At 40.2% G+C, this 106,823-nt stretch overlaps 4 protein-coding genes across 4 annotated transcripts; 1 reads left to right on the top strand and 3 right to left on the bottom strand.

Moving 5' to 3' along the window:
* The first annotated feature begins 348 nt into the window (after nt 1-348).
* Nucleotides 349-57,677, top strand: LOC145436411 (poly [ADP-ribose] polymerase tankyrase-like). Its single transcript, XM_080313757.1, has 55 exons — nt 349-497; nt 1,120-1,283; nt 2,081-2,142; nt 2,211-2,304; nt 3,956-4,073; nt 6,160-6,308; nt 7,250-7,443; nt 8,081-8,252; nt 9,440-9,522; nt 9,653-9,832; nt 10,008-10,070; nt 11,984-12,153; nt 13,228-13,336; nt 15,212-15,378; nt 16,690-16,768; nt 16,868-17,005; nt 17,753-17,953; nt 19,103-19,311; nt 19,680-19,875; nt 20,952-21,083; nt 21,541-21,643; nt 21,848-21,978; nt 22,875-23,096; nt 24,697-24,873; nt 25,537-25,686; nt 31,171-31,257; nt 31,324-31,374; nt 32,113-32,274; nt 33,673-33,887; nt 33,969-34,096; nt 34,747-34,963; nt 35,903-36,042; nt 36,115-36,211; nt 37,217-37,370; nt 38,302-38,391; nt 38,540-38,692; nt 44,481-44,598; nt 46,236-46,353; nt 46,613-46,784; nt 47,561-47,653; nt 47,730-47,872; nt 48,487-48,625; nt 49,202-49,380; nt 49,903-50,008; nt 50,073-50,242; nt 51,813-51,954; nt 52,162-52,286; nt 52,350-52,428; nt 52,837-53,014; nt 53,418-53,525; nt 54,347-54,543; nt 55,295-55,381; nt 55,507-55,633; nt 56,158-56,252; nt 56,413-57,677. The coding sequence occupies exons 2-55, from the start codon at nt 1,127-1,129 to the stop codon at nt 56,500-56,502; spliced, it is 7,416 nt and encodes a 2,471-aa protein (XP_080169883.1). The 5' UTR covers nt 349-497; nt 1,120-1,126; the 3' UTR covers nt 56,503-57,677.
* A 1,747-nt stretch (nt 57,678-59,424) lies between these two features.
* On the bottom strand, nt 59,425-67,637 carry LOC145436410 (uncharacterized). Its single transcript, XM_080313756.1, has 7 exons — nt 67,592-67,637; nt 67,386-67,481; nt 66,445-66,626; nt 63,153-63,274; nt 61,345-61,443; nt 60,945-61,063; nt 59,425-59,793 (listed from the first exon to the last, which is right to left on the bottom strand). The coding sequence occupies exons 2-7, from the start codon at nt 67,422-67,424 to the stop codon at nt 59,617-59,619; spliced, it is 738 nt and encodes a 245-aa protein (XP_080169882.1). The 5' UTR covers nt 67,425-67,481; nt 67,592-67,637; the 3' UTR covers nt 59,425-59,616.
* Nucleotides 67,638-69,546: 1,909 nt separating this feature from the next.
* LOC145436562 (uncharacterized) lies at nt 69,547-71,728 on the bottom strand. The gene is made up of 3 exons (XM_080313924.1): nt 71,620-71,728; nt 70,073-70,191; nt 69,547-69,925 (listed from the first exon to the last, which is right to left on the bottom strand). The coding sequence occupies exons 1-3, from the start codon at nt 71,726-71,728 to the stop codon at nt 69,749-69,751; spliced, it is 405 nt and encodes a 134-aa protein (XP_080170050.1). The 3' UTR covers nt 69,547-69,748.
* A 7,401-nt stretch (nt 71,729-79,129) lies between these two features.
* On the bottom strand, nt 79,130-83,520 carry LOC145436409 (uncharacterized). Its single transcript, XM_080313755.1, has 2 exons — nt 79,597-83,520; nt 79,130-79,507 (listed from the first exon to the last, which is right to left on the bottom strand). The coding sequence occupies exon 1, from the start codon at nt 83,510-83,512 to the stop codon at nt 80,516-80,518; it is 2,997 nt and encodes a 998-aa protein (XP_080169881.1). The 5' UTR covers nt 83,513-83,520; the 3' UTR covers nt 79,130-79,507; nt 79,597-80,515.
* Between the last annotated feature and the right edge of the window lie 23,303 nt (nt 83,521-106,823).

The following is a 106,823-nucleotide window of genomic DNA, read 5'->3' as shown; positions in this document are numbered from 1 at the left end:
CGCTCCCGTGTCTGGAAAAGAGGAAAAAGCAGCCATTTGCCGCGAGTTGGCGCAGGTATACACGTGCCGGCAATGGCGGCGATTTTGTATTGTATTTTGCAAAGCCATCCAGCCGCGGCGAATGGGCGCTTGGACTCAATAACAATAAATAATGCCGTGTTAAGTGGCAAGGATGAATTTGGATTCTGCGATGTTTAGCCTTAGTCGAGAAAATTGGGTTGGATTCCACTGGTATTTTCGCGGCACCTATAAGCGGCCGTTAAATTTCATTGCAGCAGTATCTATAAAGACTAATGCATGTATTATTTGCCGCATACTAGGCCACACACATCAAGTAGCCAACAGTCCCGAGTCACTCGCTTATAATATGTCACAAGACACAAGCAAAGGTTATTAATTATTGTTTATTGATAAAACAGGACAACCGAATATTATAATACTCTGATTTGATTTGAACGGCTTGAGCATCATTGAGACTGGAACTTTGAAGCGTGAAAGTGAGTATATTTTGTATATAATTCACATATTTCAAATTATGTTGTACTATATTATTGGGTATTCTTGTTTAAGTTTTAAATATGATATCTAAAGGTGGAACTGTGTTATGTATATTTTTTCATTTTCTGTTAATTCTGATATCAAGAATCAATGTATCGTTGGATTTCATAGTTTCCGATTTAGTCAAGATCAAGAGTTAATAAAATAAGTTTCAATATCAAGTTTCTACGAAACTCTAATATTATTCAATTGTATATATTGCAGTTCTGTACCTCCTAGGGTCTTTTCATGCTACTGTTGTTAATTATAGAACAGTAAGAACACCGTTGGTTTTAATTTGATAGGCAATTTTCAGTAGTTCCAGTGCTTTCACCAGATTACAATTTACATTTTCAGTATCATTATTAACCAAACTTCGACTGTAGTGTAATTGATTCATCATTTTCCCTTTGCAACTGTATAATACGGTACGCATTATGAAACGCGAACGGGTAATACTTTTCCATTCATCTGTTGAGACTTGTCAAAAGTGGTAGACTACCTAAATTTGACTATTTCTCGAAAATCAATATGGAAATCAACTTTTATCACTACTTTGAATATGCTCAAAATTATTTTCAGGCATAAAATGGCAACTAACGGCGCTGAGATCGCTGTGAATGGCGAAGAGATGGAAGTTGATGAATCTGCTGGAAAGGAAGTGGTGGAAAAACTAACCAAAATTGATCAAAAAGATCAGGAAACCAAGGACGAAGCCTCTGAAAAGACTGCAGGGAACACGCAAGGTATAGTAGTGGTCAAATTTTCCACGCATCGTTATTTGGACCACCGGACAATAATTTTTTGAGATTTCCCTCTTGAACATATTGGAATCAGCCGGATCGAAACGGACATTGTGTGTCAACAATTGCGTCGATTACTCGAATTTTCATGCCTCTAGCGTCGTATTTGGTGATACGATTGTTGATATACAATGTTCTTTCCAATTCTCTACTATACGGACCATGATGTTTCTTGATTAACAAAATTCGTCTTAAAAACATGACCAGAAAAACTGATGCATCATAAACCGTCTTAATAAGCTAGTTATATCTTACAGCTCCTGGCCCATGTCAACTTTCCAGTCTCATTTTTAAGACCACAAATCATGTCGTTTCTTGATTAGCGAAATTTGTCTTAAAAACAATACCAAAAATACTGACACAGCAAAAACTGTCGTAATAAGCACAACATGTCTTATAAGATGCGTTTCATTGGTCTTATTTTTAAGACTAAATAATTGTGACAATTATAGGCTATATGGTCTTGAAAAGCTGAATCAGTCTCAATTTTAAGACCTTAATTCATCAGTGAGACTAAAATTGCTGAAAATGAGACCAAATCATCCTCATTTCTTAAATTTGAGACCAAAGTTGTCTAATTTTTTTTCGTAGTGTAGTTGCTGACGATTGACGATTACCCCTGATGAGTGTCAGCCGAAAATATTCGGGTTTATTTCAATATTATTATACTATTCAATAGCATGTTGAAGTTCGGTAACTCCAAGCGTCTGATCAATTCTACCTGTTATTCTTTATTGTAGCGGAAGTACAAGAGGACGTTTCTTTGCAATCCGACGGGCCTGCGCAAGAGCAAGAATCGCAGGTCAGTAAAAGCAGAAGAAATACATTTTCAACATAGTGTGACGTCACTGAAAGGAGATTCGTTTTCAGGACGAGGCCGAAACGCAAGAAATGACCACGATCGACGCCAGCGCTATTCAAATGGACGGCGGCGATGACCAGAAAGAGGACCAAGATGACAAAGGTGAATATTTTCGCCCCTGGTTGCGCAAATCTCATCGTCTTCTGTCAAGGAGCTGGAGAATTGAAAAATTATGAACTTTTCCAAATTAGATTAGACTTGGAATTATAGCTACATAATTTTTTCCAACTTTGATTGGAATTAGAATTATTGAATTCGCGAAAATTTTGAAATTGAACTCAATTTCAGTCCATATCAAATTAGAGGTCATTCTGATAAGAGTGGAAATGACAAATATTTGTACAGCAAGCTTGGCTGGTTCCGCACTATACAGTTCTCCTGTAGCATTTTCAGGAAATCCTAGATATTAGATTAGAATTAAAATTAGAGCATGGAAGCATTTCACAAATTAGATCAGAATTGGGTTACTGGCATTTCGCTGTAATTAGACGACCGCCATTACCAAGTTGTTGAAGTCTGGCCCAGGGCTTGCCAACCTTTCATTCACTGTGGCCCCCTTTGAGAATTTTGAAAAGTCATCCCGCCCGCCTATTTTTTCAGCCATTTGAAAAAATTTAGGAAACGTTATTTTGAGTGAAAACTTGGTTTATACAGTGTTTAAAATGATAAAATGATGTAAATACAGCACTCAATCAACATGATAGCACATTATATAGTTACCAAATATTCAGGTAGTCTGATGGCTGAGCTTTTTTTGCTCTGATAACAGTCTAAATAAAGTAATTATATTGAAATACTAGACCGGTACTCTAATTCTAATTTAGTTTGTCAAATGTTTCCATGCTCTAATATTTATCAAATCTAATTCCTGGTTTTCCTGAAAACACTACAGGAGAAATGTATAATGCGAAAGGAGCCAAGCTTGCTGTACAAACATTTGCTTTTCTCATGCTTGAGTCTGAACTGTGATTTGGTACGAACGGAGATTGATTCAATACCCATGTTTTCGCTATTTCAGTGAGTCTGATCTGATTTTGAAAAAATTGTATAGCTGTAATTCTGATTTTAATCCCGCATCACTGTAAGTGGGGTGATTAAAGAACATCGCGCAACGGAACACCGTTATGACGACTCGCGCCAAACGATGACAATAGTTTTCTAGCTGTTCGACAACTTAATTTTTCAAAATGCGCAACCAGAACTAGAAGGGGAACTCGGGGTTGTAACCAAGTCGCAAGGGTTCCGAATCACAAGTCTATCTCACTTTCATAGTTCTTTAGTTAGTCATTTTCAATTTATCGCCGAGTCAAGTCCAAGTCAGTGAGTAGACGGTCGAATTCGAGTCATATTGTTGTGACTAGAGTCCAAGTGATTGCGTTCACTGTTCAGTTTTGAGTTCAACCCACTTTTTCAACTCTGCTCGAGCGATATAGAATGGCTCGCATTCATAATATCGTAATTTTCCACAGTCCTAACAGTTCCTGGCCCCTATTTTCCAAGTATCAGGACTTATAGACGAAATACCGATCATGTGGTGACTTTATTATTCTTCGAAGTTACAATGAAATGTCTGTCTTGGCCATCCTAGTCTCGCGTCATATGACTTGGTTCGAGTCATTTTACGCATTTGCGAAAATGACTCGAGTCGAGTCAGTTGACCGTCAACAAACCAGCTTAGTAGTTGGTACGAGTCTGTTGGGGGTGGTGGGTCCCTGGTTTGGTCTTTGGAATTAACCCCGTCCCTTGAACCTAGATCAAAAGGCGAAGGCCAAAGGCGGGGAGAAACGCAGCGCAAGCGCGATGGCCATGGCGACGAGGGAGAAATCGAAAAGGCCACGTAGGCACGTTGCGACGTCGTCGCTGTTTTACGAGTAAGAATGTCGGGATTTGGTGGAATTTTTATCTATTGTAGATTGTAGTTGGAGTCAGACTCGTGAGTCTCGAACAGTGGTGATTGTAGCAATGTCGGGAAGACTCGAGCCATGATTTGCTTTGAATCGAGCGCGTTGCGGCAGTGTCTTGATGACTCTAGTAATGTTATTTATAGCAGTGTTGGGATCAAGTCACTACCTTAGTACCTTCGAGTCACAAGTCTTCTCGAGTCATTGCACATTTTGACTCGAGTCAAGTCCAGTCACGAGTCGGGTCAAGTTGAATTTTCAAAGTACGAGACATGATTCAGAGTCATTGCATTTTTCTAACTTTTAGATAGTCCGATTTGTGCGAATAATTATCGAGACGACCGATTTCGAATCGTTGGGCGAGGCCGTTCACAATTCCATTTGTGTGCCTTGGAGTCGACTTTTATCAAAATACACCAACCAAAACTCTGTCAACAAAAGGAGTTCGTGTACCACCTAAAAATAGTACATTGAACCTCTCTCTTTCATGCTGGTGACGTCATATTTTGTGATACGATTGTTGATATACAATGTTCTTTCCAATTCTCTACTAGTTGCTGACGATTAACCCTGACGAGTGTCAGCCGAAAATATTCGGGTTTATTTCAATATGAATATATTATTCAATTGTATATTGAAGTTCTGTACCTCCAAGAAGCTCTTCTAACTTTTAAATACAGATGGAACCCCCGCTTATTCTTGATCGAGGAACGAATATCGTATAGTATATATAATAGTTGAATGCACGCGCAAAGGGATACTCTATCACTCACACATACGTAGAACTGCTAAACTATCCCAGTATAGCGCTATAGCCTCAGTCTACAACAGTGGTTCCCAACGTGGGCGGTCTAGGGGGGCGATGGTCAACTCGCGAAAATTAAGCTGTAAATGTGTAATTTCGAGGTCGAGCCGAAAAGTTGACCTTTTTTTTTAGTCAACTCGCCGGTGATTACAGTTTGCATGCCCATTTTTAGGTACCCAATATTTGGTGGGCCATGATCGGAGTCGAAAATGGTTGGGAACCACTGGTCTATAATTATCAGCCAAAAACATGACAACATACGTAACCTCAGATAGTTAAGACAAATTAATGTGATGAAATAGCCTGCCCACCTACGTATCCAATATATAAATTTATAAACGTATAACGATATTCGTTCGATCTAAATCATACGAGAAGGCTGGTTAAAGGGGCACTGCACTCTAAAAATGATGTGGTCTCAAATTGAAGGGTGAAACGAAAAAAAATTTGGCCGCAGCCGTTTTCTTCAGAACGCCACCGTAATGGAGCTGCGATTTATTGAAATTTTCACAAGTGTTTCCCACTCATGCAGTCACGCAGAGATCGAACTTTATATAGGTGTCAGTCGAAGTTATGAAGGAAATATGTCGTACACGCCAATTTGGTTCAGATACCGCGTTCAACAGAAGATGTTCAGTCAGGAGATTTATGTCGAAATCGGGCCTAGTGTATTCTATTTCTTTAGAACAGAAATAGATCATGTCCTATTCTTATGTATTAAACATTGCTAATGTATAAAATATCGTTAGGCATGATCTATTTCTGTCCTAAAGAAATAGAATACGTTATGCGCGATTTCGTGGAAATTTCAATAAATCGCAGCGCCGTTACAGTTCGTTTTGCCCTTCAATTTGACACCACATCATTTTTAGAGTGCAGTGCCCCTTTAAGGTGAGCAAGTTGAGCATCACTGCGTTTGCGATCAATTCATTTGTGGTGTAACAATGTAGGCCCGATATAACGCACAATCATTAAATGATTGGTTAGCGATCCGAACGCTGGACTCAAGTCAGACTCATGAATTGAGTATTAAATTATAATGATTCGTGGCGAGAAGTTGGAGCTGATTATCGTGAGTACTGACATTGTAAGCTCCTTCCCACTGAAAGAGTTAATTTATGAAAAAGAATTATAGTTTCGATACTTTTTTCCGCTGTGGAAGCCTTGAAACCTCGATTGGTCGTATCTGAGTGGTCTTTAAAATCGGGTTACTAGAAAAATTTGACTCTACTTGTTCTCGCCCCATTTCAGGTACGAAGTCCCAGTGAAGGCGTCCAGCCCCAGCGTCTCGTCCCAGGCTCAGAAGAAAGTCGAGCCCGCGGCCCCGGCCGTGGCCCTGACGCCGGAGACGAAGCCGTATTTTGCGAAAGGCGAGGTTTTGGCCGTCAGAAGCGAGGACGGTGAGTGATTTGTGTCGTTTACAAAACAAAAACCTCTAAAATTTGTAGTAGAGATGATGCACATCAAATTTGGCTCAATTCCAACCATTAGAAGCGAAGTTATTGCAGTAGAAAGATTTCTAATTCCATGATTTTATAATAAATAATCACCGTAAATACTATTTTATTCAAATCCAAATTTTTTTTACTGCAATAACTTCGCTTCTAGTGGTTGAAATTGAGCCAAATTTGGTGTGCATCATCTCTACTGACAGCCTAACAATTTTATGTGGTCGGCAGAAAACTTTGAAATTTTATTTGGTAATTTTTTATTTTTTTAATGATAAATTCAAAACTTTCTTGTGCACGAATCTCGGTTCTACTGGTTGGAATGGAGCCAAAGTTGGTGTGCAGCGTTTTCTTAACCAACCTAACAATTTTTTCAAGTAGCCAGTGAAATCTGAAGAAAAAGTTTTTTTTTTGAACAGCCCCTAGTGAATATAATCAAGAAGACCATGTTTTGAAAATTGAGAAGTTTAGGTTACTTCCTTAGAGTCCACAACGTATACCTGGTGCGAATAAGTACGTGCTATTCACTGCGACAGAGATCTCTTCTTTCAAACAAGTCACGAGTGGGGAGTGACCCTCTCAGACTGCGTGTTTATGGTGAAACGCTCTACTATGTTTTGAGAGTATCGATTGAATTGGTTGAGCAGAAAGAGGTCACTCACGGCTCAAAACTTGTCTATTTTTACAACAAGGTTATCTCAAGTGGTCCAAGTTTTATCTGTACTTGGATTGTCTTGCGAAATGCCCTGCACTTGAAAAATTTGACTCAACTTCGACTAGAATCCCCACCGAAACCGAGTGACTTGCATGACGATGTCAGCGGTGGATAGCTGATCTATATTATGAGCCCTATTTTGTGTGCTCTCATCCCAAATTTGGCTCGCATTTCGCAGGAGGCTATTATCTGTGCTGCTGTCCGATGAACATCTACAACCCTGCGAAGAAATTCAAAGTACGGTGGTTCGACAAATTCGAGGAGCCCAACATCTACAAAAAGTCGTATTTTGACTTTCTGCACGAGAAAGCGGTCCTGTACTCGGGGCTTGTCTTGAAAAAGCTGGACAGCGGAAAGTACGAACTGCCGGAGGTAGGATTTGGTGTTTTCGAGGAAATACCATGAATGTTGTTACTTTACGTTAACCCTTGATTGATTTTAATTGGATTTAAGGGGACTAGAGGCTCAGCAGCTCTATCTCGCGGAAGGCTGACCCGTAACCGTGAAATTTCCATGGCTGCTAGCAGGCTTGGAAAGTAGACAATATTCAGATTTTTCAAATCAAATTGGTATTAGAATTAGGGCTGCACATTTTTTCCCCGATTAGATTAGAATAAAAATTAAAGCTGCACAGATTTTTCCAAATTACATTAGAATTATTGAATTTGCAAAATAGTAATAAAGTAACAAAACTATTGTGATTTCGTCTATTAGTACTGGTATACTTTGAAATGCGACCAGAAACTGCTAAAAGTGAGGAAAATTAGCATATTATAAATGCGAACCATTTGATATCACCAAACAGAGTTATAAATAGTGGGTTTAAGAAAACTTTAACTGGAAACTGAGCAGTCAACACAATGACTTGGACTCGGACTTGACTCGGTGGCGAATTGAAAATGACTCGACTCGAGTCAAAACTATAAAAGTGAGATAGACTTGTGACTCGGAGCCATGCGACTTGGTTACGACCCTGGCATCTGCGTACAACGGTTTTTGTCGGACGCAGGTTCAGGGAAAGAAGATTATGCACCGCTTGGAAAAATCTCTGAAAGGGGACGAGGAGATTTCGTCGGACAGCGAGGACGAGGACCCCGTCACGGGCGACACCCCGAAAAAGAAGGGCAAAAGCCTGAAGAGGCTCACCGCCGGGAAACGGAAGGAAACCCCAAAAATGCAACGTGAGTTATAACTAGGGGTGATTTTTTTGACCTAAAAACAGAATATTTTGACCTAAAAAATCCAAACTCCGACTTTTTTTATCCTGAAAAAACTTGAATATGACAAAATTTTGACCTCGTGTATGTAAATCAGGGTTGTAACGACTCGAGTCGCGATTTTCTGATGACTCGACTTGACTCGAGTCATTTTTCCAAAATACGGAAATGACTCAACTCGGGTTAATCTGTGTATTGACTCGACATTTGACTCCGTAGGGCGATTTTTATTATCTAAAACCGGAACATTTTGACCCAAAAAATCAAAATTTTGTCAGTTTTTATCCTAAAAAACCTAATTTTGACAAAACGTTCACCTCGTGTATGTGAATCAGGGTTGTAATGACTCGAGTCGCGATTTTCTGATGACTCGACTTGACTCGAGTCATTTTTCCAAAATACAGAAATGACTCGACTTGAGTTAATCTGTGTATTGACTTGACTTGGACTCCCTAGGACGATTTTTATTACCTAAAAACGGAACATTTTGACCTACAAAAATCAAAATTTTGTCATTTTTGATCTTTATAAAATTAATTTTGACAATGCGTTTACATTGTGTATGTAAATCAGGGTTGTAATGACTCTAGTCGCGATTTTCTGATGACTCGACTTGACTCGAGTCATTTTTCCAAAATACAGAAATGACTCGACTTGAGTCAATCCGTGTATTGACTTGAGTCATTGCGCGCGACTCGAGACTCAGATGGCCAAGACCGACATTTCATTGTAATTACGAAGAATAGTAAAGTAACCACACTATTTGGATTTCGTCTATTGGTACTGGTACTTGAAAATGCGACTAAAAACTGCTAAAAGTGAGGAAAATTAGTATATTATGAATGCGAATCATTCGATATCACCAGAGCTATAAAAAATGGGTTTAGCAAGACTTTAACTGGAAACTGAGCAGTCAACATAATGACTTGGACTCAGACTCGACCCTCTGCCTGATGACTCGAGTCAAAGCTATAAAAGTGAGATTGACTTGTGACTCGGCTACACCCCTGCTATTCCGACTAAAATCTCATATTTCACCGTTACGCGCTACACGCAAAAGCAATTCAATTGCCGCATTTAATTCACTTCGGCTGGCCTGAAAAATTTACCGGGTCGGAAAATATGATTCTGTTAATGCTTTTTTGTTACAGGGCCGGCCCAGCCTGCGTCGCCCATGGCGGAAGACGATATTCCGCTCGCCAATCTGACCCCTCCGAGAAAGACGGCTAAGAAAGTGAGATCATGATGATTTGTCGTCACTTTTAGTTTGGCGCCGACAATGCTGGTTAGGGCTGTTGAAAAATAGCTTTATTTTTAAAATTTACTGGCAACTTAATAAAAATGCCGGACGCTGCAATTTTCAGACCCCGGTCCCAAAGAAGCCTTCCGACAAGCAGCTGGTGGCGGTGACCCCAAAAATGGGGGGAAGGATCGCCGTGAGCTCCAGCCTGACCAAAAAGAAGGGCGCCACGCCCAGATACGGCAGCGTGACCCAGTCCGCTCGCAGTCCCACCATACGCCTGCCGAAGGGACAGTCTAAAGTGGTAAGTGTTTTGGGTTTAGCGGTTTTGTTTGCTATGAGAAATGACGGATATTAGCCAAGTGGCCATCGAAAAGTATGATTTTTTGGTGAAAAACCTAAAACCTCTCAAAGTCGGTGAGTCAGGTGTCTAGGGTGAAGTCTGTGAGTGAATATTTATTTGTTTATGCCATTCACAGACAGGCGGGGCTTCCGGATCCGTCACCTTCACGCCGAAGAATCAGAGAAACGCGAAAAAATTGGTACGTCTTTATTATGATCTTTGCTATATGTTGCAGATCCCAACACTAACTGGCCCCTGTGTCACTAGGGTGGAGTGGAAAATGGAAAAATTTGAATTTCAAAACAGACACTTGATATGTGGTGACAAATATCGAAAAAATAATTTGTATAACAATTTTGGGCTCGTGCACCCTCTAGTGGTCGTGCAATTGCACCGAACGAGCCAAAAATAGCTAATTTCGCTATATATTGATTACCGCTTGTGCTAGAAAGCTGGTTTTGGGCTCAAAAGATGCGGAAGCAACGAGTTTCTATCTCACTTCCGCAGAACTTTGTCTTAAAAATGAACAGAAAAAAAGTTACCAGCAAATTATTGATTTTTGGGCTGTTTTTAGGTAAAATTAGGCACTGAAGCAGTGGGTATGAGGCCAAAAGCTTGCAGTGATTGATCTTATGACTGACAACTCCATATTGAAAGCACATAAATTGCAAATCCATATTGAAAACACAAAAACAGTGCCTAATTTTACCGAAAAATGGTCTAAAAATCAAGAATTTGCTCATAACTTTTATCTGTTCATTTTTAAGACCAAGTTCTGTGGAAGTGAGTTAGAAACTTGTTGCTTCCGCATCTTTTGAGCCTAAAATCAGCCTTCTAGCAGAAGCGATCATCAATACATAGCGAAATTAGCTATTTTTGGCTCGTTCGGTGCAATTTGCACGACCACTAGAGGGTGCACGAGCCCAAAATTATTATAGAAATTTTTTTTTTAAATTTGGCACCAAATATCAAGTGTCCATTTTGTAATTCTAAATTTTCCATTTTTCACTCCACCCTAGTGTGCCACAGTAACTGAATTTAATTTCGAAAACTGCACCTCTTCATAGAATCATTAGTAATTTTGAGTTTCTTGCTGCAATAATCTTGCAATTTACAATTGAATAGTATATTCATATTGAAGTGAACCTGAATATTTTCGGCTGACACTCGTCAGGGGCTAATCATCACCAACTATTACAGACGCTAATGTACTATGTTCGCAATGTCAACGGGGTGCCTTGGAGTCGACTTTTGTCGCAACATACTTGCCTTTGTGTACCATCTAAAAATAGTACGTTAAGCTTAAGCTTAAGCTCTCTCTTCTCGAGTATTCGAAATTTCATGCCTGCGACGTCATATTTTGTGATACGATCGTTGATGTACAAAGTTCTTTCCGATTCTCTACTTGTTGCTGACGATCACCCCTGACGAGTGTCAGCCGAAAATATTCGGGTTCATTTCAATATGAATATACTACTCAATTATATGTTGAAGTTCTGCACCTCAGATAAGCGCTTGCAATTTCTGAAGTAGACATCTCTGATTAGTAGGGCAATTTATTTTACCTAAAATACAGAAGATTTTGACTGAAAAAATCTAAATTTTGACTTCTTTTGACCTAAAAAAAACGACTGATCTTCATTTCTGGTTGGAAATGTCTGTCCTGACGAAGTAGTTTGGCCTGAACATACGTTTTTGGCTTAAAACTGTCGAATTTTCACATGAAAAACTAGTATGTTAACGAAATCTGGCCCTATGAAGAATTCCAGTAGTTACATCGCGTGTTATGGTAGAAATAATTGAAATTTGTTGTAGTACAACGAAAGGTACTTTCCTACATTCTTGGGGGTAGAAAGTGTCCGTCCTTACTAAGCGGCTTGCCAAGAATGGAGAAAGAATGTTCAACAGCAGCAGTTGTTGGCTGACAACACTCAAGTTGTGCATACACTGCTGGCGACAAACGGTGTTGCTTCATTCTGTCATTGTTGACTACATCACAAGTTTTCATCATGCGCTTCTTGATATAAGAACCATGCAATGCCCACGCAGTCTTCCTTCAGTTAGAATATTGTTATCGTTGGTTGAGTGGCCCAATGACGTTTACTGTTTCAGCTGGCGATATCGTCTGGCGAGGAGAAGGGCGGCGTGATCAGCTCCGACACGGTGGTCCAGTATATGTACAGCCACGACGCGGTGTCGTCACGTCAGGTCTTGACCAACGACCAGCTCACCGAGAACACGGCCATAGAGGTCAGCGCCGTGGACCCTTCTTTCGATTCAAGGTGGATATTACTGACAGTTTTTTCGTCTACTAGATACACTCTAGGGCTGTTCAAAAAAAAAGTTTTCCTTCAAATTTCACTGGCTACTTGATAAAATTGTTAGTTTGGTTAATAAAACGCTGCGCACCAACTTTGGCTCCGTCCCAACCACTAGAAGCGAAGTTATTGCAGTAGAAAACTTTCTAATTCCATGATTTTATAATAAATAATTGAAGAGTTGGTCACCGTAAATACTATTTTATTCAAATCCAAATTTTTCTACTGCGATAACTTTGCTTCCCGTGGTTGGATTTGAGCCAAACCTGGTACGCATCATCTCTACCGACAGCCTGACAATTTTATGGGGTCGGCAGAAAAATTTTGAAATTTTTGTTTTTGTTTTTTAATGTTAAATTCAAAACGTTCTACTTCACGAATCTCGCTTCTACTGGTTGGAATTGAGCCAAAGTTGGTGCGCAGCGTTTTATTAACCAACCTAACAATTTTATCAAGTAGTCAGTGAAATCTGAAGAAAAAGTTTTTTTTTTAACAGCCCTAGGCCACATTCGAGCTTCATACGACAAAAACCATGTGAAATTGACTGCTGGGAACTTTGCGTCGCAGAGAGCCCATGCGGGGTGTTCTGTGCCATCATTGATTTCTTCAGATAAACCTTGCGTATAAAAGCTTTTAATTATAGAAGCAGAACATTCTCGTAGGCTTAGTATGTATCAAAATCACTAGTATAATTGTCAGGAACCTCAACCTCTTCAATGAATTTTTTCGATACTGTTGGTAGTTTCACATATCACTGTCGAAATTTTATTCATTTTCAGCCCACGTGATCAGATTAACCAGTAGAGCTTTTCCGTATTAAATAAAAACTAGAATTGTGTCGGAAGAGTTTTTCCGAGTTAGATTAGAAATAGAATAACTGAATTCGCAGAACTTTGAAAATTAAATTTCTGAATTAGAAAGACATAAGACAAAATTCGAGTTTCGTACTATACAGTTCTCCTGTAGCATTTTCAAGAAGAACACAAATTCGATTGGAATGAAAATTTCGCTACTTAATCGGCATTCACGTTGTTTCAGATCTCCGAATTGTTATCTGCCGCCTTCGAAGCTGCCCATTCGAGCCGTGTTGCTCGGAGAGACCGAGAAGCTGGAAGCGCTGTATCACCGTGACGACATGCCTGGCGATGTGAGTATTCCATTCGCGAGTGAAAGTCGGAGAATAATGCTTTCAATCCAATTTTGATCTATAGCTATCTATTAGGGCTGTTAAAAATAAACTTCTTCATATTTCACTGGCTACTTGATATTAGTTCTAGGCTAGTTGAAAAAACGCTGCACACCAACTTTGGCTCCATTCCAACCAGTAGTAGCGAGATTCGTGCAGTCGAAAGTTTTGAATTTATCTTTAAAAAACGAGAAAATAAAATTTCAAAATTTTACTGCCGACCCCATAAAATTGTTAGGCTGTCCATAGAGATGATGCACACCAAATTTGGCTCAATTCCAACCACTAGAAGCGAAGTTATTGCAGTAGAAAATTTGGATTTGAATAAAATAGTATTTTCGGTGACTAGCCTAACTCTGTGATTATTTATTATAAAATCATGGAATTTTAAATTTTTCTACTGCTATAACTTCGCTTCTAGCGGTTGGAATTGAGCCAAATTTGGTGCGCACATCTCTGCTGACAGCCTAACAATTTTATGGGGTCGGCAGAAAAATTTTGAAATTTCATTTTTTTGTTTTTTTATGATAAACTCAAAACGTTCTACTTCACGAATCTCGCTTCTACAGGTTGGAATGGAGCCAAAGTTGGTGTGCAGCGTTTTTTTCAACCAGCCTAACAATTATATCAAGTAGCCAGTGAAATCTGAAGGAAAAGTTTTTTATTAACAGCCCTACTATCTATACATATTAATATTGAAATAAACACAGAATATTTTCGGCTGACACTTTCCGGGGTAATCGTCTGTCACTAATAGACAATTTTGTGATACGATTGTTGATACACAATGTTCTTTCCCAACTCTCTCCTAGTAGCTGACGATGACCCCTGACGAGTGTCAGCCGAAAATATTCGGGTTTGTTTCAATAATAGTACATTATTCAATTGTATCTTGAAGTTTTGTGGCTCCAAGTTCTTGTAAGGTTTTCAAAATGAACCGTGCATCAACGCTGTGTTAAACGAACAATGTCATACAAAAATATTTTGATGACTATTTACTGCAAATCAGTTCGTGTGAAACTACAGTTGCATCGACTCGAGTCATAACTTTTGTTGACTCGACTTGAGTCAACTCGCCAAAGAATTTTACAGATTTGAGTTGAACCTGATTGTGTCGAATTGAAAATGACTCGACTTGACTCGAGTCGATACGATAATTTTCAGATTGACTTGTGACTCGGAACCTTGTGACTTGATGGTTACAACCCGGCTGTGAACAACGTGTTCTGTAGGGGTCTTCAAATCGTACTGGCTACTTGATAAAATTGTTAGGTTACCTAATTTAAGCCTGCACACAAAATTTGGTTCAATTCCAGCCAGTAGCCGCGTTGGTACAGGAGATGAAAGTTTCTATTTATTATATAAAAATAAATAAAATAAATTTGAAAATTTTCTGTTCACCCCATGACAGTGTTAGGTTGTCTATAGAAACGATGTTCCCCTAATTTGGTTCAATTCCGACCAACGGAAGCGGAGTTATTGCCGTCGAAAAAATTTGGATTGTGAATAAAATAGTATTTACGGTGACCAATTCTTTGATTATTTATTGTAGTGGTGCCCACCGTAAATACTATTTTGTTCAAATCCAAATTTTTCGACGGCAATAACTCCGCTTCCGCTGGTTGCAATTGAGCCAAATTTAGCGTGTAGGCTTAAATTAGGCAACCTAACAATTTTATGAAGTAGCCAGTACGAGTTGAGAAAGAAAAGTCATTTTTTAAGACCCCTAGTGATCATTTGTTCATACTTTTTCTTTATTATGATGGTTATTTGCAGGTTGGAAAGTAAATTAAGCGTGTCTAACCATGTCTGACTTTCCATTTTCGTTACACACAGTTCATGCGTCAGTTTCGTTCTACCGACGTGCAGTACACTGCGATACATTACGCCATGCTCAAGAACAGCATGTGCCTGCAGTCTTTGCTGTTGCGCGTTCGCAAGATGACCACGCACGCTTCCGTCGAAGAGACCAGGGAGGTCTTGAAGGGCCGCAACGACTTGGGGTGAGTCGATACCCTAAATGCATGCATGCAACTTGAATGTCGTATTGGAAAGTTCATTTTGTGATGACCTTTTGGTAATAAATATTTATGCACGGACCTGTGAAAGTTTAATTTCGCATCACTGTTCAAAACTGTAAAACACGACCTTAATGGGATACAAAACCAACAAGTAATATATCGTTGGATTCAGAATGTCGACGCCTAACCAACTACTCCACGAAGCGAGATGAGAGCAGGTCCACCGTGCGTGTATTGTATATAATCAATAGGGCGAATTTTTTTACCTAAAACAAGGAAAATTTTGACCTATAAAAGCAAAATTTTCGACTGATTTTGACCGAATTGTAACCTAACGCATGCAAATTAGGTGCTTTCCCCACATAATGTTAAAATTGTACCACTTATATCTTCATTTCTGGTTGGAACTGGCTGTCCTAACGAAGTAGTTTGGCCTGGAAAAACGTTTTTAAGTTAGGAAACGGCAAATTTTTACATGCAAAAAGTAATATTTTAATGAAACCTGGCCGTATGAAGAATTCCAGTAGTTACACTACGTATTATGGTAGAAATAATTATAATTTGTTGGAGTGCAAAAATAGATACTTTCCTACATTCTCGGGTAGAAAGTGTCTGTCCCTGATAAGTAGCTTGTCACGAGTGGAGAAAGAACGTTCAATAGCTGCTGTTGTTGGACGACAACACTGAAATTGTGCGTACGCTGCTGGTAACAAGCCGTGTTGCTTTATTCTGACAATGGTTTCTACATCACAATTTTTACACCATGCGCTTCTTGATATAAGAACCATGCAATGCCCAAGAAGTCTTTCTTCAGTTAGGATATTGCGGTACGTTGAGCGTAACACCATGTCAACCCATTTGTTTTATTTGACCGTTTGTGATTCACAATGAGCAGACGATGGGTCGTCTACAACGGTGGGCCTATAAAGTAGGCTACAAGCTGTAAAATGTGAAATGATAAGTTCCCCGACAGTGCAAAATCTACGATGCAAACGAAATGCAGACGTCAAAAAATTTAGACGTTGTGAACAAGTTAGACAAATTTTGACCTAACACTACAATTTTGACAAGACCAGATAACGTTGTAAAAATATACATATTTTGGTACCTTGTTGAATTCAATACGCATACCTGGTGCGAATACGTACGCGATGTTCACTGCGACAGATGTCATCTTTCAAACAAGCCATGAGCGACTGCTTTCGATACTATCAATACGTGGTAGAACGTTTCACCATAAATACACTTTTTGATTTCGATTTTCGGCAAACTTTGTGAATTTGCCATTTTCAGAAGCGGTTTCAAAGACGACCATTTGACTGCCGTCGACATCAGCAAGGGGATGAAGGAAGGAAACTGGGCTTTTTTGAAGGTGATGCGTTTTAAAATGTTTTTCAAATCCATACTTCCAGCGGTACAATTACGAATTGAAGATTACATTTTCGACATGACAACGGCCCGTTTTCTGCAGGATTGGAAGATGGGTTCTCCTAACGAGACCAACACGGCTATAGAGTACGCGACTTTCGCGGCGACGGAAGGCGTCAACCAAGAGATTCTGCAGATACTGATACAGCATTATCCAAAGCTCAAGGACACTTCCATGATGGTAGCATTTTATTTTATATTTTAATCATTGATTTAGTGGAATGGTGGGCGGTCTCAAATAAACCCCGCTGAAAATGTGAAAATTTTCAAGATTTTCAGCAACGGTGTTGCGGTGACTCGAGTCAATTTTTTTACATTACTCGAGTCACTTTAAAAATTGATTGAATTGACTCGAGTAAAAATGTGCAATGACTTGATATGACTCGTGACTCGAATCAAAATGTACAATGACTCGTTAGGACTTGTGACTCGAATGTAGAGACTTGTTCCCACGGTTTTAATGACTCGAGCCAATTTTTACATTACTCGAGTCACCTTGAAAAATTGAGTTAATTGACTCGAGTCAAAATGTGCAATGACTTGACATGACTCGTGACTCGAATCAAAATGTACAATGACTCGTTAGGACTTGTGACTCGAATGTAGAGACTTGTTCCCACGGTTTTAATAACTCGAGTCAATTTTTTTTACATTACTCGAGTCACTTAAAAAAATTGAGTGAATTTACTCGAGTCAAAATGTGCAATGACTCGATATGACTCGTGACTCGAATCAAAATGTACAATGACTCGTTAGGACTTGTGACTCGAATGTAGCGACTTGTTGCCAGGGTTGTGACGACTCGAGTCATGACTTGACTCGAGTCATTTTTTCAAAATACGGAAATGACTCGAAGCGAGTCAATCTGTGCATTGACTCGACTTGGACTCGAGTGGAAAAGTGCGTCGACTCGATTTTTTCTGCGCAGAACCTGCTGTTTCAAAGCATCCTGCACGCGGCCGAGATGGGCCACCTCGAGACCACGGCGTTTCTGGTTCGTAACTTGCGAAAGTCCTACTCTGCGGCCGTCCCGGCCAGCCACGGCTCGCCGGCTTCTCTCCATGGACACGGCTTTACAGAGCAGCACGAACTGGCCATGTCGCAGGAAGAGGCCTTTCCTCGTTTGACGGTGGGTTCGAGATTTTTGGCTTTTTGTCGTGACTGCTAGGGATGTTCAAAAATGACCATCTTTTTTTAAATTCTACTGGCTACTTGATAAAATTGTTAGGTTACCTAATTTAAGCCTGTACACCAAATTTGATTCAATTCCAGCCAGTAGCCGCATTGCTACAGGAGAAGAAAGTTTCTATTAATTATGTAAAAATAATCATAAAAAACATTTCAAAATGATCTGTTCACCCCATGAAAGTGTTAGGTTGTCTATGGAAACGATGTTCACCAAATTTGGCTCAATTCCAACCGGTGGAAGCGGAGTTATTGCCGTCGAAAAATTTGGATTACCGTAATTTTCCGAATATAGTGCGCCCCCATGTAAAATACGCACTCTTAAAATGACGTGTAAATTCTGGGAAAAAGCCTGTACCCATGTATTGTGCGCACCCTGCATTAGCAGCACATGAATAGCTGTGTTTTAGTATTCAATGTCATTTTGTTTAGCGATGTCACTGTCGAACAATCGTGACATAACCATCGCCAATCATAATACAATTAACGGCATTGTCTCTAAAAGAGAGTAGATAGTAGCCAAAGCCTGCGAGGCCGGTGACGCGATAGTTCAGGCTAGCGACATACGACATATTGCTCACGAGGCCTGGTCTATTAAAATTACTGATGCGATTGCTCAGGCCAACGGTTATGTCGGGCGCACCAGTCCTGTTGGAGATACGACTGATTACGCAAGCGATTATATCTTGCGCACATGGCCTCTTGTATATGCGATTGTTAAGGCTTGTCGTTGACGCGAACGCTTGTAGCAAACGGCGACCTAATTTCTCTCGCACACAAACGGCAAACTAACTCAGCAGGAGAACGCGTGCTGTGCAGACGTTAATTGGCAACACGCTTTTCGTTAATTGACAACACGCTTTTCGTTAATTGGCAACACGCTTCTCTATTAGGCAGCGCGTTGCACTCTATAATACGAATCACGGGGCACGACTTTGTAAACAATTTTGATATTTTTAGACCCAACGCTACAATTTTGACAAAATTTTTACTTTTTTTGGCAAAAAAATCACCCCAGCAATAACATAAAGCCCATTTGCCTACTTTGACCAATTCTGAATTCGATAAAAACCGTTTTTATTTTCGCCTTCAGATCAAAGAAGTGAAGAAGCGCGCGTCCGCGGCCAACGGCTGGCTGCTGCCCTCTCACCTGGCCGCCATCAACCCGGACACCACCAACCTGAAAAACCTCTACCAGGTGTCCCGGGACAGCATCAACATGGCCGACGTCAGGGGCCGCAGACCGATACATTACGCGGCGGCGTGCGAGGGCACGGAACCGATGGAGTTTCTATGCACGAGGTTCGGTTGGGATTAGGCCTGGGATAATTGTAGTTTTGTAATCAGACAAATTGAACGAAATTGTGGTAATCTAATTCTAATCTGATTAGGAAAAGCTATGTTGCTATAGTTTTAATCCTGATCTAAATTATAAAAAAGTGTGTTGCTATAATTCTAATTCCAATCGGATTTGGAAAAAACTGTGTACGGTATCTTTAATTCTAATTGTAATCTAATTTGGAAAAAAAACTGAAGCTATAATTCTAACTATGAAAATCTAATTTAAAATCTAAATAATCTCATATCGGTAACGACCGTGAAGCTATCTTTCTAAATCTAATATAATTTGTAAATGCTGAAAATTTTTCAATTGTCCGACTATGCGGCAGGGTGAATTACGAGGAGCAGGACCAGATGGGCATGACGCCGCTGATGGTGGCTGCGATAAGCGGACGTCACAAGAACGCCGAGATTATTCTGAAGACGGCCGTGAAGAACTCGCCCAACACCATAGAGAACGTGGTGGAGAGACCGGACCGGAACAATTACGCGGCGGTGCATTACGCGGCCCAGCACGGACACGCGGTGAGTGCCCCGGGTCTGTTATCGGTGGTATTGCCGAAGGAAGGGGGGGTTGGGACCGAATTAAATTTTCTGGATGAAAACCTCGTTTTACAAAATGTAAATCCATCATATTTCAAAATTGGAATCCCTTTTATCAGAATCAGAACCCGCCCCCCTACCGAATTAAATTTTCTGGTTTAAAGACCTCGTTTTTCAAAATTGAAATCCATCATTTTTCAAAATTGGAACCCCTTTTTTCAGAATTTGAGTATTTCCATATCGAAACCCCTACCGAATTCAGTTTTCCGGTTTCAAGACCTGGTTTTTCAAAATTGAAACCCTTCATTTTTCAAAAGTGGAACTCCTTTTTTTTTCAGAATTGGAAACCACCCATTTCCAGATCGAAACCCCTACTGAATTAAATTTTTGGTGTAAAGACCTCGTTTTTCAAAATTGAAACCTCTTTTTCTTAGTATCGGAACCCACCCATTTCTATATCGAAATCCCCTACAGAATTAAATTTTCTGGTTTAAACATCTCAATTTTCAAAATTATAACCCAGCATTTTTCGAAATTGAAACCCCCTTTTTCAGAATCGAAACCCACCCATTGTCGTATCGTAAATCCCCTATTTTTCAAAATTGAAACCCTCTATTGTTGAGAATCGGAGCCCACCCTTTTCCATATCGAAATCCCCATTTTCTCGAAATCGAAACCCCCATTTTTTCACAATTGAAACCCCGTTTTTTCAAGATCTGAACCTTTTCTGAATCAAACAACCCATGTTCTCAAGATGGAATACCCAGTTTTTCGTAATCGTAACCCTATATTTGACATGTTCAAAACACCCATTTTTCAAAATTGTAACCCCCCTTTTTCAAAATGAATTCCTTGGTTTTCAAAAGCAACCCCCACCCTCCTCCTTTTCAAAATCGAAAACTCCTCGTTTGTAAATGTCAATATTTCTACGATCATCATTGTATTTGTTAAATAATGGTATTTATTTCGCCATGGCAGCAACAGTTGATAGCTTCAGTTTTGACAGTGCCTCAAGTATGACGGAGGAACATATAAATCTGTTTGTTTTTCTTATACAGGACGTGATCCAAATCCTGGCTAAGCACGGCGCCAACATGGACAGGTCGGTCAGTATTTCGAAGGCCCGCGCCACGCCGCTGATGCTGGCCGCGGCTAACGGACATTTGGAGACTTGCGTGGCGTTGGTGGACGTAAGGCATTTACTACCTTTCTCTAAGCTACCATGCCCTAGTCAAAATGGCGTACAGCACTTGAGAATGTGGGTTAAATTTAGTAATTTGGATTAAATTTAGTCTTGGTTTAGGTTAGTGTCGGGTTAAAATGACTGTCCCGTTGATACACAATGGTTTTTTAAATTCTGTACTAGTTTGCTTGCGATTACTATAAAGTAGTGTCAGCCGACAATATACGATTGCATCTCAATATGAATATATTCTTGAATCGATTTACTTTTGCTCGCTGACATAAATTAGAATCTATTTAGTTTCATCAACTGTTGACATAGTACACAAGGAATTTGTTCATTTAAACAGCTATAATATTAATACGTTGATTGTAGTCTTAGATTGCAAGTGATTTTGCTACAGCACGGGAATTGGAACTGCCACACATTTTGAGGATAATCTTTGAATTTTCCTTGGTTTTCAGTGTGGCGCAAGTATCGAAGCCGTTGACAAACTTCATCGAACCGCCCTGATTCATGCCGCGCTCAACGGGCATTATCCTGTGATGACGTACCTGCTGAGAAAAGGCAAGTTTTTCTTCTCTATATATTTTGTGTTTGTTGTTTGCTTGGGCGTGTTCGGAATTCTGGTGTAAAAACGCTTGGGAACTAAACACTAAACACTAAACGCTAAACACTAAACAATACGTATCATTTTAAAAATTTGGCCCCAAAATATTTCCTTGTTTTTCTCTGCGCTTGTACTTGTTAGAAATGTGTGATTGAATGCAGGAGCCGACCCTAACTCCGCGGATTCGTCAAACAACTCTGCGATCCACTACACCGCGGGGTACGGATGGTATCACTGCACGCAACTGTTGTTAGACGCCGGGGCCAGAATCGATGTTCACAACGACAGAAAGGTGAAGTGATTGTGATATTTAATGCTGATTTTGGAATGATTTTACCAATTACTGAAATTTAAGCCCTATATAAAATCAACGATAATTACAGTATCGATTTTTTTTCAACTCTTGGAAGCCTCAAAACCTCAATTGTTCATATCTGAGCTTGTTATACACGCAGCAGTTAAGCGGCTTTTTTGCATCGCGTTTTGTGAAGATGATACTCGATAGTTTTTGATATCTATTTGGGCTCTTGTTTGAAATTTTCAGCAAAATGTGTATTTTTCGAAAGCGTTGTATTCGGCGTCTTCAGAGTTGTGTTTTGGGTATTTTTCTCTTGAAATGCGCTCCTCGGGGTCCCGCTGACGTTATTATCTTGAAATTTTCGTAGAGACAAACTTCGAATAGAATATTATAATTGACATTTTCAAAATTCCTGTTGGTATTTTTGGTTAAAATTTTCCTATAAACGTGCATTTTCAGAAAGTGCCATTTTTCGAATTTTACATAATTTTAATCCCGGCGTTTTTTGGCATCTGGATACGCAGACGATGTTTATGTCGCTTGAAATACGCTACTTTTATTCCTTTCTTTAAAATTTTCAGAAAAATGTTTATTTTTCGAAAGTCTTGTATTCGGCATCTTCAAAATTGTGTTTTGGGTATTTTTTGCTTGAAATGCACTCCTCGGTTGTTATTTAAAATTTTCGTAGAGACAAACTTCAAATAAAACCTTATATTTGACTTTTTCAAAATTCCTGTTGATATTTTTGGTAAAAATTTTCGTGAAATTTGTTCTCAAAAATACTCATTTTTCAAATATACCAAATTTTGTTTATCAATTTTTGGCGTCTGGCTCCCCAAACGCCAAAAACTACTGTGCCTGCCTTTATGTAATGCGGCTTGAATTTCCAGATGCCACCCATCGCGATAGCGCTGCTCAAGAACCACCGCGACGTGGCCAACCTGCTCTACTCGTACAACTCTGACATTCATTTCCGCGACGATCGGGGCAGGACCCTCCTGTCCCGCCTGCTGGCAGAGGAGAGGCTGTCCTGGAAGCTGGTCGAGATCGTGCAGTACCTGATTCAGGTCTGCGCCGACGTGAACGCGCAGGACATCCAGGGAATGGCGCCGGTATGTGGTCTGTGTTTTGGGAGTAGCCTACGATATTTATAAATTGCTGTTTCTTCTGAACTGTTTTCTGTGTTTCAGGCATAACTTGACTTGGATTATGTACTAGATTAGTTCTAGTTTGGGTATATAGCAGTGATTCCCAACCGCGGCTCCGATTGACCTCTAAATATGCCACAAAAATACAATAGACGACAGTTGTTGTGTGTTTTTATGAATAGTTATAGTCAATTTCTGTATATGAATGATAAAATGAGGGATATTAGTTATTTCTACAGCCGTCTAAGGCTGCTTCTGAAAAACGGGAGAGATAATTGTTGCAGACTATCGTCTAACGCTTGGATGAATGCCCATCGGACAAGAATATATCTTTGAGTTCTGCTGATCATAGACCTTTATATATCGTCTATGTGAAGAGTAGATTCCGACACCATTTTACTCACATCAAAATAACGTCTCATAATCAAGTATAAATTGCAATAAGTCCAATATTACCCAGCTTGTGCATCAAGTGGTGGAATGTATGAAGAGTTATCAGATAACGACATAGCATGCTGCAGTAATGATGTGCGTTTTCAGTTTATTTCAATGTGCAGCACGCGCCAATCTGCGTCTATCGATGCTAAAATAAACGATGTAGAATCTATAGAAGTATCTATGTGCATTAGGGGTGTTCAAAAATGACTTTTTTCCTCAAATGGTACTGGCTACTTGATAAAATTGTTAGGTTACCTAATTGAAGCCTACACACCAAATATGGTTCAATTCCAGCCAGTAGCCGCATTGCTACAGGAGAAAAAAGTTAAAGTTAAGTTAAATGAAAGTTAAGTTAAATGAAAAATGAATTCAAAATTTTCTGTTCACCCCTTAAAAGTGTTAGGTTGTCTATAGAAACGATGTTCACCAAGTTTGGTTCAATTCCAACGAGCGGAAGCGGAGTTATTGTCGTCGAAAAATTTGGATTTAAATAAAATAGTATTTACGGTGGGCAATTGTTCATTATTTATTATAGTTGTGCCCACCGTAAATACTATTTTACTCAAATCCAAAATTTGTCGACGGCAATAACTCCGCTTCCACTGGTTGGAATTAAGCCAAATTTGGTGTGCAGGCTTCAGTTGGGTAATTTAACAATTTTATCAAGTAGCCAGTAGAATTTGAGAAGAAAAGTCAGTTTTGAACACCCCTAATAAAGAGCTCTCGCATTACGACGTAATAGTATGCTGTAGTAATGATGTGTATTTTCAGTTCATTTCAACGTTTAGCACTCGCCAATCTGCGTCTATCAATTCTAAAATAAACGATGTAGAGTCTATAGAACTCTATGTGCGGGCTTTCGAATTAGCTGGATGGTGAGATCCAGAGGTTGATATGCTAGCTACCTTTAAAATTAGTTATGAGTAGCTTGCTCGAGTGTTTTCATGCGTGCTCTGAAGTTTGAAATGCGTCTCCAACATCCAAAAAGGTTGGGAACCACTGCTATATAGGTTGTAGTATCGAAAATGACGAAGCATACTGAGTGTGACCAATGTATTTTTTGGGCTATATCATGTGACAAAGGTAAAAACTATACGCCTCCCTCTCGTACTCCATATATTTTTAGCTTCACTACCTGGCCTCGAACAGCGTGTGGTCTAAAAACGCGTCGGGTCAGCGCGAGGTTGCAGCCGAGATGCAGGCTGTCAGCGCCCACCTGGCCGAGCTGCTCTTGGAGAAAGGCGCGGAGCTGAATATCACGGACTACAGGGGGAGGCTGCCGCTGTTTTTCGTGGTCGAAGACGTGAGTTTGTGATTTTGTGGTTTGGTTTGTGGAATCGTGTGTCGAAGACTTGGACAGGTAGATAATTCTAGTTGTATAATCGGGACGAAATGTCGTGTAATCAGACTATAATCTAATTTTTGAAGTGTTCCTATCCTCTAGTTTTAATTCTAATCTAATTTGTGAAAGGTTTCTATGCTCTAATTATGATTGAAATGTAATTTTTGAACTATTTCTATGCTGTAATTTTGATTCTAATTTAATTTTTTAGATGTTTCCATGCTCTAATTTTAATCCTAATCAAATTTATGGAAGGTTATTTCCCTCTATCTAATTTTTGAAATGTTTCCTTTCTCTAATTCTGATCTAATCTGTGAAATGTTTCTATGATCTAGTTTTAATTGTAGTCAGATTTGTGGAAGGTTTTTGCGCTCTAATTCTGATTGTAATCTGATTTGTGAAATGTTTCCATGCTCCAACTTCCTGAAAATGTCCAGGTTTTCCCAAATTCACTATAATTCTGATCTAATTTTTAAAGAAGCTTGCTTCAATTTTAATCGCAATCTAATTTGAAAAGAGAACCTGTGTAGCCATCGTTCTGATTCTAGTATCAATTTGGAGAAGCTGAAAAGTATCTAGTCCAAGTCTGGTTTTGGTGCAATTTGATCGTGGAATATATTCCAGATGAACGTGAGACTGGTGGAGCTGCTGGTGCGTAAGGAGACGCATTGCCCGCGTACGGTGAACATGCACGGCGACAACATTCTGCACATGCTCACAAAGTCGTGGGACCACGGCTGCATGGCGGACACCGTGTCGGGACTGGCCGGCAGGGTAAGTCGCGGTTTCCGAACAAGAAAAAATTGAGTGTTTCAGGCCGGGTTTTATCTGAAAAAGTGAAACTATCAGTTGTGAAGCGTCTGTTATTAGCGCCGAATGGAAAACTGGAAACCACGCCTTTCTTAGATTTCCAAGAAATTTTGAAATTATGCGAAAAATAATACTTGTCTATAGCAAACTATAAATACCCGTAATTTTCCATGTTTAATGCGCAAAATTTTCAGTTTTTGCCTTAAAATCGGGGGTGCGTATTATACATGGGAACAACACGCTTGACAAAAATCTCCCTCGGTAAAAAACCTGAAATCACGCCCTTTTTCTTCATGTTTGTTTCCGATCGCGCATCACTTTCAGCCATCGTCGTGCCCCGTAATTCGTATTATTAGTGTAACGCGCTGCCAATTAGCAAGAAGCGCAGCAAAAAGCGTGTTGATACTTAGCGAGAGTCGTCTGCGCAGCACGCGATCTTCTGCTGAGTTGGTTTGTCGTTTTTAGGCCAGCGAAATTAGGTCTACGACAGGCCTGAACAAGCATATCGTGTGCGCAAGATATAATCGCTTTTGCAATTAGTCGCATCTCCAACGGGCCTGGTGTGCCGGACATAACCGGCTTGGCTGCTATCTACTATCGTTTAAAGACAATGCCGTTAATTGTATAATGATTGCTCAATAGCAGCATTGCAAAACAGAATGACATCGTATACTAAATCGCAGCTATTCGTGCACTGAAATGCAAGGCGCGTACTATACATGGGCACAGGCTTTTTCCCAGAATTTGCATGCCATTTTAAGGGTACGTATTACACGTGGGGGCGTACTATACTTGGTACAATGATCAATACAATGATCCTTAGGTCGAATACATGTTATGCGATGATCACCCAAGCAAAGCGCAGGAAATGACTTTTAAGCTCAACAAATTGATAATATGCAACTGCTACATTCGCAGCGTCTACAATTTTAAAACTCCTCTTGGTAGTTTACGAAGTGGAAGTTGCTGTAAGCGAAGTAATTCGTTGAACCGATAAGCGAAATGTGAGCTGTAAGGCGACAGCGTTCGAATATCGATCATTTTTATTATATTCAGATTGGAGTAATTATCATTAATATTATTTTGCTTCATATGAGAGTCACGACTTTTTTGGCTTCAAATAAATCTCGACCGGGGTGGCACCGCGTCGGTCGGTTTGTGCTACATGCTTTGGACTAGTTTAAGATGAAATGACGCGACTCGAGTCACTTTTAAACACTCGAGTCACTTTTGAACACTGGAGCCCTATACATATGCTGAAATTGAAATATACATGGTTATTAGGGCTGTTCAAAAAAAAACTTTTCCCCCTGAATCTTGCCGGCTACGTGATTAAATCGTTGGGTTGGCTTAAAAAACGACGCACACCAAATTCGAACCAATGTTCGCGGATTTCGTACAGTTTGAAAATTTTGAATTTACCCAAAAATGAAAAAAAAAAATTTTTCGAATTATTCTGCAAACCTCGTGAAATTCTTTCGAAATCGATGCAAAACAAATTTGGCTCAATTCCAACCCACAGAAGAGTAGTTTGAGATTTTAGATGATAATTCTTGGATTATCCACCGATCAAGGGTGATCCCGAATTATCATTATTGCTGCTACGGGTTGTAATTGATTCAAATTTGTTTTGGAGGATCGTTTTTGAAACAATTTCATGGTCTTGACAGCGGAATCTGAAAAAAAAATTTCGAGTTTTTAGGCAAATTCAAAATTTTCAAACTGTGCGAAATCCGCGAATATTGGTTGGAATGAATTGAAATTTGGCGTGTGTCGTTTTTCGGGCAACATAACGATTTAATCACGTAGTCAGCAAGGTTTCGGAAAATGAGTTTTTTTTAACACCCCTAATAGGTATCTATCGTGTTGTATGGTTGCTACAATGCTACATACATCCCGTTCTACAATTGAATAGTATATTCATATTGAAATGAACCCGGATATTTTCGGCTGACACTCGTCAGGGGTAATCGTGAACAACTAGTCAGAATTCAAAAGAACCGCGTATATCAACAATCGTAACACAAAATATGACGTCACCAGCACGAAATGTCGAATACGAGAGCGTTCAATGTACTATTGTTAGATGATACACAAACTCTTTTTGTTGACACAGCCTTGGCTGGCGTATTTTGATAAAAGTCGACTCCAAGGCACACAAATGAAAGTGTGAGTGACCCATTCTGCATTGTTTCTAAGCGATAACGGGATTAGAATATTCCATATTTTTCAGTTTTTTGTACGACCATTGCAGAGAACTGCATTGTTACAAACAACTCGGTGTGGTCTTCGCATTCCGATCCAATTGCATTCATCATCTCTTCCAGTCGTCCTCTCATAATATTGAGCGGGTCAAGCTTCGGGTCTGGATATTTCTGCGTCATGTAGCCACCGATTGTCGAGAAGAATCTAAGCAATCCCGCTATCGTGAATTTTCTATCGTAGCTTCCGCCGTTCAGCCGACGCTTCTTTGGGTTTTTGATGTTCTCGAATATTGTGCGATAACGATCGTCGTACGTGTCCACCACTGTTGTACCGACCCCGCAGTTTGTTGTATTCGTACATGGTCTTTCTCCATTGCGAATCTTGCTGCGCAAAGTCGGAAATAATCTCTCCATTTAGTGATTTGAGGATGTTAGGTCCATACATTATCACGACGAGAGCGCCTTTACGACGTAACACCCGGTCACATTCACGTAAAAACCATATCCACCGAGCTTGATGCCGCTGGTATCTGATTATCATGAACAGTTTGAAAACGCACATTCTTATTTTCGCTCGTCCGACGCCTGGCAATCTCTACTTGAGCGTGGCTGCTATCGATTCCCAGCGTATTTTCAAAGGCTGACGCAAATCTGAGAGTAGTTCCTCCCCCGCCGCAACCGACATCCACCATCGATTTGTGTCCAATTTCACTCTCGTTCAGATATTCCAAAATATTTTGTATTAGCTCATCCGAATAATCGATCATAAGGGATTCATACAGTTCAGCCACCTCCTCGCCTTCGAAATTCTTCCAGTCCCCAGACATGTCTACAGCTAATCCACACTAGACCGAGATCTTAAACTTTCCTGTAGTGCGAAATGGGAGAAAGATCACTATAACTCGTTCAAAATGACTTAGTCGGCAGAGAACACGGTAACAAATCACTTAGCTGTACTTGCTCGTAAAGACGAGACATGTAATGCAGAAATGGCTCGGTGACGAATTTGCATCCGTGAAATGATTTTCGCTCCGAAGCTACTGTGATTGAATGGCACAGGCAATGACATCGTTTAACATAAGCACGTTCTGGTTAACTATCTATGTAACATTCAAATATGTTCCGGTTTTTCCGCTGATTTGAGCGACTTTTTTTATGCGTTCAAGCCGTAATGTGAATTACAGGACGTAACTCGCCATGTTCCTACATATCGTTCTTTCAGATTTATTTCGTAGTCACCGTAATTTTCCACGCATTCTCATATTCGTCGCCTGTCACACCGTCCATACTACAAGCCAACATTTTAACGGAAGTGTCGGAACGCTACCCAACAATCGCAATATGAATTGCCGTGTTTGTAATTTGAATTTGTAAACGCGGGCATAACATCACTTTTGATTTGTCAAATGTGCAAACTTCACATCAAGCTCGTTTTAGATTGCTGTAATTTTCCAAGTATATTACGCCCCCATGTATGACACGCACCCTTAAAATGGCATGCAAATTCTGAGAAAAAGCTTGTACCCGTCGGGGGTACGGGGTATTCAATAATGACTTTTTTTTTCGCAAATCATACTGGCTACTTGATAAAATTGTTGGGTTAACTAATGTAAGCCTACACACCAAATTTGGTTCAATTCCAGCCTGTAGCCCCATTGCTACAGGAGAAGGTTTCTATTTATTATATAAAAATAGTTAGAAAAAAAAATTCACCTCAGTAAAATGTTAAGTTGTCTATAGAAACGATGTTCACCAAATTTGGTTCGATTCCAACTGGTGGAAGCGGAGATATTGCCGTCGAAAATTTTGGATTTGAATAAAATAGTATTTACGGTGACCGATTCTTTGTTTGTTTATAACAGTTGTGCTCACCGTAAATACTATTTTATTCGAATCAAAAAATTTTCGACGACAGTATCTCTGCTTCCACAGGTTGGAATTGAACCAAATTTGGTGAACATCGTTCCTATAGACAACGTAACACTTTACTGATGTGAACAAAAAAATGTCAATTTTTTTATTATTATTGTATAACAAATCGAAACTTTCTTCTCCTGTAGCAATGCGGCTACTGGCTGGAATTGAACCAAATTTGATGCGTATTCTTGAATTAGGTAACCTAACAATTTTATCAAGTAGCCCGTATGATTTGAGAAAAAATGCCATTTTTGAATACCCCCTAGTACCCATGTGTAGGGCTGCATTAGGGCTGTTCAAAAACAACTTTTTTTCCCAGATTCCAGCCATTCACTGATTAAATTGTCAGGTTATCCTAAAAAACGCTGCACGCCAAATTTGGTTCAATTCGAACAAGTATTTAAGACTCCGCAGATCTAATTGAAAATTTTAATTTGTTAGGGTAAATTTGAAAAAGAAATTTCAGATTAATCTGTTAACCCCATGAAATTGTTGACTTGTCTTCAAATCGATGCAAAACAAATTTTGCGCATTATACATGGAAAGTTTAGGGTATGTATCGTTTGTTATATAGACAAGAATTTCCGAGAAATCGTTCAAGGCACACCGGTTGAGAACCACTGGACTTTTTCAACTCTACTCGAGTGATATAAAACTGCTCGCATTCATAATATCATAATTTTCCTCAAGTCTTACCAGTTTCTGGCCCTGTTTCCCAAGTGTCGGAAGTATCAGGACTGATAGACGAAATACCAATAATGTGGTGAATTTAATATTCTTCGAAGTTACAATGAAATATCTGCACACCAGATTTGGCTCAGTTCCAACTGGTAGATGTGAACGTGTAGGATTGATTTTGAATTTATTAGGAAAAAAATCGAAATTTTAATAAAATTTTATTGTCATCCCCGTGAAATTATGATGTTGTCTTAAAAAAGACTGCACGTCAAATTTGGCTCACTTCCAACCGGTAGAAGCCGAGTTATTGCAGTTTCAATTTTTGGATTCCAGAATTATGAATGAAAAACTCAAATTACTTCGCTTCTACGGGTTGGAACTGCGTGAAATTTGTGTTGGATCGTTTTTGTGGACAGCTCAACAATTTCATGGGGTTGACGGTGAAATTTGAAATAAAATTTTAAACTCTTGTGTGTTCACAACTACCAAGGCAACCTAGTAACATAATCAGTGAATCCCCGAAAACCAAAAAAAAAGTTATTTTTTAACAACCCTTATGGACAAACTATCTTGGTGTTATAATTATTATGAGTGTAACGCAAAATTTAAATAGTAATTGCCATTTTCATGTATTTTTCCCTTTCGTCAGACCCCGCAGACCGTTATCGAGCTGGCTTCGAGGAGAAATAAGTTTGGGATGACGCCGTTGCTGACGCTGGCTAAAACTCTGGGAGAGGTAATGCGATTTGGTGCATAGTGAAGTGAACTTGCCATGTCTGAATGTTTGGTGTCTTGTGTCCAGGCGACCAAACCAAGTGAAGGAGGCGTCGTCGATGAAGATGACAAGAAATTGGTGCGTTTTTATATCTATTTTTTGAAGTTGTATCAATAGTTTGAAGATAATCGCCAGGGTTGTAACCAAGTCACAAGGCTCCGAGTCGCAAGTCTAGTCATTTTCAATTCACCACCGAGTCAAGTCCGAGTCATGGTATTATGACTCGAGTCTGAGTCCAAGTCATTGTGTTGACTGCTCAGTTTCCAGTTGAAGTCTTGTTAAACCCACTTTTTATAACATTGTTTGGTGATATCGAATGGTTCGCATCTAAAATATACTAATTTTCCTCACTTTGAGCAGTTTCTGGTCGCATTTTCAAGCACCGGTACCAATAGACGGAATCCCAACAGCGTGGTTACTTATCATTCTTTGAAATTACAATGAAATGTGTCGGTCTTGGCCGTCTTGAGTCTTGCAGTGACTCCAGTCAAATCGAGTTATCAGAAAATCGTGACTCCAGTCATTACAACCCTGATAATAGTTCAAATTTTGTATTCAATATTCCACTGTAATTTAATTATCGCGATTTTTTTGGCGATACAATCGTTGATACACAATGTTCTTTCCAATTCTCTACTAGTCGCTGACGATTACCACTGACGAGTGTCAGCCGAAAATATTCTGTCTCATTTCAATATCAAAATATTATATAATTGTATAATGAAGTTTTCTATCTACAAGAAGCACTTGACTTTTTTTACAAGATTCTTATTTATAGAGTGAAAATTTTGTCAAAAATCTGCCTGATATTTACAGAGGCTGTTTGAGGACATGGCCTGCCCGCTGCTGGAAGCTTTGATACTGTATGCGAAGGCCGACATCAACACGGTGGTCGGGAAGACCCGCCGCAGCTACAAGGACCCGAAGGAGGACGGAAAATGCGCCGCCCACTACCTGACCAAGTCCACGTGGGACAAGGTGCCGTGGCTAGAAATTTTATTCGTGGCTCGAATGTAGTCAAACCCAGTCTTTGCCATAGCCATTAGGGTTGTTCAAAAATAACCTTTTTTTCCCCCTGGATTTCTGGGATTCACTGATTAAATTGTTGGGTTGCTTGCAAAAATGCTGCACACCTAATTTTGCTCGAATCCAACTGGCAGATTTGAACGCACGAAAGTTTAAAAATTTGCACAATGCGTACAAACGAAAGTTTAAAAATTTTGAATTAATTATCAAAAAATTTTGGAAATTAAAAAAAATTTCACTATCAACCGCATGAAATTGCTAAGTTGTCTACAAGGACGATGTCAACCATTTTTGCTGATTTCCAACCGGTGGAAGTGAGGTTATTGCAATTGAAAATTTTGGGTGTGCAAAAATAGCATTGACGGTGGCTAATCCCAGAATTACGATAGAAAAACGCAAATGACTTTTACTTCTCCGGGTTGTAATTATGTCAAATTTGTTTTGCATCGTTTTTCTAGACAACATAACAATTTCGTGGGGATGACAGTTAAATTTTCGATTATCTTTTTAATTTTTGAATAATAAATTCAAAATTTTCAAATTCCCGCGTGTTCACATCTAGCAGTTGGAACCAACTCAAAGTTTTTTTTTTATTTTTCAATAATAAATTCGAAATTTTCAAATTCCTGTGTGTTCACATCTACCTCGTCTTTTTCATGTGCAGCGTTTCCAGACAACCCAACACTAATCAGAAGTGCAATTTTTTCTTTCATCTTAAAAAAGGGAAGATCTTGACCTAAAATATCAAAATTTTGACATTTTTTGACCCTAACAAACTTAATTTTGACTTAACGTATGCAAATTGGTTGTTTTCCCACATAATTTTAGAAATAATTATACTACTTATCTACATTTCTGGTTGGAACTGTCTGTCCTTACGAAGTAGTATGGCCTGAAAACTTCTTTGACTCAAAAATCTGACAAATTTTTACATGAAAATCTTTATTTTACCGAAATCTTGCCCTATGAAGAATTCCAGTAGATACATCACGCTTCACGCATTATGGTAGAAATAATTAAAATCTTTTGTAGTACAACGAAAGATACTTTCCTACATTCTCGGGCAGAAAGTGTCTCTGTCCTTACTAAGTAGCTTGCAAAGAATGGAGAAAGAGCGTTCGATAGCAGCATAAGAACCAATATATGTAAGAACCAATGCCCACGCAGTCTTGGTTCAATTAGGCTATTTAGGTACGTTGAGCATAACACCTGGTCAACCTAGTATGATTCACAATGAGCAGACAATGCAACAATGGAGTAGGCCACAATTTTGACTTTATTTTGACATGTCAAAAAAAAATCGCCCTAGTGATGATTATCACGGGATTTAAGTAACTCTCCTGCTTCCAGGAATGCAAAGTTCTCTCCTGTCTACTACGCCACAAGCCCACCCTGGACGTATTGGACGGCCTGGGCAACTCTCCGCTCACCCTGGCCATACTGAACGGGAACTGCAGGGCCGTTCAGCTGCTGCTGGAGGCCGGCGCCCAGCCCAATTTCTGCTCCAACAACAAGAGCCAACAGTATCCCATGGCGCCGTTGATTCTGGCCACGTCCAGGCATGGGTGAGCCATGAAATAACCAATTTATTTAAAATTATTAAACAAAAAAAAAATTATAATAAAATTTAAAAAAATTTCCCCCAGACCCGGTGAGAAGAGCTTGCTGCCGGCGATCCGCGCTTTGCTGCGTAAGATACCCGACATAAAGGCAGTCCCGGCTGACCCGCGAAACGGGAGGACCGCGCTCATGTGCGCCGTGGAAAAGGAAGAAGGTAGCCCCCGCCAAATTTTCCGCCTTTTTACCTTTCGGCCTGATTTTTTTTGTTCAATATATTTTAAATAAATTCACAGCTGCCCCGTGAAATTGTTAGGCTGTGTAAAAGACGACGAATGAATTTTGGGTTTGAAAAATAGTATTTACGGTACGTAATTATGTAAATATAATTATATAATGTTATATTATAATTAATGTATTATAGCTACTCTTATGGGGTAGTCAGTGTGATTGGTAGGAAAACTATGTATTGTTATAATATAATTATTATATTATAGCTACTCTTGTGAGGTAGCAAGTGAAATTGATAAGGAAACTTGGTACCGTATTGTTATATTATATTATAGCTACTCTTATGGGGTAGCCAATAAGATTGATAAGAAAACTATATACTATTATATTATAATTATTAAATTATATCTACCCTTATGGGGTAGCCAGTGAAATTGATAAGAAAACTTTATATTGCTATATTATATTATAGCTAATCTTATAAGATAAGAAAACTATGTCATGACAAGTAGCCAGTAAAATTTGAAATAAGAAGTATTTTTGAAAAACCCTAACCCTCCTAGTTACTGTATGATGTGTCGGTGCCCGATTGGTCGCGGGTTCATTACTCCCGTTTTTTTCTTTTGTCCGGGGCAGAAATGGACCTGGTCAGCGCCCTGCTGGAGAAACAAGCGTGCGTGAACGACAGGGACGTCAACGGCTGCACCGCCCTGCACCTGGCCGTCAACGCAAGCGGGCCCAACTCGGCCCTGTTCGACATACCGGACATGCTGATCGAGAAGGGGGCCAGCCTGACCGCCACCGACGACGCCGGGCGCGTCCCGCTGCATTACGCGTTCATGAAAATCGGGAAGTGAGTTCAAATCCCGTGTTAAATTCGAGAATTAGCATAAATTTATTTCAGTTTAAAATATATTTAATATAATTGTAATTTATTTTGAAAAATAAATATTTCAATTTTCCAATAATCCAGAGTGGAAATAATGGAATTATTGTAATGTTTTGCAAGCTTTTATCGCCAGCAAAGTAGAGTTACCTGTTAAGTTAGAGTTACATGTCAAAAAAAGTCAAAATTAGGTCAAAATTGTAGCGTTAGTTCAAAAATGTCAAAATTTTTTACAAAGTCAAAACTTTTTTGCAACCTGTACTTCGTTTGTATCGTAGATCGTGTCGGTGAACTATTGTTTGACATTTTACAGCTTGTAGCGTACTTTATAGGCCTACCGTTGTAGACGGCCTATTGTCTGCTCATTTTGAATCATAAACGGTCAAATGAAACAAATAGGTTGACACGGTGTTGTACTCAACGTACCCCAATGTCTTAACTGAAGCAAGAGAATGTACGAAAGTATCTTTCGTTGTGCTACAACAAATTTTAATTATTTTAACCATAATACGTGTTGTAACTACTGGAATTCTTCAAAGGGCTCGATTTCGTTGAAATGAAGTTTTTTCGGGCAAAACTACTTCGGAAGGACAGACAGTTCCAACCAGAAATGAAGAGAAGTAATACAATTTTAGGATTTTGTGGGAAAACACCGAATTTGCGTACGTTAGGCCAAAATTTGGTCAAAATTAAGATTTTGAAGGTCAAAAAATGTCAAAATTTAAGATTTTTTTGGTCACATTCTTCCGTTTTAGGGGAAAAAAATTGCCGGAAAATTCGAAATTACAATTATGAAATTTGCGACTTTGCAATTTTTATTTTAAATTTTGAGCTTTTTAAATTTTAAATTATATTTTTTAATTTTTCTCCGTTCGAAATTTGTATAAAATCTTTAATTTTGCTCAGGACTGAAAGCAACAAGTACAACGACCCTATCGAACTTGCCACGCTGCTGACCTCCGGCATGACCGCCAAGGAAATCGACACCCCGGACACCAACGGGCAGACGCCCCTGCACGCCGCAGCCACCCAAGGCGCCATGATATGTAGGGCAGATTTCGGTTTTGCCCCCGGTCTAATATAAGTTTAAACGCTGCGTTTTTCGATTGAAATTGCAGGCAGCATGCACTTGGTAGAGAAAGGGGCCAATATCAACAGGCTGGACCGGGACGGGAATTCTCCGTTGAGTCTGGCGGTAAAGGCGGGGCAAACAAGGTCGGTTCAGTTTGTTAAAGTTCTGTATATTGGAAATGAGTTTGACACCAATTATATTTAAAAAGTATATCTTAAAGAGACAAATAGTCACAGCAACATGGTGATTCGCCTTTCGCTGAAGAAACTAAATGAGAATGACACCCAAAAACAAACACATTCATTGTTGAAATTAAGGCTGAGTGACGCAATTCTGAATCGAGTACCGTAAACCGGGGTAACTTTGGACACTAAGCAGTAAAAGATCTAAACGGTTATTGATGGAAAAGGGTTGCCGCTGGATGTCCAGTTCTTTTTCATGAGGCAACAGTACCACAAGTAGTCTCGATAAAAGGTGGATTCATTTCACTACCAGATAAACTTGACCCAACATTGATTAATTAATGGCGGGGGTCGATGTCGTCAAAATTTATGGCCATTAAACTCCTTACAACCAAACATAGAGGGCATATGATTCATATATTCAAAACTTGGCAGCAGATACCTTTAAGTAGTCTTAATCCATGGCAAAAATCTCAGTGGGCTCACCCTTAGATCAAGACAAGAAAATGAGATGTACAAAGTTATGTACGCACAATTGCAGAGCATCTGTATTTCTGTTCTGTTATCCATTTTGTCGCTGTATACCGTACTGATAGCACGCGACTTTCACCCCGCGTCGCAGACAGCCAGAAATAATGGAAGCTGTGGACCTTGTTGACCTGTTGAGAAATCTTGAGGACGAACCCCCGCCTGCTCGCATTACTAAGAAAAAAGATTGTTAGACGTGAAAAATCTGTTGGTTCGTCATCTCCGCCCCAAAATGCGCCACGATTAGCGGTTTTTAATCAAACGGTTAGCATTCTACGGGATCTCAGCCCTTAGCGGCATGGAGCAGTGCCCGAGTCATTGTGCCCGGTTCTAATTAACGGCACCGTATGCCCACTCGATGTTGTTCTCAACTATAAAAATGCCACGGAAGGTCGCGATTTGTCCTGGTAAGTCACGGTGTGTGTTTTTGTTTTCCAGCTGCGCCGTAATGCTGATACAGAAAGGAGCCGACGTCAACGCCAACGTCATATCGATAAGGGAAGACCCAAGCCTGGAATCGCAACAAAAACTGTGGCAGCTGCGGTCGGCCATCGTCATGCCGATGAAAAGCTCTTGCGATCCCGTCTTTAAGGTGATTTACTGTCTCCGTTATGTTATGTCGCCTCAGCATACGTAGTCGTTGAAAAATAACAGTTTTTCAAATTTCACTGGCTACTCGATAAAATTGTTGGGTCGCATAAAAAAAAACTCTGTGCGTCAATTTTATCTCGATTCCAAGTTCAAGAAGGATTGCTATATAAGAAAATACGTTTTGGATTTATATAATTAAAAAAATGTAAAAATTTTTCAAATTGTACTATCTACCCCATGAAATTGTTAGGTTGTCTAGAAAATCGACGCACAAAAAATTTGGCTAAATTTCAACCCGTTGAAACGGAGTTATTGGAGTGAAAAATTTCCGAGTTGAAAAAATTGTGTTTACGGTGACAAATTCGTTATTATTCACGACAGATCTACCCATCGTAAATACTACTATTTGAAATCTTAAATTTCGAACATCGAGAACTCCGCGTCTACGAGATAAATTAGTCGTTCATCGTTTTTTTCGGACAACCCAACAATTTCACGGGGTAGCCATTACAATTTATTTCGGCTGACACTCGTCAGGGGTGATCGTCAACAACTAGTAGAGAATTGGAAAGAACATTGTATATCAACAATCGTATCGCAAAATATGACGTCAGCAGCATGGAATTTCGAATAAGAGAGCGTTCAATGTACTATTTTTAGGTGGTACACGAACTCTTTTTGTTTACAAAGCCTTGGTGTACAATATTCATACAATGTTCATTCCAATTCTCTACCAGTTGCTGACGATTACCCCTGACGAGTGTCAGCCGAAAATATTCGGGCTCATTTCAATATGAATATACTATTCAATTACTTGTAATTGAGTAGAGAGTTCTACTTGAGCACCAGTTCTAACTGCTTTGGATGTCGTTGTATGTCGCTTATGACCACAACTGAAGGCCATATTTTGAATACTCGATATGCCGTTTTAGGTCGTCGTTGAAAAAGGTTGGCAAGGTGTGACCTATGTCATGCTGGACCGTTTGGAAGTGTGCGGGGTCAAGTATGCCGCGGCTGTTGAGGTGGGTGAAACGCTGTTAGAATATGTACCTTCATGCGACCACAACTAATATAATGCCTGTCGTACATCACATTATAGATAATTCAATGGAAAACAGTATCCAAACTGTATTCTGGTTCGTTTTTGTATTCAAAATTTTCATTGCACAGGCCGCGATGAAGGCGAAGAAGTACCAGGTGGTCTTGTCGCTGTTGAGAAAGCAGAAAGACTCGGCCAAGCTGTGCGAGAAGAACCACCAGAAACAGAACCTGCTGCACATACTCGCCATGAACCGTCCCTGCAATTCCGACGTTCAGATCAAGGTAACGATGAAACCGATTTATTAATTTAAATAAAATAATTTTAAATTCATGAAGGATTTTTTGAATTTGAATTGGTATGCGATGATGTCGAGTCAAGTCGCTCAATTTCAATTTCAAAAACAATAATTTTTTAAATCAAGACTTTCCAACTATTATAGCTTTTCATTCCACATTCAAAGTTTAGTATTTTTTTTATTTTTTGAAATTTTTGATTTGCAATAATAGTATTTACGGTGGGTAGCCCGAGTATAAATAATAATCAAAGAATTGTGAGGTTGCCAACAAAGCATTCAAGAAAATCTCAAATCGCAATATCTTTTGTACCGCTGAAATTTTGTTTTATTAATCAACCCTTTGCAATCGGCTGGCCTCATGACCATAATTTCGCGGCATCCATAAAAGAAAACGATAAAATGCCATCCATATGGCTTGAATCAACGCCCAATATATTGCTGTAAACCTGAAGTAGCCGCGTAGCGGGCTGAGACACTCACATTGCTCAGACGCGAGAGGGGATGGCGTTATGTGAGGAAATGTTTTGTTCTTCTATTTCTCCTGACGTCATGCATACGGTATATTGGTATATGGCCACCTGATTGCCTTCCGCATGAATCTCTGCGTTCCAACGAGGCATTACAAGCTACTATAACACTTCATAGCCCAGCGCAACGATATTGGAAAGGTAGACAGGATAAGCATGACTATAGACAGCGCGCGTCCAGTTCTACATAACATGATAGGCACTGCCCTAGCGACATTGCCTAGATCTTACATGTCTCCATGCTATTCAAGTCTTATCAGCCTCAGTTGCTTATTGTGTGTAACTTGCAACTGCAATAAGGCAGTCGCATGTGAACACATATTGGCTTGTCCTTTTTCGACACTGCCCATATACGCTCGAGAATTCATTGTACACGATACAGTATTGCTTTATTTCACATTATCAATTGGAACTGTCTTCTACAGGGCTAATGTTCCAGGTATGATCGACAGTATTCGTAGAAGCCAACAGTAACTTCGTATGCCATCTAAAACAGATATATGACCGAAATAGCCCAACTCGTGCGCTTATTTGTGCAGTGTTAGGGCAGGTGTCGGCTGTCTTGTACAAAACTAAGCTCCATGATAGGGATATTGATGAATTGGCCAGGATAATGGCTAGCCATATGTACAATTTGCAATTGCCTGAAGCAATTGTGCATCTAAATGAAACCGCAACCTGTCAGGTTCCGCTGCCACGATTTTCATGTGTAAGGTATTGCTTTCTTTCACGTCAATTTAAAACAATTTCTACGAGCTAATCTTCGATATAAGGACTTTCATAGACTGGTATCAACATTGAACAACAACAAGTCATAGCAGATAACTATAATTGGTTATATGACGTCTAGACGCTACAATGGTTCATATTTCAGGCGTTCATTCACGCGAACAACGTTACAAGTTTTTGCGTGTTCAATCTGCGTTTCAATGAGGATATACATTGGTATAATAGGTTATACATGGTCTGATGTATGCGTATTCATAAGAGCTATCCATATAAAACGATTGTAACAGCTATTTTGGATTAAAGAACTACTCCTCTGTGTTAAACAATCGCGGTCTAATAAAGACTACTATACAGCCGGTTCCAAAGGGTTAACTCGGGGTATGCATTACAAATTTTAAAACACTTGCTACATTATAATGAATTAACCTTGCATGTTCATTACATCTTTGGGTGATTGCAATCACTCTGTCGAGATTCTGAATTGCTGGCAATAGGGAAATGAATACGATGACAGCGGGCGCGTAGCCAGCCGAAAAAGAAGGGAGGGTTTCGAATTTTTTGAATTAAGTAATGTAGCATCAATTCATTAGGGTTAAGTACATGCGATGCGTAACTAACGATTTTACAGCATCCTCGTGTTGGCGATTATAGGTGTATGATAAGCTTGTCGACGAGTCGGAAGTGCTGTTAATTAGCGACTCCCTGATCTATTGTGATATTCGTGAACAATGAAATATGCAAGCGTCGAGCAATTGAATACGCGCTTATCAACGCGTCCAATAATTAAACACGCCCGCCCGCTTATCAATGCGTCTTGCATCTTACGTAGCCTCGGCGACGGTTTGCGCAAGTCAAAATGTACGAGTTTTTATTGAATATGTTCTATAATGACGCCGATTTCAGGTGGTTCAAACCAGTTCTCTTTTATAAATCAAGCCTAGTGGACTATATCTCAAGACTAGTGGAAATCAATTACGCATGTACGCACGCGTCGCACATGATTGCGGACATTCGATGTCATTCAGTTACGAGATGTCACTCTTTAATCACAATCGTTAATCAGCATATACTTGATAGCATTTTATCCAAGCCATCGGGAAATAGGAGCCACAGCATGGTAGGCCCAAGACGCGGTAGTTAGGCTAGCGATATCTTTGGTACTAGGCCTATTGCAGATGCCATTCTGTAGGCCAGCGAGGATATCGTGCGCAACAAGCCAATGCAGATGTGATTGTGTAGACCACCGATGATATCGTGCGCACAGGGCCTATTGCAGAAACCAGCCGATTAGGCTTGTTGGAGACGTGATAAATCAGGCTAGCAGCGATTGCGAACGCGCGGCAATGAATGCCCTTGTGTCGCGTTACATTGTGCAGTGCTATGCGCACAGGCGAATCTCGCTTATTGGCAACACTCCTTTCGTTGATTGGCCGCACGCAATACTGATAATACGACTTATTGAATTGCAACCGAGTATTAGCGAAAGAGCGGTCATTTGAAAAGGTCGGGGTTTCGTGTTTAAGGAGGGGGTTTCACGTTTATAAAGAAGGGGGGTTTCGACCCCCGAAACCCCCCCTGGCTACGCGCCTGGATGACAGTAACATGAGATATTTAGTCGGGACATGCCACCGACATTGAGTAGGATATCGTCAAATGCGACACATCTATGTCCATTGATCTGCATTCATTTTTTGATACGTCGTAATACTGTATCTGGTTTCCGGAAAGAACGTAAATATCGCCGTTTATCACGCAGGCATCCACACATTGGCCGATGTTGATAAACTGCAGCAATTCGGTCCACATATTTGTGTTAATATCATAAACAAATGTGGGATTGATTTCGGGCTTTTGAACCCGATATATATTTCCTCGCATGCCTCCAATTACGTAAATTGACATTCCCACAGCAGCTGATGCACTGCGTTCTATCGCAATCGGAAGAGCCTTGTGAGCTGTAATCTTATTATCACGCAGGTCAATTGAGATATTCTGCGTCAAGCTTCTTCGGAGGTCTCTCCCACCTATACAATAAATCTTGTGATTCACCAAAACACAGGAATGGGAATAAAGACAGTTTCGCTTGGCAATACAATCCCAAGTGTCTGTCCTGGGATCATATCTTTCTATGTGATAATCGCTCTCGCGATTTGGACCTCCATACACGACGTATAGGCATTCCCCGTCTGTGACGATCGGTGGCCTCGCGCCATGGTCATGATCCATCGATTTTTTAACTCGCCAAACGTAAAGGCCGTCGGGACTGTTCAATTTCATTTCGTAAACCGATTTATCCATCATTATTACATATATTGTGTCTTGGAGATGTATCGCAGCGAAGTAACCTTTATGAAACTTCAATTCGGTGTGCTGTAACTGCTTGATTCTGTTTTTACCCGGGTAAATTTGTTGCAGTCTTCCCGAGAGACCGTCGAATATAATCAAACAGTCCTTCTTCTCGTAATTGCAGAAAGGGTATCGATGCACGCCAGTGCTGTCTAGGAGGGAGATACTGATTTGCTTGAAACACGGAACATTTTCCGCTATCAACGGCTCGCTTTCGAGCAGATATCGCCTGTAAGACTTGGCTACTTTTGACATGTCCAAGATGGTGAAAAGCACAGTAAAAAACTCGGACCTACACTCTCTGTCCCACATAACCCAGTCGATGAGTGATGCAAGCTTCGCGGATTCGGATCCCTTGTCCTTGCAGGATAAAATACTGCCGATGTGTGCCGCCTTGAGGAATTTAAATCGTTTGTCGTCTTTCATTACTGCCGCATGCTCAGCCGCGAATTCGACACAATGTTCCTTGAGGCCATCGATATGGAATATTTCTGCAATGGTCCATATGTCGTAGACCGAATCCACATCCGTGTTTTTCTGTAGATGGTTAGTGACGATATCAAACAGTTTGATAACTTGAAGCCTCTCTGCCGCCTCGACGAGGCCCCACCATTTGTTTTTATCGGTGAAGATCTGTTGTCCGTACATGAAGTCGATGCATAATGCCACGCAATCGGGATCTAAATTGAGCAGTTCCTCTCTTTGCGACTGTTTAACGGTGTTATCGGTTTGCAGTAACACTTTGAAATATTCAGAGTTGGCGCACAGCACTGCTTTATGCACAGAAAACGACTGGTCGCTAACCACAATCTCAAAATCACAACACAATCCCTGTTTGCGGAACGCGTTAAACTGCTGAAATATCTCGAACGATAACTTTTCTTGGTTGAATAAAATTTCCTCGCTGTCTTGCGCCATCTTTGACTACGTACGTGAAGGTATACGTCTGTATGGCATACTAACCATCTGGGATTGATCGTGTGGACGCTTTCGAATGACCTATTGTGTGACATGGATAGTTAAATATTGATATTGGAGCATTTAAATATTGAGCATGATAACCCTCCACTTAAAAGTACCGCTTTGAATACTGTGTGTTTGCTTCATAAAACGTTTCAAGAACCACCAGCAGATGAAAGTAGCTCGATAGTCTTCAAATAAACATCTGCTCTGATCTGTTTGGGTGATTTAAACTGACATTGGTTGTAAAGAACAAATATAGTGCAAGTTTTAGGGTACCGATTTCTGCTAAAAACTCTCAATTTAGTGGATTTTCTCTCTTGATGCTCGAGCAATAGTCAGCTAACATATGTAAGCTCCAATCTTCTCTGGTATCCTCCCCCCATCAGCTTCAGATATTGGCGTAAACTTTCTTATCCTCATCGCTGAATACGCCAGTGTTTTCCGGGAAATTAGCGAGGTCGCTTTGACAGAATGCTTTGTATTTTGATGCTTGTATATGTTGCTGATGAGTTCGCTGAAACATCTATTAAAGCTTCTGAGCAATTTCAATGAAATTCTGCGTCCATGTTTTCCCAAGCCTTCCTTCCCAATCCGAGATTGACCAACTGAAACGCTAATCTGTGACCAGTTTATGAACCAACAAATTCACCAACCTTAACTTTTGTAATGACGGGCCAGTAAAGGTCAAAGTGAGGTTATTGACGGAACACTTGTATTTTGATTAGGCCTAACTTTATGAATGGGGCCGGAAAATAATTATCTCTCTCTCTCTCTCAACAGGTGGCTCTTGTAAAATATTGCGATCACCAGATTCAAGGTCAAATCTCGGAGGCCAGTTTCTCAATCCTCATCACCTAGTGCTTTTTTTGATGTATGCTATCCCACATACATATAAAACAGTAGTACATGCGTATCATCCTTGGTATCTGACCGCGCACAATACACAATATTTCAAAGTCGGCACATATGATCCAATCGATAAATTAATCTGATATTCCCAGAGTTGATACAGACTATGGTTTTTAGTCTTTGCATTACCGTCCAAAAGTAGGTTTTACGTTCTAAAATCCAAGCAACTATTCACTGGCCGATGGCCGTACAATGCCAAGCTGTGATTTACACTATCCCGAATAATTACGCCTTAGGGCTGGTTACCATTGTGATTCGTTAATTTACAGTGTCTGAATTTTGGCAATTTTCCCTGTTCAGGTCGCTCAGCTGCTCATGGAAAGAGGAATTCCAGATTACGCGACTGACGATTATCAATGCACCCCCCTGCACTACGCGGCTTTCTCCAAGAATCTCACTCTGATCAAGTTTTTTATAGGTGAGGTGGTTTTGGAAGCGTCAAGAACACTGATTCCACAGTAAATGAGGTTGTTTGTCCCTGTCTGAGAGGGTCGAAGTAGCCATCATTGCCACTTTCAAGTAGAAGTTGAATTTACGCCCTCAATTTCTATTCGATTATGAGTACGAGCCACACTTGGATAATTAGAAAATTCTCAGCTAATCCAAATCTAGTAGAATTAGCATTATAGCCATACGCTTTTTCCGAATTAGACCAGAATTAGAGTTTTACACACGGTGAAATGGTTTCTTTTCCAAATTAGATTAGACTTAGACTTAGAATTGCACACGTTTTATTTTTAAAATTTAAAACATTTTTTCCAAATTACCGTAATTTTCCAAGTATAGTGCGCCTCCATATATAATACGCACCCCTAAAATAGCATGTAAATTCCGGGAAAAAGCCTGTACCCATGTATAGTACGCACCCTGCATTTCAGTACATGAATAGTTCTGATTTCGTACACGATGTCATTCTGTTTTGCGATGTCACTCTTAAACAATCATTACACAACGATCGCTGATCATTATACAATTAGCGGGATTGTCTTTAAACGATAGTAGATAGCAGCCAAAGCCTGCGACGCTGGCGGCGCGATAGTTCAGGCAAGCGACACGACATCTTGAGCACGAGGACACCTTTTACAGATGCGATTGCTAATCATTATACAATTAACGGTATTGTCTCTAAACGATAGTAGATAGCAGCCAAAGCCTGCGAGGCCGGCGGCGAGTTAGTTTAGGCCCGCTAACCGACATCTTGCGCACGATGCCTATTACAGATGCGATTGCGCCTAGGCTAACGGTTACGTCATGCGCAAAAGGTCTGTCGGAGATGCGACTGTTAACGCAAGCGATTATATCTTGCGCACATGGTCTCTTGTATATGTATAAATTGCATATGCGATTGTTCGGGCCTGTCGTTGACGCGATGAATTGCCGAGAATTGCCGCACGCGAGTGTCTATTGGTGACCTAATTTCGCTCGCGTACAAACGGCAAACCAACTCAGCAGGAGATCGCGTGCTTGTGCACACGATTCTCGTTAATTGGCAACACGTTTTCCACTAATTGGCAGCGCGTTACACTCTACAATATGAATTACTACGCGCGCTGGCTATAAGTGATGCGCGATTGGAAACAAACATGAAGAAATGTGTGATTTCAAGTTTTTTATCGAGGGAGATTTTTTCAACGCTTGTTGTACCCATGTATAATACGCACCCCCCTATTTTAGGGCAAGAAATCGTGAAAATTTTGCCCAATATACATGGAAAATTACGGTAGACTAGAATTGGAATTACACACTGTTTTTTTTCAACTAGATTAGAATCAGAATAACCACTTTTTTTTTTTAATTAGATTAGAATTAGATTTTTTTCTTCAAATTGGATTAGAATTAGCATTATAGCCATACACTTTTTCCAAAGTAGATTAGAATTAGAATTACACATTGTTTTTTTTTCAAATTAGACTAGAATTAGAATTATATACTGAATATATATTGATTATATTGCTTGGAATATTGTTTATGATATACGATATGGTATTATATCGTTATATGACATCAATGTATTGTGATATTGCTTGCTTATTGAATGGTTGAATATTGCTTCAGATCGCAACCCTTCGTCTGTGCGTTTGATCGGATTCAACGACTTCAAGAATCGTAACGCGTTCGCGGCTCTGCTGTGGAATCCTGTCATTGATGATGATATGACCACCAATATTTTGACGTGAGTCAAAATATCCGTTTCCGTAACGAGATATTTCCATTGTGTAACTTGTGTTTCGGCTAGTTCTGTTCTACATTTAATTTAATAATCATTCTATATCTTGATTAACTTGGTAAAGTGGGTGCTTTATTGAATGACTAACCCTAGATTTTTTCAACAACTTCCTATCTTTTCATTGTATCGCAGTCTTGCGGTCTGTTGAAATGATGTAATTAATTTAAAACGTACCGGGACTTGAAAAATTTCAGATTTTTTTCAGTTTGTTTTTGGAACACGACAAAATGAGCGGCGCCATCAACCAATGCTGCAATTTTCCGAGCAAGTCTGTAAACCGAGCCGATTACTCGGTGGAAGGATATTTCAACGCGGACGACGTGGACACCGTTCAGATCAACCCCATTGTGAGAGCCATACAATGCCAGGCGCACAGGGTAAGAATGCGTTTTATATTTGAGGTTTTACTGTTTTTTGGTCTCGCTTCATGTGTTATGTTGCATTATTTTATGACATCAGTGGTTTTTGAACTTTTTTCTTCGTCCAGGCCCATTTTCATTTTTTTTTTATTGTCTGGTGCCCCCTGTTATAAGATTTGTACTAAATTCGATGGGGTTGAGGTCATGGTGGGGTAGATAAATATAGTTGTCATTTGCATTTGCCAATTATAATCTAATTTGGAAAAAAACTTGCGTAGTAATAATTCTAATATAATTCAGAAAAACTGTAGCGACAATTTTAATTCTAATAATTAATTTACAAAAACTATGTAGCTACAATTTTAATTCGAATCTAATTTGGAAAAACCCGTGTAGCTATAAATTCTAATTCGAATCTAACTTGGAAAACTCGTGGAGCTATAATTCTAATCTACTTTAAAGAAAACTGTGGAGCTATACTAGAATCTGATTTGAAAAAAACTGTGTAGCTATAAATTCTATTTCAAATCTAATTTGGAAACAACCTGTGTAGCTATAATTCTAATTCTAATCTAATTTAGAAATACTCGTGGAGCTATAATTCTAATTTAAAAAAAAAACGCGTAGCTATAGCTCTGTAGTCGAACTTGGAAAAAACTGCATAGCTATTAATCTAATTCTCATCTCGGTTATATTATTATATTATTCTACGTTGAATTAGTTCGATTACTAGCTTCAATTCCCATCAAGAACTAGTTGTTGGCTTTTAATAACTCTTAACGTTTTCATCCCAGGTTTTGGATCTACTGCTGGAGTACAACGTGGACATCAACTGCCAGGTGGAAGGACTCCACAACCAAACGCCTCTCATGATCGCGGTGCAACAGGTTTGGAATTCACCATTTATAACATCGGTAGATTCTAGTTTTTTTACCCTGCGATTGTTTTTGTGGGGACTTAAAGAATGATGAATACGTGGTCAAGAAATTACTGACTCACAAAACCCCGGTACTGCTGTCTTCTTTGGATGACGAAGGCAGGACTGTGCTGCACCATGTCACAAGGCCGCTGTCTTACGGATATTGGGAGAATACCGAGATCTTAAGGTTTGTATTTCTGCGTAATGTTAAAAATATCTACTTCGAATGTTATTGGCTAGTTGATAAAATTGTGAGTTTGTGTAAAAAAAAACAGCGAACATCAAATCTGGCTGAAATTCCAACCCGTGGAAGCGAAGTTGTTACAGTTGAATGTTTCAGCGTAATGAAGATTATCACAAATTTCACTGGCTTCCCCATGAAATTGTTATGTTGTCTAAAATAACGGAGCACAACATATTCGGCCGAATTCCAACCTGTAGAAGCGAATTTTTTAGAGCTTTTCATTAATTTAAATCTAGAATTAATACCGTTTTTTTCGAATCCAAAATATTTTCACTCGAATAACCATGAAAATTGATGGACTTGACGCCCAAATTGTCTAGATATCGAATGGTCTGTGTGCGTTATGCTGGTAAAATTGGAGAAAAGGGGTTCTAATCACTGCGAGTAAAATTTGGGGACCAAATTTACAATTTACAAAACTTTGAATCGTTTTTTCGGATATAAGTGTTCACATTTAATATTGTGACGGTGTTCGAAAAACGATTCTGCAAAATTTCGACATCTCCTTCTCTTGAATAACATGCTCAATTGCTCTTAAAATATCTACTTCTCTCCAGGCTGCTGATTGACCAGGGCGTCCCCCTGAACAATCGGGACCGTTACGACAAACAAGCCCTGGACTACGCCCTGGAGGAAGGCTCTGGCCGGATGTCCGAGGCGCTGCAGTCGGTCATGATGGTGCCCGAAGAAACCTGGGTGGGTGGTTAAAATATTCTAGACATGGTCTGGGTATTGAATCGATTTGGAATCGAGTGATTTTCTCAAGATACAGAAATGACTCGACTCGAGTCAATCTGTGTATCGACTCGACTTGGACTCGAGTCTTTTTCTCAAGATACGGAAATGACTCGACTCGAGTCAATCTGTGTATCGACTCGACTTGGACTCGAGTGATTTTCTCAAGATACGGAAATGACTCGACTCGAGTCAATCTGTGTATCGACTCGACTTGGACTCGAGTCTTTTTCTCAAGATACGGAAATGACTCGACTCGAGTCAATCTGTGTATCGACTCGACTTGGACTCGAGTGATTTTCTCAAGATGCGGAAATGACTCGGAGTCGAGTCATAATTCCATGACTCGGACTCGACCCTCTGCTTGCCGACTTGGACTCAGACTCGACTCGGTGGTAAATTGAAAATGACTCGACTCGACTTGACTCGAATCAAAACTGTAAAACTGAGATCGACTTGTGACATGGTTACAACCCCTGTTATATTTCATGTTGTGGAATCGGGCTAATTTTTTACTTCTATTTTTTCATTTGGCAGCAAAAGCCTATGCAAATCACGGCCGAGCTGGTCGAAGATATCGAGTGGCAGACGCCGCAGCCCCAGCACGAGGTTGACGCCGCCACCATACTGGACCGGATCAGAGAGGACGAGATGGAGAACGATGTGGAGCCACCCAAGCCACTGCCCGACGCCCTGTCCGGTTTGAGAGAGACTGGGTAAATTGGGCAAAAAAATTATAAATGTTTCTTGACTTTTGTGTAGAATTTCGGTAAAAAAATATTCGAAAAAAGTATGAAAATGTGTCATAGTCTTAGTTTCACCGTTGATATGTTTGATGCCCTCTCAGTGAAATTAAAAAAAAAATTATATTTTTCCAACCATTTATGTCGGTTTTCAGGCGAAGAATGTTTGAAAACGAAATGTGACGATGTTTTTCATTTCTTCAGTAAAAAAATTGCAAAAAATACGAAACATAAATTGAAAATGCTTCTTAGCGTTAAATTTCCGGTGTAAAATATTTGCAAAAAATATTGGAAGATGTGTCTTATTTACGTTGGTTTTGTGGTGAAGAATATTCTAGAAGATTGAATATGTTTCTTATTGTAAATTATATTAAAAAGTTGAAAATGTTTCCTGGCTTATGCGTTGAAAATTGACAAAATTTGAAAAAAATTGAGGAGAAAAATTTGGGCAAAAAAATTTCAAACTTTTGCTCATCTTTTGCGTCGATTTTTCAGCGAAATCGTCATGGACGAATCTGTGAACCGTCCTTGTGACATATTTCTGACTTCCGTCGACGTGCAGAACGGCGGCAATGTCGTTTACAACTTCTTCAAAATTCAGGTGGGATATTAATTTTCATTTCAAATTTAGAAATGAAATAGCCAACTATCTACGTGTGACGCAGGTTATACACCAGCGGGGCCGCGACCTCTATTTGTTCTTCACCCGTTGGGGCACGATGGGCCAGAGGGGCAGCTGGCAGACTTCGCCCTTCAAGACCGCCCCGAACGCGATAAGCGAATTCGCCAAATACTACAAACTAAAAACCGGGAACGAATGGAGGAACGTGCACAAGTGAGGCTACGCGACGTATCCGTTTAGTCGGGCTTTTCACCTTTGAGTGTAATTTGATTTCGAAGCAAAAAAATAATCGCAGAGTGTAATTATGGGCCGGTGAACCTTGAAAGATTGAAATTAACCTAAAATGTAGTTGCGACAAATGTATGCAACTCAAAAGCGAATATTGGAAACTAGGCAGCTCAAAACGAAGAGTTGTAACGTTAATTCAATGGGAAATTAGCTAAAAATATCAGCTGTATATGTAATTACGACAAAACTATGCAGCGACCAAGAATTGTAACGTTAATTCAATGGGAAATTGGCTAAAAATATCAGCTGTATATGTAATTACGACAAAACTATGCAGCGACCAAGAATTGTAACGTTAATTCAATGGGAAATTAGCTAAAAATATCAGCTGTATATGTAGTTACGACAAAACTATGCAGCGACCAAGAATTGTAACGTTAATTCAATGGGAAATTAGCTACAAATATCAGCTGTATATGTAGTTACGACAAAACTATGCAGCGACCAAGAATTGTAACGTTAATTCAATGGGAAATTAGCTACAAATATCAGCTGTATATGTAGTTACGACAAAACTATGCAGCGACCAAGAATTGTAACGTTAATTCAATGGGAAATTAGCTAAAAATATCAGCTGTATATGTAATTACGACAAAACTATGCAGCGACCAAGAATTGTAACGTTAATTCAATGGGAAATTAGCTAAAAATATCAGCTGTATATGTAATTACGACAAAACTATGCAGCGACCGAGAATTGTAACGTTAATTCAATGGGAAATTAGCTAAAAATATCAGCTGTATATGTAATTACGACAAAACTATGCAGCGACCAAGAATTGTAACGTTAATTCAATGGGAAATTAGCTAAAAATATCAGCTGTATATGTAATTACGACAAAACTATGCAGCGACAAAGAATTGTAACGTTAATTCAATGGGAAATTAGCTAAAAATATCAGCTGTATATGTAATTACGACAAAACTATGCAGCGACCAAGAATTGTAACGTTAATTCAATGGGAAATTAGCTAAAAATATCAGCTGTATATGTAATTACGACAAAACTATGCAGCGACAAAGAATTGTAACGTTAATTCAATGGGAAATTAGCTAAAAATATCAGCTGTATATGTAATTACGACAAAACTATGCAGCGACCAAGAATTGTAACGTTAATTCAATGGGAAATTAGCTAAAAATATCAGCTGTATATGTAATTACGACAAAACTATGCAGCGACAAAGAATTGTAACGTTAATTAAATGGGAAATTAGCTAAAAATATCAGCTGTATATGTAATTACGACAAAACTATGCAGCGACAGAGAATTGTAACGTTAATTAAATGGGAAATTTGCTAAAAATATCAACTCGTAATGCAAGTCTAATTGGAACTTTCATTCAATAAGACGTTTGCTCAAAAACTGCCTCTCTTTTTTTGATATTACACAATTTATGCGTGTCGCTATTGTAATTTCGGCGACTGAATTATGACTGTTGGGTTATTGGACTATATTTTGCAAACTTGCTATTCACTATTTTCCATTTTACAGTTTCAAGCCGCAGACCCGGAAATATTACCAGGTGGCGGCCGAGGTCCAGCAGAAAAGGGGCGTGGCCGACCTCGAGTTCGACCTGCACGCGGACAACACGTCGCAGCTGAGCAAAGAGGTCCAGGAGATGTTCACAGACCTGGTGAGTGGTTCCCCTGGTCAATGGGTTTTCAAAATTTATCGAGCATTTTTCAAAAATTTGTTAAACATTATTGAAATTCTGAACTTTTCGAAGATTTTTCAAGGATTTTTAAAATTTATCGAAGAATATGTCAAAACCTTCTTCAGTACATAGTATATGTTGCTGTCCACCTAAACCGTATTTATCTGTGGCTTTTTCGCTCACCAGATAAGCGTGGACGCGATGAAACAAGCCTTGAAGGACAGCACCAACATCGACCCGGACATCATGCCGTTCGGACGCCTGGAAAAGGACCGCCTCAATCTCGGGGTCGACATTTTGAACGAAATTAAGTGCGTAATAAAAAATTTTGAAATTTTCAAATTTTGATGCGTTTTTTAATTTTTTTTATTCAGAGACTTGATTGGTACCACGCAGGAGCTTAAGTTTGAGGACGCGCAGGACCAGATTCGCTTGCAAAAGGCTTTGGAGAAGGTGTGCGCGATTTTGTGGTGTTCCTAACATTCCATGTTTCCAGTTACTAGGCAGTGTTGGACAATTAAAAAATTTTCAGCTTTTTCAAATTAGATTAGAATTGGAGCTGCTGTGTTGATCAAATTAGATTAGAATTAGAATTACCTTATTCGTGAAAACTTGAAAATTTTATCAAGTTCATATTATCTAACCTGAGTTATTTAATTTGGTATTTGTTCATGTTATTTAACTGTCTTTTCTATTTTAATATTTGATGTTGATGCTAATATTTATAAGTATTGTAATTTATGGATATTCAACTCATAGAATTTACTACATCTCAGTACTGAAGCTTTTGTTCCGGACAAATTACGTAGTCTGCGGTAGTTTTCTTCATTTTAACAGGTTTTTTTTTCTGATTTTCCGCAGATCCAGCAGCTGAGCACGGAGTACTTCCGATTACTGCCGCCGCGCGGCGGTCTGTTTGATCGCGTCCGGTCCATTTGCGATTTCGCCACCCTGAACCAGCTGATCAGGCAGACCCAGCGTCTTATCGAGCTGGAGTTCTCGAATAAAGTGCTGCTGGGAGCGCAGTACAGGATCAACGGTCAGTAGTGATCTTGAACTTGAACCAGTATTTAACTTGTTGTGTAGGTAGTATTGAGTTTAGCTATGTATGTACAGACTACAGAGGGCTGTTCAAAAATAACTTTTTGTTCAAATTTTACTGGCTTCTTGACAGAATTGTTAGGTTACCTAAAAATACGCTGTGCGCCGATTTTGGCTCAATTCCAACCAGTGGAAGCGAAGATATTGTAGTAGAAGATTTTGGATTCATTTAATCATAATAATGGTATGAAGTTTTTCAAATTTTCACTGGCTACCCCATGAACAATTTCAGGGGAGCCAGTGAAATTTGAACTATTTTTATATTTATTTTTAATAAATAAATCCAATTTTTTCTTGTATAGCAATACTTCTATGGGTTTCATTATAATCATTTTTTTCAGAAATGAATCCTCTGGACTACGTTTACCGCTCGATCGGATGTCACATCAAGGTAATGGACCCGTTGAGCGACGAGGCCCAGTACATCATGCAGTATCTTTACAACAGTGGTAAGTACGACTGCCTGCGTGCAATTTCAAGGATGGTGTTCCTGTCCGTGTCAGGTTTGGTTGGCCAGCACGCGGAAATTTGTTGGCCGAAAATTGTGCAACCCAGATTTTGTCGATAGTAGCCGTCGGACTGTTTTGTGTGGTTTTCAAGTTGCACGGCATATTTGGGAAATTAGGCCAGTTTTTTTCAGTTTGTTGGGTCTGTTTTGGCACATTTGGCGGGATATAGGACATTTGATCGGTTGGTGTGCAGTTTTTCTGCAATTTCCGGTCTGTTAGCAATTTTTTTCCTTGTTTTTAGCCAGTTTAATCATTTTAACCCCGTTTTTGCCCCATCATAGGCCCGTTTATAACCAGGTTTTTGGCTATTTGACCAGTTTTTGCCCCGGTCTAGGGACGTTTTTTCTAGTTACTTCCGAGTTTTGGGCCAGTTTATGGCAAATTTTAGGCTAGTCGACCAGTTCTTGCCTAATTTAAGGCCAGTTAACCCGTTTTAATCAGTTCTTGCCCAGGTTTCAGCCATTTGTTCCTAGTGTTTACAGTTTTAGCTTGGTGACCAGTTTTCACTCAGCTTTAGGCCATCTGATCAGTTTTTTTCCCACTTTGAGCCACTTTGCCAAATATTTTCCAGATTTAGGCCAGTTTTCGCGTAGTTTTGAGCTAGATGATCAGTTTTTATTCGGCTTTTGACCAATCTCATGCCTGTTTCCGGTTTTTCTTACGAGATTTAATCTATTTAGCCAATTTTTTTGTAGTTTTAGGCCGGATTTGGCTACGATTTAGGTAATTTCGCCAATTTTTCAAAATTTCTGTTTTTTCAGCGCCCGCTGGCACCACAGTGGAGTGCGTGTACCGCATCAGCCGTCCGCGGGAAGCCGAAAACCTGGTGGCGACCGGCCTGACCAACTTCAAAATGCTCTGGCATGGCACCAACATACTCAACCTCATGTCCATCCTGCACAAGGGACTTATGCTCACCGAACCGCCCCCCACCGGACCGCTGCTCCAGTTTGGAAAGGTAGGGCATTTGGTGGAAGTAGTCAGCAGTGCCACTCGAGTAGAAGTAGAAATAACGTCATACATTTCTAGTACATTAAAAGTGGCAATTTCCGAGACCTGTGAAAATTACTTCCAGCAGTGATCGTTGGGTGGGTCACATAGCAGAGTTGTAATGACTCGCGAGTCACGATTTTCTGATGACTCGACTTGACTCTAGTCATTTTATCAAAATACGGAAATGACTCGACTCGAGTCATTGTGCATGACTCAAACCAAGTCCATATGACTCGGAACTCAGACTAGCAATACCGACATTTCATGTAATTTTGAAGAATAGTAAAGTAACCACACTATTGGAATTTCGTCTATTGGTACCGGTACTTGAAAATGCGACCAGAAACTGCTAAAAGTGAGGAAAATTAGTATATTATAAATGCGAACCATTCGATATCACCAGAGTTATAAAAAGTGGGTTTAACAAGACTTTAACTGGAAACTGAGCAGTCAACACTCAACACAATGACTCGGACTCGACCCTCTGCTAGCTGATGTGGACTTGGACTTGACTCGGCGCTGAATTGAAAATGATTCGACGCGAGTCAAAACTATGAAAGTGAGATTGACTTGTGACTCGGGCCTTGAGACTTGGTTACAACCCTGTCACATAGTAGATACCAGGTATTACTCGTACAGGAATTCTGACTACTATGGCTGCCACTTTTCGTGCGTTTACGTCGGCTACTTTTGATTTCACCTCGATTACCTTCCAGGGCATCTACATGTCCGACATGGCGCGTTGTGCCATGCAGGAATGCAAGAAATGGGACAAGGAAAAGAAATATCTGCTCTTATGCCAGGCGAGTTTGTTGTTTCCGTTTTAGTGGTGCGTAGTTATATCTCATCGTATTAATATGATATGTTGGTGATTGTGAAGAGCACGTAGCCACGCCGGCATGTAAACGTACCCCGCCTCTGTGTTTAGACCGCGCTGGGGCTCGTGAAAGAGATTCGCGAAGACATGGCGTCTGGCGAGATGGAAGTGGCCAACTCTGTGATGGTGGTGGGGAAGAGCGTGCCCAAGCCAGGGGCCGAGCTCATTTTGCCTGAAGGTGGGTTTGTAGATATGCAAGCGTGATAATTCTAGTAATCTAATTAGACTAATTGAAGTGGAATGCCGATAATTTAGTTCACAATTAGAATGTTAAATGTTTCTGTTTTAATTCCAATCTAATTTGTGAAAAACGTATCTATAATTTTAATGAACTCAATTTTCCAAGTTATTGTGAATTCAATAATTCTAATTTGGAAAAAAACGTGCATCTATAATTTTAATGAATTCGATTTTTCGAGTTTTTTTGAACTCAATAATTCCAATCTAATTTGAAAAAAACGTGTATCTATAATTTTAAGGAACTCAATTTTGACAGGTAATTTCAGAGTTTTTGTGAATTCAATAATTCTAATGAACTCAATTTTGATAGTTAATTTCCGAGTTTTTGTGAATTCAGTAAATTCAGATTTTGATCTAATTTCGAAGGAATTATGCAGTTGCAATTCTAGTTCTAATATAATTTGGAAACGCCGAAAGTTGTTTGGCTGTCTGGCTATATTAGTAACGCCTTTGTTTTCACAGGCGGTGCCATTCCGCTGGGTGAAAAAATCCCGAATCCAGACATGACAGGGGCCGTTAACGAATACAACGAATATGTCGTCTACAGTCAGGAACAGGTAAATTGATGCACTAGACTTCGGTGTAATTACCAGGGTTGTAATGACTCGAGTCATCGCTGGACTCGAACCGCAAGTTTCCGTTGACTCGACTTGACTCGAGTTATTGTTCATCACTCGGCCAAAGAAAAATGTAATGATCTTGGTTTTTTCTGTTCAGGTGTGCTTGAGATATCTGGTGAGGTATTCCGACGCGCCGTCCAACAAAGCAAAGACGCCCTCGAGCGGACCGTCCAAGGCCTCAAAATGACGTGGCCTACGTCTTTGAAGATTTTTCGGCAACTTTTCACCGCACCCTTCAAAACTCGCGTTTTAAACGGGAACAGTCGCTCTCCTGCAACGTTTTTAACCGTTTTTTGTCACAATTTTCACCGTGCACGCCGATACTTTTTCAAAGCACTTGAATTGAGTGTTAAGCCTCGCGTAACACTAATCACAGTGTGAATGATACGGAATATTGAAATATGCACCTTTTACGCAACCGCAAAGAAATTAATGTCCGTTCTCTGCACCGCGTGAAGATAATTTGGTATTTTTTCGACCATGCCTATTTCATTGCACTTTGTGACAATGCTGAGGGTTGATCACGACTTCATAAATATGTCGTTTACAGTAACGTGGGTAGCTTTGTTTTACATGTTTCGTATGCTGCAGTATGACTAATTGAGGTTTCAAGACTTCCACAGTGGAAAATGGAATCAAAATCTATAATTGTCGTTTATACTACAACTCTCGGTGTAATTTCAGCTCTTGAAAATATCGTTATTCACTGAACAACTTAAAAATCCTGATAATCAATGCTGGATCCAGATTCGAGCGCTCCAGTCATTGTGCCCTTGTCTAGACAGAGACATGTATGCAGACAGATGAGTGACCATGACCACTGACCACTCGAACCTGTTGCAGGATTTACATTTCCACACGTGTTGCACGATTTTAACAACCAATTTGTACTAACTAGGCCATCTAATTCGTGAAATGTTTCTACGCTCTGATATTAATTCTAATAACTGGTTTCCTGAAAATGCTACAGGAGAACTGTACAGCGCGCAACGAGCCGAGCTTGCCGTGCAGACATTTCCCATTCTCGTGCTTATAACTTTATTTTGGTTGTATTTCTATCAAATTTGGCCAAGCTGATAATTCTCTAGTCCAACCGTGGATGTCGATCTTGTCAGAGTGTTGTAAATAGTTGTTTCACTTTGTAAAGACGAGATTTTCTGTCGTGCTACGCTAGGCCTGCGATTCCATTTCGGCTGCCGATCATGTACGGAGTTTTTCCTGTTTTATTGGAGTTCTTGTGATGGCTGTCGTGCAGTTTTTACGTTGTTATTGTGGTCTGATGTAGGCCGCGGTTGTTTGTACAAATGTACAATTGTACATGAATGTGCTGTACATAACTAGGACTTGTACCTTTACCCGAAATGGGAATTGTCTGCTTGTTAGGGCTGCTGTAGGAAATCGCTTGGTAAGACAGGTTTGAGATTGTCGGCTTGTGAAGGTTCAGTTCAGGTTATTGGTGTCTTGATCATATCAAGACGTCACAAGATTGCGACATAATGAAAGGGTATGAAGCTGTGAAATGGCGTGTAGTAGCCTCTCAAACAGAAACACAGGCATAGAGAGATTTATTTCTCCGTCTCCAGGATGACAGAATGAGTATGTAAAAAATGCTCAAAACACAGAGAGAACGAGTCTTTATTTTCATCCAACCAAAATACATAACAAACGGCAGTGATGGTGGTATAGAAAATATGCATGCATAGTATTCGGTGTTAGATAGGAATGATCGATAAGACCGTGAAGGTCATCTAGCCTGATCACACCAGCATCAAACAGGTACACTTGACTCCAAACAATCTGGCTGTAAAAAATGTTAGTTGAAAAAGGAAAATAGAAGAAAAATCAAATGATCAGCGAAGCAATGTCTGGGCGAGGTAGGGCAACAGTTAGTATAACGACAAGAGGTGATCAAGTAGGTCTTTTTTTAATCTATTATAAGTCAATTCACGGATATGTGGTGGTAATGCATTCCAGATGATAGGTCCCGAGTAGTCGTTAGATCTCTTAGTTAGGTTGCTATTGGGTGGGGGTAAGTAGATATTTCCTTTTGACGAAGATCTCGTGTAATGGGAGTGGACTTAAATGGGCATAAATGACGCTAAATAGCGAAGACGGACGTTCGAGCGGGAAATTCGTGATACGATCGAAACTGACGACCTTGAAGACCAACTTTTACAGCAAAAATAGCGAAATCGGTCTTGATCAACTAACTTTTCTGATTTGATTAAAGTGTCCTCCTTTCCCTATTCCAAAATATGGTAACACTAATTCATGGTGTTTGTCGACTACTGTGATTAGTTACACCAGGCCTATTTTTTTTTGTTCCGCAGCTGCCGACTTGTAACACGTACGGCCCACTTCTAGGCTTTTTATAAAACACCGCTTACACAGTAGCGAGATAGCGCAGTGGTATAATCCACCAATGGGTTGCGGGTTCGAGTCTGACCGAGGTCGACTTCAGAATTCCTACTCAAGTGTTGGAGGTTTATCTAGGCTCCTCCTCACCACCTCATCCGCGTAAGCTTCAAATCGCCAGATACGGACGGAATCAAGAATGTAGAAAATCGGCCTGGTGGAAATGACCGTTGTAGTCGACACCACGAATACCCCAAACAACACCGCTTACACGGATGATATGGCGAGGAGCCTGGATAAGCCTAAAACATCCGTGTTGAACATATCGTGATTGCGCGCCCGGTGACTGCAGCGGAACAGATGCTCGACTTTGGCATATTTTGGATTCCATCACATTAACGGATAATTTTGTATATTTTCGACGATGCTGGTGACAATGCTGTGAGTTGATCACGAATTAACAGAAACGTCATTGCAACTAACAACGTTCAGTTTTTGTAACGCTGCGATTCGACAAATCGAGGTTCCAAGTCTTTCACAATGGAATGTTCCCAGTAAGCAATAATTTTTGTTGATATATTATAGCAATTGGTGGCATGAAGCGCATATAGTATTCAAAAGCTTCGACTTCAATCATTATCAAAATTTTATCCTAGCTAGTTCAATGCCGTGATTGGCATTACCCTCCTGTATGAAAGTGACTCTTGGCAGTTACGAAATGTCGCCCATCAGACTCGCAGCAGACAGCCTGCAATTTTCTGAGTCTTGTGTTTGAAAAATGTATTTCATCTTAAAAAGTTTTTCATTATCGAGTGCATGTTACAAAAGATACGAATGATTCAAAGGTGTTTGGCCTAAACAGACTGCAATAGGTAAAGTATGTAGCAGTATTGAATTCTGCGAAAGTCTAGCAAGCCACTGTGTGCTGAAAAGGACGTAGCATCCTTTATGCTTTGTAGTACATATTGGTGCGGACTTTGAAGCATCCAGTATGCGTCTTCACTCCCTTTGCGTTCTGCTGAGCGTCCACCATCTCTGCAAGTTCTATTCCTTGTTGATCGTCAATGCCTGACAATTCGGTCCTGACGGCGTATCGTACCAACGGGAGTCTAGCCGCTATCATCTGGAAATGGAGCATGGGTAGAAATATTTGCGGTCGTGCTTGAAAATAAAGTAAAATATAGCAACAGTTTCATCACATTAGCAATAGTTGTGTTTGAAGTCAACATGCTACCAAATTTTGAGCTTTTTCAAATATTAGAATTATAGCAACATAATTTATTGCAGATTACACTAGAATGATAACTACAGTTGTTTCCAAAATAGACTAGAATTATTGCTACACAGTTTTCTCTAGAGTAGACTAGAAGTAGAATAATAACTACACATTTGTTTCCAAATAAGCTTAGAATTAGAATGATGGCTACATAATTTTTTCCAAATTAGAGTAGAATTAGAATGATAACTACAGTTGTTTCCAAGTTAGATTAGAATTATAACAACAGTTTTTTTTCTTCAAATTAGACTAGAATTAGAATGATAACTACAGTTGTTGCCAAGCTAGATTAGAATTATAACAACAGTTTTCTTTCTTCAAATTAGACTTGAATTGGAATGATTACTACAGTTGTTTCCAAATTAGATTAGAATTACAGCTACACAGTTTTGCCAAGTTGGATTAGAATTATAGCTACAAAGTTTTTTCCAAATTAGATTAGAATCAGAATTACTGCATTCGTGAAAACAGCTCATATCAAATAAGAATTCGTTCTCATAAGAGAATTGCAAATATCTGTACATCAAGCTTGGCTCGTACCACACTATACTATACAGTTCTACCGTAGCATTTTCAGAAAAAGCAGAAATTAGAAAAGAATAAAAATGAGAACTTAGTTAGGCACATTTCTCAAACTAGATTAGAATTAGAATTACAGCAAATGAATATTTCACTGATTACATTAGAGTTAGATCACCGCCACCTTGATCTAATTAGTCTATAAATACACAACTAGAATTATCCAGTTGTTCGAGCCTGGATACCACAAGCTGTGCGAGTGTGCCACGTGGTATCAGTTTTCGGCAAAACTAGGCCTAGAATACTTACTTTTGTACTTACAATCGCTACTTCTACTTCTCGAAATACCTAAAGTAGATTTTGCACTATTTCCTCAAGTGGTTATGAATTTGGGCCACTTCTACTTCACAAAATTGACTCGAGTGCTCAGAAAAGGTAGAATTATACTTCGTTGCTGACAAGCTCTGCGTGTCACCTACCTTGTACAAGAGAGAATCCTTCAACGCAGGGTTAGGTCCGAGTTTGTCGTGGATAAAGTCAGTCTTCATGACAGAGGCCCAGCTCCCTTCCAAGTCTTCGCTTGAAACCGAGTCATCAGCTGGAATTAGTCAGAAGAATCGACCATTAATTCTAACGATCTGACTCGAGAAGTGAGAGATGATTATTATACTACATGTACCGAACTTATGCATTCCTTGCCCAAGTAGAGTAAATTTATCAACGGTGATATAGTTTCGATACTATTTTCATCTGTGTAAGCCTCCAAACCTAGATTGGTTGCATCGCAGTATACAAATTTAGGTAGAATTGAATCACTCGGGTACTGGATTTTGCCCAGACAAGATGTGAGGTAAACGCCAACAGTTGAAAATAGATTACCTGTCACAGCCGTGAGTAGAAATCTGGCATCTTCGGGTCTTGTTTTATCGGCATCATCAAGTTTGTTGCCATTGTAGGATCCAATTTCGTTGTATTGACCTGTCATACATCAAAGGCATGGTGTTGCGTTACAAAAAATCAAATTTTCAAAATATTCAACACTTTTGACTGACGACAACTACCGATATATGGGCAATCTCTGAAAAATAATTCAGTTACCGTGATATAGGGGCTATTTCCAGGGTTGTAATGACTCAAGTCATGACTCGACTCGAGTCGCAATTTTTTAGTGACTCGAGTCATTTTTTCAAATGCGTAAAATGACTCGAGTCAATTTTTGTATAGACTCGACTTGTACTCGAGTCATTGTGGATGACTCAAGACTAGGACGGCCAACACCGACATTTTATTGTAACTTTGAAGAATAGTAAAGTGACCACATGATTGGTATTTCGTCTATCAGTACTGACACTTTAAAACAGGGCCAGAAACTGTTAAATGGAGGAAAATTACGATATTATGAATGCGAATCATTCTACATCACTCGAGCAGAGTTGAAAAAAGTGGGTTGAACCGGATTGAATTGAAAATGGTGAACAGTGAACACAATGACTTGGACTCGACCCTCCATAAGCTGACTCGACTCGGTGGGAATTGAAAATGACTCGAATTGACACGAGTCAAAACTATAAAAGTGAGATTGATTCGTGACTCGGAACCTTGTGACTTGGTTACAACCCTGGCTATTTCTTGCAATTTCAATGACAATTTCACTGGAAAAGGTGATGCAAGCATACTCAAAAACCATAAAAAGTGGTAGTAGAAATAATCTAAATCAGTGATTCCTGACCGCGGCTCCAAAGTAGGGTTCTTGCGGCTCGGATTGACCTCTCAATATGCCACAAAAATGTAATAGACGACAGTTGCTGTTTGTTTCTATGAATAGTCAATTTCTATAAACTTCTTGCTGACTAGCGTCAAACGCATGGATGAATGCCCGGCAGACAAGGATGTATCTTTGAGTTCTGCCAGTCATAGACCTTTATATGTCGTCTCTGTGAAGAGTTAATTTCGACACAATTTTACTAACATAAAAATGACGGCTCAGTCAAGTATAAATTGCAATACGTCCATTATTACTCAGCGTATAATCCCCAGCAAACTTGAGCATCAAGTGCTGGAATGTATGACGAGCTATCACATAACGACATAATAGTATGTTGGAGTAACAATATGCATTTTTAGTTTATTTCAATGTATAACACCCGCCAATCTGTGTTTATCAATGCTAAAATAACCGAGCTGGATGGTGAGATCCAGAGGTTGGCTAGCTACCTTAACATTTTCGATATAAGTAGAAAGTAGCCTAATCGAGTGTTTTCATACGGCTCCATATGCAGTCTGAAGTTTTAAATGCGGCTCCTACATCCAAAAAGGTTGGGAGCCACTGATCTAAATCATATAAACCTGGGTTGTAATAACTCAAGTCATAACTTGACTTAAGTCTTACTCGAGTCACGATTTTTTGGTGACTTGACTCGACTCGAGTCAATTTGTGTATTGACTCGAATTGTAAAATAAGCCAGAAACTGTTAAAAGTGAGAAAAATTACTCTGTTATAAAAGCGGGGCATTCGATATCACCCAAACGGCGAGTTGAACAGGACTTGAACTTAAAACTGAACACAATGACTTGGACTAGGACTCAAGTCTCAACACTGTAACTTGGACTCGACCCTTTGCGAGCGGACTCTGACTTGACTCAGTTGTGAATTGCTGACCAATAGGCCTACACAACGGGACACATACCTGGATAAGCTTTCAGATCCATGCTACTATGTTGCACCATCCTCCGTTCCCACTCTGGGTCAGGCTTCCCGAACAGGCAGACATCGGCAGAGTCAAAAACGGCCAAATTACACCATGTAAACCTAGCAAAAAACATAGTACAGTAGGTCAGTTCCGTATTCGGTTGATATACGGACACTAGGGTTGTTCTAAAATAACTTTTTTAACAAATTTTACTGGTTATTCAGTAAAATTGTTATGTTTGCTGAAAAAAAAACGCTGCACACCAAATTTGGTTCAATTCCAACCAGTAAAAGCGAAGTTGCTGGTTTTCAAAATTTGGATTTGAAAATGGAATAATAGCAGTGACGGTGGGTAGTTTTATAACTAGTAATTAAAAAATTGCCTACCAATTCTACGGGTTGGAATTGAGCCAAATTTGATGTGCTTCGTTTTTTTTTGGACAACTTAACAATTTCATGAGGTAGCCAGTAAAATTTGAATTTTTTTTATTTTTATTCAATAAATCCAAACTTTATCCTCTAATGGCAATGCTTCTACAGGTTGTAATTGACCCAAATTTTTGTGCAGCGCTGTGTTTTTGGCCAACCCAACAATTTTCTTGAACGGCCATTGAAATTTGAAGAAAAAAGTTATTTTTGGACAACCCTGTGTGCATACTGTAAGTCTACGAACAGGTTTGAAGTGCTAATTATGTCGCAATATGGCAATTATGATCACTGGATTATTTGTAGAAAGCTGAGAATGACGCCTGAGGGAATTCTAACATCACATTGCCATCAGATATCTTTATTAGCGCCTCAAAATTTATCTGTTTTACATCAATGCTTTCACTAGATACTTCTAGTTGGCCACATTAAAGTGAAATGTCTATGATATAATTCTAATCTAATTTGTGAAATGTTTTTAAGCTCTCAATTTAATTATTATCAAATTTCTGGTCTGCCTGAAAACGCTACAGGAGATTTGTGTAGTGCGAAAACGAGCCAAGCTCGCTTTACAGACATTTGCTATACTCGTGCTTATGACAATGAACTATGATATGATATGAAGTGAGCTTTATTTTTGTTGTGTTTCTTTATAATTCGGAATTGAATTCAATTTGCAAGTTTTTACGAATTCAATTAATAATTGCAATCTAATTTGGGGAGAACTGTGTAGCTGTAATCCAAATTATGATCTAATTTTAAAAAGCAGAATACTTTTTAGTTGTCCAACTGCTCATAAGGCGTAGGGTTGAAATGACTCGAATCATGACTCGACTCGAGTCACGACTTTTTGGTGACTCGAGTCATTTTTTCAAATTCGTAAAATGACTCGTCTAAACTCAAGTCCATTTGTGCATCGAGTCGACTTGTACTTGGGTCATTGTGCATGACTCGAACCAAGTCATATGACTGGAGACTGGGACGGCCAAGACATTTCATTGAAACTTCGAAGAATAGTACAGTCACCACCTTATTGACATTTCGTCTCTCAGTCCTGATCCTTGTAAAATAAGGACGGAAACTGTTGGGACTGAGGAAAATTAGCATATAATGAATAGGAGTCGTTCTAAATCTCTCTAGAAGATCTGAACCGGATTGAACTCATAACTGAACAGTGAACACAATGACTTGGACTCGGACTCAAGTCACAACACTACACTACAAAAAAAATTAGACAAATTTGGTCTCAAATTTAAGAAATGAGGATGATTTGGTCTCATTTTCAGCAGTTTTAGTCTCACTGATGAATTGAGGTCTTAAAATAGAGACTGATTCAGCTGTTTAAGACCACATATAATTGTCACGATTATTTGGTCTTAAAAATGAGACTAATAAAACGCATCTCATAAGACATATTGTGCTTATTAAGACAGTTTTTGATGTGTCAGTATTTTTGGTCTTGTTTTTAAGACAAATTTCGCTCATCAAGAAACAACATGATTTGTGGTCTTGAAAATGAGACCGGAAAGTTGACATGGGTCAGCAGCTCTAAGACATAACAAGCTTATTGAGACAGTTTTTGATGTGTCAGTATTTTTGGTCTTGTTTCTAAGACAAATTTCACTAATCAAGAAACAACATGGTTTGTGGTCTTGAAAATGAGACCGGAAAGTTGACATGGGCCAAGAGCATAAAATTAGACAAATTTTGTCTCAAATCGTTTTTTTAGCAAAAAAAGTCTTGAAGACCAATTAGTGTTACCAAGTACTTTACGTCTCAAAAGTAAGACCCAACATGATCGATAATAGAAGCACTGCTTTGGAGGCATCCTTTTCAATGTTAGGTTCTGAGTGAAGGGGGAGAGTGAGAGAGACCATGGGACAATACTTATCTAAGGACTTCACAGACCAGCTAGCTTATCGAGATAATTTTTGATGCTTCAGTTTTTTTGGTCTTGTTTTTAAGACGAATTGTGCAGTATTTTTGGTCTCATTTTACCCACTCACCATAAATGCTATTTTCGACTCAGACAACCATATATATATTGAGCTGAATAGTACATGTGAGTAGTAAGTGGCATGTACCTTGATAACTATATCTAGTGAATATCTTGTAAACTCCTTAGTACAGTATCATCTCAACGCTGCAACTTCTGGTCTCTCTCATCATTCCCCTTCGCTCAGACCCCTAACATTGAATAGGATGCCCCCAAGGCACTACTACTATTTTCGACCAATTTCTGTCTTACTTTTGAGACATAAAGTACTTGGTAACACTAATTGGTCTTTAAGACATTTTTTTGTAAAAAATCGATTTGAGACAGAATGTACTTGGTAAGACTATTTGGTCTTTAAGACTTTTTTTTTGTAAAATTTGTAAAAAATCGATTTGAGACATTGAGACCAAATTTGTCCAATTTTTTTTTGTAGTGTATGACTCAGACTCGACCCTCTACTCACTGACTTGAACTCGGAATGACTCGGGAGTGAATTGAACACGACTCGACTCGAGTCAAAACTATAAAAGTGAGATTGACTTGTGAGTCGGGACCTTGTGACTTGGTTACAACCCTGGTAAGACATAAATCAGACTTCGACAACTAAAAAATTTTCAGCTTTTCCAAATTAGATTAGAATTGAACAGTTTTTTTTTAATTAGACTAGAATTGGAATTACTAAATACGCAAAAACTTCACATTGAGAATAGCAAATGTACAGCAAGCTTGGCACGTTTCGCACTATTCAGTTCTCCTGTAGCATTTTCAGGAAAACTGAAATCAGATTAGAACTGAAATTAGAGCATAAACACATTTTGCGAATGATTTTCCTTTCTGGTGTAAATACATAATTCATGAATATACTCACTTGGACTTTTCTCCCAGAGCTCGGTGTAGATGCGTCGATATGAAGTGATCTTGCTTTGCTACGTAGAGCGCGGTTTCCTCCCAGAACGCATGGTATTCCTTGTCGTTCATGGGAGGTTTCTCAAACCAGTTTAAGAGATACACGCGGTTGCTTAAGGGGGCCACTACCCCAGCCTTGGAGGACTGAAAATAACAAAATTGCCATCGATTCTATCGTGCAGACTTTACTTTTTCTTCACAAAAAGCTACGGCAGAATTATCAAACAACCGGGTTGAAATCTTGCCGTTTTGGGAATGAATTGTGTGGGCTGACATTGTTCCCAGTTTTACACTACCGGCATGTTGCAGACTTGATAATTTCATAAAATCCCCACGGCAAGTCACCAAGTAGGCCGCGTCAGCTGCGAAATTTAGCCCATGATACGCCTCTAATTCTCCAAAATTTGAATAATTGAATATTTGTTTGTCCCTTGCTAGGTTTGAGAGATGGGATTCCTTCTCGTGGGTGAGCGGCAGTTTGGAACAGGGTTGTAACCAAGTCGCAAGGTTCCGAGTCACAAGTCAATTTGACTTCTACAGTTTTGACTCGAGTAAGTTGAGTCATTTTCAATTCACCACCAAGTCAAGTCCGAGTCCAAATCAGGGGGAAACGGGTCGAGTCCGAGTCATAGTGTTTACTGTTCATTATCGAGTTCAAGTCAGGTTCAACTCACTTCTGTAAAACTCCTGGGTCATATCGAAGGCCTAAGATTCAGTATATACTCATTTTTTACACTCCAAACATTTGTATTTCAAACACATAAAATACAGTTTATGGGCCTATTTTATTCAATTATCGGTCCTGATATACGAGACTTGAATGTCCCAAGTCATGCGCAATCCCGATTTTCGATACACCACTAAATACTGAGTCATCAAAGTCAATTAACCAAAAGTTTTTACCATTTTTCTTGCCGACGAAATCCCGAATCTGGACAGCATCTTCGACTGTATTAACTATAGAGTACAAGACCTATTGCAACAGAGTGTAGCTCGTGGCTGAAAATGAAATGAGATATATCCGCGTGGGGCCTCATTTTAACGCAAAGGCATAGATTATTCTAGAAACGAATAGCAGTTTTGTCGAGTCAGCAGTCAGGGTTACATACCTTACTGTTCGATACCCGCGACTGCCGCGAGCTAGATTCAAACGTCGTTCGCTAGCTATTGGCTGCAAGTGAAGCGTGCAATGAGTCACGCACGAAATTAGCTGCATTCTTCCCACAGCAGGGATTCTCATTTCTCAACTTCCCTTCTAAGACGGGCCGAATTTGAACAGCAAAAGACGCTGCGGGCCGCATAACATTATTATCATGTATTTGTGGGCTTCTATTAAAATTACGCCACTGTAGCCTATTTACCGGTCGTGTACGGGCACTTTTATGCATTCTATGGCAGATGTAGCCCGTCCGTCGTCTGCGGATAGTATACGGCAAGTCCGTTGTCTACGGATATCAGCTTACAGTTTATACTTAACTGGCACTTCCGCAGTAGCTGACACGAACGTCCTGTGTTCTGTGTAGTTCTTGACTGGCAGTTCAATAGAGACGACAACAATTGCCTTTTCCAGATATATTGTACAGTAATTCGGATAGTTTTAGCAGTAAGTTTCAGCGTACATGAGTCTCATAATCTGAGTCAATCTTTGATATGCACTGGGTTATAACTATGCGATAAGTCACGTGATGTAGCATTATACCATAACAGATAGGAGAGAGAAGGGGCCAGAGCACCACAATTCTAAAGCATTAATGGGCACTGGGCAGCGTTCGTAAGTCTGCAGTTAATGTTTTTTTGTGATAATATGTATCCACCAGCGGCGTAAATCAATCCCTTCATGGCGGATGCATTGCATTCGTTGCCAAATCGTTATATGCACCTTAAAACTCTTCCATCAGAGAACCGAACTCTATAATTCAAGTATAAAATTACGGTCACTTTTTCGTTACAGGGTCCATTCTTTATATCGCCTCGCACCACACTTAATGTGAATTCGATGACTGGCCAAGCCATTGTGTGTGTTATATGGTTTTTCTAATTTTTCCGGATTCCGGGGATTCCCTGATTAAATTGTTAGGTTGCCTAAATAAACGCTGCACACCAAATTTGGCTCGATTCCAACACATAGATGTGAACGCACAGGAGTTTGAAAATTTTGCATTTATTATTAAAGGATTGAAAAGAAATTCAAATTTTACTGTTAACCCCATGAAATTGTTGAGTTGTCTAAAAGAGCGACGCTTAACAATTTTAGCTCACTTCCAACCGGTAGAAGCGAAGTGATTGCCGTTGAAAATTTTGGATTTGCATAAATAGCCTGGAAAAATGGTGAGTAATTTCAGAATTAAAAATGAAAATCTCAAATAACTACGCTTCTACGAGCTGGAATTGCGTCAAATTTGTTTTGCAGCGTTTTTGTAGACAACTTAACAATGTCGTGGGTTGACAGTAACAATTGAAGATTAAGAAAAAAATTCATAATAAATTCATAATTTTCAAAGTTATTCTGTGCTTTTACATCGACCAGTTGGAATTGAGTCAAATTTGGTGTGCAGCGTTTTATAGGCAACCTAACAATTTAATCAGCGAATCTCCGGAATCCTGAAAAAAAGTTATTTTGAACAACCAAGTGTCCTATCACGCGCGGACTCACAAATATGTTATGTTTGAACTGTGGCTTCTCTTCAAAGACCACCCTATAGTAAGTATAGCATATCTCTAACTCTCCGATAACCAGACTGTGAGGTGAATTATAATATCCAATGTTTGCCGCCGGCTAGCTCGCTGTATCATTGTCACGGTCTAGTCTCCTAGGACAGAATGTCTCAAAGCATATTTGACTAGCTGTCGGTGTGCCTGGATAATAATAACCTGAAGTAGCGGGCAGACTACGTTGTATGTGCGGTCCGTTAGCATTCGTGAAGAATAAGTGCTTCTTTCGTTTGATCAAATCTGTCTTGTTTGGCGCTATTAAGGCGAGCTATCTGGCTGAAAAGGTCGCTCTAAGGTTAGCTGAAATTACAGCTACGGTTTGCATTTTAAAGAACCCGTATTTGACTAAACATATCCTGATCTATACCCTTACGCTAATCTTGAAGCCGCGCATCGTCGCCAATTATACGTCTGGGCGTCTTTTCATTATATATCATGGTATGAATTGAAATTTAGGTCTGAAGAGTGAGAAATAGGAAAAATATGCAGCAGTTCTGAAAGATGCAATAGCCAACCAAGCCATGTTCACTCCACTGACACAGATGTAGCTTTCTTTATGCTTTGTAGTACAGGTTGGTGTGGACTTTGAAGCATCCAGTATGCGTTTTTACTCCCTTTGCATTCTGTTGAGCGTCTACCATCTCTGCAAGTTCTGCTGCTTGTTGATCGTCAACGCCTGACAATTCGGTCCTGACAGCGTATCGGACCAACGGGATTCTCGCTCTTACCATCTGGAAATGGAGTGATGTGCGGGTAGAAATATGTTAGTTGAGCGGATTTAATATTTTCAAATCCAAATCCTGTCTATACATCTTGAGTGCTCCGAAAAGTATATAAGTATATATGTTCATTAATGACTACATCACCGTCTTTCTTACCCTGTACAAGAGAGAGTCCTTTAACGAAGGGTTAGATCCGAGTTTGTCGTGGATAAAGTCAGTCTTCATTACAGAGGTCCAATTTTCTTGCAAGTCTTCGTTTGAAACTGAGTCCTCCGCTACATAAGGTCAAAAATAATGTGACAAGAACGCAACAGCAAGTTCGTGCGTACTTAAATGATTTGTTCTTATAATTTTAAAGCATCGAGACGATAATACAGGAATAGAAATGACGGTTAACAGACTGCCATATATGAAGCGATAGGTGTTCTTGTTGCTTCTACGTTGCTTCATTAAGCGGGGGAGATAGCGTAGGGGTAACGATAAGCGCCCACCAATCTGGCGGACCGGTTCGATTCCCGGAGGTTTCTCTGGGCTTCTATTCTCCTGTCGTTCTTACGACAAAAAAGAAGCCCAGAAAAAGACCCGACGAAAAAAAGCACTCACAAGGAATAGAAAGAACTAGTAGAAAGGGCCGCAGTTTCAACAAGATCAACATCGAAAAGAACTGCGACATCGGGCACTCTAGGCCGAGGTGGATGCTAGATTAAAATGGATCGCAACTGCGTGTCGTTCGACATCTTCCTATCTGTTCATTGCATCGCATTGTACATTGTGGGTGACTTGTTCAGATGAAAAATATAACCCAACGATTATTATTGTATCTTTACCAGACTTGAAAAAAATACTGAAACTAAAACTTTTAAAAATTCGCAATTAGAACTAGAACTAAAATTAAGGACTTTTAGGAATCCGGAACTATCCAACTATAACACAATTAATTAGATTCGATTCCGAACCAACTCATGAATGTTTATTTTCCACGTGAACAGGACAGGATTTCGACCACCAAAAATCAACCCCTGGCTACCCCTATAGGGTTGCATTGAAAACAAATGGTTGTTTAAAACACTTTGTCTAAAATATGTTTTAAACAGTGTTTTAAACAAGCCTTTAAAAAATTTGTTTTTTTTTCAAGTTTTGAAATTATTCCATAATTCTGTAAATACTTTCTAAAAAACATGTTGTATGAGCCTACGGACGATTACCACCCGATATAGCCGACGTATACGATATGGGGATGGTTGAAACCCTCAAAATAGTCGGTTCAACAGCTATAGTACGTAGATATATCGTCAAAGGAGCTATATTTATATCTGTACTGTGGGGCTCAGATTGCAAAGGGTGCCACTAAAGGGTGCCACTCGAAAAACGAAGTCGAAGAAAATTTCAGTATTAATTAAAATCTCAAAAAAAAAATCGGAAGTCTATTCGTAAACTCAATTTGCATGTCGACGGCCGCCAACACACGTATTGATTTACGTGTCGACGGCCGTACAAATTTCCTTCTAAGGCCGCAGGTTGACCACCCCTGACCTAGAACTAGGCGTGTTCATTTTCGAAATTCCAAACTAGAACAAGTCCTACTAAGATTTCAAAATTCACAACTAGAACTAGTTGACAGTCAAAAACTGGATTGATAGTTTGTACAAGTCTGGCCAAGCCCGAGATTTTATTCTACGACCAATGTAGTTGAATACATTTACCTGTCACAGCCGTGAGTAAAAATCTGGCATCTTCCGATCTAGCTTTATCGGCATCGTCGATTTTGCTACCATTGTAGGATCCGACTTCATTGTATTGACCTGCGATCATCACTATGCGTCATTAGTAGTATAGATCGGTCGTGAGGTGCGTGGGGCTCTTATGGGTACGGCGGTGATTCGCCTGGAAACTCGTGGTGGTGACTCGCCTTTTTAGACCCCCCTCTCGGCGGTGAGTTGCCATGTGTTCTTATGGATGCGGTCGTGATTCGCCTTTTCGGGTATAGGCCGTGGTCGTGATTCGACGTGAAAACTCGTGGTCGTGACTCGCCTTTTTTGCTATAGGCGGTGGCGGTGATTCGCCTGTCATGTATTCTTACGGGATCTGTGGTGACTCGCTATGTGTTCTTATGGGTGCGGTCGTGATTCGCGCTTTCAGACAACTCTCGCGTGGTGTTGAATATGTACGAGTCACCAACAATAACCGCACAGACGGAAACGTGGCTTGTTGTGCAAGAGGATTACGCAGCGCGTGCGACCTATATTTCGAATGACCTGCGCGCTGAATTGTTTCCCATGCAGCTGTGTGCTACTATCGATTATTACACTAATCCAGTCAGCGCGAAATAGTTTGCTAAATCTAGGAATCACTTCCAAGGTAATATTTTGGTAATAGTTTACCGCAGAGCCGGCGTAGACGGCGATTCGAATATCAACAATAAACGCGTTCACAAACTAACACTTCAAAAATGTGTGAAATAGTTTGCAAAACCCCGCGATCGCTGACAAGATGATGGCTCGGGTGACATGATAACGTTACAGGTATAGGGATCGCTCACACGGTTCTACATGAAGACATCGTAGTTTAGTCGTGACAAATGACCGATCGTGTTCTAACTCTTTCCTCGCTATTGATTGCTACCTGAATAATACTGTCAGATCGGATTATTCACATATACCGCTGTTTCGCACCTACAGAATAGTCTGCTGTTCACAGTTACAACAAGAATCACAAGTATACACATTTATACATTCATTTATGACTTTGAAATCAAACTCTTCACAAAAGCACGCACAATCGTATCATTAACTTTTTTATCATCACCAAAATTATTCAAGTATTCCTTGGCTGAAAATCCTTGAGCTCTTTTTATCAAGAATGCAATAGCATGATCTCCACACACATCCGACGTTTTACTCTGTAACTGTTTCCCAGTCACGGAAAATTTATCCGGCTCCAGGAATTCGATTATCTGAGGTTTTAGCGGCCCGAAACCTAGTGAATCATGAAAATGAGTATCGACATCTCTGTATATACACACCCAGTGAGAACCAGGCAAACTCGATTCGTCGTAATTAATGGTGATAGCGAGTTTTCCGCTAATTGGTTTCTTTGGTAACTGGTCTACTGGATGAGTCCCTAGATATAGACTTCGTGTATCAGGATGGTTATAGAGAATATCGTTGATCTCAGACGTATTCATATTTCGACGACTTGTCTTTTTTGATTCAACTGTAGAAGATGTTGAAACTCCTTCAAACATAACAAGGTTACGGAGGTTGGTAAAGGCTTCGACGTAGTCAAAACCAGATGCACAGTTCCTGTCTTATGAAGTTGATAACATCCCAAACTATTATCGGGTGTCAAATCAAACACAAAAAGAGTGTATCCATTGACATAATCTTTGCGTGAAATATTTAAAGGTGCCTCGGATTCCCAGCGACCTGTCTGAGAGAATAGTGTCATGTAACCTTCGAGTCCGCCGTGTTTATCAAAATCGAAATGAAATTAGCGACCGTTAATTTGACGTCCATCCACGCTTAAAGAAAGATTTTGAACATCAAAGTGTTTAAAGTTGAATGGGTTTTTGGTCCGAACACCGTTAAATGTCGTGGTCTCGACTAAACCAATTACGATCTTCTTTGGCATGGTGCCGCTAACTAACTCTCTATCAATTTTCGATAAACCCGCGGCGAATGTATGAGTCGACATTTGCAAGCGTATCCAGGGATACTTGGCAGTATTCTTCTGTAATACAGACTTGTGTGCTAGGCTTACACTTTCAGCGATCTTCATCTGTTTGACATACACCTCCATTTCGAGTAAAACAATTTGTACATCCTCCACATCACCAAGCAGACAGAAATTATCTTCGTTACGTGTAAATTTTAATTTCATGTCGACATTATCCAGCATACATCTAGACTGTTCAAAAAGACCCATTCGAATTTTCCCGATCAACTCTAGCGGTGTGCTGTTTTTGGTAAGGTCTTTTCGTTTAACATATCCAGTATTCGCTGCACCAAGAACATCCATAGATCCAGCGACATCTTTATAAAAATCTTGTCCTTGCACAAACTCTCCGAGGCGCCATGTGTATCATTCAACAACCGAGAGATATAAGCTTTGTACGCATGACAATTATCCGAATTTGTGATAACCTCATTTGAAATAGTTACATCGATTTGTTTGAAAAGAGAATCCAACATGTTATTGACCAGGCCCACTTGTGTATCATTTGCTAAATCAGCTCCATCCCGTTTAGTGAGCTTCAAACGTAATCTCAAGAACGTGTTTTGTAGATCCATATATCGATCCGTCCTTGGTAATTGTACTTCCATGACATTACCTAAACTATGGGATTTGACGACGACATATTGCGATTCCTCAATACTGGTTTGTGTGTGGGGTATACTAAATATGTTTAATCCGGAGTTATGACATTCTCTGGAACCCGCGTGCATCAACATAGTTCTTAGTCGAATATATCCTGTTGTTTACGACGACGTTTGGATGAAGTGTTCTTTGACTTTGTTTCTTTCCTTTTTATAGCCTTGGGGGTTAAAATTTTATCAATCACTCGGCCGCCAGCTTGTTTACTTCTCTTGATAACACTAGACTTGATCGAGTTACCCTGTAATAGATCTCTCGCTATTTCACCTCCAGTCCGTAACAATTGACCACCGGCGCATTTCGCAATAGGTGTCACTAAACGACCAAGTGATTTAAACAAACTCCCGATACCGGAACCGGCTTGAACTCCACCACTAAAATATCCATAACCATCACCTGTCTGCATGGTTATAATGACGATGGACAGAATGATGATCACACGTGAAAACAACTTTCATAATCGCTTCCTAATGTGAAATGTAGCTTGCAATGAACGACTTATTATATTTATAGGTTCCCCAAACCCCTGAGGTAAAGACATACAGAATCTACAACATCTTTTGAAACAGGGAAATAATACGGATTTGTCGCTATCCAATTATGCGTGACATCGCCAGGTTTCAGCGGTATAACTCGTAATAAATGCGCTAACGTATCTCCAAGTAAGTGAGGGTGAATAATATCGCAATACACAAACAAATATTGACCAATCGCCGGTTCGGTTGAAGTGAAATCGATCTCCATGAGGGCTAATTCGCAATCTCTCGTCGGGATGTTGATTATGGTGAGTAGTCTGTGTTCAAAATCAGCACCAAGCATAGAGGTGGTTAACGTCACTATTTTCATCGCGCGTGGAGTGTCAATGTGGTCTCTATATCATGTACTAACTGACCGTATTGGTCCCTGATGGTGATTTTTATATCGCGGATGTGGTTAATCGACACTGGGAAATAGAACGATTTTTCAAATACAACTTCTTGTCTCATACACGTCTCGTTATTTACTTGGATCACACGAAGCAATTGACTCATGTAATCACCCACCGGATGATGTCGTAGTACATTGATCTACACAAATAGATATCTGAGGTGGGGTTGAGTTGGTTTAGATTTGATCGACGTGACATTATACATACTGGTGTCGACACTTCATCAACTACACTGAAATAATTTGTGAATATATCCGTGGGGTGGAGTGTGATATGTTTCGGGTGACGAATTCGGAAAAGTTCATCGTTGATTCTTTCGGTGAAACAGTGTTTGAAACTTCCAGATAATATTCTTCGCATCAACTCGAGGTTGTTTGCATAATTCCCAACTGGTGCTAGGTACGCTTCTACTATTCGATCTTTCTCATTATGTAGCTCCCAGAGCGCTTGATCACGATTGATTATAACTCGATCAAGAGATTCACTGACAAAACTCATATCCATCAGTGCAAGCTCATTACAAATAATTTCATTCGGCAACACCACCGAGAATTCACCTTGGGTGCCAGACAACGTGATGTAACTCATATTGAATCAACAGCTCTACGACGGAAGCGTAGGGTTGCTGTCACTGATGCTTTTCGAAATTTAATAGGGTTGCCAGCTGCATCACGTAGATAAATTCGTATCGTTCTAAAATTGTTTCTCGCTAAAGCAAAGAGGTATGGTTTTTGGAATATGTTGATTTGGTTTTCATTCGGTTTAGCGGTCACAGTAACCACCCGTAAAAGTTGTTGCAGCTTGTTACCGTGTGGTCTTGGTTGTATCAGATCGCAATACACATAAACCTTATCAATCCGTTCCAACTTTATCGCAGGTGTAAATATAAATTCTACCACTCCGCGGCGACGAGATACAACGCGTCTAAATGTTATTGTGTCCAACACAGAACCAAGTGGTATCAGTCCGTAAGGCTCGGGTGAATCATGCGTGGTATGGGGTATGTGTTTGGCGCTAGAGTCTGCGGTATCGGTATTTATGGATGCAGCTCGCTTGTGTCTTTTTTTACTCATGACTAATCTTCTGAATGTGATTCTAAAGTCACCGAATCCTTGTAAAATGAAAATGTCCCCCATGTAATATTTCTCGTACGATTCTAACATTTCACCGATGCAGTAATACGAGCCTTCGGGAATATAATACCGTTCGGTGTATCCATTCGCATCGACAAATCCAAAACCGATACTTTTCGCTGTCACTTCAATTCGCGGCTGAAAATCATGGGGGAAGGTCAGCTCACATAATCCTAGCTCATGGCGATTCATTTCTAATTCTTTGTAAAGTTCCGTTTGAAAATCTGTGCTAGTATTCGGAAATTTATCCAAACTCGCATTCGAAGGTAGAGTCAACAACATTTTATTGTTTCTTTCAACATATACGGTGAGGTGATGGATTCGGTAATAAATACCCAAGTGAAGAAGACGGTAGTGTTAAATATATTTCACAATCCACCCCGACAGAAATTTGATATAATGAAAACACGATTACACACACTAACATACAAATCTGTACAATAAACACAATTTGGTTTTTCAGACTGTTCGAGACTTGACCCATGCGAGATGAGACGGAATCAGAATCCATAGTTTGGTTGAACAACATTTTCAGCGTCTATTTATTCAAATCCGAGACCCAGGAATTAAATTAAAAGGGTAACCCAACCATTTTACAAGATATTGCGTTTTCTTTCCTTTCTTGCGAGTAGACAGGATTTTTTCGATATTGTAAATATTATTATTTTTAGTTATTGGTTGTAACTCTTCACGTTGAAATCTACCGTCTATAACTTCACCATGGTAGTCTTTCAACTGATAAGTAGGAGGGTCGCCTCTACGACATTGAGATACGAAAAAGATTTCTTCGGTCCAACTCGCTAAGGCACTTTTTACAAAATTACCACGTGCTTTCGAAATCCTGACGGGTGTGCCGATAGTTAGTTTGGGTTTTTTAGGGGTCATGTCACCGTATAACCTATGGAAAGTTTGTTCTTGATTTGAATAATTAACATCCGCTGGAGGACACCCTATAGCCACGTGAAAAGTAGTGTTATACCCTTGGCATATCTCAGACAGGACATTGACATAATTCAAAGTCTTATTATGCGTGAAATAACGGTATAATATCTGCTTCAGAGTACGAATAACACGCTCGCATATCGATGCTTTCAGTTCACTATTTGTATGAAAATGTCGCACATTGTTATCTTTTAAGAAAGTCTGAAACGCACGATTAGTAAACTCAGAACCCTGATCACTTTGAATAACATGAGGTATACAATCCTTAAATATTTCCTTGAATCCGCGAATAATACCTTGCGAGGTTTTGTTCTTGAGCGGATACAGATATAAAAATCGGCTGAAACAATCGATCGTCACCAACACATATTTAAAATTGTCGTTTTCTTTTGAAAGATTTTGCATATGCATGAGATCGGTTTGATACTGAACACCGAGACCGGACGTAATCACTCTAGGTCTCTTAAATTTCTTTCGATAGGGAAAATGTTTCGTGTACGCGTCTTTGCTCGAAAGAAACTCCTTGACTTTGGTTCTATTCCGCCCTCTAGAGAATACGTATGCACCGCGGTAACTACCAGGTAGCCCTGGCGTGAAATACTTAGTATGGCTCCCCTCCGTATCGTCTCGGGGTCTTGGGTGTACGACCACTTTTCGTCTTGGCATGTTGAGTCTTTACTTTACTTCGTTGGCTATTCGGCGATGGTGGGTGGGGTTTAGGAATCCTTGATGGTTCACCCTTGATCAGGCGTCGCAGTGCGTCCAACTCACTAGCCGAAAATAGATTCCTTTGTTCTGATATATCGATTTTCATCGGTTGATTCAGTGCGTCGTATTTTGTTTGATAACGATTTAGTGCGTCGTTATATAAGGCTAATTTTCGTTCTTGGGGTATGTTCATCTGTAATATGTCACTCATACATTTGTCGATATCCAAATTCAATTTCTGAACGTCAGCTCCGTTGACCGGGTTCGGATTTATGAAGATTTTTTTAAAAGAAGTCATTTTTTTAAAAGATTACCGAGTAAACCAGTGACGACGGGTAGGATGCTTGATAATAGAGTCATAAATATACCACCATTCTGGTTAACCATACGTTTCTTATGTCGAATAGGGATGTCTTTCCTGACAAGTCGACGTAAACTACATTTATGAGCTGATGGTCGCTTTCTTTTATACTTTGAAAGAGGGATGTTGCCGTTTAAAATGTTCTTTGTACAATCGCATATACACTCGATCAATTCTTTACTGGCGCCTGATATAATTTGCTTGCGTATCTCGGGTTTACTTTTATGTAGGAACTCTAGTGTGGGTATATGCCGCCGTGTCCGAGCTGGTACCTTCGTCATTTTGAGTTTAAAGTCGGCTCTGTGCTTGGCTATTTATACCATCGGGCTATACACCACCATGGTTTCACCGGGAAATATATTGGTCATAACTAGTCGATTTTCAGGTGCTTCTTGCGTGAGATCAATAAATAAATAACTATGAGGTTGCCTAGCAGCGTCACGATAAGCCTCTGTTAAAAATCTAGAGTTTGGGTACATTTGTCGACCAAGAAAACTGATCTGCTGTTGGTCGCGCGGATTCTTGAAAATCACCATATACGAGCTTGAGAGACTCAAGTCACGTGCTCCTTTACCCTTGTGATACAGGTTCTGTGTGATATAACAAATTGGCTTGGCTGAATGATGAGAAAATCTTGTAAAGTAGTCTGCAATTTTCGCTGGTCTCAGTCATGAAATCATCCACTAGAATCAAGGTGTCTTCAGAGCAAACCTTCAACTCTTCTAAAATATCTAGACCCGCGTGAAATTCTACGTTATGCATCGTCTTGAAAACCTCCTGATAATTATTGTAACAATATACGACCCTGGACACACTAGGTTTAATCATTGATGTCGCATGCCTAATCAGCTTTGCAACAAAAGTAGTCTTCCCACTTCTTGAAGGACCACTCACAATACACGCGAATGGGTGGATCAATTCCATCATTTGTTGTTTATTGAAAACTCGATAAAGTGCATTTGTTTATATATGAACAAGGTTGGAATATCCACTGTTGTAGTCATCTTGTTCTAGTGGAATATATAACCCCAGTAGAGCTCGATTTAACAATTTTCCACTGGTTATGAAATCTTCATCTGTTCCTCATCATCGGATGAAGTTGTAGTGTTACGAATGCTTCAGGTCGTCAAGCAGCTGACCCCGATCTGTAAAATAATAAATCACATAAGAGGATTCATAATACGTTCATAACGCTTTAAAATATAGTGTTTCTATAACAAACTATAGACCTCACCGCGGAGCACAAGTTTTGGTGGTCTGCTTTTCATCAATCGGGTATCATCGACGTTGGGAGTTGTTTGGTAGAACCAAGAATCATGAACTGTGGTAATTCCCGCTCCAAGGTAACCATCTCTATATGTAAACCATTAAAATCTAACGACATGACAGACTTTAGATACGAAATAGTGTTATCCATCTGGAAAACAAATGATACATGAACACACAAATAAATCACATCAAACACACAGTATATACAAATAAATTAAAGTCACACAAAATATATACAAGTACACCACAATAACATTCAACACCATGATTAATTTTTTCCTAGGGCAATGTGAAAATGGTTGAGACCACTGAAAGATGCATCGGTGTCGTATCTCACTTCCATCAAACCAGGTTGATGAAGGTAATGAGCATACGTATCTTTACAACACTGTCTCGAGCGGTCAAAAGAAGTCGGATCAGTCAAGAATTCGTTTCGATGCTCATCGCAAAAATAACGCGGAAACCAGTTCTCGTAATCACAGTAAAATTCATCTCTTTTCTCGGAGATGAGAATATCATCGAGTGGGGCTGAATGCGCGATGAAAAACGAATTGATATCCACCGAAAGTAGCATGAAACAATCGGCGCGAAAATATTTGCATAAACAGTCATAAAAAAACGACAACATCCGTAATTTGACATTATTATACAACCAGAACGATACTTGAATGCAGTTATCTTGCTCGATCTTTTGGGGGTGCTTCGTTATTTCAAATAGATCTGTGTTTAATTGATCACACTTGACGAAAAAACGATCCTTCACATTTGCGTTCAATTCACTTTTATCACAGAACGTGGTTTGTTCGAATTTACGCGGATTTATTAACTCACGATCATAACAAGAATTCGCAGCGAGTTTTTGTGCTAGCCCAATAATCTCCATGTTAGGATCGTGATCCCCAGCACGTCGACAGTCTGAGACATTTTTCGCAAAGGTAGCAAAACAGGTTTTTTTTTGCGAACTCGACAGCCTCATGAATTTTTGATACCACCAACCCGTGATCTACATACCATTTGATCAAGTCGGAGGTTAGCAAGATTTTCTTACCCCAGTACGATGCAACCAGCATGTCAGTGGGTTTACTGGGTGATTTCCGATCTATAGCAAGCTGATTCATGTGACTTTTCACGGTATCGCGAGACACTGTGGTATTTTTGAATATTGGGCGGAGTTGAGCGAATCGCTTTTTCGAATGTGGTCGTGTACAAATATCAACCAGCAAACAACCAAAGAAAGTACCATTCATCACCATCTCCATCAATTTCCGTGGAGTGACAGACTTGGCACGAGTCAGTTGTGGTTGAATACCATCGAGATATCGCACAATATCAGGATTTCTCTTCTTCTCAATATTCCACTCACATTCCCATTTACACACAACCTGATAATTGAGACTTTCATAATAATCATGAATGCGTTTAGCTCGCTCTCGACGTACTGGGTCATCACATCCGAATCTGCAATCGTGGGCGTGAAAATCACATCTAAGGAACGATAAGATTATCCCTTGTCCAGCTGAATTACGATAAAGCCCATCAGGTCGATAATTGCGCATGCCCACATGAATTTCAGGCCCGTTAAAAGCGTGGTGAACATGCACCTGATGAATATGGGAATACCAATTCATCCACTGGGTTACAGTCTCTGAGCATTTCGGCGCGGTCTTGACAGGTTTGAATTTAGTACACTCGGCGTCGATTGGTTGCCAACGTACCGCAAATCCGGTTGGACTTGGTCGACTTAAAGCATACAGATAGAGTGAGTCGCTGGTCAAACTTGTTATATGTTGCGCAATCTGTGCATTTTCCTTATAGAAATGTTCTTTTATTCGAGTTACACCTGGTTTTGGGTGTCGATGGAAAATGATCGATGGTCCACCCACTAAATTATCCCTGAATAGTAAAAACAGATCTTTATGTTTGTCGTTGAACAAGGCGAAATCACGCGGGATGCTATTAAAAAGATGTCTCGATACAACCCCGAGCAGACAGATCGCGTCCTTGAATATATCAACATTGAATTGACTTTTGAAAGATTGGAATTGTTTTTCTAAAACCTCTATGAGGTAGTGAGTATCGTTCGCGTTGCACCATTTGAGATAATCACGCAGAGAGGTCATTTTGTTGTCGTTCCAAACCTTCAAACAGTTTTCATATTCTGATGTTGATATATTGCAACCTTTTAGCGGGTTGTAAAACTCGTCGTGACTAGGAAGACTCGAGTTATCCAACTTTTCAAAACTAGTCAGAAACTGGTACGGGAAGTGAGCTTTAGCGGTGCTACATTTGAAGGCTTCCAAATATGTATCATACGAGAAATCAGGCGTCAAGTAATTCGCAATGTCCAAGAATTGAAGTCTGTTGGTCGTCATTGAGAGAAATTTGTTACCGCGTTTCAGTACACTAAGATTGTCATCAACGAGAAAACCAAACAAGTACGCTTTGAGCCAGTTCAAGTCATACCGACCACCATTGAATGATAACACAGGAATTTGACGTAAATAACTCATAAACTCCACTTGTAAACGTTCAAGGGGTATTGGGTGTTTTGAAGGATCAAGCGCTTTCATTTCGGTAATTTTCGATTTGAGCATGTCCAGGTAGGGTCGATATTCTGTGAGCGACAGTCTGAATGATTCACTTTGAATATCGTGAAAATGGTCAATCATTTGTGCGTATAAATCGTTTGTATCACCGCTCGAGACAATTACATGCGACTCCAAGTAACCTTCCACATTAGACGATATGCTAACAGAGATGGGAATGTTCTGGTGCTCTCGCGAAGTTTCTGAGGTATCGTCAGTATCATACACACTCTCTATACTGAACGCGATACGGTAATTGAAATAACGAAGTTGGTGGGGAACGAATACCCCTTCAAGATCGAGCCTTTCGAAAATATTCAGAGGCGGGTTATAAACTCCACCGGGGAACACTTCAACAGGACCCGTTACACATTTGTGTCTGGTCAATTCATATTGTTCATCAAATAATCGTTCGCAAACAGCACATTTATAGTTCTTTAGATATCGGTTCATATCAGTAATAAGACAAAAATGTCGATCCTCTAAATGTAGGTAAACAGGTTTCGCTTCAAACGTACTGCGTCGGAGTGCACTAGCTTTTCCCTCGGTTTTGGTGTACACGAATATGGCCACATTAAACAAGACCTCGATATCATTCAACATATCAAGAGTTACGCCAGTTTCTGCACTGACACCATATACCGAAGTAAATTGTTGAGCCAAATCTTTGGTGTCGTTTCCTAGCGAGTGGGCGATACAGCGAAAAGCGCATAGATTGTCATTGTACCGATGTCTATTTTTTCGATGGGTAAATGTCAAGATACATTTCGATTTTGCAAGCCATATCGGTAGCTTAATACCAGCACAACCAATCAGTAAACGATGTGTAGGGTATACATAAAACTGTACATTAGTCAGACAGACTGGCAGTGACTTTGTATCTGGTCGACGAGAGTTTTGTAACAAATCAAGTGCGGTTTCCAAGTGAATAGATTCAACAAATTCATCGAATTCAGGTAATGTCGAAATTAGCGCCGGTGTTTCTAATACACTATCGATGTTTGCCGACGCATGAAAATAACGAAATCTCAGAGTCTCGGTGTGATATAAAATGAAGGCATGTGCGTAGTTCACTTTAAAGGTATGTGACTCTGAGAAAAATATCGCTTGGATATCGCGGAAAACATCTGATAGCTCACGATCGATGACTCGAATATTATACACGCGCCGACTCTCATTCACTACATACGATTTTATCGCTTGCCAGTTCTGATTTACAACTTCTTGGCGTTCGTCACCGATCTCTGGTGGTGCATTCTCTTCTTCGCGAACGCGATTTCTCCGTCGTCGACTCATCTGTAAAATTGATAACACGCGGTCAAATTTAGCACCTGGGAACATCAAACAAGTCTTACTTACAATCTATTTTCTTCACCGATGTCTTCCTTGACTCTTTATACTAAACAAGTAACACATCAATCTATGCTAACTAACGTTGTGTTTCAGCAGATAACTTACCAGTAGACTCGTGTATTCAACTTGAGTTTGCTTTGTCTGTTCAACAACAAAATCATTACATCGTGTTCACTAGTTCTGAACAGTAATAACTCACCGTTTCAATTCTTTAATTCCACGCTTGTTTTGTCTGTAGGATAAACGAATAACATATTACGTTCATAAATCAAAGTAATCGTACCGAATAACTTACTAATTAACTCCTTATCCAGCAATCCGCGATCGAATTTACCCAGCCAGTCAACCACGCTGTTCGCTGCTCGATACCCGGAGAGAAAGACCTAAACCGCTGATTCGAGATTACAAGAGCACCAGCACCGTTAGTGGTTGCGCTTTTAGTAGCTATTGTTTATTTATGGCTCTAATGTAAAATCTGAAACGGAAAACAGAAATTGAGAATAGACACTCACAACAATGAAAATCATTCAGCACAAATTATACTTCAATTTCGTTCTAATTTCTAGAAGTCGATGCAAGTACTCATCGGTTGCGGTGTTCAATTCAGGCTGAATCTCATCGAGACTCCAGCGCTGACCCTTGACAGTAAGCAATCGTTTGATGTCAGTCATGAGCTTTGTAACAGTCAAATTTTTTTTTCTCTATCAATGAGTCAACATAACATAGTATAGAACCAGAATGCGGCATAACAACGTCAATAGTCTGGAGGTAGGTGATGATACTGTCAACTGTGTATTGACATAGCTTTTCTTCTTGCTTCTTCTTACCCTTCACGTCGTCGCGAAAGTCATCGTCACTCACGGTTTTAGATTTCGCAGGTTTCTTGCTAGCCTTCTGTCTGGGTTCAGTACGACTCGAATTTTTCGATTTCCCATTACGAAGCTGTTTAGCTGGTGGTATGCCTACCCCCACCGTTGTCGATATGGCTCTTTTTCGAACCGGTTTTCCGATTGATACAGATTTAGGAGTATCAACCACCGATAGCGGCTCCGCGGATCGTGGTAGTGTCACCCCAGAAGTCGACGGTTTCTCAGGATTCGGTAATTCGGTGCTAACGGCTGCCTCATCGGTCGGCACACACGGCGTCGTCACCAAGTTCGTGAGATCATTAATCGCGCTTTCTCTAGCTAGTTGATCCGACTTCATCCACGCCTGGAGCGCTATATCTGTATAGTTTGACTGCATTTCGATCGTTGTCGTAAGGTCGCGTTCTGCGGATTCAACTCTTAAATCGGGCGTCATCAGATCACCAGGATTAATCGCGTCAACGATATCCGCATTCTCTTCAAATTTCGATTCGAATGCATTTGGTTCATAACCAAATTTATCAAGATTATCTATCTGAGTCTCGGTCATTGTACAATAATTAATCTAACTGCTCCAACCAACGTTTATGTCTGCGACAGCGAAGTATAACAATCGGATCGGTGTGATGACTTTTTATAGATATAATTCGATAGTAGCACACGGCTGGATGGGAAACACTTCAGCGCGCAGGTCATTCGAAATATAGGTCGCGCGCGCTGTGTAATCCTCTTGCAAACAGGCCGCGTTTCCGAATTTCAGAACCGGACGTATTTAGTGTGTCACACAGATCAAAACACCGTCACGGAAATCTGTTTTTCAAAATCGCACAGCGCACCGCGCATTGGTGAATTTCCTGTTTAGCGAAACGGACGATTTTTATTGTGTCACACATGTCAAACGCACCCACCAACATCTGTTTTTCAAAACCCGAGTACTATATTTCACCATTTTAACACCTTGTGGTGTCATTCTCATGGTTTAATTTTTCAGTTGATAGTTACATATACTCGTTATGGCAACTAGCGCGATTATTGAGAATTACCTTCTGTACTATCATAACTTGACAACCCCCGCCTTGAGCGAAACGGAAAAATTCATCCATAAGGTGCTAGATTTCTATGTACATGGAGAAAACGTGAACCGTGTTCGAAAGTGTGATTTCGTCGCATTGGTTAACTCGATTCGATCATACGGCATCGACTGGAACGGGGTTTTTAGTGTCATAAGCATTGCAGCGATGAAAAGTGACATACGTACCCTAGCGGTGTACAGAGATTTAGCAACAGACATCTTGAATACTCACTACAGTACATTGATAAGTGACTGGGTAAGAAGAAAATTCATTCGTGTCGTTTGTCACTTGTGAACGGTATCCTTTCTTACAGAACTCCTGTAAAGTTTATTTCAATCCAAGTCTATTCACGCGGGTCATCAGGATTATACAAAGACTGTTAACTCACTCAATACCACGCACATAATTCTATAAATATCGACGGATTTGCTGATGATTCTCACTTTACCATACGATATGGCATCGAACAGCGTCAACACTATGCAAGTCGTAGCAGTTTCAAATTTCCACGTCGGCGTCAAATTCGTCTCATTACCCAAAAGAGGTGGTGTTAGTCAATATCTCAAAGGTATATTCATCGACGGTAATAACGAAGAGATATCTTTCACGTGTTTCAATCACGAATTGTTCGGGAACATTGAGAAAACATTCTCCAGACGAAAAAAATTCATGGTCAAATCCGGTTGGATCCAAATTCACAAATTTACTGGAAAACCTGCTGTATTACTGGGTCGGGCTTCGTCAGTAACCCTGCATGGAAAATCGAGACATACGACTGAAGAATATCCATTATTGACCTGTGAATCGGTATACGGGAATAAAGATGACTACGTATCGATCGCCGCTACTTGTGTTTCTCGAGAGGAGAAGATGGTCAATTCTGGCGCCGGAAAGGAGTTGAAATTATACAGTTTTACATTAAAAGACGATACCGGAGAGGTGGTGTTGGATCAATGGACCAAAGCCTCGCTCGTACCCGGGAAGAAATATCAACTCACTCGTGTTAAAAACTGTGTCATTAGATTGAAAATCGATCAGGTAACTAGACTTGTCGAATTGAAAGAATAGTTTGCATATTTGTATACCACAATACAATATTTCCATTCACAAGAAATGCTTGACCTATGTGATTCAACAACTGCGTTAGCGCGGTGTTGTTCTACTGATCGAGGTGTGAAAATTGCGGCATCGCGATGAAGGTGCGACTGTGAACAGCAGACTATTCTGTAGGGGCGAAACAGCGGTATATGTGAATAATCCGATCTGACAGTATTATTCAGGTAGCAATCAATAGCGAGGAAAGAGTTAGAACACGATCGGTCATTTGTCACGACTAAACTACGATGTCTTCATGTAGAACCGTGTGAGCGATCCCTATACCTGTAACGTTATCATGTCACCCGAGCCATTATCTTGTCAGCGATCGCGGGGTTTTGCAAACTATTTCACACATTTTTGAATTGTTAGTTTGTGAACGCGTTTATTGTTGATATTCGAATCGCCGTCTACGCCGGCTCTGCGGTAAACTATTACCAAAATATTACCTTGGAAGTGATTCCTAGATTTAGCAAACTATTTCGCACTGACTGGATTAGTGTAATAATCGATAGTAGCACACAGCTGCATGGGAAACAATTCAGCGCGCAGGTCCTTCGAAATATAGGTCGCACGCGCTGCGTAATCCTCTTGCACAACAAGCCACGTTTCCGTCTGTGCGGTTATTGTTGGTGACTCGTACATATTCAACACCACGCGAGAGATGTCTGAAAGCGCGAATCACGACCGCACCCATAAGAACTCATAGCGAGTCACCACAGATCCCGTAAGAATACATGACAGGCGAATCACCGCCACCGCCTATAGCAAAAAAGGCGAGTCACGACCACGAGTTTTCACGGCGAATCACGACCACGGCCTATACCCGAAAAGGCGAATCACGACCGCATCCATAAGAACACATGGCGACTCACCGCCGAGAGGGGGGTCTAAAAAGGCGAGTCACCACCACGAGTTTCCAGGCGAATCACCGCCGCACCCATAAGAGCCCCACGCACCTCACGACCGATCTATACTACTACTTGCGTCAGAGTAAAGTTTCATAACGAAAAATCACAAAAGTTAGATTATTCTAACAGTGCTGCGATTGCCGATAACGTCAAAATAAATTATAATTGATTACTCGTTCACAGATCAGGTCAAAGTAGTCAGTACAGTCTACAACAGTGGTTCTCAACCTTTTTGTCTTCGCGGACCCCTTTCGGACCGTGACGACCCCCGCGGACCCCCACATAGTTTTAGTTCAGATTTAGCTCAATTATCGTGCAATCGTCATCTGACCTCATGACTGTAGGCTCAGTGATAAAGAGCAACATAATGACTTTTCTTTCAAATAAGATCATAATACTATCCATGTAGAAGTTGTGTCACCTGGCTTTTATTATTTCAAAGCGAATTCTGCAATCGCATTTCTTGAAATACGTGGTCGTGTCTTGGAAATCCGCGCCTTCGATAGGATATTAGCGAGTGCCGAAAATCCATTTCCACAATATAGGTGGTGGTGGCGAATGTAATAATATCGCGTTACGCTTCCGACGACACATAATCGCAACAAATATGGCACCAACATTGAAAAACATTTTTTCAATTAACATATATTGTCAAGCCTAGCCATTTCGATCTAGCAGAGTGGTTCTCAAACTTTTTTAGACACGCCCCCTTTATGATAGTGAAAAATTTCGCACCCCCTTATCGTCATATCACAAAATGAAACCAGAGTGCTAGGAATCGCTAAGGATAGTTTGATGGCATGGAAGGTTATGACTGTTGTTGATAGAGTTCTCAAATACGAAATCCGGACTATACACCGGCAACAACCAGGAATTGGAGGCAAACCGCAGCGAGACACAACTTTCAGTTGGCCGCAGCTTCGCGCCCCCTTCAGATGCTTTCACGCCCCCCCCCAAGGGGACTGATCTAGCAGCTTATCTTGAAGTTATTTTGAAAAAATGATTTTATATATCGAAGGGGAGATTGGATTTTTGTAAATATTTTCTCAACACCTTACTCATCCAACTTTTTTTCCACAATCGCTAACAAAACATCTCTAAACAGGAAAATGTTGTGTCCGTAGGCTGATGGCAATTTTAGCAATTAAAATGAGTCTGCACGGTAAGCTATTCCATCTCAGACTGCTATTCTGTTGATGTGAGCTCTAGAGTCTTACCAGTAATGAAGCGTAACTGACTCGTGATTTTCCAACTTTATAAACAGTATCAATTAGCTTATCGACTATTTTGAGGCTTCGCGGACCCCCTGGAAATGCTTCGCGGACCCCCGGTTGAGAACCACTGGTCTACAAGATAGACTTGGACAACTAGGTAATTCTAGTTGTCAAATTAGGCTATTATTAGAGCGAAATGCTGGTAATTAAATGATCTTATTTATGATGGGTATTCTGAAAATGCTACAGGATAACTGTACAGTGCAAAACGAGCCTAGTCTGATGTACAGATATTTGCCATTCTTGTGCCTGTGGGAATGATGTCTGATTTGATACGAATTGAACTTGACTCCATTTCCAAGTTTTCGAGAATTCAGTAATTCTAATTCTGATCAAATTTATTAAAAAAATTTGCAGCTCTAATTCCAGTTCTAATCTAATTTGGAAGTATCTGTGTACAGGGCTTTGGAGCAGCCGTAAATTTTAACTGCTCCAGCTCCGGCTCCGGAGCTTTCTTTTATCATACATTAGCTCCGGCTCCAGCTCCGGAGCCGCATTATTACCACTGCTCCGGCTCCAGCTCCGGCTCCGGCTCTGAAAATTATCGAATGGGTCTGTCTATATCAGGGGTGACCAACCTGCGGGCCGAATGTGGCCCACGAGAGGGTTTTGAGTGACCCGCGAGGTAATTTCCTATTATATTAGCGAAATCCTGTTATATTACATGGGTCTACAAATTTCAACTTTTTTTTTCAGGTTTGGATTTTGACAACTGATTTTGGCTAATTTTGGGGCGCTGATTCCGAAAATGGCCTCAGATTTTCTCCATCACATCACGTTTTTGAGATATGAAATATCCCTAATTTGAAGAAAAAATCAATTTTTGACCCCCCTCTGTTTTCAAAACAAGGAAATCTGATGCAATAAACACTGTTTTATCTGCAATAATCCATATTTATTGAGCAAACAAGCATTCCATGTTAGATTTAAACAAATTTGCGCTGTATTTATAAAATTTCATGCCTTGGAGTAAAAAATAAGCAGGCAAAAGAGCAACTAACAAAGCTGGTACATTTTATCGCAATGAACAATGAAAGAAGATTATCACAACATTAAAACCGTTCCCGAAAAGTTGTAGTAGCATGACCATGGCTGGCTCATCTCTCTAGATTCGAAAATGGTGAACTTTTTGCTGGGGCAACAAAGTGGCTACACCGAATACCCGTGTTTCCTATGCTACCGGGACAGCAGGGTCAAGGATCACCACTGGAACATAGATGAGTGGCCTCCAAGGCTCACCTTGACGCCTGGAGAAAGAAATATCATACGTTATCAGTTTCTTGATGTAAAAAAGATCTTCTTGCCTCCTCTTCACATCAAACTTGGTCTCATGAAACAATATGTAAAAGCATTTGATTGTGAAGGGGGGTGTTTTAAAGGATATATGATATGCTTTTTCTGATCTCAGTGAAGAGACAAAAGAACTGGGATTATCAATGGTCCTCAAATTAGGCAATTGTTAAAGGAATAAAATCTTGTATAATCAATGTTGCCATTCCAGGCTAGAGCTTGAAATGCTTTCGGTGCTTTTTTTTGGGAAACAGATAAGCAGAAAATTATAAAGATCTCTCAAGGGAGCTACTGCTTAGTTATGAATATTTGGAATGCAGGATGATCATCAGAGTTAAATATTTGAAGAGCCATGTGGATGAGTTTAGACAAAACCTAAGGAAAGTTAGTGAAGAACAGGGTGAACGTTTCAGCCAAGGTATTCAAATTATGGAGGCACGTTATCAAGGTTGGTAGGATTAAAGGATTCATTTATTTCCCACACCAGTAAAAATCCGGCACGAGCAAAAACAAGGACACAGTCGCCACCTGTAGCTGGATGTTCGTATGATAGCCGACTATTGATGGAGTTGGAAAAGAGAAATTCCAGATGCCGTTTGTAAAAGAAATAAGTCCCTCAAAAGAGAATTTTTAAGCTTATAAGTGAAGGCTTCATATTTTATGAAACTCTTTTTTTACTGTTTCTGAACAGGGCCTGCCCAAGTCCCTGACTTCAGAATTTCTGCACTTCATTGGAATGTCTATGTGCATATTGTCTGAACTCTAGGCTGTAATTCAGATAATACCTTGTTACTGTCCTATCCGCATATGTTCGTCAGCATAATGTAGCATTTAATTTTTATTGTGTTTGCTCTTTTGCACGCCTATTTCTAGTACCGGAGCATAAAACTTTAATAAAGACAACTCAAATTTGTATGAATGAAACATAGAATGCTTGTTTTCTAATTAAAGCTAGACTATTGAAGGTAAAACAGTGTTTATTGCATCAGAATTCCTTGTTTTTAGAACAGGGGGGAGTAGTTATGTAGATCGGTCGTGACGGGCTATTGTGGCTTATGGGTGGGGTGGCGAGCTAACGAGAAACCGGGGGTGGCGAGCTAACGTTTTCGTCTTATGGCGGGGGTGGCGAGCTAACGTTTTCGTCTTATGGGCGGGGTGGCGATTCGCCTGGAAACCCGGGGTGGCGATTCGCCTTTTTAGACCCCCCTCTGGGCCGCGATTCGCCATGTGTTCTTATGGGTGCGGTCGTGATTCGCCCTTTCGGGTATAGGCCGCGGTCGTGATTCGCCGTGAAAACTCGTGGTCGTGACTCGCCTTTTTTGCTATAGACGGTGGCGGTGATTCGCCTGTCGTGTATTCTTACGGGATCTGTGGTGACTCGCCATGTGTTCTTATGGGGGCGGTCGCATGCGGCTCCTTATGTTTCTGAGTCCCGTGTTAGCTAAAACTTCATTATGTGTTATTACGCCGTGGCGCGGTAATGGCTGACTCCGAAATGACTATTTCTATAAATCACGGAGAAGGTCACCTAATAAGCAAAACATTTAGTGACGCTAAATCGCGCAAAGCGCGAAAAGAAATTGAAAAATGTTGGAAAAAGTTTTTTAAAAAATACGCCATGATATATGTTCACTTGCAAAATAATTTTGGGCCCCTTTTAAGTTCGGCCCTCTCCAATTGGGCGGTTTGGGAGGGTCCTGCACAAAACGAATGAATCGAAAACGAATGATCGCGCAAACTGCGCTGTTTTGGTCTTGTCGCTCGCATGTCGTTAAAAGACATGTCTTGAATTTCAAGTCAAATCGAACATGCTTCTATCCCTGATCTTACCTCACGAAGTTCTGAATAAGTTTAGAATTTGATGTTTTATTTATTTTACCAATGGACAAGCCTTCAACATTGCATCTTGAAATTAAGGTATAAAATTGCAATATGTCTGGCGGACCGGCGGAAATGTCGTCGCGGACCGGCGGTTGAGAACCACTGAATGCAATTCCCGGCCATATTGACCGATTCAAACATGAATTATATACATTTGTAGCGCTTCGATCGTTTAGGCGAAATACGGTGACTCAACCACAGTATATGAAATAGGGTATAGCTGATATGTATCGACAAAAAGTCCACTGGCTGTCATTGGTTTATCACCCTATGGGGGCCCAAGACTAATGTTTGTTTGGGGGGGGGGCTGACGAAGTGCTGTTACGGTCATGATTGGAGGCACGTCAGAGAGATGACCTTTTTTTATAGTCAACTCACGAAAATTTAACTGTGAAAGTATAATTTCGAGGTTTTATTAGTCAACTCCCCGGCGATCCCTGTTTGTATGCCCATTCTTCGGTTCCCAATATTTTGGGGGCGATGATCGGTGTGGAGCTTCAAAAGAGGGCGATGAGTCGAAAAAGGTTGGGAACCACTGGTATAGAAGATTATGCAATGCTTTATAACAATGTATGAAACGAATGAGACTGCAGAAGGATATCAGAGATTCACGTCAACAGTAAAACGATTGGACTTGATATGCTGCGATGTCGTTCCCAATATCAATACCAATCATACCGTCAAAATTATTTTTTATAGACGAATTGTTGCTTTTTAGCCAGTCATTGCATCGTCTCGTTATATTCCTAATATACTCACTCGTCTCTCTTGCATTCCCCATAGACGATGTCAGAAGCAGCATGGCCCCGATGACTGCGAATAACACGAATCTATTTGTGGGAAGCATCTTCAGTTTTGTTATCCAAAATTGTAGTCTAATAAAAGCTGATGGTATATGACGGTCATATGATTATTTAATGATGCTACCTATTGTTATGCAAGCCATTGTTGCGCAGTAGACGTTTGGGATTCCTGCTACTAGCATCGTCGTTGATTTTAGTTGTTTTAAATACAAGAACTATGCGAACGTATCAACTTGATCGATTTGGAATCCACAGACGTTAGGGCCGCGCCAATAACACTGACCGCTATATTCTGGTTACCCCGACGTGATAGCCGCCATCATCGTAGAAATGGATAGTGTAATGCCGCATGCTTGACGAGGATCAACGATGGAAAGCGACGAACACACAGAACCGGAAAACAGATTTGCGGAACGAACTCGTTTGCTTCCTGGAGGCAGGGCTAGAATCCCACGAAATTACGGACCGCGCCATGAAGTACTTCCTTTTCGTACGACACTTAGACTCGATACCATTCAACACAAATCCTCGGACTGATGACCGCGATTTCTTCGAGTTCCGGTGCCAGTGTTATGTTGAAACTGATCAACAGACTGAACTCTGCAACAACGACACCTTCTTTCATCACTTGCTAGCTCGCATATAGTCGCGACACTGCGACGACATGACCGTACCTTTGCACAGCGCGGCCACGTACACTGAACTCTCTTCGCTAATATACTTCATATCCGCGATCGCATAACATAAATGTTTTTCTACGTAGACTAGTAGATATATATTCAAAGGCTGCTATAATTCTTGTCTCGTCACTACGCAGTTCAAATGTTACACCATAGTGTCCTATATGGTGTCGACACAAGCAAATCGCACGGTTCAATGAAATTGTATCACGTCACAGATTCCATTTGGCTACAGGCAATTTGACGGTGATTTTTGACCGACTTGCCGAGCATTAAATTTGATGAATCGGGAATCAATCGAAAGCTGACGCTGTACTGCTTGCGAAAATATAAATTTTATTCCACTCATGGCCCTGGAACCCCCACAATCAGCCCCAAATTATTCATTGTGGAGTAGATTGGCAGTGTGACGAAACAATGCTGTCTGGCGAAACGAGAGACTAGCTCAAGAGCAAGGATGCGGCCGAGCGGCGAGAGTGGGATCAGCTGACGTCGCGGCAATAGCAATGTGCAACCGCGCCGCAGAGAAACGCTGCGCAGTTGATACTTCTTCTATGCGCTTCGGTACAAGCGAGTACACACCAGCCTTTCCTTGACTTGTAAGGGTAGAACTGGGTCCACAGAATGAATTAGGGCCCTACCAATTTACCCGCAATATCCTTCAGCTGTTAGAGATATGTAGGCTACGTCTAAGTAGTCTACATCGGATATGTCAGATTATTATGATATCGATTGCCTTAGCCCGCTTGTTGCGTAGGGATCCAGATATGCGTGGCGCTGTTGATACTTTCTATGGGCGCTTCGCTAAAAGCGAGCACACACCAGCCTTTCCTTGACTTGTAAGGGTAGAACTGGGTCCACAGAATGTATTTGGTCCCTACCAATTTTCGCGCAATATCCTTCAGCTGATAGAGATATTTCTAGTAAGAAAAATATACTTTCAAGTAATAAGATTCACTCAAGACAGCCAATTTAGATAATGTAAATATATCATAGTGTTGAGTTTTCACTCTAGTCCCCATAAGCACCATGTCGGTGACCTTAACACCAAATTCCGAGAAGGCAAAAAAGTGCAAACTCTGTTGGGCCGAATGGACAATGGACATTCAGTTATTCACAGATGCGAAAAAGATAATGCAAATCCGTTTTACGTAAGTTACATTAGGAATATAAATACAGGCTACAGAATGAATATAATTCAAATATCTGTGATACCACTGTATTACTTTTGACGCAAAAGGTCCCCGGCATTCAAAAAAACTGTTTGGTGATTGAAAAATGCTAAACCAAATTCCAACGTCAACGTTTATAGTGATATCAGGTATATTCCAGTGAAAAACAAAGGTATGAATTTGGTGGTAACATTTTGGAATCATTTGGCAGGTATGGCCCGCAAGATTTTTAGTAACGGATTGAATCCGGACAGCGATACCAGTTTAATTCGACACTCCTGCTGTTAAAATTTATTCAACAATCAACATTTTACCTGCTGCATTCGCGGACCAAGTCCTACCCATACGGATCAAATAAAAGCTTGTAATGTATGCTCATGCTCAATGCTCCTTGCTCACACTTAACCATAAAAGCGACTATAGAAAGTATCGACACCCGCCATCAACAGCGCGACGTGTCTCTGGAGCCCTACGCAACAAGCGGGCTAAGGCAATCGATATCATAATAATCTGACATATCCAATGTAGACTACTTAGACGTAGTCTACATATCTCTATCAGCTGAAGGATATTGCGCGAGAATTGGTAGGGCCCTAATACATTCCGTGGACCCAGTTCTACCCTTACAAGTCAAGGAAAGGCTGGTGCGGGGCCTACGTAGGCCCCGGCTTGTGTGTGCTCGCTTGTACCGAAGCGCATAGAAAAAGTATCAACAGTGCAGCGTTTCTCTCTGGCGCGGTTGCACATTGCTATTGCCGCGACGTCAGCTGATCCCACTCTCGCCGCTCGGCCGCATCCTTGCTCTTGAGCTAGTCTCTCGTTTCGCCAGACAGCATTGTTGCGTCACACTGCCAATCTACTCGACAATGAATAATTTGGTGCTGATTGTGGGGGTTCCAGGGCCATGAGTGGAATAAAATTTATATTTTCGCAAGCAGTACAGCGTCAGCTTTCGATTGATACCCGATTCATCAAATTTAATGCTCGGCAAGTCGGTCAGAAATCACCGTCAAATTGCCTGTAGCCAAATGGAAACTGTGACGTGATACAATTTCATTGAACCGTGCGATTTGCTTGTGTCGACACCATATAGGACACTATGGTTACACGAAAGCTGAGCTGAACGCAACCGACGGAACCATTATTCCTGATGGGGTCATGAACCAAACCGAATAACCTTGAATTCTACAGTAGGGTTGCCATACGTCCGGAATTTCCCGGACATGTCCGGAATTTCACTGTTCAAACTAGCGTCCGGGAGGAATTCCTAAAATATGCCAAATGTCCGGAATTTTGACGACTTGGCGTAGACTCATAATTTTTTTCGCAAATCAGCCTAAAAACAATATTTTTGGGAATATTTATGCTGATGCATGATATTTTTCTTCGCGCTGCGCGCGATTTATCATCACATTTATTGGATTTAATATGATGACTACCACCCACGCAAAAACTGAAATAAAATATAAATAAAAACAACCTTCATTACTGGAATAAGCCTAATTGTAATTGCAATTATAGGAGAACGATAGATTCCTAGAGATCGCCAAGGCAATTTAAATGCTTTGTTCAAAGATAGTGGTTCCAAACGGGGGGGGGGGGGGGCGTTTGCCTTTATTCTGAGGTTTGCGTATAAGTTGAATGTAATCAACTGCCAAAATAGACCGTGAGTAAGTCTGGGCAACGGTGCTGACTTCTATAGCAATCAGCTCGTCAAATTTTGGTCTGGGCAACGGAACATTTTCAAATTGGAGACGGAGTCGCGACCATAAAAAGTTGGTATCCACTGGATGTGGGGTGTTTATAAATCTCAGTGGTGCGCACCGGCATAAGGCTGATAAACAATCTTATCGGTAGGACATGAACATGACTTAACGATGTGCAATTACGCTCCCTGTATTTTCGAACTCATCATCCTCCACCAGCAAACTGTGATCATGTGGGCGGAGAGTAGTATCTATATAGTAATATATGGAACAACCAATATTATTGACTGAATTCACTCAAATAATTTATTGACCAGATGCATATAAAAACCAGATTCCTATAACAACCCCCGGAAGTTGCATAGATTACACTATAGTGTGGGCTCAAAATGATTGTTTATTTGGGCGGGAAGGGGATGAAAGCATGTGCTTTCGGTCCCGGTTACACAACACACAGCGACATAGGCTACTTCTAAACCGGATCGTGACCACCTCTAGTCTATGAGCAAAGCTTTGCTAGTGTGACGTCATAACTCATTCTGAAATATACTAGTGGGCGCTAAAGTGTGTCCGGAATTTGGGTTGCAGAAATATGGTAACCCTATTCTACAGGAACTGCGGGAAATGCGCTTAAATTCAGATCACCCTTCAATCAATGTTGTCGAGGTAACAGACGGCTTGAACCCAACCTATCACCATGACAGGTCTATGCCGAATGAAAAACGCCCATCGATTATTTGCCGTTGCGGCAGACGACTTCCTGCTTTGTACGTCACCCACTGTAACTGACGGCTGTGTCGCGTTTGGAGCAAATGGGTAGCTCTAGCTGACCGGATATTATAGTCGTGCTGTAGGCTACCAAAACTTAACTGGCTACTCGCTGTCTTGAGGTTGGCGACTTCCCCACAGTTTTACAGAAAAATACGTCGGGTTGCGTAATAAAAAATGAGTCTATGGTCATACGAAAGAGATCGGTGTTTTATACCCGAGCGATACGAGAAACGGGTAATGTGGTTTGCGTAATACGAATATAGGATTGTAAAGCTATTGGATACGAGAAAAAAGGGAAGGTTTGCGCAATGTGCGGATGGGTGTGGTCGCACGCTAACGTTTTCAGGTATACGTGCGTTTGCGAACTAACTACCTTTTTGACTTAGTGCGATTTTGTCCTCTGGTCACTCTTCTTCTGGGCTTTTTCAAGACGCTGCGTAAAACGCCGTGAAATGTTGCATGATGAGATAATCCTGGCCAATGATACTCTTTGGTACGTAACTCCGTATAAGACAGAGACCGGAAGCTTGATCGTCAACGGTGTCATATTGGTCCTATACAATTATAAGTCCCAAGAAGTCATTCAACATATGTCAATAAACCGTAACGTCACAAGTTAGGATTGGTGGCTTCAGCATATCACAACGTACTAGGAAGACAAATAAGTACCCGAAGGGACCTTATACCATCACGAATCCAATTTCCACTACGTATCAAATAGTTGAAAATCCGATTATTGTTTTCCAGTAGCGCTGATTCTGCTATATAGTAGCCTAATTCCCATATTCGTGCTTCGACTAGTGCGAGTTTTATCGTAATATCGAACGTAATGATTTTCATTAAATAAATTCATAATATGTGTCAATACAGGCGTTACTTGGTGGTTAAGACACACGTTCAACTGATACAGATGATTCGTGCAGATGACATGCAGTCATTAGTTACAGACAATTAGGAGCGATCAGTCGCTGAATTGTGAATGTCGCGATGGCGCGTTCTACGCAGTGGGTTGGGGTCTGAATTGAAATTTCGTCGTTATGTCATGCATATACTGTATCCAATATTTATTAGCTAGTTTGCAATTCCAGCAATTCTTCGCACGCTTTTTGTGACTCATATCGATACTGCCAAATTATAGGGTGAATAGACACTTAGACAGCGCAATGAGCACTGATCCACCATCTCCTGATTTTGTCTAATGATTTGTACGCGAATTGGAGTGATTAACATCTTCAGCTGTGCGGTTGTATGACATGCAAGTATAGCATCCCGCCGGGATGGCTGGTAAATTGGAATTGCGAACCAAATGACATGTTTCTTTTGTGGTTCATATCGTATCGTGCGGAACGGGAACTTATACCGGCATATATAAATATTATATACCAGAGATAGGGGTTTTGCGACGATTTGTAGATAAAGGTTAAGAACCTCTTCCCTGTAGTATTGGTCACAAAGCCACCATCCAAGCATCACATGTCGTGTACACGCGGGGAAAACTGTAATGTAATTTCAGTTGTTATTTTCCGACTGTAAGAAATCAAGGATAAAATCAAAAATATGTTTTTAACAAGGTCCCTGTTTTAAATATGTTTTAAATTGATTATTGTTTCAAATGCAACCATACCTATATCTGAGGTTGCATTTAAAATAAACGGTGTTTTCAAACACTTTGTTTAAAACATATTTTAAACAGTGGCCTTAAAAAAACAAAATTAGTTTTTTTAAGTTGCCAAATTATGCCATAATTGTGAAAATACTTTCCAAAAGACATGTCGTATGAGCCGACGGACAAGTAAAACCCGATCAGCCGACGTATATCGATATGGGATGGTTGGAACCCTCAAAATAGTCGGTTCAACGCAGCAATGATGCAGATATTTCGTCAATGGAGCTATATTTACCCTATATTTTCAATTGTCAATGGCAATCCGCTATGACGTCACCATTGAATATTCGTGACGTCGCGGCTTCAAGAAAAACATTAAAAAAACCAATTGAAAACATGTTTTAAACAAGGGCCTTCTTTTAAACATGATTGTTTTAAATTGATTTTTGTTTTAAATGCAACCCTACCTATAACTGAGATGAACATCAGTCATGAATCATTGAAGGGCCATTTGGAATGCTTGCGGATTCGGTTGGCCTATGCCCTAAAAGTGCGTAGAGCATACGCTATAAATTCGCCGCATGATTTACTAAAATGAGGTCAAAGTCTACTCGATGGTGATGGATTTCGCCAATGAGCTTATACTAAGATAACTTTAAGCTTCAAACGAATCTTCTTGATTTTCGCCACTCATTTTGTCGGAATTACTCGAAAATAAACAGCATTGTACGATTTCAATGACGTTACAATTCAGGAAGTTGTAAAGCAGAAGGATGAGGCAAGCGTATCAATGATCTTGAGGTCAAGTGTTACCCACAAATTTCAACGACTGCTTCACCTCGGAATTAAAAGCGCGCAATTCAACACACACTCTCCGTCGAAGAACAACTATACCATCTGATAAGGACGGTATACAAGAAAACGCATCACTCTATCTGTATCAAGTATGCCGGACCTGGAGAGTGGATAAACATCTCACCGGCTATCCGACAGTCGTCGTGCATGTCCGTCCGCCTTCAAATCGAAATAAATCAATTTCTGCCGAATCAATACTAGTCAGCCCTGAAGATTACCGGACCACAATCTGACTTATCGACCTCGCCTACCGACACATGCAGCACTAATTTTTGTCGCTTCCTTTTATGTTGTCCTTTCCTAAATCCAGTGTGCATGCTGTATTTACATGCTGAAGGTCAAGCAGGGTGTCTAATTAAAAGACTACTCCGAGTCGTTTCGGCACCCTTCTATCTTTTTATTATATTGTAATCTTGTAGTGTATTAATTTGATAAAAATCATAATAAAAGGATGATGGTGATCATGATGAACCAGACTGCAGCTTATGACGTATCAAAAGCGATGCTCATGCCGGGAAGAATTAATATATGAACTTATGCAGATATTATATGTAAAGTGTCTTTTGCCGACTGAATGTAAAGAGTTTTCAGCCTGCACAGTAATTTGAGTCGCTTTTATGAGAAAAACATGCAGTGCGATATGGATGCTCGACTGAGGCCGAAGAGCACCAATTCCGGAAGACCTACTAGTGTAGGCTAACCATACGTCCTCTTTTAAGAGGATCTGTCCTCTTTTTTGACTTATTTGAAAGTGTCCTCGGAGGACGCCCGCTTGTCCTCTTTTTTGAGATTTTGTCCTCTTTTTTGAAAATTTAGGTCAGATTTAGAGCAAATTGCGAGTGATATGCCGCAAATTAGCACAGAAGTGAAGCTCCGGCGGGTATTTCGGAGTGAAAAACGGTGATTTTAGCTCTGAGCGAAAATATGACCTTTTTTTCATCCACCTGGCAATGTCGAGAGAAAAACGTTATTTTGAGCTCTGAGCGGGAAACATGACCTTTTTTTTTAGTCAACCGATCACAAAGTGGGTAAAATTCACCGGATTTTGAGAATTCTACTTCGGTTTTGCAAGTTGCAAATTTCTGTAAAAGTGTCCTCTTTTTAGATTTCCAAAATATGGTAAGCCTACTCAAACCACAACCCACAACCCTCCGGAGGAACCAAAACCATCTCTTCCGCATTAGAATAAACTGGTTGAATATTGTCTTGTAGCGTCGAAGAAACCAGGACACCATCAAGGAGCCAACGGTTCAACTGAACCTACCGGAGAGAATCCCGCGAGACCATCCTCGAGAATTAGAAATCCACCGCAACGATTTATAGAGCAATATTGATCATACACAGGTTTCAAGATCAGGGGCAGAATAATCCCCTAACCTGTTGTACACCTTGGGAGTAGTCTACCTCCCTGGTGACTCTGTCTGTTAAGTTTAAAGCTGTGTCGAATCATCACATTCAAATACGAATCAACTTGATTTGTGTAGTCAGTTTCATTTCAAGTTGACAAATTGCCACATTGATTGATTATTCTCATGATTCGTATCGCGCAACTAAAGTCAACCACTATTCCAGAGGTGAGAAAACACTGACATAGCGATCGCGGAAAGTGTCAAATGGTGTGTTTTCGAATCACCGTCTGCGACGGTTCTGTCACAAACTAATTACCAAAATATTACCAAGCGACTGATTCCTAGATTTAGCAAACTATTTCACACCTTTTTGCTGAAAGTACGACACACCGTCGCAGCCTATACCTGAAAGTACGAATCATCGCCGCGCCCATAAGAATAACGATATATTGAAGTCGCAATCACCGTAAACGTTAGGATTAACTGTAGGTTATAATAAGTCCTCTTTTAAAAGGATCAGTCCTCTTTTTTGACATTTTTGAAAGTGTCCTCGGATACTGTCCAATACTAATCCAATCACTCTCACTACCCGGGACCCCCATCATGGTCCGCGGTCAGGTGGCTCTCTCCCCAGGCACAAGTATGGTGGCGGCGGGAAGGTGGCCACAGACGCTCCCAGCCAAAGCCTGCTTGTGCCAACTGTTTGTTTACGGCGCCTGTGACTTTGTGCTGTGTGCAATACCACACTCTGTCACAAGCGTTACGGGGGGAGGTTTACTGCGGTTCCTCCGGTTACCCCTAAAAAAAGTGTCCTCGGAGGACACCCTTTTGTCCTCTTTTTTGAAAATTTAGGTCAGATTTAGAGCAAATTGCGACTGAAATGGCGTAAATTAGCACAGAACTGACGCTGCGGCGGGTATTTCGGGGTGAAGTACGGTGAATTCGGCTCTGAGCGAAAAGATGACCTTTTTTTAAGTCAAAAACCTAGCAATGCGGAAAGAAAAACGGTATTTTGAGCTTTGAGCGGAAATATGACCTTTTTTCTTAAGTCAACCGATCACAAAGTGGGAAAAATTCACCGGTTTTTGAGAATTCTTTTCCGGTTTTGCAAGTCTCAAATTTCTGAAAAAGTGTCCTCTTTTTCGATTTCCAAAATATGGTAAGCCTATACTAGTGGGGTAGCATTTAAAACAAAAATCACTTTGAAACAATCATTTTATAACAAGGCCCTTGTTTAAATCATGTTTATATTTGTTTTTTATTTTTCAACACATGGCGTGACGAATATTTAATTGAGACGTCACAGTGGATTGGCACTGACAATTGAAAATGTCGGGTAAATATGGCTTCTTCGACGAAAAGCAGCAATTCCCTGCACAGACACCCGATGTTCCCACCACTACCTCTTCAAATCTCCTGAAATTTGGTACACACACATAATTATGAGCTAATTCCAAACAGGATGAACTTTATTTTATGAAAATTGGACTTTTGGGTCAAAAGTTACGACACTTTGAAAATTGACAATTTTCTGCTCATTTCGGGTCTGCACTGTTAGGTTTTATCAATGCAATATTCAAGAAGGTGTAGCTAGATGTTAGACGACAGTTGAGATACGGCACTTGGATTTATCTGAAGCTTGTCTGATCGTATATATTTCCAAGTGAAATTTAATACCCTGTATGTTAGGGTCAAAGGTTAAATTAGGGGGGAATTTGGTCAATAGTTTAAAATCAGTCAGGCGTTATGCGATTTAGACTGCGGATTGCTCAAAAACATATTAAAATATTTTGGAAAATTGGGTCATAAGTGAAAGTTTGCTTCAAGGGTACTTCGTTCATAGCTGTTTGATTTTGGTTTTCAAACTGTAAAGTGATGAAATTGCAGTTTCAAGAGCACACTTCATTTGCACATGGAAATTCAGTAATAGTAGGGTGTGTTCGGACATCGAGTCTGGGGTGTGTGTGGACATCATGTCTAGGGTGCAACACACGCGCGTCCACGTCGTCTAAATATCATATGATCGACCGAAAAGATCATCGCTCTATCAAATATGCCGGACCTGATGTGTGGAACAGTATCCCACCGGCCATCCGGCAGTCGACGAGCATGTCCACATTCAAGTCGAGATACAAGCAATTACTACTAAATAGATACAGTCCATCCTCAAGATTACCGGACCACGACTGACCTATCGATCTCGCTTCCCATGACATGCCGCCCTATTTCTTGTCGCTTCCTTTTTCTATACTATCTTCTTTACTTTCATTCAGTGTGCATGCCTCCTCTTTACATCGCCTAGGCCAAGGTGGGTGTCCGATTCCACAGACAACTCCTAGTCGCTTCGACATCTTCCTTTCTTTTCATTGTATCGCATTTTTTGTGGTGTATTGAACTGATAAAATTGCTAATAAACCAATGATGATGATGATGCAACCCTATCTACTAGCGGAACTAGCGAATCAACAACGCTATTTTACAAAGGCACACAGAAATCCGGACCAAGACCCAGGGTTGTAACCAAGTCACAAGGCTCCGAGTCACAAGTCAATCTCACTTTTATAGTTTTGACTCGAGTCAAGTCGAGTCATTTTCAATGCACAACCGAGTCAAGTCCGAGTCCAAGTCAGCGATCAGAGGGTCGAGTCCGAGTCATGGTATTATGACTCGAGTCCGAGTCCAAGTCATTGTGTTGACTGCTCAGTTTCCAGCTAAAGTCTTGTTAAATCCATTTTTGTAACTCTGTTTGGTGATATCGAATGATTCGCATTTATAAATAATATTTTCCCTCCCTTTTAGCAGTTTCTGGTCGCAGTCAGAGTCAAGTTTCGAGTCAAGTCGAGTCATTAAAAAATCGTGATTCGAGTCTGACACGAGTCGAGTCATGACTCGAGTCATTACAACCCTGGCAAGACCTATAACTAAGACATCTATTGACTATATTCAGAACCTATCATTTGCAATGGAGTATAACATATATTCAAAAATGATTTCCATGATTTTATATCATTATCATCTTTTATATATTATATTCACCACATATTCCTACTTAGACATTGCTTATCACCTGACATTCGATCACGTGGTGGAGACATCATTTGAGAAATATTGAAGCAACTTCAGATTATGAGTGACGCATAACCTAAATTGTTCCCGTGGCAGCGAAGAGATTTGGTGTTCCAATTAGACTCGCGCTCGCTGTAGCACGATCTACTTAACAGCTTGCTGATATCAGCTTTAAAACTCTTGAATATCTACTAGAACGCGGACGCTTTGGGATAAGGTCGACAACATTATAACGGCAAATTTTTCTTGGCAGATGGCAACGCCGAACATCGAACAGCAACACCGTGATACCACGACGCCTTTATATGTGAGATTATATTACCATCGTATCGGTGCTTCAATACTAAATGAGTCGTTACACTTTGTTCATTATTGTGCATAAAGCCACATCGTACTTGTACCTACGTGCATCTTTATCGCGATATATTATACTTGAAAAGTATCGAATGTCAAAATCCCGCGTGTTGCACCAATGCATTTCTCATTACGCTGCCTGACTAGTGACAATGCTCTTCGTGTTGAGTTATGATAGTCATGATCACGAAACCACGCTATAGCAACACCACCATACACACTGTGCTGCATCATTTTCAAGATACTTTTTGTACTCCGCGGCTGCATTTAATCACTGTGGCGAGATAACGTAGTGGTATCATCCACAGTTATAACACCAATGGGTTGCAGGTTCGAGTGCAACCGAGGTCCGACCTCATCAGAGATCAGGGTCTAAAAGGGTGCCATCACCAACACCAACACTAGTTTCGCGGTATCTCACCTGAGATCCCACAAGAGCCCCGTGCATCTCGCCACCGATCAATACTGCGTCCCCCAAACGTCTGTTCCATCACTCTAAGTGGGGGGGAGGGGGTGGCTGACGAAGTGCTGTTTCCACCCTGATACAGTGACCAAATAAACAATGTTCCCTCTGATTTTTGACGATTTTGCGCACACTCACCAAGTTACTGCGCAGGCCCTTGGACAACAGGGCGTAACAACTAAAAAAGGTCATCACTTCGGATTTTTCGTGCGCATCTTGGATTTTCTGCGCGCAGAGACCGTGTCAGTACTGCGCATTTGCGCACGTGCGCAGCTTAGAGGGAACATTGCAAATAAGGTACTAATTAAAACTTGTCATTCATTAAGCTATGACATTATAACAGCAGGTAGCACTCAAATCCAGAGTATGACAATTAATTGTAATTGTAATTGGGCTGCATGTAATTAATTACGTTTTTTCATGTAATTAAATTCTAATTGTAATTTGACATTTTTAGCAAGAAGTAATTGTAATTGTAATGTAATTGAAACATGCAAGGAAGTAATTGTAATTGTAATTGAGCTGAAATAATGTAATTGATCCAACTCTGGTCTAGAGTTGCATTTAAAACAAACGGTGTCTTGAAAAAGGCCTTCTAAAATAATAGTAAATATAATAAAAAATAATAAAAAATGTTTTTTTTTCAAGTTGTAAAATTATGCCATAATTGTATAAATACTTGATGTACGAGCCTGCGGACAATTATGACCCGTGCCACACACCATTTCTTGTCGCTTACTTTTTTCTATACCATCATATTTACTTTTCATTCAGTGTGCATGCCTCCTCTTTACATCGCCTCTAGGCCAAGGTGGGTGCCTGATTCCATAGACCACTCCAAGACGCTTCGACACATTCCTATCTTTTTATTGTATCGCATTTTTGTGGTGTATTGAACTGATAAAAATTGCTGTGATGATGATTATAGCCGATGATGACCAATGATGATTATAGCCGACGTACATCCATGATAGCCAACGTATATGGATATGGGATGGTTGGAACCCTCAAAATAGTCGGTTCAACGGCAATAGTACATATATTTCGTCAAAGGATCTATATGTCATTTACCATATATCTTCAATTGTCAATGTAAATTCACTATGACGTCACAATTGAATATTCGTGTCGTTATGGCTTAAAAAAACAAAAACATAGTTTAAACAAGGGCATTCTTTTAAACCTGTTTGTTTTAAATGCAACCCTAGCTATGTCTGGGGCATTATCTTGTCCGCGATCGTGGGGTTGGCAAACTATTTAACACCTATTTGAATAATAGTTCGCGAACGCACCTATACTCGAAAACGTCAGCATGCGACCCACGCCATAAGAATAAGGATATTGGTGTCACACTCACCGTAAATGCTAGGATTGACTCGAACCGGTCATATAAAATAATCTGGAATATACGATTTAAGTAATGACGTCACTATTTCTAAACTTGATAAATATACAACTCCGCCATTTTCGCCCCGCCTATACCTGACAGGTTCACACAGCCTATACTGAAAACGTGCCACCCCGGTTTTCACGACACCCTGCCGACCCGCCTATACCTGAAAGGGTCACCATGCGAGCAATGCCTATACCTACACACTATACAGGCACCATGCCACCCCCGGTATCGCGGCACCATGCCACCCCGCTCATAAGAAACAATGGCGACATGCCAGTAATGGCACCTCACCACCGATTACATTAACTACTCATGATTTCTCAATGATTTTTCCTTAATTCTTCTTAATTGCGAATTTGCGAGTGTGATGGACTCCATATCACAGTCAAATTAGGTGAAAATAAATTGCGCCATGCGTGAAGGAAATATTTAAGTAACATACATCTGTTTCAAAATAATATTGTTTACGTTGATTTACGCATTTTCAACATACTTCGACCCTTTAAAATTCAGGACAGTTAGTTACATTTTTGTATTTCCTCCCGGATACGTTTCGAACAGTAAAATTCCGGACATATCTGGAAAATGCCAGACGTACGGCAAGCGGCAACCCTATCGAAGGCTTTCTACGTCTCGATGATTT

Source organism: Botryllus schlosseri, chromosome 3 (genome assembly GCF_051294905.1).
Source record: "Botryllus schlosseri isolate E-star chromosome 3, Bs_hap1, whole genome shotgun sequence".
NCBI lineage: Eukaryota > Metazoa > Chordata > Ascidiacea > Stolidobranchia > Styelidae > Botryllus > Botryllus schlosseri.
The sequence above is the reverse complement of the archived record's forward strand: the minus strand, read 5'-3'. Positions and strand labels throughout refer to the sequence as shown.

Coding starts and splice junctions, on each gene's coding strand:
- LOC145436411 (XM_080313757.1), top strand. CDS start 1,127: ATGGCAACTAACGGCGCTGAGATCGCTGTGAATGGCGAAGAGATGGAA. Junction 13,337..15,211: donor GTGACGACATGCCTGGCGAT/GTGAGTATTCCA, acceptor CGTTACACACAG/TTCATGCGTCAGTTTCGTTC. Junction 55,634..56,157: donor CGAGCTCATTTTGCCTGAAG/GTGGGTTTGTAG, acceptor TTGTTTTCACAG/GCGGTGCCATTCCGCTGGGT.
- LOC145436410 (XM_080313756.1), bottom strand. CDS start 67,424: ATGCTGTCCAGATTCGGGATTTCGTCGGCAAGAAAAATG. Junction 63,275..66,444: donor GCTCTGGGAGAAAAGTCCAA/GTGAGTATATTC, acceptor GTTTTTTGCTAG/GTTTACATGGTGTAATTTGG. Junction 61,064..61,344: donor TCTACTCACGGCTGTGACAG/GTAATCTATTTT, acceptor GACTAATTCCAG/CTGATGACTCGGTTTCAAGC.
- LOC145436562 (XM_080313924.1), bottom strand. CDS start 71,728: ATGATCGCAGGTCAATACAATGAAGTCGGATCCTACAATGGTAGCAAA. Junction 70,192..71,619: donor TTTACTCACGGCTGTGACAG/GTAAATGTATTC, acceptor GACCTTATGTAG/CGGAGGACTCAGTTTCAAAC. Junction 69,926..70,072: donor AGGACTCTCTCTTGTACAGG/GTAAGAAAGACG, acceptor CTCCATTTCCAG/ATGGTAAGAGCGAGAATCCC.
- LOC145436409 (XM_080313755.1), bottom strand. CDS start 83,512: ATGAGTCGACGACGGAGAAATCGCGTTCGCGAAGAAGAGAATGCACCA.